Source organism: Sorex fumeus, unplaced genomic scaffold, assembly GCF_029834395.1.
Source record: "Sorex fumeus unplaced genomic scaffold, SorFum_2.1 ptg000030l, whole genome shotgun sequence".
Classification (NCBI taxonomy): Eukaryota; Metazoa; Chordata; class Mammalia; order Eulipotyphla; family Soricidae; genus Sorex; species Sorex fumeus.
Genome location: NW_026606087.1, coordinates 21,206,701 through 21,347,468, shown reverse-complemented (window position 1 = coordinate 21,347,468; position 140,768 = coordinate 21,206,701). Strand labels below are relative to the sequence as shown.

The 140,768-nt window shown below is 55.4% G+C and overlaps 3 protein-coding genes across 5 annotated transcripts in view; 1 reads left to right on the top strand and 2 right to left on the bottom strand.

Annotated features, from left to right (window-relative positions):
- The window catches only part of USP35 (ubiquitin specific peptidase 35), a 15,962-nt gene extending 11,481 nt beyond the window's left edge, over positions 1 to 4,481 (bottom strand). The window contains exons 1-6 of the mRNA XM_056115837.1: positions 3,796 to 4,481; positions 3,585 to 3,717; positions 2,979 to 3,108; positions 2,782 to 2,883; positions 1,792 to 1,950; positions 1,099 to 1,292 (exon numbers count right to left, since the gene is read on the bottom strand). Of these exons, the coding sequence (XP_055971812.1) occupies positions 1,099 to 1,292; positions 1,792 to 1,950; positions 2,782 to 2,883; positions 2,979 to 3,108; positions 3,585 to 3,717; positions 3,796 to 4,471 (1,394 nt within the window). The 5' untranslated portion in view covers positions 4,472 to 4,481. The remainder of the gene's footprint in view (positions 1 to 1,098; positions 1,293 to 1,791; positions 1,951 to 2,781; positions 2,884 to 2,978; positions 3,109 to 3,584; positions 3,718 to 3,795) is intronic.
- A 6,508-nt stretch (positions 4,482 to 10,989) lies between these two features.
- Positions 10,990 to 15,857, top strand: KCTD21 (potassium channel tetramerization domain containing 21). 2 transcript variants are annotated; one of them, XM_056115840.1, is made up of 2 exons: positions 10,990 to 11,010; positions 14,073 to 15,857. In XM_056115840.1, the coding sequence occupies exon 2, from the start codon at positions 14,103 to 14,105 to the stop codon at positions 14,883 to 14,885; it is 783 nt and encodes a 260-aa protein (XP_055971815.1). In that variant the 5' UTR covers positions 10,990 to 11,010; positions 14,073 to 14,102; the 3' UTR covers positions 14,886 to 15,857. The 2 variants fall into 2 exon arrangements, with proteins under 2 accessions (XP_055971815.1, XP_055971816.1); XM_056115841.1 differs by lacking the exon at positions 10,990 to 11,010 and adding an exon at positions 11,856 to 11,876.
- A 29,695-nt stretch (positions 15,858 to 45,552) lies between these two features.
- On the bottom strand, positions 45,553 to 126,522 carry MYO7A (myosin VIIA). 2 transcript variants are annotated; one of them, XM_056115835.1, is made up of 47 exons: positions 126,412 to 126,522; positions 118,292 to 118,444; positions 112,768 to 112,952; positions 111,604 to 111,725; positions 111,375 to 111,517; positions 110,787 to 110,900; positions 108,957 to 109,110; positions 108,330 to 108,406; positions 107,741 to 107,860; positions 105,228 to 105,370; positions 103,778 to 103,988; positions 102,041 to 102,176; positions 98,509 to 98,615; positions 94,759 to 94,896; positions 93,148 to 93,306; positions 92,660 to 92,752; positions 90,405 to 90,499; positions 88,457 to 88,541; positions 87,704 to 87,922; positions 87,186 to 87,293; positions 86,294 to 86,503; positions 85,277 to 85,480; positions 85,009 to 85,185; positions 84,708 to 84,797; positions 82,918 to 83,045; positions 79,109 to 79,235; positions 78,424 to 78,543; positions 77,646 to 77,819; positions 75,100 to 75,327; positions 72,531 to 72,701; positions 70,948 to 71,065; positions 70,295 to 70,421; positions 69,043 to 69,305; positions 67,765 to 67,955; positions 66,526 to 66,650; positions 64,337 to 64,494; positions 63,601 to 63,754; positions 62,464 to 62,619; positions 61,382 to 61,487; positions 59,737 to 59,850; positions 58,833 to 58,920; positions 58,642 to 58,748; positions 53,004 to 53,189; positions 52,711 to 52,827; positions 49,811 to 49,894; positions 46,903 to 47,022; positions 45,553 to 46,157 (listed from the first exon to the last, which is right to left on the bottom strand). In XM_056115835.1, the coding sequence occupies exons 1-47, from the start codon at positions 126,508 to 126,510 to the stop codon at positions 46,068 to 46,070; spliced, it is 6,594 nt and encodes a 2,197-aa protein (XP_055971810.1). In that variant the 5' UTR covers positions 126,511 to 126,522; the 3' UTR covers positions 45,553 to 46,067. The 2 variants fall into 2 exon arrangements, with proteins under 2 accessions (XP_055971810.1, XP_055971811.1); XM_056115836.1 differs by having other exon boundaries at positions 69,043 to 69,212.
- Positions 126,523 to 140,768: the final 14,246 nt, after the last annotated feature.

The window sequence follows — 140,768 nt, the reverse complement described above, 5'->3', positions numbered from 1 at the left end:
AATATTAAATGTAATCAAATATTGTGAAGTACTTTTTTTTTTTTAGCTTTTTGGGTCACACCCAGTGATGCTCAGGGGTTACTCCTGGTTCTCCCCTCAGGAATCACTCCTGGCGGTGTATGGGGGAACATATGGAATGCCAGGGAATTGGACCCAGGTTGGCCACATGCAAAGCAAACACCCTACCCACTCTGCTACTGCTCCAGCCAAAAACTGAGTGAACTACATCACAAAATAAGCACAGCGGGTAGGGCGTTGGCCTTACAAGCGGCCAACATGGCCGACCCGAGTTCGATTCCTCCGCCCCTCTCGGAGAGCCCGGCAAGCTACCGAGAGTATTCGATATGCCAGACACAGTAACAACAACAAAAAAAAATTAAGTAAATAAAATAAAATAAATGTGCACAGCCTTTCAAGCTGTCTCCTAGGAAACCCTAAGATATCCAACAGCATGACGGAAATGAAGCTTTATTATTTCTCTTTTTTTTCTTTTTTTGGTTTTTAGGGTCATACCCAGCAATGCTCAGGGCTTACTTGTGGCTCTGCACTCAGGAATCACTCCTGGGTGGGCTTGAGGGACCATATGGGATGCCGGGGATGGAATCTGGGCTGTGTACAGGCCGGTGCCCTCCCTCCAGTGCTCTCGCTCCGGCCCTGCAAGGGAGTTTTAAACGGGCCCTGCGCTGGATTGGTAACCCCTGGCAGTAAGAATTCTATTGCCTGGTTCGGTTTTGGCTTGGGGTCAGTGCCCAGGGACTACATCCAGTTCAGCGCTTGGGGGTCACTCCCGAGGATGCTCTGGGGAGCAGCTCTGCCAGGGACTGGAGCTGAGCCCTGCCCTGAGCTGTCGGGAAGGGGCTAACCCCAGTGTGCGTTGTGGAGTTCCCATCTGCAAGACCCAGCCCGGGCCCTGTGGATTCTCCGAGGAAAGTGTGTGATGTCGACCCACGCCTGGCCGGGGCAGTGCCAAGCCCTGTCTCTGGTTCCCACCCTGGTATAAGCATACGGCAATGCCCAGGGGCTGCAGGCAAACCCAGCCCCCTGCCCACCCCAGCCGGGCCCCACCCCAGGCAGGCGGGAACCCCGAGCAGCACCTACTCGGAAGCCATGAACAAGGCCTGCAGGACGCTGTTCACGAAGCAGGTATTGCCCAGGTTGATGAGGCCGGTCTTGCCCGTGTCTGACTTGGCCATGAGTCGGGGATAGAAGCCGGCCAGCTCGCTCTTCTGTGAGGTCCAGGCGTCCTGTCCCAGAAGCTGTTTGATGCGCTCCTCGCTGGGAATATGGAGGTCCTGAGGAAGCAGCACGCAACAAGAGGTGGAGGCACAGCAGGGTCAGCGCTAAAAAAAGATGTCACCTCTTCTGAGAAGCCTTCCTGGACTACAGCCCAAGGGCACTGCCTCATCCGCGTGCCAGTAACATGTGGGAACAGACCTCTGCCTTCAGACTTGGTCTCCGCCCTCATGCTCCCCCAGCCGCAGGCATTGCTGGAAACCATACCCACCTATTCTGGGCAGGGGCTCATTACTGGGGCGGGGGACCCACACAGGGAGAACAGGTGACAAGGGGCATGAGGGAAAGCCCTGGGCGCCTGGTGAGACCAGGCAGGACCTGAGAGTTATCATGGAGGGCTTCCTGAGGGAGGTGGCACCAGAGCTGTTCAAGAAACCATCAGCACTCATGGCTTGGGACTAGAAAAGGATTCGTGGTTATAAAGGAGGTGCCTGTGGAGACTGGGAGCCAGCCAGACAGGAGCGGGTGGCCGGGAGCACACGCGGGGCCGGGGCTCACCTTGATGGCCTCCATGACGGGCGCGTACAGGTCCGGGAAGCCAGGAAAGCGGAACACCATGCAGTGTACCAGCTCGGCCAGCTGCTCCAGGCAGCTGCTCCCCGAGGCGGAGCCTTCCTTCAGCAGAGAGGCCACCATGGCGGGCAGGTGCGGGAGCAGCTGGGGGAGAGCAGAGCGGGTGAGGCTGGAGGAGTCGGGGCTCCTGACTGCTCAGGGATCACGCCTGGCTCAGGGGACCGTATGGGAACCCGGGACTGAGCCCCGGTCAGTCGTGTTGAAGCAAGCGCCCTCCCCGCTGGACTCCATCCTGGGTTTAGAGCCCCGAGTCCCGAGCTCCAAAAACAAACACCAAAACGTCTCCCGGGCCGGCTCTGGGAGCGGGTGAGTGAGCGGGTCTGTTCCAGCACACACGTCAGCCCAAGTATCGGAGCTGCTGTTATTCCAGGCCTGCTCCTCTCGCCAGGCGGGGGGAGGCATCAAGGACCCCTGGCCTCTACCCATGAGGGGTATATTGGGTCTCAATTTCCTTTCAGTCCTGAGACCCAGGTTCAGAGCCGGGCTATTAGCTAAAGAGTAGCAAAGATGACGCGTTGCAGAGAGCACATGCAGGGGTCCCCAGGAGAGAGAGAAGCCCAGGAATTAGAAGGACCTGCACACCCCACGGTGCCCGACTCCCAAATGCAATGCTGGGCCCTGATCTGTTATGTTTCTCATATTGTTCTCTGTTTTGGGGCCACACCCAGCAGCGCTCAGGGCTGACGGCTGGCTCTGTGCTCAGGGCTCACTCCTGGTCACTCAGACAATATGGGATGCTGGGGATCAAACCCGAGTCGGCCGTGTGTGTGCAAGGCAAGTGCCCTACCTGTACTATCGCTCCAGCCCCCTGAGCCCTGATTCTTGACCCCCAGAGAGAGCCTGCCCGGCGGGGGCAGGTGCAGAGGTGCGGCAGGGGTTGGGATGAGCAGGTAGGCGGGGGTCGCTGGCCCTCACCAAGTGGAAGGCCTCATGGGAGTGCTGGAAGGTCAGGAGCATGTACTTGAGGACAGACAAGGCGGCTCCCCGGACGATCGGGTACAAGAGCTTGGAGAAAACCTGCAAGAGAACAGCCAGAAAACCCCAAGCCCACTCACCCCACCGGAAGAGGTCACCGGGCAAGGCTGCCCGAGAGAGCCCGCACCAACACCAACCTTCTCGATTTTGGCCAGTGACACCTCGATCAGGATGCTGAACTTCTTCACGGAAGCCAGGCCCTTGAGCAGCGCGATGATCCACTTGTCAATGTTCTTCCCCAGGGGCCAGGACACCCAGTCAATCATCCTGGGGTGTGCAGAGACTGTGACCCAGACCCCGCAGGCCCAGGTCCCTGCCGCGGCCCCAGGGTTGCTGGCTGGTTTGCTTTCGGTTCTTGGGCCACCGGGGCAGTGCTCGGGGATCATTCCTGGCAGGAGGGCTGGGCGACCCTGTGCGGTGCTGAGGACAGAACCCGGGTCGCCCGGCCTTGGGGTCCCTCCACACCACCCCAGCAAACCCTGACAGCTTCCTTCCTCCATCACTGCTAACCTCGGCTATTACAGGGGGGGGGGGGGGAAACGGAGGGTCAGAGCACCTCCCCGAAGGCGCAGGCCCCTTCGGCCGGCCCCCCAGCCTGACGGGGTCCGGGGCGGGCTCTCCGCCTCTGGCCCAGGCACGGGGCGCACGGACGCGGGCCCGAAAGGCCCGAGCGGTCGGTCGTGGCGCACAGGGGGGCTCCTGGGAGCGGGATGGGCCCACCCCCGCCCGGACCCTCGGGCCACCTGCCGATGGCCGTCAGCATCTGGGAGTCGGTCACGCTGTCGTCGTTGCTGAGGTTGCGCACGACACTGTCCATGAGCTCCAGGGGCAGGTGCTGGACCACACTGGCCAGGGCGCTGGACGGGGGCTCCTCGTCTGCAACGGGGGTGGGGGAGGCTCGCGCTGGGCCCGGGGCAGCCCGCCCGCCCTCCCCGCGCGCCCACCCGCCCGCACCTGCGGCCGAGATGACGGCGAACAGCTCCCGGAGGCAGGGCAGGACGGCGGCGGGCTGCGAGCGCCACAGCTGCGCCAGGAGCGCGCTCACCTGCTGCGCCTGCTCCAGGAACTGCACGGCGCCCGCGTCGCCCTCGGCCGGGCAGCGGAAGGCGCCGAGGCAGCGCACCAGCTGGCGGCACAGGAGCAGGCGCTGCGGGCCGTCGGGCAGGCACTGCGGGTGCCGCGCCAGCAGCCGCGCCAGCTGCGCGCACGCGGCCGGGCCCGGGCGCTCGCCCGCGGCGCGCAGCACCTCGCGCTGCAGCAGCGCGGCCAGCTCGGCGGCCGCGGGCCCGGGGGGCAGCAGCTGCAGGCCCAGCTGCACGCAGGCCAGCGCGCGCGCGCCGGGGGGCCCCGGGCCGGCCTGCAGCAGGCGCAGCACGCGGCGCGCGCAGAAGAACTCGGCGAAGGCGGCCGGGTGGTGGCGGCCCGCCACGTGCAGCAGCTGGCAGCCCACGCGGCGCCGCAGCTCGTCCGCGCCGCCCACGTAGAGGCGCGCGCCCAGCGCCAGCAGCGCCAGGCACTGCTCGCGCTCCAGCGGCTGCCGCGCCGCCGCCTCCAGCACGCGCCGCACCAGCCCCTGCTTCACGCTGGCCGGGTACGACGACGTCACCACCGCCTCCAGGATCTTGTCCATGGCCGCGGCCCTGCGGGGGTGGGGGCGGGGGAGGGGGCGGTCAGCTGCGTGCGTGCGTGCGTGGCGCGGGGTGGGCGACGCGGCCCCCTCTGCGCACTGCAGGTCGCGTCGCCCGCCCGGCTCTGCACAGCTCTGCCCACTTGCCCGCGCGCGGGTACCAGCGGGGTCTCGGGGCGACGGCTCAGAGCCGGGGGGGTAGGGTGGGGGGCGGGTCCGCTCCTGCGGGGCAGGAAAACGGGGGTGGGGGTTGGAAGGGGGGCGGGAAAATCTTAGATCCAGAAAAGGGTGGGTGGGTTCCGAGTGACGGCCAAAAGGCAGCCCATGCGCCCAGCGCGCACCCACCACCGCGCCTAGGCCGGTGCGCGCGCGCCCTCCCACTGCCAACACCCTGTTTCGGAGGTCTCCCGTCACCCACCCCCAGTGGCAATTCAGGTTCCCTCACGGGAACACCAGGTCCTCACTGTGTACAAGGCTGAGGCTCGGGACGACTTCATTCATTCCCACCCGCTCCTTCATGGACCAGACCGTCGGGACCACTGAGCGCGGAGTTGTGTGAGTTCAACCGTTCCCTGCCACGCACAACACACACCTGAGGGCCTCTCCTCCACCTCCCGGCCTCTCTCACTCCGGGATCATGCGGCTCTCCTGCCACGCGGCCCCCAGTGCTTGCCTGACCTCCCGGTTTGTGTCAAACTCCTGCTAACCCTCTCCCAGCTTCCTCTGCCTGGAGCCAGCCTCCTTCAGGGAGCTCTGCAGAAACCATGCCACCTTTGTTCTCTGCAGTCTGCCCAGCACCTGGCACAGCCCCTGACGCCCGGGAGGCATGTGCTGAACGAACAGATTCAGTAGACAGCGCTGAGCCACTGCTGCCTGGTTCCGGGGAGAGTGACGCCCGCCTTTCTCTCTGCCCTGCTCCTGTGCTGGGGTAGTTTCCTGGAAGTCTTCGGGGCAAGCTCACCCACTCTGACATCTGAGTGCATGCTGGCTCTCAGCTGCGAGGAGGAAGGGTCAACACTGGGTTCTCAGTACTGCCCCACTAGGCAGAACACTATAAGCACAACAGTAGCTACCCCCAAACTGGCTCAACCAGAAAACGCATCTGTAGACCTGCTGCTGGTATGAGGATCGGCGAGAAATTCCCCCTGAAGCGGTCCAGAATATATCTGTGGCCCCTGACCCACAGATACGAAGGGACTCCCACTGTGTACCAGGCCCTATGGAGACTGTCCCTTCTCAGCCCATGGCCCTCCTCGGCCATGCCCACAGCTCCGTGACCGCATGGCTGAGTGCAATGACCTAGTTATGGAAGTCGCTGCCTCTCACACATGGCCGTGAGCTGTGCGGGGCAGTGCCCGGGACTGGCTTTGCCAGGCAGCACCCAGTGAGTGCGGCAGAGCTGGAGAGCACAGCTCGTCCTGCTTGGATCCTCCCTCACATGGAAGGGAAGCTCTCAGTGTCACCTCCCCCATGCCACGTGCTCCTCTGGTGCCCCCAGTCTCTCGCACTTTCTCATGCTTGGTGGCCTGGGATCTCGTGTGTGGCAGAGTGCAGCTGTTCGGGAACTCGACGCCGTGGAGGTGGGAACAGCAGAGAGGCAGAATCCAAAGTGGCTGGGAGCAAGGGGACCGGCTTCCTCTGACAGCACGTGAGCCGGGATGGACGAGCCGGTTCTCCCGGGGGAGCAGAGAAAGTGTTTTCATGAGACAGAATCTCCTGGTGATGACCATGCTGTGTGTGACGCAGAGGTGGCCACAAAACTGTTCCCATCTGGCGGCAACGGAGCTGAGGGAGCTGCCCTCTTCATTCCAGAGGGCTGACCCCGGCTTTGAAAGAGATTCTGCCCTGGGTCAAACGCTGTCACGGGGCATCGGGCACCAGAGAAACCTTTCCCGGAGGGCAGATGAACTCCGCTGCAAATGTCACCGTCATATTTCAAGAACATGCCAGGGAGGCTCGATTCCCTGCAGCTGCCACCCACCCCGGACAGCACGGAGCCAAAGCACAAATCGCCGAAGACTCAGAGATTGCCTTCGCTTTTTGGCAATAAAGGATTTTTTTAATTAGGATCTACACATTATTCGGAGGATACAATACTATCATGTGGACACTCAGTGGACTGCAATGTTGTGTCAATGAAGCTTTCATATGAAGTGGAAGCCCAGGAATATTTCAGTGTCTTGCTCTCCGGCGGGTGGGTTGGATCCCCACCTGCAACCTCCCGAGGGGGGGCCTGCACTGGGTCGTGGGCGTGCAGTGGGGACCCAGGTCCCAACACCAGCCTGGCTGCCTCAGTCACCTGGACGCTGAGTGACAGCTACGGTTTCCTTACAGCGAACTGACTGTTTCCCCACTCCCGGAATGCATAAATGCACACTGCTTCTCTGGAAGCAAGCGGAAGGCACTTAGTGAGGGCTTTAGACGCGAACGTCCTTCACCTTAGGAACTTCCATCCCAGGGCTGAGAGATCGTACAGGGGTAAGGCGCTCACTCCCCTTACCCAACACCCCACATGCCAGGAGTGACCCCTGAGCGCCAAGCCAGGAGTAAGCCCCGAGCATTTTAGCCAGGGTGTAGCTAAAAGCCGTGAAAACAAAAATCTAAGAATGAAACCAGTGGCAGGGTCAGACTTATGGACAGCGCCCCGAGCCGGCGTCTAGCAGATCGTGAGGAGCCCGAGACATGGGTCTTCCTGCAGCCCCTCTCCTCCTCCGTGGCCCAGTCCTCAGCTTTCCGACCACAGTGCGTCAGTCAGCCGGCAGCCCAGGCGGTGGCTTGATCAATGGCTGTGTGCAGGGGGAGGGCGGGGCAGGTGGGCGGGATCCTGGGGCTGCAGAAGGCAGCCAGCAAGGCACAAACAGAGAGCTCTTCGCTTCAGGGAGACCTTGAGCGAACCCAGCACCTGCCCCCTCTGTTAGACAGGGACACAGCTGCCCGGGCTAGTGCACATGGCAATGAAGGAGTGGCCAGTGGCAGCCCCCGTGCAGCTGGGCCAAACGGGCTCTGGACCTCCGGAGCCAGCAGCAGCCCCGCCCTGCTGGTCCCCATCCCCCCATCTGAAGATTATCACCGTGGTCCTTTCTAAGACAAACCCACTGTCTTAGAAAGGGACTGAGGGGCTTGACCCTCTGGGCCAGGATGAAGGAGCAGGACAGGGTCCCACTGGGCCACAGAGGGAGAGCATTTGCCTTGTAAGCGCTCATCCAGGATTGATCCCGACATCCCCTGTGGACCCGGAGCCCCGGCCCGGAGTGATTCCTGCCTGCAGAGCCAGGAGTAAGCCCTGAGCATGGCTGGGTGTGGCCCCAAGCCAAACAAGCCAAACAAACAAAAAATTAAACAACAGCAACAACAAAAGGACCAAGTCCCGCACAAGAGATGGGACCTTGGAAAGGGGTGTCTCGCGGGGGGAATAGAACCTGCCTTATTCCCTGGGGAGGGGACACCCCTCTAGGCTCTGTTGGACATTCTAGGCAGGCATCCAGCAGCCTGGGGTCCACGCCCAGCACCAGGCGGTCCCCTCCACACAACTGGGAGCACCTCACACCCCCCAGCACCATTCGGGCAGCAGCCCCTGAGGTCTTCCAAGTGTGTCCCCAAATCCAAAGGGGAAAAAAAGACCTCTACTTGGAGACGCGAGGAGAGGGGCTGGGAATGTGGTTCCCTGGGAAAGTACAGGCTTTCTTCTCAGGGTCCCAAGAAAGCCCCCCGGGCACCGCCAGGAGTGATGCCTGAGCACAGCGCCAGGAGCAAGCCCTGAGCATCCCCGATGTAGCCTCAGAACGTGAACAAGAAAGGTGGCTGACGGTGAGAACGGGAATGGCGGTGCAACTCTTAACCTCTACACTGGAAGCTCCCACACTATTATCCACTGAGGGCGCATCAATATTTTGATTTTGAAAAATTAATGAGGGACAGGGAGATGGCTGGAGGCCCAGCTCTGATCCCCAGCTCTGCCCAACATGGCTCTGACACATGCACATGGGAATGAATGAATAAGTGAACAGAGTGCTGTGCATTAGGGCAGTCCCGAGTGTGTTCCTGGGACAGGTGTCACCGAGACACACAGAGCCCTGGAGGGAAGGGGTCCCTGTCTGAGCTCATACCATCCCCTCCCCCTTAGCCCAGCACTCACTCGGACCCTGCCTTCCCGAAGCTGCCTCGAGCCAGCCCGGGAAGTGCCTGCTTCTCCCTGTCCCGGCCCCCTCTCGAGCACTGAGAAGAGAGTTCAGGCTTCAGACTACCCCCACCTGCAGAACTCATGCCCTCTCACCCCCCTGAGCCACCTCACCCCCAAAGGACACCAGCGTGCACCCGTCTGCCCGTCAGCCCCTACTGCCGCCCGGAGTCTTCTCTGCAGGGTCCTGCATGACAGCCACACCCAGACAGTCACACAGTACAGTAAGAATCATGAACCTCCTGGGCTCTTTGTGTCCCCCTTAGGGACCCTCCCTGCTGCCGCTTTGGAGGGACAGTCCTCGGTCCCGCTGGTTCACCTCTGACCCGACATCACCCAGTGCTGAGAGGGGACCAACACCCCACCCCTGCCCAGGCTGCTTCCTCCCTCCTGGTCTCTCGCCTCCCCCCACCTCCAGCAAAGCCCAGCTGCCGTGCTCGGTGAACCCCACCCCAGCGGCAGACACAGCCGGGCCCTACGGCGGCGATGAGCCTAGAGGCCCCTGGGCGTGGTGCCCTCTCCAGGCGAAGGGCAAACGGGCAGACCCCCTCAATGCACAGTTGCATATCCCCCCACTTCCAGTCTCTGGCAATCCATGACGCGAGAGGCCCAGCCTCCCCAGGGCCCCATGCTCCCCTCCGGCTCACCCCCTCCCCCCAGTCCACAGCTGCCTGGACAGGAAAGAGGTGCGGGGCCACGGCAGAGCCCTATGGCCAGCCCAGCACCGGGCCAGCGGAACAGGCGGCAGCCCCTGCACTGACCCCTCTGCCCAGCTCAGCCCTGCATGCCCCTGTCCCTGAGGGTCTCAGCATCAGGAAAGGAAGACTCCAGAGAGGTCACGAGCCAGGAGAAGGGCACCGAGGCCGTGGCCATTCTCAAAAAGACTTGAACAAGCACTGCTACAAGGAGCAACACGTTCTCACCGGGACAGGTCCAAAGCGGTGGGGACCCCCAGGCAGAGAAAAGGCTGGAAGGGGGGGCGGGGGGAGGGGCGGGTGATCTCCAGGTACCCAGAGCTGCTCTCTAACATCCTTCCTCCTCCTGACACCTGAGTCCCCTGCAGGTGTGGCCCCCAGGACTCAGCCTGCAGTGCCCATCTCTCTGTCTCAGCTTGCAGCCGCTGGCCTGCCTGCGGGTCTGACCCCCAAACAGGCAGAATGAAAGAAAAGTGCTCTCCCACTGAGGAGCAGCAGGGATGAGGCTGGAGCCCCCCCCCCCCCCCCCCCGGCCCTTTCCAAGACCACCGCGGGGGAAGGAGACCATGAGGGGTCTCGGGTTTGCCCAGGCGCTCCTGGTGGGGGGGTGGGAGGGGAGGGGGCGTCTGCGCAAGGATGTTCTAGCAGCAGCAGCAGCACCGCGAGCGGTGGCAGCCTCCTGGCGCGACTCCACCCCTGTCTGGGCCACAACTAGCCCCACCCCTTCCTCTGGTGGTACCAGGGCAGCTGCGGGCAGCCCAGGCTGGGGCGGACTTTCAGGACCCCTGGGGCGTTGTGCTCGCCCAAGGGCGGGGAGGGGTGGGGTGAGGTGGGACCTCCTCCTTACACAACCGCTGGAGGAGGCTGCGGCCCAGAGAGGGTCAGCCACTCATCCAAGGTCACACAGCGAGGCCCAGAGGGGGTCAGCCACCCACCCAAGGTCACACAACGAGGCCCCCTGATGCACCCAGCCCTCCGCCTCCCGGATCGGAGCCGGGGGCGAGACCCTGGCGCGCGGTCCCGGCTCTGTAGGCGCGGCGCGCACACGCCCCCCACGCCCGCGACCCCCCGCCGCTTACCTGCGGACCCCCAGAGAGCCCTTGCTGGGGAGCGGTGCAGCTGGTGCAGACCCCCGCCGAGGCTAGCTCGGGAGGGCGAGTCCTCCGCGAATACCCCGATCGCGGCCGCCCTCCGCCGGGTCCCCGACGTCAGGGATGCTGCGCGGTGGAAAAGTCCAGCCCCGTGTCCAGCCCGCCGCGCAGCCGCCGCCCGGCCGCGGGAGGACGCGGGGATGGAGGCTGGGGTGGGACGGAGTGCGGGGAAACAGGGCGGAGTCGGAGCGCGGTCCACCCCGCGCACGGCCGGCCGGCCACTCCGCGGCGGCCCCTTTAAGGGCAGCTGGCCCGAGCGCCGGCGGGGGGGGGGGGATGGGGGGCGGGGCGGGGCCCCCCCGCACTGCTCCGCCAAGTGCCTCCTGGGAGATGTAGTTCACGGCGGGCGCGCGGAGCCGGGGAGAGCGGCCCGGGAGGACTACAAGTCCCAGAGTGCCGCGCGCGGGCCGCGGCCGCCCCGCCCCCGGGCTGGGCTCCGGGCCCCGCCCCCGCCCCCTGGGCAGAGCCGCGCTGGCCGCCCGCGGCGGGAGGCTGCAGAGCAGCGAGCGAGGGCCGGAGGTGGGTGCGGCGCGGCCGGGGGGCAGCCGGGGAGCCCGCTCAGCCTGCCGGCCTCGCCCTTCGCCTCTGTGCTGGCGGGGCGGGGGGCGGGGGGCGGGGGGCGCGGGCCGAGGCCGGCGGGGGACGCGGCGGCAGGTGCTGGGCCCCGGGTCTGCAGCAGGGGAGGCTGCGCGGGAGCGGGGCCCGGGCATCGCCCTTTGCCGGCGTGCTGCTGCTGCCCGTCTTGGGCCTGACGCCCCCTCCCCCACCCTTCCTGGGGCGCCGCCCCCCCAGCGCCGGGCCCGGGCCGCTGGGGCTGGCGCGTGACCGTCCGCAGCCGCCGCCCGCGCCCACGTGACCCCGCGCTTGAGCAGCGCCCGCGGCTCTCCCCGAGCACCTGCTGTGTCCTGTGTCCGCGGCGGGTGGGGAAGGGACCGCTCGGGACCCCCCCGGGCGGGCGACGTGGCCCCCGCCCCCTGGCACTGCCGGAAAGGGGGTCCCGGTGCCAGGGAAGGAATGCACGTTCGGGCTCGAGCTCGGGGTCGGGGGGGGGGGGGTGCTGCCCTGCCTGCCCAGCGCACCCCCCACCCCGCCCCAGGTCAGGCCCTGAGAGTGTCCCCAACCCAGCCGGCTGGCCAGGTTGAGCAGGTCTCCGCAGAGGGGTCCTCCGCCGCCTCCTGAGCTCGCCTGGCAACCACCCCCCCCCCCACACACACACACACACCCCACCCAGGAAGGAGTTTCCAAGTCCTGCCTGCCTTTCTCCGGGTGATGGGACCCGCTTGCTCACCCACTCTGCCTGCCAGGCAGCCAGCTGCCCTGGCTCTCGGAGACTGCAAGCGGGACACGGGTGTGGAAGCCTTCCTCCAGATCCTGGCTGGCCGCCGGTGAGCGTGGGTTCAAGTGGAGTGTTGCAGAGATGGGGCAGCAGGGAGAGCACAGCTGGCCCCAAGGCCACCCCCCAGCACCCATAGGCTCCCCTGAGCCCCGCCAGGAGTGATCCCTGAGCACAGAGCTGGGAGTAAGCCGGGTTGTGTGACCCTCCCCCCCACAAGAAGCAATGGATCATTTGTGGTGGGGTGCTTGTGTCTGGGGTGAGCCAGGTGGATGCAGGGACTCCCCTGCAAGGTGAGGTGGTGGCGGTTGTCACCTGAGCCAGATGAGGGGTCTGGTTCTCATGCTCTCTGCCCTCCAGGCTCCCTTTCCAGGCCATGTCCTGCTGTGCGGCTCACGTGTATCCCGGGTCTGGGAAACCCTTCTCCCCCAGGAGAGGTCACGCAAGTGTGTGGGCTCCCTAGAGAGCAGAACTAGGTAAATGGGGCTGGAGTGACCTCTGCTGAGCAGAGGGCGGGGGGAGCAGTGGGTGGGTCCCCGCAGGGTGCTGCAGGCTCTGAGCTGCTCTTCACCCCGGAGCATCCCTTCTTGGCGCTGTGTCCCTTCCGTGTCTGTGACCCCCCCGGCCCCCCCATGTGGCTGGAACCCCAGGTTTGGGGGTATTCAGGGCCCAATTCTGGCTTGGTGCGGGGGGATCAAACCAGATGCCAGCCCATGTTGTCTGCAGTCGCAGTGGAGGTGCATAGGTTTCCATCCGGGAGAGTTCCGGAGAGTGTCTCCAGGGTTTCTCTCTGCACTTCCTGAGCGGGTGAGAAACCTCCCTTTTTGGGAAGATACCAGGAAGGAATTTCTGCATCCCCTCCTCTGCCACCAGCGGACAGCAGAAGGGGGGCACTCTGGCCGGCCCTGGTAGGGAGGAGACTGAGGCAGACACCGGGCCAGCCCTGCATGCTCCCCTCCGCCGTCAGAGCCCGAGTGAGCTCCTGTGAGTGTGCTCGGGGCCTGACGGGAGCTCTGTCCCCTGAAGGGGTTGTCCTCTCCTGAAGGGCCTCACAGGTTTCCCTTCCTCTCCATGGGGTCACCACCGGCTGTCGCCCTTGGTGCCTGGGGAACCGGGGTCCAAACTTGGAAACACACATTTTGGTTTTGTTTTGGGGCCACAGGCAGTGGTGCTCTGGGCTCAGGAATCACTCGTGGTGGTGCTCAGGGGGACCCTGTGGGGTGCCGGGGATTGAACCCAGGTTGGCCGCATGCAAGGCAAGCACCGTACCTGCTGTACTATCACTCCAGACCCTGGAACCGCAGATAGTGGGAGCCTTGGCCCCTCAAACTGTCAGTCAGGTCCTGAGCGGTGTTCCATGACTCAGTGGGGTGGGCATTTCAGAAGACAATTCTTGTTTTTTTGGGGGGGGCCACATCTGGCAGTGCTCAGGACCTAGCTCCTGATGGGGACCAGGCTGTCTCTCCAGTGGCCTCAGCTCTGCCCCAGCAGGCCCTGGGGGGTAGGGCTTAGGACGCTCTGGAGGTCATTTTTCACAGGTGGTGTGAAGTGGGGTGGAGGTCCGGAGGTCGCGTTTCTGCACTTGGCCCCCATTCATGCAGCCGGGGGGGGGGGGGAGGGTCAGGCTCCCAGCAGCACATTCCCTCATGGGGTGGGGGCCTTCAGAGGGACACTGTGATGGGGCCAACCCTCAGTGTCCCCTGTGGCCCTCAGTGTCCCCTGTGGACAGTGGTGCCCCCCCATGTCCTCGGTACTCCCCGTGGCCCTTGGCCACCACCGGACATGGCCGTCCTGGATGTGAGCCTGGCACCGCGGGGCTCTGATGAGGCACAGGGGCTGAAGCGTGGCAGCCTGTGTGCCGGGGTGGGGGGTGGGGAGAAGGGGTCAGGTCACTGTGCGTGTATCCAGGACTGGCCAGGGCACCACCCCCCTGGGGCTCATCCCAGGGCCGGGTCCAGGAGGGCAGTTGCTTGGCAGCTTTCACGGACAGAACAGAGGCCGTCACCTGTTACTGCCATCAGAGTGGAATCGGGAGGCCAGAGACACCGTACAGGGTGCCTGGGCACGAGCCTGAGCGTCCTTATGAAAGGGACCCCAGAGTGCGCCCGTGTCCTTTCCACCACGCCCGGACACACCGAGAAGGCGGCCGGTTGCGCCTACCGGGACCTCGAGGCTTCGGAGTCCTGGGCCAGGCAGCAGATGCAGCCAGGTAACGGTGGTCTCTCCCTCCCCCCTCCCCCGTCTCTAGGGCTCCTGCCGGGCCCGCCAGCCCCCTGCCATGTCCGACCCCATCACGCTGAACGTCGGGGGGAAGCTGTACACCACGTCCCTGGCCACCCTCACCAGCTTCCCCGACTCCATGCTGGGTGCCATGTTCAGCGGGAAGATGCCCACCAAGCGCGACAGCCAGGGCCACTGCTTCATCGACCGGGATGGCAAGGTCTTCCGCCACATCCTCAACTTCCTGCGCACCTCGCACCTGGACCTGCCCGAGGACTTCCAGGAGATGGGGCTGCTGCGGCGCGAGGCCGACTTCTACCAGGTGCAGCCCCTGATCGCCGCCCTGCAGGAGAAGGAGGTGGAGCTGTCCAAGGCGGAGAAGAACGCCATGCTCAACATCATGCTGACGCAGCGGGCGCAGACGGTGCACTTCACGGTGCGCGAGGCCCCGCAGATCTACAGCCTGTCCTCCTCCAGCATGGAGGTCTTCAACGCCAACATCTTCAGCACCTCCTGCCTCTTCCTCAAGCTCCTGGGCTCCCGGCTCTTCTACTGCTGCAACGGCAACCTCTCGTCCATCGCCAGCCAGCTGCACGACCCCAACCACCTGACGCTGGACTGGGTGGCCCACGTGGAGGGGCTCCCCGAGGAGGAGTACACCAAGCAGAACCTCAAGCGGCTCTGGGTGGTGCCGGCCAACAAGCAGATCAACAGCTTCCAGGTATTCATGGAGGAGGTGCTGAAGATCGCGCTGAGCGACGGCTTCTGCCTCGACTCGTCCTACCCGCACGCCCTGGACTTCATGAACAATAAGATCATCCGCTTGATCCGGTACCGGTAGGGGGCGCCGCAGAGGGGCTCACGGCCGCCGCCGCCACTGGCACCTGCACAACCAGATGGGACCCGACCTGCCTCTGACCAGTGTCGCCTTTGCTCTGGCCCCTTCGAGCTGGGGATGGAGCTGGGACAAGTCGGGGTGGAGGCGGCTGGGCTGGAATATTGGCAGGGATTCCTCCAGGGGGCTCGTCCCTGTCCCCCGGGCCCCCTGCAGGAGAGGGTTGGGGTGAGGGCAGGAAGCTTCTCCCAGGTCTCCCAGACGGCCCTGCCCAGGGCCCGGCTGTGAAGTGCACTTTCCTCCCGGCCAGGAGGAGCTTGGAGTCAGGCCCAGGGCTCAGACAGAGGGTTGCCGTTTGAGGGGCTCCTGGCTCTGGAAGCAGCCCCCATCCCTGCGAAAACTCGGTCAGCGAGGCCCAGCGTAGCGGATGACCCTGGGGACCCGCCTCAGGTCATTCTGTGCCCTTGACCGTGGTGGTTTCCCACCAGTAGATTCGAAACTCTCAGGGTAGACACCGTCGGACAGTCTCACGTGGCCTTCCCCGCCCCGCCCCGCCCAGCCCCGGCCTCCGCCCGCTGCACTCGCCTCTGCCCGCCAGAAGCAGGTTGTTTTCCAGGCCAGCCACTGGCTGCTGGAAAGTTCTTTCTGGGCCAGGCAGATAGTACGGGGCAAGGAGCTTGTATTGTCCACAGCCGAGCTGGCTTTGATCCCCAGCTCCTCATAGCGTCCCCTGCGCCCCATCGGGAGTGACCCCAGAGCCAGGAACAAGGCCTGAGCTCTGCCGGGTGTGGCCCCCAGCCCTCCCCCCACACACACAGGGGAAAGAAGTTTCTTACGCGGGAGCTGGCTCCTTCTGCAGTGCTCTCACGCAGAGCTCAGTGTCCGCTGTGGAGGCCACTCTCCAAAGCAGAGTTGGCCCCTGTCATTCGGCCACAGAGTCAGTGACCCGCCCCCACCCCCCACCCCTGCCCGCCCCGTGCTCACTCCCCCAGGCTCTGCCTCCGGCACCCTCTTCTGGCAGGGACTCGGTGGGCAGCGAGGAGGCGGGGGTGGCTGAAGCACCCGTTGTCCTCAGAACAAGCGTGCAGCCTCTTGGATGCTGCTCCGGGACTTTCCCCAGTGGCTTTTCTCAGTCCTCGCCCGCCCGTAGATCTGCCCAGGGTCAGAGCCAAGGGCACCGGTACCACCCCCTGGGCGATGAGCCGTGCAGCACCCCCGAACTGCGCGTGATGATTCGCCTCTGGAGTCGCCCCTTTGGCTCAGGCAAAGCCAAGTGACATGGAGCCCCCCGGGGGAGAGCCGAGGAAGGGGGTGCGGGAGCCTGTGTGCTGGGGTCCACCCCCTCCAGGAGCACCCGGGGGTCCCAAGTCCCCAGAGAGCCCCGCAGGGACTGGGTGGGGCAGTGAGCGAGTGGAGGCCACTGTCGGCCTCACCCCTGCCCTCACCTCCTCTTCCCCAGGCTGCTTGGTTGCTTGATGCTTCAGCCCAGCGACTTGACTGTGAAGAGAGAGAGAGAGGGCGAGGGTCGGGGGGGTTGTGGAGCCTCTCTGCACCCTGGGACCCTGGCAGGCCCCAGCCAAGCCGCCGCCTCTTCATCTGTGAAATGGGTTCTAACCGTGACACAGAACTTACCTACCTCATAGGGCTGGTGTGGGCCCAGGCACCATCTGGCCTCGAGAATACAGCATCCAGGATGGATGTTTGGTGGTTTCCTTGTCTGGCTTCTTTGTGGGTGGGGAGGAGGGAGGGAACCGTGGCCCCAGCGCCAGCCTGACGTGTGCCCCTCTGCGTGAGCCACTGTGCTCTCCTGCCCGCGCCTTTCTCCCCATGGTGGCCCCAGCGCGGGTTTCCCGCTGGGCTCAGATGCTCGCTGTAGGGAGACCTGGGGGTTTGTGCGGGGCCCACGTGGCCCCAAGCCCAGTGGGTTCAGGCTGACTCGGGTTCAATCCCTGGCACCACACGTGGTCCCTGGAGCCCCAACACACCAGCGTGTGGCCCCCCAACCAACAGTGATGAAAACTCTTGAGGGGCTCCATCCTTGGGATTTCCCGGTGGCCATGCTGGGCCATCGGGGTCGAGTGGACCCGGGCAGACTGAGCTAGAAGAGCAGCACAGCCGGGAGCCGGCAGACGCCAGGCAGGTGGGCCCACGAGAGGCTGCGGAGCCCTGCTATGCGCGTCCTGGGAGAGGCTGGCCCAGCCGCCCACACACCCACTGGGCACCGTTTGGCCCCGCCAAGGCCTGTTCCTGCTGTCCGTGTGCGCGAGAGCCTGAACAGGGCCCAGCATAGGGGCAGCCGGACCCGGGGCCCGGACACCCCGGCCTTCCTCCCTGCCCGGAGGTGTCCAGTCTTCCCCATGTCCACGCCCATGGAGCCCCGCAGGCCAGGATGTGGCCACTCGGCACTGTTCACGGCTGTGGCCTGAGGCACGGCCCGTGTTCCTGCACGCCCCTCCCCCGCACTGCCAGCAGGTCGGACGAGGCCAGCCCCCAGTCACTGTCCTTTTGGACCCCCGTGGCCAGAGCAGCGGCCCAGCTTCCGAAGCTGCAGCGTCTGCACACCACACTGGCCACCTGCCTCTGCCTGGGGCCCGCGGCATCTCGGACTATCACACAGAGGAGAGCAACCCCGGTTGCCAGCCCGGCGGAAGAAGCCACGGCCTGGAAGCTCCTTGAGGGCCTTTGCCTTAGCACCAAGCCGAGAGCAGTGTGGCACCTGCCAGCCCCAGCTCGGGCCCCTAGAGAGCTGAGGGGAAGCCAAGGGTCCCAGGGCAGCCCACAGCCCCTGGGAGGCCTCCCAACCCAACAGCCAGGCGTGTCCAGCTTCCCTGGCCTGCCCACCCCCACTGCCGGGCTGCTGCCCCACCCCCAGCATTCTGGCTCGGCGCCAGGGGTCCTGTCCCGCTCGAGAGAAAGGCAGATGTGCGTGGACGCTGCCCTCCCGGGACCCCCGCCAGCTGCTCAACTCTGCAAGCACACCACAAGCTCCGCCTCGTCAGCACTCCCTGTGCGACCCCCCAAGGTGGCCGAGACCCCTCACACCCCTGCTTTCCTTTCACACAGAGCAGAGCAACCCCGGTTGCCAGCCCGGAGGAGGAGGCCTCCAAGCTGGGGGAGGTGCGGCCACCCTCTCTGGGAGCGCCTGCTCCCCTTCAAGCCCTGCAGGAGCTCTGCTCCACACTGCCTGTGCCGGGGGAAGGCCTGTCCACAGTCCCGCCCATCACTCCTGCTGTGGAGAAACCCGGGTTCAGCCCCACTGCACTGCCAGGGCTCCGCTCAGCCTCACGTGTGCCAGGTGGGGGTGGGCTGTGCTGGTCCTGCGGGCCCGGAGCCTTCAGGTGCCCGTGTACACCCAAAACTGCCTGAGCGTCCTGGGTGCACATGCCTTCCTGTCCTCTGGGAGTTTTTCCAGCAAGGCCCTTTATGGGGTCTTAAGTTTAGGTTAGGGTTTTTATTTTTTAATGGGTGGTGGGTGGCAGGGGTGCGTTTCAAGCAACTTAAGGTCCCCAAAGGCCATTCCCAGCAATTTCTGGCCACCCAGCCAGCGTTTCCACGAGGGAACCGGCAGAGGTGCTACTTGGGGCTGGACCCTGGCTCGTCAGTCCAAACCATCCCAGCCACCAGCTGCTGCTCCACACGCGCTCGGCGTCCCGTGCCTGCAGGGCCCACGCGAGCCACAGCCAGTCTGAGGTGGGCGGTGCTGCGGCACGTCTGGGCTCGGACCCGGGACACGCACGCCCTGGCCTCCCCCATGATTCTCCGAGTTCAGCGGCTCTGAGAGCAGGACGAGGCTGATGCGCACGGCGTCTGCTCTCTCCCGCGGCCACGGCGAGCAGGGGGAGTGGAGTCACGTGCTGAGACCAGGTGTGACAACCCCCCCCACCCCAGCACTGCATGAACTCCCAGAGTTATTTTAAAAACATCCACTTTCAGAGAAAGAATGGAGCGGTCAGAGAGGTATGGGGTGTGTGTGTGTGTGTGTGTGTGTGTGTGTGTGTGTGTGTGTGTGCGTGCACCTCTGACCTGGGGTCTATCCGTGACACCCCATGGCCTCTTGAGCTTTTCTGAGCATAGACTGGAACATCCAGTTCCAAAGAAAGAATGTGGAGCGGTCAGAGAGGTAGGGGTGTGTGTGTGTGTGTGTGTGTGTGTGTGTGTGTGTGCACGTGCACCTCTGACCTGGAGTCCATCCGTGACACCCCATGGCCTCTTGAGCTTTTCTGAGCATAGACTGGAACATTCAGTTCCAAAGAAAGAATGTGGAGCGGTCAGAGAGGTAGGTGTGTGTGTGTGTGTGTGTGTGTGTGTGTGTGTGTGTGTGTGCGCGCGCGCGCGCGCGCGCGCACGCGTGCACCTCTGACCTGGGATCCATCCCTGACACCCCATGGCCTCTTGAGCTTTTCCGAGCATAGGCTGAAGGTCCTTGAACACTGCTGGGGATTGGGGATCCCTGAGTCTCCCCAACCCAGGGTCCATGGGTGGCCCAAGCACTGAAACTGATGGTCCCGTCAGCCAGATCCCAACATCAGAGCCGCCCCCAGGCCTCTTAAGTCCCCCTTGGGAGGGATCACCGCCTCCCACCCCCCCCCACCACCAAATATCCAGTGCAAATAACAGCTCTCATGGCCAGGCCTGCAGGGGTGACCCCGGGCTGTTTCGCTCCCCCAGCCTTACACCCCTTCCTAAGTGAAGACATGCCGGGCCGCAGAGGCCCAGTGACGCAAGGGAGTGAAGCCGGGATGTGACAGAGATACGGTGTGAGCACAGGGGCCTGGAGGCCCGGGTGAAGGCGCTGGCCTGGCACGCAGCACCACACAGGCTCCCCCGTCCCCCCGCCCCCAGCGTTGGTCCCCAAGCTCAGCGGCAGTTTGAAGCCCTGAGCACAGACCAGGGGGGGCTCAAACACCAGCACTAAAGACGGGAGCCCACGGCTAGTGCAAGCCCAGAATCTCAAACACGATCGGCCCAGGATCGGCCCAGAATGGCCGAGCGGCTCAGCACGGGAGCCTTTGTTCTAGAAAATACTGGAATGTGATACAGTCATCGCTCCTCCCGAGCGACGCAGGACCAGCCCTGTGACGTGGCCCTTTTCCAGTCTCCCAGGATTTCCGTGTTGTTTTGTTTTGGGGCCAACCCTGGCCTGGCGGTGCTCAGGGCTTACTCCTGGCTCTGCCCTCCAGGGCTGAGGGGATGCCAGGGTTGAATCCAAGGTCCTGCCCACTGCGCACTCTCTCCAGACCCAGGGTTTCTGAGCTGACCTGGTGGAGTGGGCTGGGTCAGCTCTGGGGTGCTGACCCGAACCCTCCGCTCAGCTGGCATTGCCCACAGCAAAGAAAGGCACAGCAAAGAAAGGCCAAGAGACACGTGATTTCTTTTTTTTTTTCTTGAATCACCGTGAGATATAGTTACAAAGCCTTCATGTTTGAGTTTCAGTCATGCGATGATCGAACACCCATCCCTCCACCAGTGCCCATTGTCAAACAGCCTTACTATCTCTCTGGCCCTCTCAAAACAATCATTTGAAGGCAAAAGAAATTGCAGGTTATTTTTACAGGACTGGAACGATAGCACAGCAGGTAGGGCATTTGCCTTGCAAGGGGCCAACATGGTCAACCCGAGTTCGATTCCTCCGCCCCTCTCGGAGAGCCCGGCAAGCTACCGAGAGTATCTCGCCCGCACGGCAAACCCTGGCATGCTACCCATGACGTATTTGATATGCCAGACACAGTAACAATTGTCACAATGGAGACGTTACTGGGCCGCTAGAGCAAATTGATGAACAACGGGAGTACAGTGACAGTAACCCCCCTTCCCAACCCTCCCCCTGCCTCTGTGGCAGACAATTTCTCCCATACTCTCTCTCTCTCTCTCTACTTTGGGGCAATTTGGTTTGCAATACAGACACTGAGAGGCTATCACGTTTGGAGACACATGATTTCTACAAGTGAAAATCCCTTCTCCACTAGCGGGAGAGAAGAGAGTGGGGGAGGGAGAATGGCGAGCACGGGCCTGGGCAAGCACGCCTCACGGAGGCGGAGACCTTGATGAGGGGTATTGAGGAATGGGTCGAAGTTTCCAAGGCTTCCCAGCCACAAAGAACATCACGTGCAAATAAAGGCAGCCACTATCAGTTAGGCTCTCTGTGAGTTGTCTGGCTCTGTGCTGGCCTGACTGCATTTCAGATCTCACAAGTATGGGAACCCATTTTACAGATGGGGAAACTGAGGCTCAGTGAGGGTGAGTGATTTGGTCAAAGTCACGGAGTGGACAGATGAGAGAAACATAATTGCTGGTGGGAAAGGGCCCTTCTAAGTGATATCCAAAGGCTTGAAGGCCATACCCCAGGATTTCTCAGACAATAGGGCCGGATGGCTCAATGCAAGATTCCCCTGTCATTACCCTGGCCCTCGAGGGGGAAAAAATCAAAAACAAGCACCCACTTTCTTTCGGGTGCTGGAGGGAGTGTGCGGAGTGAAGACCCTTGCACACATTGATCAATGCCAGCACTGTGGTGAGTCACCCAAGAAATCATCACGCTTTTCTGCCGAATTGAAGGGCCTTTATTAGCCTGCAGGGACTGCCCAGCTGGGAATAAGGGTCGAAACCTGGTGACCGGCCCGTGCCAGGGTCCTCTGATGACCAGCCCGTGCCAAGGTCCAGGCAAGGTTATTGAGCTTTTTTTTTTTTTATCACATCCTGTCTGGCAACATCAATCGACTGTTTTTCACCAGCTAAAACCAGCAAGCAAGCACATCTTGAGTACAAAAGCCAGATGTTCCTGCGGTTAGCCTTGAACCGTTCAACATTTTCTTTTAGCAGCTGAAGAGGGTGCATATCTATAGCGTCTGAATGAAATATGTTTCTGGATCCTTCCGGGGCATCCTTGTCCCTAGTCCTAAGGGTGTCCTGCTTTGCTTTTACCCCTGCTGTCTCCCTAGGTCACCTTGTAATGCCAGTTCAATCCCCATCATCACATGGTCTTTGGGGCACAGAGCTGAGAGGAGCCCTGAGCACTGCTGGGTGAGTCCCAAACCATGCCAAAACAAAACAAGGAAGATTCCCTGAGCCCTGAACTCCCTGAACTCTCTCCCTGTCCCCAAACAGGAGTCTGTGGGGAGGCAGAGTCCGTGCCACACCCTCCGTTGCTGAGCGGGGACGGGGGGTGGGGTGAGGGCTAGTCCCTGAACTCCCTGGCCCAGCGCGAATGCTGTGGTCTGCATCCCAAAGGCCGGTGCTTCCCCTAAGTGGTCTTGGAGCAAAGCCTTGTGCTGATAATGAAGAACTTCGGCGTTTCCCCTCAGCTCATCCTCTTCCAACTCTGGTTCTTGGACATCAGCTCTTTCTCCAGGAGACTCACTGAGGCATGTTCAACTCATGGGGTCCTGAGAGGGGGACGGAGCCGGGAGATTGGGATCCTTGGGGTGGGGGTCGGGGTGCCCAGAGTTTGTTTACAACTGGATGCTTCCAGGGCCTTGTGAAAACTACAAAGAAACTTTCAGCTTGCTTTGCCTGAAAGAAGAGCCAAACAGGAAAACAGGAAAGTGTTTCCTCTTGGGCTGGCCCCATCGGATTACGCAGATGGGAGGAGGATCCCTTGGGTGACCTCCATCCCAGCTGACTGGGCACCCTGCTGGCCAGCTGCCCGGCTGGGGCTGGGAGTGTTTTGTTCCCTTGTTTTTGAGGACTAGGTCAGCAAAATGCCTGCCAGGGTTGTTTGTCTGGTTTTTTTTTTTTCCCCCTCCCGGCTTGTGACTCCCAGCAAGACTTGCCAAAATGTAATGCTCAAACCGGTCCTTTTAAAGAAGTCCCCACTGAGACACAGTCTGGAGTGAGGGAAGGACGAAGATGCCTTGAAGATGTTTGCAAGGCAAACGAGGAGGCCAGGGCCGGATGGGAGACCGACTCCCCCTGCCCTGGGATACCACCTCTCTGCTGCTCCTTTGCTCCTTGTGTGTCAAACGGCGAGGCCAGTTACTCATTCAGCACACATAAACAAAGAGTCCTGCACTCAGAGGCCGGAGCTGAGGTCCCCAGATACCAGCGCAGAGAGTGGGTGCTGGAGGCAGAGCATTTGGGAGGCAGCAACCGCCTTCCTGGAGTGAGGCAGACGCTAGTTTGCGTCTTGTTTTGTTTTGGGGGTCACACCTGCCAGTGCTCAGGGCTGACTCCTGGCTCTGTTTTCAAGAATCACTCTTGATGGGCTCAGGGGACCATACAGGGCTCCAGGGATGGAACCCGGGTCAGCTGTGTACCAGGCAAGTGCCCTCCGTGCTGTACGAGTGCTCTAGCTCCCGTGTTTGTATCTTTAAGGGCAGGTGGAGGTTGTTGGACAGACTGGGGAAACTGTGTCCCAGCAGAACTGGAGGAGGAAGACGGCTCTGTCACAGAGGCCCTGGAGGCTGGCGTGGTTCCGGGTCTGGACAAATCTCTGGGCCTCAAGGCCAGGCTCTCCCAGAACATGCCGACGAGGTGACCTTGGGCAAAGCATTTCCTATCTCTGAGCCTAAATTCTTTTTTTTTCCCCCCACATCCAGCAGTGCTCAGGGCTTACTCCTGGTTCGGTGTTCAGGGATCACTCCTGGTGGTGGGGTGGATCGAACCTGGAACCTGGGTTGGCTACAGGCAAGACAAGCGCCCTCCCCACTGTAGGATTTCCCTGGCCCATGGGTGAATTTCTTCATCTGACCACTTCTACCTCAGGAGGTGCTAACGAGGCCCCCTGCCAGGGTTCTGTGCAGAGTTCACGGCCTCCTGCCTATGAAGACTTAGACCAATGCCAGGCAGCTGTTGCCAGCCAATGATCGGTCACTCCACAGGGTGCCAAGATTCTGTATGACCTTCCAAGGCTAGGGATGAACTTGAGCCCAGGCTCGGGGGTCAGCCACGATGCTCAGGGCAGGAGCAACCTCGGAAAGATGAGCTGGTGGGAATCAGGAGGCAGTGTCTACCTTAGTCAGACTTGGTGACACGTGACAAATAAACACTGCCATGAAGGGCACTGGCTGCTCTCACCCCTCTGAGGCTCCCCAGGTTTGTCCACTGCTGAGCAACTCTCCCCAGAGAGGAACCCGGGTCAGCTGTGTACCAGGCAAATGCCCTCCATGCTGTACAAGCGCTCCAGCTCCCCGTGATTTGTATCTTTAAGGGCAGGTGGAGATTGTTGGACAGACTGGGGAACTGTGTCCCAGCAGAGCCGGAAGAGGAAGACGGCTCTGTGACTGCACCCTGTACCCTACCCCACACCCCAGGATGGATACGTCCCGGCAGTGGGCAAGCCAGGACTCTGGCGCATGCTCCAAGAGGGGGCTGTCCTCTCTGGTACCCTCCCCTCTGCTCCACGCCCACGGGGCTGCCATAGTGCTCTGTGTCTGCTTGTGACTCTCAGGAAGCCCAAGCCTTCCTTAGTACAAAAGCACAATTGTTTGGGTTTTTTTTTGGGGGGGGGGAGGGTGGAGCTTGTCAGGGTTTTTTCTTTTTTGAAAAGAAAGAGTCACACCCAGCGGTGCTCAGGGGGTCACTCCTGGCGATGCTCAGGGGACCCTGTGGGATGCAGGGACTCAAACCCAGGTCGGCTGTGAGTAAGGCAAGTGCCTCACCCACTGTGCTATCGCTCGGGCCCCAATAGCACAATCACTTTATTTACTCCTCCCGCTGAGCCAGACTGTCCCTATTCTGTGTGTGCGACAGTGTGAGTGTGTGTGTGTGTGTGTGCATGTGTGTGCATGAATATGTGTACTGTGTAGGTGTGTGTAGGTGTGTATTGTATAAAAATGTGAGCGTGAGAATGTTGTGAGTTTGTGTATATGTACGTAAGTGAGTGTGTATATGAGTGTGAGTGTGTAGATGAGTGTGAGTGTGTGTATTGCCTAGACCCCAACCCAGCGCCTCCTTCAGGGGTAAGCATGAATGTGTACATGTCCAATGCAAGGGCTCTAACCCTAGGCCTCACCTGTGTGAAGCATGTGCTCTACCCTGGAACCACATCCCTGGCCAAACCATAGATTCTTCCTAGCCTAGCTTCAAGACCCCTCCTCCAGGAAGTCTTCCTAAGCTTCCTGACTAAACTGTGTCACTCTGAGCCACAGCAGTAGCGGTGACTCACTGAGTCGTTACTGAGAGTCGAGGACCACACCATCCTGTCACTCACGAATAATAAATCAGCCCATGGAATTCTCACAAGGTCCCTCTGAGGTAAGTCGTGTCTCCCTTCCGTGGCTGCAGAAAAGAAACAAGGTGAAATGCCACGACCAGAGCTGGTGAGGGAGCTGGGCTTGAGCCCAGGGACAGCCACGATGCACTGCTCTCCCCTGGAAGTATGCCCGCATCTGGACCTGGGCGCAGAGTAGGGACCCCCAGGTATGCTGGCTCCTGAGAGCCCCTGGTCCTCAGAGGAAGAGAGACGGTGCCGCTGGCTCTCTGCGGAGCCAGGCAGGGCCCCTGACGCTTCTCTCCAAGGGACCCCCCAGCCCCCACCTTTTCTGAGAGGTCAAATTTTGAATTCCTGGTTGTGGTTCTGAATATTGACTTTCTGCGCGAGCGAGTCAGCAATTTGTGCTTTCCCAGCAGAGTTCTTGCTTCTATTAGAGAACTTGGCTGGTCTGCATTTTCCCTCCCCAGGCAGGACTGGGTCTGGGGGCTTTACCTAATGACCCCACGCTTAGGTCATCTGCTCCCAGCCCTTCTGAGTTGGGAAGGGCTGAGCAGAAGACCCAGCAGTGGCTACCAGGCAGATAACCCCCAAACCAAACAATAGGTAACTCTGACCTGAGAAAGGAGCCGTGAGCACATTGGGTTGCTTTGAAGAAGAGAAACATGGAGAGAAACATTGAGGGCCGCTCTCTGCTGAAGACGCAGGAGAACCAGCCCCCTCTGACATCTGTTGGGGTTAAACTTAGGTTAAACATATGAGACAGACATTGGCCTTACCGATGTAACCCACAGGCCCAGGTCCTATTTTGTCTTTTTTTTTTTTTGCTTTTGGGGTCACACCCGGCGATGCACAGGGGTTACTCCTGGCTCTGCACTCAGGAATTACTCCTGGCAGTGCTCAGGGGACCATATGGGATGCTGGGAATTGAACCTGGGTTGGCCGCGTGCAAGACAAACGCCCTACCCACTATGCTACCGCTCCACCCCCACTATTTTGTCTTTGATTTGTAATCCCAGCAGCATCCGCATCACCCGACAACCATCTGGAACGCAAATCCTCAAGGTCTTCCTTGAGTCTAATGGAGAGCCACGTCCTTCAAGCGACTCTCACTTAGCGCTGGCTGGAAAGCCTCCACCTTTGTGGGTTCCCGGGGTTGCAATTAGATAGAAATGTTCCATATTATTGATGGAATGGGGGATGGTGGATAAAGAGAAGCCATGATGAGGTGAGAGGTAACGAATACAGTTTCTGAGAAATAAGGATTAACTTGTCCCAAGACCCGCTACAGGCTAGCCTCCGAGAAAAAGAGTTGGCTTGTGTTCTTTGAAGTAGGACCGTTAAAATTAGGAACCTGCCAACTCTGGGTGCATAATCTCTCCTTTACAGCACTTTACCCTGGCTGCACCTATGTCCTTGTTTAGGATATGAAATTGCTCTAGATTTTCTATTTTTGCCTTCTCTTCCTCCTCTTCCTCTTCCTCCTCCTCCCTCTCCTTTTTCCGTCCTCCTCCTCCTCCTATTCCTCCTCCTCCTTTTCCTCCTCCTCTTCTTTATCCTCCTCTTCCTCTTCTTACTATTTTCCTTCTGTCCATCCTAACTTTGCCTTAGATTTCAATTTTATTTAGGTTTCCTCAGTAAAACTATCTTACTCTTCAAAAAAGAATGCTATAGTTAGATGTTAGATTTTGATAAGCTGATTTGCAGCCCTTAAATATCCTGTTATGCATGACTTACATTTGTTTTGCTTCTAATTTAGAACCAGGAATAATGCTCAGCTTGTATTTATGTAAACATATCAGCCTCCAGAGTATATTTCCTTTTCGGTTGGTAAGAGACGAGGAAAAGCTCTTCAAAGAAGTCAAAATACATAGTTTGGGGCAGGCGGGATGTTGTCTTGCTCAGCCCTGACTGAAAATAGTATGGAAATTTCTCAACAGAAGAGGGACCAGAGCGATAGAACAGCAGAGAGGGTGTTCGTCTTGCACGCAGTTGGCATGAGTTTCATCCCCAGCATCCCATATGGTCCCCGAGCACTGCCAGAAGCGATTCCTGAATGCAGAGCCAGGAGTAACCCCTGAGCATCACTGGGTGTGACCCAAAATACAAAACAAACAAAAAGTAAGACTAGGCTTTCCGTATGTCCCAACAATTCCATGTCTTGGCATCAACCTCTCAAATACAAAAAAAAAAACCATTCAAAAAGAAACAAGCACACAAATGTTCATTGCAGTGATTCATACAATAATCAGGATTTGGAAACAACCCAGGTGTTCCAGGGGGAGCTGAGTGGATGATGAAACTGGGGTGTCCGTATATACAATGGAAAGCTTTGCAGCTGCACAGTCACGAAATTCGCTGCAACTCGGATGAACTGGAGGACCTCGTGTTAAGTGAAGTCAGAAGGACAAGGTCAAATACCAGCCATTTTCACTAATTTTTGGTATATCAAATAATATGACAAGGGAATGAGTCTAGATTACAGAGACAAAGTCTAGATTACAGAGACAAAGATGTCAGGGCAGGGAGGAAACGGAGGAGGGAAACAAGAAGGGAGGGAGTGTCTCAAAATAACGCAGAACCAGGGGCTTTGAACTCATCTGGTGTGTAAAGGTGAGATGCCTGTATAGAATCAACTATAAGCTAGAATCAACACCACTATAAGCAGAGAACCCAAAGCACAATAAGCCCATTTAAAAATGTGCCTGCCTTCGGCCATGATTCCAGAGCACAGAAACCAATCTCTTGATTATCTGACTCTCAGTAGAAATACTTCCAGGGTTATTAAGTAAAATAGCAGAAATCCAAAACCTCGCGACATCATTTAATTTTTGAACCCAGCTGTAGAAAGCAAATCATTTCACAATACTTTTTCAGCTTGTCTGATTTGGGGGGCGGGGTAAACTCTAAATAATAATGGTGCATCTTTTATCAAAACAATGAATCTAGTCAAAGTAGATAGAGTGTTAACTAGAATTCATCTGCCTCACAGGCATGGGGGGGGGGCTTATTGGGGTTCTTCGTGGTGAAAAAAAAGTATTGGTAAAGGAAAATGTGTTTGATATTTGCATGACCGAGACCTAAACCTGAAAGCTTTGTAAGTTTTCCCACAGTGATTCAATAAATAAATTATAAAAAAAAATTCCGGAAAAAAAATGTGCCTGCCTGTCCCTAACACCCAAGGACACAGGAACATTCCTTCGCCGTTGGAAGCCTGCCCCCAAGTGCTTGAGAAAAGGACAGTTGGGATAGAGAAGAGACCACTAATTCAGTGATGGCTGGAGGGATTATTCGGGATGGAAGAATGTGTGTTGAAAGTAGAAAAAGGACCAAACATGATGGCCTCTCAGTATCTTAATTGCAAACCATAATGCCCCCAAGTCAAGAGAGAGTAAGAAGGAAGGTGCCTGTCATAAAGGCAGGAGATGGGATGGGGTGGGGGTGGCGGGGGGACACTGGGGACATCGGTGGTGGGAAATGTACGTTGGTGGGGGGAAGGGTGTTAAAACATTGCATGACTGAAACTCGATTGTGAAAGCTCTAACTATATCACGGTGATTCAATGAAACAACTAAAAAATAAATTAATTAAAAAGTGTCCGTCCAGGAGACAGGTTGAGGGTCGCAGTGGACTTGGGCTCCTGGGTGAAGGCATGTGGACACCGGTGGTGGGATTGGAGTTGAACACTGCAGATCTGAAATTCTCTTGTCAACAACTTTGTCAGTTGCTGCGCTTACATTTCAAATAAATACAATTGAACTGAAATAAAATTAAAAGTAGGTGAGGAACATGAGTCACCATGCTGGGGTTACTTGAAGTGAGACATACTTATTTTAGGGGCTGGAGCAGTAGTACAGTGGGTAGGGCGTTTGCTTTGCACGTTGGCCGTTGGCCGAGTCGGTTCCCGGGTGGCGAGAGGGGCGGCTGGAACTGAGTGTCCACTCAAGCCTGTTTCTGTGGAGGTCACTGGCAGTTTCAAACCCCCGAGTCTCAGGACCCGCCCGGCAGCTCATGAGTCATCCGAAGCTGTCCTGTGGGGGACTTTTCTGGAAATATTTGCAAGTACAAAGGTCTCAGTTTGTTTTCTCCTTGTCACTCACAGCTTAACACTGCCTGCTGTTTAATGCCCAGAAATGCAGCAGTTTCATGGGTCCCGTCCATGTTTCTAGTTTACTAGCAATAGTTTGTGGTAAGAAGAGAAGAAACTCTTGATCTAGTTTCTCAATTCTGACTGGCACGTTTTGCACTCTGTGTGTGTGTGTGTGTGTGTGTGTGTGTGTGTGTGTGTGTGAAATAGCATTTTTGAAAAACATTTTTATTGAATCACCATGAGATATACACTTACAAAATTGTTCACGGAGGCAGGAGCAATAGTACAGCAGGTGGGACATTTGCCTATCACGCAGCCAATAGGAGTTTGATCCCTGGTATCTCATATGGTCCCCTGAGCTCTGCCAGGAGTGATTCCTGAGTGTAGAGCCAGGAGTAACCCCTGAGCATCACCAAGTGTGACCCAAAAGCTAAAAAAAAATCAACTAAACCAACCCAAAGTTGTTCATGATTGGGTTTTACTCATACAGTGCTCCAACAACTGTTCTTATACCTGTGCACATTTCCCGCCACCAATGTCCCCAGTTTTCCTCCCGTCTGCCTTCCCCCATCCCCCCCCCAACCCGCATCTTGCTTCTATAACAGACACTTTTCTTTTCTCTCTCTCTCTCTCTCTCTCTTATTTTCCTTTTAGGCATATGTTTGTAATACTGTTACTGAAAGGGAATCATGTATGCCCCTTTCTCTCAGCACTCAGCTCTTTTCCAGAGTGGTCATTTCAACTATCACTTCATAGTGGTTCCTTCTCTGTCCTAACTGCACTGCCCCTCCTGCTTTGTGGCCAGTTTCCTACCATGGACCGGTCCTCCTGGGATTTGGGCGCTTCTTTGACTCAATCAAGTGGACACACGTTGGTGCTTTGCCAGGGAAAGCAGAGGGCTCGGTGAACATTTTCTTTTTGAGTGAGAAGGCCAAGTGGACGTTTTAATAAGCCATTGGATATGTATGTGTGAAAGTCGGAGAAAAAGCTGGAAGGGAAACTCTTGTTGGATCGTTCCCTAGCTAATGCTGCATTTTCCTGTGAACTTGGCTGCCTGATTGGCTCTCGAATGCCCAAAGTACCTGTATATTCTGAGCAAATGGGTGTCGTGATGATTCTGATTAAACTGGTGCAGGTTCGGATCATTCGGTCTCTGATAGAGCTTTTGCTCACAGCATTTACCTTCCACGTTCCAATGTTCACAAAAAGTAACCCCAACTTCATGTAGATTCATCAGCAACCAATCCTAATTTTTTTCTCATTTACGCTATGATCATCTTTATTTGACCCATTGCCTATACGTGTGGTGTCTAATTTCCAAGTATGGGAATTTGTAAGTATGTCTTATTGCTGACTCATTCGTTCTGTATTCAGGAAATGCACTCTTCAGATTGCCGTCATAAGAAGTTTATTGAAACTTCTTAATCAATATGATCTGTAGAGGGTGACTTTCTTTTTGTTTGTTTTGATTTTAGGACCACACCATCAGTGCTTAGGACTTACTCCTGGCTTAAGTTCAGGGATCACTCCTAGTAGGGCTTGGGGATGCTGGGGATCAAACTCAAATTGATCAATGCAAGGCAAACACCTTACCCCCTGTACTATCTCTCCGGGCCCATGTAGAAGGTGACTCAATAAATGTACATCTCCGTTTAGGAGAATGTGTACTGTGCAACATTGATGATGTTCTATAACATTTTAAAACTTTCCTATATACTCAGAGACACTCTTGTCTATTTTACTCTTTATTGAGAGAAATCAAATCTTACTCTCTATTTGGTGACTTATCTGTTTCTTTTAAAGGATCTGACTGATTGCCTATAAACTGAGATTAAATCATATGTAATCATGATGAAGTTTCTCTCTTTGTCTCTACTAATGCATTTTAGTGTGTGTGTGTGTGTGTGTGTGTGTGTGTGTTTTAGCAGCTGGTAATATAGTGATATAAATGGTATCACTTGGCCCCAATTCTTATCCTCCCTTAAGTTAAACCTTTGTGTTCAGACTCTTTGTCAACAGACTTGACAGTGTCCAGTCATAAGTGTGCCTGTCTTGCTTTCTTTTTATTATTATAAAATAAAATAGGAACTGGTTTAGGAACTTCAGTTACAATAGTGATCAAGTCACTGGTATTAATGTTCGAAGTTACTGCACATCCTTGCCACTGGAATGTTCATGACCCTCTCCCATCCCTGTGTTCCCTCCAGTAAGTGTTCCTTCTCTGCCAGGGTTTGCTGCTCTATTGTCTGTTGATTATCAGCTATTGTTTTAGTGCATATGGCTACAGCCCTTAGCTCCACCATGAGCTCAAGAACCTCCATCTATGTCCCATATCCCTTTCCAGCAACCTCTTTTTTCCCTTCAGCCCCTGCCCCCGTATTTGGGGATCTTGGGTTTGAATTCTAGTATTCCGGATGTATTAGCAATTGATCTTGCCCATACACTTTTCTTTTCTAGATTGCCCATATTGTTAATGTTTCTCTCTATACCACTGATGAGTGAGATCATTCTGGATTTGTCCTTCTGCCTCTGACTTATTTTGCTCAGAGAGACACCCCAAAATCCTGTCCCAATTGTCACACACTGCATGACTTTATTTTTCCTGATGGTTGATACCACAATATTTTTTTTATCCATTCTCTATTGACATACTTTTATGTTGCTTCAATCCCGATGGCTGTCTGAGAGTTGCAATGAACATAGATGTGTTAATTAACCTTTTCAAATGAACGTTGTGTTTTGGGGGATAGATATCTCAGAGTGGGTCAAATGGGAACTCCATTCTTATTTTTTGAGAATTCTCTACATCGTTTGCCAACATCCCTGTTCCAGAGGCCTGAAATGGCTTTGTATATTGTATATTTATGGACAACTCCTATGAGTGAGAAAATACTTGAGCCAACCTGATTGGACTAGAGCTGTTACCGACTGGATTCCACGGGATGTCAAAAGACCGCGTGGCCGCCCACCTACCAGATGGTCAGACTTCTTCGTCAAGATCATGGACGATCGGTTTGAGGCCCTTCATGTTCCCGGAGCGAACAGATGCCATTGGGCTACACTAGCACGCGACAGGGACAAATGGAGACGTTACTGGGGCCCGCTCGAGCAAATCGACGACTAACGGGAAGTTAAGTGATTAAGTGATTAAGTGAACCTGATTGGCTAACACATGTAGCAAAGTCCTGCCAACCCAGTCAGAACAGCTGACACCAGTCTCACTCTTACTGGATCAGGTTTGTGACTGACGGTTGTCTTTATACGTGACTGAGGTTTTGCCTTTGGTTGGTAAATGACATTGTGTTGGTAATGGTACCCTAAATCACAGACAAAAACGCAGACTTTATATAAGAAAATTGAACACTTATCAAAAATGATCCCATTACTTTTTATCTTTTTTTCTCAAAGAACCACAATCATATCAGCAGCACATGGTTAGTTTGACTATTTTAAAGATAGATGTTATCTTGGTTATTTTAAGTATTGAAACTTTAGTCCTTTTATGTTTAAAATAATTGCTGATATTCAAATTTCTATTTCAAATTTATGATTAAATTTCTATCTACTCTATATTCCTTTTTTTTCCACTTTTTTCTTGTATCATTTTTGGTGATAGGGTAATATTTGTGATTTCAAGGACTCAAGAAACTTTGCATAAAGTCCCCAAAAGACCCAAGTTCTGAAGAATCTTTTTGCCTGGTTGCCTGACTGGCCAGGTATGTATGCCCCGTAATTTCCCTGCTCTCCACTTCACCCCACAAATACTTATCGGGAACTCCTTGGAAAATATTTATCAAATGCTCTCTAATCTTTTCTTTGTGGTGTCTAATCTTCTTAATCCCAAGAATATATTTTTAACTCAGACATTACATTTCTCATGTCTAGAAGTTAAATTTCAATCTTTAAAAAATACATTCCAGGGGCTGGAGCAATAGCACAGCAGGTAGGGCGTTTGCCTTACACGAGGCCAACCGGAGTTCGATTCCCAGTATCCCATATGGCTCCCCAAGCACCGCCAGGGGTGATTCCTGAGTGCAAAGCCAGGAGTAACCCCTGAGCATCGCCGGGTGTGACCCAAAAAGCAAAAATAATAATAATGATAATAATAATAATAATAATAAAAATAAAAAATACATTCCAGTATGGAAACCTCTCAAAAAACAAACAAACAAACAAACATACAAAAAAAAACACCTAACACCTAAGAACCAAGCTCCTGTATAATCCAGCAATCTCATTTCTTCGCATCTATTCCAAGGGCTAGAAACATTTTGAAAGGACTTTTGTGCAATTTATATTCATTGCAGCGCTATTCACAATAGCCAAGATATGGAAACAACCTAAATGTCAAAGAACAGATAAGTAGATAAAGAAACCGTAGTCTCTCTACACAATGGCATACTATTTATTTATAGGAAAAGATGAAGTCATGCAATGTGCCATTGTGTGGGTGGAACTAGGGAGTATCATGCTGAGCAAAGTCAGGAGAGGAACAAATACACCACAATCTTTCTTATATGTGGGGTAAACACACACACACACACACACACACACACACACACACACACGCACACACACGCGGGAAAAACAGATGACCAAAGGCAATAATGTGCAGACTTGAGGGGCAGATGGGAGGGGACCATGTAACACTGGTGGATGGAAGTAGACACTGTGGTGGTGAGTGTTATAACATTGTCTGCGTAAACACACTGTCATTAATAGTAGTGCAATCATGGTGCTTCAATTAAATTTTTTTAATTAAGTTTTTTATCGAATCAGTCTGAGATACACAGTCGCAAAGTTGTTCATGGTTGGATTCCAGTCATACAGTGTTCCAATACCTGTCCCTCCACCAGTGCACAATTCCCACCACCAATGTCCCCAGTTTCCCTTCCCCCACCCACACTCACCCCCCAGCCTGCCTCTATGACAGAAAATTTTTTCTTCCTTCCTTCCTTCCTTCCTTCCTTCCTTCCTTCCTTCCTTCCTTCCTTCCTTCCTTCCTTTCTCCCTCCCTCCCTCCCTCCCTCCCTCCCTCCCTCCCTCTTTCTCTCTCTCTCTTTCTTTCTTTCTTTCTTTCTTTCTTTCTTTCTTTCTTTCTTTCTTTCTCTCTATCTCTCCCTCTTCTTTTGGGCATTATGGTTTGCATTACTGTTACTAAATTTAAAAATACAGCATGTGGGGCTGGAGCAATAGCACAGCGGGTAGGGCGTTTGCCTTGCACGCAGCCGACCTGGGTTCGATTCCCAGCATCCCATATGGTCCCCCAAGCACCGCCAGGAGTGATTTCTGAGTGCAAAGCCAGGAGTAACCCCTGAGCATCGCCGGGTGTGACCCAAAAAGCAAAAAAAAAATATACAGCATGTTGGTTAAATATATATTGAGAAATTATTTATGTTACTGAAAGGTTATCATGTATATCCCTTTATTCAATACTCAGTTCTTGTCCAGAGTGATCGTTTCCAACTATCATTGTCATAGTGGTTCCCTACTCTATCCTAACTTCAATTAAAATTTTAATTAAAGTTCTATCAGGTCCAGAGGTATACTAGAGAGGTATACCAGAGGTAAACACCTTGTTTACATTGCACACATACAACCCTGGTCAGACCCTGACCCCACAGAGAGTACTCCAAGCACCAGATGAGTGGTACTTGAGCATGGAGACAGAATAAGACCTGAGAATAAGACCTCCTCTGGCGGGGAATAGGTTTTGTGCCTTGGTCTGTTCCCCCTGACGACCCAGTGGCCGTCATCCTCCAGAGGCCACTGGACAGTCAGGTTTGGGCCCGCAGTGACGAGATACATGGGGCCTCATGGGATGGATGTGGAGCCGGACCTTTCCTCCCCATCCCAACGAGACCCCGAGTCGCCACTCATGAATGGCCTCTCTGGCTCCTGATCAAGCTACTTAACGGCCATGATCCAGAGACTCAGAAACAATCTCGAAACCCAGCAGCTTCTGGCAGAAATGCGTCCGGACCCCGCAGTAGGTTACTGTCGCCGGGCCACCCCAGGAGGGTAAGGGTGCTGTCCCTCCACCTGCTCCCCATAAGCCATCTTCCAGAGGCCACTGGACAGTCAGGTTTGGGCCCGCAGTGACGAGTCACATGGGGCCTCACGGGTTGGGGGTGGAGTCGGCCCTTTCCTTCCCACCCCAATGAGACCCCGAGTTGCCTCCAACGAATGGCCTCTCTGACTCCTGATAAAGCTGCTTAACGGCCATGATCCCAAAGACTCAGGAACAAATCTCAGAACCCAGCAGGTTTTGGCAGAAATTCCTCCAGCTTCAATTGTTAAAATTTTGGAATTTCAAAATCGCAGCCACTACTGCAGCCACGCGACATCATATGTTATTCATAACCAGCAATAGAAAACAAATTGTCTACTACTGTTGCCTTTTCAGCAGATCTGAGTGTTGGGGTAAAATTTTAAATAATAATGGTGGGTCTTGTGTCAAAATATTGAATGTAATCAAAATAGAGAGAGAGTAATGTGGAAATCATCTGCCCCACAGGTAGGGGGAGGGTGTGGGATGGGGGTATACTGGGGTTTTTAGTGGTGGAGAATGGGCACTGGTGAAGGTACGGGTGTTTCAATGTATGACCAAGACTTAAACCCAAAAGCTTTGTGACTGCTCTCACAGTGATTCAATAAATAAAATCATAAAAAATGAAAAAAAAACAGTAAGGTAGAGTTCATACACAATTCAATCATTATTTATTTATTCAATGAATAAATAGCAGTACTCCTACATAAAAAAAATCTAGATCACAATATTCAACAGTTGGAGTCTTGATGAATTAAATGGGATTTTTTCTCTAGACTTCCTGAGAAATTATGGCATAAGTTTAAGGCATACAGCATGATGGTTATATTTATATATATTGAGAAATGATTTATGTGAAATGGAATTACAGTACTGCTTTACTTTACCTTGAGTAATAAGAACATTTCCAGAAACGTTTGTTTATTCATGACAATTTGAAGGTTAAAATGACCGGTCAGGGGCCTAAACAGTAGTACAAAAGGTAAGGTCGATGACTTCCCATATCCCGTATGATCCCCAAGCCTGCTTGGAGTAATTTCTGAGAGCAGAGTGAGGAGTAACCTCTGAGAACTGCCAGGTGTGACCCCCCCAAAACCAAAAAAACTTAAAATAGAAACAAAATTTTAAAGAGGATCTGTTACTATTGATGAAAAAAATTTTGATCTTTATTTCAGAACACAATCAACTTACCTCAAAACACTGTACTTTGGGGACTGGAGCAATAGTACAGTGGGTAGGGTGCTTGCCTTGCATGTGGCCAACCCAAGTTCAATCCCCAGCATCCCATATGGTCCCTGGAACACTGCCAGGAGTAATTCCTGAGTGCAGAGCCAGGAGTAACCCATGAGCACTGCTGATTGGTGCCCAAATACATAAAACAATTTGTACTTTTAAATTTGTTTATTTTCATTTTGTACTTTTTTTTTATTAGTGAAACACCATGAGGTACAGTTGTAGATTTACAAACTTTTGTGCTTGGGTTTCAGTTGTACAATGATCGAGTACCCATCCCTCCACCAGTGCCCATTCTCCACCCCCACCAATCCCAGTATCCCTCCCATCCTCCCCACCCCACTCTGCCTCTGTGGCAGGGCATTCCCTTTTGTTCTCTCTCTCCTTTGGGGTGCTGAGGTTTTCAAAAGAGGCATGAGTGGCAATCATGTTTGGTCTAGAGTCTACTTTCAGCATGCTTCTCCCATCCTGGGAGGATCCTCCCAACACCCTTTATTTGGTGCTCCCTTCTCTATCTGAGCTGTTTTTACCCCTAGAGTGTGCAGCTGGCCTCCAAGCCATGGAGTAAATCTTCTGGTATTTATCTCAGCTATTCTTGGGTGTTAGTCTCCTATTTTGTTACTTTATGTTTCCCAGATGAATGCAATCTTTCTATGTCTGTCCCTCTCTTTCTGACTCATTTCGCTTAGCATGATACTTTCCATGTAGTACCACTTGTATGTACATTTTGTACTTTTTTAGAGTCATATTTAAGGTTTGTTTGGTGATGCTGCTAACCAATCCTAAAGTGTTGTTCCTCGCTACCTTGGGTGAACAGGTAACTCAGTTCTGGTGGAAACACTTACTAGCCATACAAGCTCTGAAGAGGGTTCCAACATCTTGACTTCCGCTGTTCTTTTCATCACCTTCTAATGTGTGTACTGAGTGTATTCAGGTGGGGACACTGGGGACTCTGACTGATATCCCAGACTCCCCTTTCCCTGTGCTCAGCTCAGAGATGCTAAGGGCTCACATGGAGCAGGCTGTAAATGGGACATTCGTAATAGGGACTCCCTTTCCTGTCCCTGGAGAACGGCTGTCCTGCACTGCCTGTTGTCCAGTGTGAACCGTTGTTTCATGCTGCCTCCAGGTTTTCTGTGTATTCAAAAAATGAATACAAATGCCTCGTCTCTCTCACCACCTGTGTTAGGTGGTCTCACGCCGCATCCCCTACCCTGGAGCAGCCTATGGCAACGGGCAGACAAACGAGGGCCAAGCTGGTTGATATCAATCGCAGTTTATTCCAATCTCATCTCCATTCTCTTCTGACTCTCCTTCCCCTGAATCTCTTTCCTCTCCCTCATCCTGCTCCTTCATTTTTCTCCCCCTCAGCCCACTCTTACAGCCTTAGTTATATCTCCAATCATGAGGGGTTGGGGTAGCAATCACACATAGGTGTGGTCATATATAGTCCTATATGTATAGTCCTTCCCTCAGGGGAAGCCTCTTCTCGGACAGATTCTCATTCAGTAAGATGACCCGCCTCAGGCCGAAATACCATCTAGGGGTGTGTTTAGCCTTTCCTTAGTCCAAAAACCATATAAACATTCATCTTAATTCTACTTCTTAATAATATTAGTCATTTTGTATGGACACAGTAAGAGATACTGTGCTTAAGAGATACTAAGCTCATAGGATGACTCCCCCGGGGGGCATCTCACTGTAGATTTCAGACTACAGCACTCAGGTCAGATTAATCTTTCCTGACCCTAGCAGGGTCCTAATCCAGTTGTTACTCTTTGGATCATAACAGAATTTATCCATGACCATGCTTTTAACTTATAGTTAAGTATTATGGCACTTGGCCTGGCCCATTGCGATGCCAGGGTAGCTCACAGCTTGCCCTGGGTCCATCCATTCCATAGTTGGGGCCCTGCTTTTGGGATGCTAGGAACTAAGGGCAACTGAGGCTTAAATCAAGAAAGCAGATGCCCAAGATTGAATATTATTCGGAGTCAATTAACTCCATAGTTACAAAAGCACAGCATAAACTGTCTTCTTGTGTCTATCCAAAAAGGACATTGCTCTAAAGTAACTATACAAAGGACATAAGAAGAAGAGAAAAGCAGTATGTCACTTGTGAATACAAATCCAGTGTCCTTAGAAGGATTTGACCTCAAAGTTAACAGAGTCTGATTAGGGGGATACAGGTGATTGACAGGTTGGTGAAGCAGAGCACAAAGAAAGAAGTTACAGATAAACACAGAGGAATGGGAGTGCCTCGGGAGCATTGCGTTGGATGTTGGGTATTACTCAGAAAGCCTAAGCTCCCTGTGGCAAGGGAGAAAGGACAAACCAATGTTATCCTAGTAACTTTCAGGTTAACTGTTTGACTAGAAGTGGTCACGCGCGCTATACACTCCTGACTAGAACACTGGCTAATGAAATGATCAAAAAATATCTCAGTTAAAAAAAAAACATGAAACATGTTATTTCTCATAATGGGGTTATTAATCATTGTCTCGGGCTTTGCTGTCTATTGCTCGTTGAGCTTTCTGTGCTATTGTTTTTGTTGATTGAGCGTATCTGGCTTCTGTGCTACTTTCCCATCTAATTTAGTGTGCTCTACTGGGTGTCGGCATTGTGGAATTTGAGGCGTCTCACAGACACGTGCTCCAGGAACTCCAGGATCTATAGAACTGGGCCAATGCGTTCATATGACTTTATGACATGTGTATGTGGCTGCTGGAGCTTCTGAATGTACGGGGGTGGGGCAGGGGTGAGGCTGCCCACCCCCACTTTGAGAAAAGCGGGGGCCACACTCAGCGATGCTCAGGGGTTATTCCTGGTAGTGCACAGGAGACCTATGAGATGCCGGACATCAAACCCAGGTTGGCTGTGTGCAAGGCAAGCTCCCTATCCACTGTACTATCTCTGTGGCCCCAAGACCCCAGAATTTTCAGCCTAGGTGCTTTATTCTTTTATTATTGAATAGCAAATGGGATTTTATTTCTCTTCCTGCTAGTTCATTGTTTTCATATGAACACAGATGCAACATTTTTGTATGTTGGTTTTGTATTCGCAACTTATTATTTTTTAATAAGTTTAATGAATCCTTATGATTTTCTATGTATATTGTCATGTCACGCTCAGTATTACTTCTTCCTTTCCACCTGAGATGCCATTTTTTTTTCATAATTGGTCTGCTTAGGACTTCCAATACTATGTTGAGTAATAGCAACAAGAGTTGCAGCCTTGTTTTTATTTCTGATCTTTAAGTAAGAGCTTTTCACATCCACCACTAAATATGACAACTATGGTACTGCTCCTGTAGTAACAGTGCTGAATGCATGGTCACCGGAGGTCACACTCTTAGTTGAGGTACACAAGTAACGGTCTCACTGCTCACCAGAGGTTGGCGTGGTGCTTACACACATGCCCTCCAGATACGTACTTATTGGTTTCGACACTAACACATCTTTTCAGTTGTGGTATTCACCAGAAGTCACACACTTTTATGAGCTGCTTATACATTTAATTTCTGTGCAGATGGAAATTGTTTGCAGGGTTGGGGACCGAAGACAGCAGAACTGGCTAGGATCAAACATGGCACATGTGAGACTCCAGTGGATGGAACTCATGACTGTACTTTTTTTTTTAAGTTAAAACAGCTTTTATTTGAAAGTTTTGAGAAAGAGGGGAGGAGAAAGTGAGTGAGAGAGAGAGAGAGAGAGAGACTAATACATGTAGGAGAACATGATGGGCTTTTCTAGGATGGAGAAAGAGACCCAGTTTAACATCCTAGTGTTAAAGTATGAAGATATGAAGTACACATCTCAAGAGGGAGATGCAGGTGACACATGTTTCTCAGGAAACACATGTGCTCGGGCAGCATATGTTTCAGGACCATACATTTGTAAGGCAGGAGTTCAAGCCCTAGCACTATTCCTCTGCGTCCTCATTTTATTGACTTTTTAATCTAAATAATGTCATATATTTTCAATGTGTTTTCTGCATCTTTTGACATGAATTTATCTTCTTTATTTTTCTTTTGCCTAAGTATTGCATTGATTGATTTTAGGTATACTCAATCATTCTTGCATCCCTGAGAAAATTCTACTTCATCATGGTATATGATCATTTAAATTTATTGTTTCATTTTATTTGCTAATATATTGCTGAGTTGTGCATCTGTCTATCTTCATTGGAAAAATTTGCCTGTGGTTTATGTGTGTGTGTTTGTGTGTTTGCCCATTGTGTGTTTCTTATACTCTTACTTGGTTTTGACCTAGTTTTGATATCAGGACAATTGTGGTCTCATAAAATATACTAGGAAGCATTCCCTCATCTTCATTTTTTGGAAGACTTTAAGGAAAATAAATAAAAACTTTGAACATTTTCTGATTCATTTCTGATTCATCTTGGAAGACTATGTGGTTCTAAGAATGTGTTTATTTCATCTAGATTACCCAAACTGTGGGGTTTTTGTTGTTCAAAAAATGTCTTATCGGGTACTTTTTATTTCTGTGGAATCTGATCTACTTCTTCCACTTGATTTTGAGGTTCCTCTTTTTCTCTTAATGACTCTTGCTAACGGTTTGTGAAATTTTTCTTTCCTAAGAATCTGCTCTTTGTTTAATTTATCGCATATATAATATGTGTGTGTGTGTGTGTGTGTGTTAAACATGCCAGTCAGTGTCCACCACTGAGCTTCATCCCAGCCATCTTTTCTGTGCTTCTTACTATTTCATTTCGTTCTGTTTTGGGTTACAGTTAATTGCCTTCTACTGAATTTGGGTTTCACTTGTCTCATTCAGCTCCTTTAGGTTAATTTGAATTCTCTTGTTTCTTGGGGCAGGCCTGCATTGCTTTTAAATTTTGCTCAGTACCAATTTTGCTCCCTCCCATATATTGTTTCATATTATTTTCACTTGTCCTAGGGTTTCTGGTGTGGGGGTCTTGCCTGACAAGCGGTGCTCAGTCCAAGGGCCTGAGGATATGGTGCTACTCCGGTCCTGTGCTGCACGGGATAACCTGAGCCAACTTGAGGGTGTTCACGAGACTCTAGTACTATACCCAGAAGTGCTCAGGAGTCTCTCATGCTGTACTGATGATACTTGGTGGACTATGTGGTGTTGGGGATAGAACCAGAGTGAGGCACAGACAAGGCTTACACACACCTTAACCCCCATACTGGCTCTCCAGCCAACAGTGATTTTTATTTCTTCCTTGGCTTGTTCATCAAACCAATAGTTGTCCAGTAGCATGTGACTTAATCTCCACATTTCCACTGCTTTCTTCTTGAGATTAGTTTCTTGTTTCATATGTGAAACTCAGCCCCAGCCATGCTGAGACCACTCTCCACACACATGAAGGTACCAGTAGAGGAACAAAGGCATGCGGGTTCTGGGGCTGAGATCTCCAAGCCTGCTCGGATCGGGGCTGAGCATCCTCCACCCAGATCCTCCATCTTCCAGCAGGTGGGGGTCACACCACCAACTGGTCCCCTGGCGCCATGTAATCTCATCAGTGGCCAAGACCCAGAGACTATAAAACCCAGCTCCCGGAAGCATCTTATTATCCCATTCTTACTTTTTGACAACCTGGCAGGCTACCAAATGTAACCTGCCCACATGGCAGAGTCTGGCAAACTCCCCGTGGCGTACCCAATATGCCAAATACCAGTAACAATGATGGGTCTCATTCTCCTAGCCCTGAAAGAGCCTTGAATATGTCACTTTAAAATCTTAGGGCTAGGATAAAGGAGACTTTACTGATGCCTGCTCGGGGCAATCGATGAACAACAGGATGATCGTGATCGTGATCGTGATTGTGATCATGATCGTGATGTGAGAGAGAGATGGAACCTATTTTCAAAGGGGAAGGCCCCACAATCTCTCGGCACTATTTATTGTGTATTAGTAGAAAAGGAGAAACCAGGAAAGTGGTAGTCAAGAGCGGAGAGAATTGACTCAACTTCCCCACAAGAGAAAGAACTTTGGGATTTGAAGAATAAGAGTCCAGCAGGTTCAGGAGAGAAGAATATTTCAGATACAAGAGAAGCAAGGGTGTAAAAGGGTAAGACTTCTGGGAGCAGTAAAAGTTCTTGGTGTACATGGAAAAAGGACAGATGGAAAAGAGGTAAAAGCAAGAGCATTTGTGTGATTCTAATAAAATCTTGCTCCTTCCTTTTGCATCAAAAGGGATGGAATCATTTGGAATCCAGGGGCAGAACTCAGGGGGTCTCGCTATCACATCAATAAGTCTTGATAAGAATGAGTCAATATATTAGCACAGTGGGTAGGACGTTTGCCTTGCACGTGGCCGACCCAGGTTCAATTCCTCCGACCCTCTCGGAGAGCCCAGCAAGCTTCCGAGAGTATCACTCCCGCACGGCAAAGCCTGGCAAGCTCCCCGTGGCGTATTCGATATGGCAAAAACAGTAGCAACAAGTCTCACAATGGAGATGTTACTGGTGCCCACTCGAGCAAATCCATGAAAACGGGAGGACAGTGTTACAGTGATACTGTTGTGGTGAGAAAAAAAAAAGACTTGATCTGTTTCTGTCTTCTTGAATTAAGCTTATGTCCTAACGTCTGGTTTACCCTTGAGGGACTCTTGCAGGAGAGTTCTTGGGATAGTGAGTCCATCTGGTCTAATTGCCATTCAAGGTCCATGTTTCCTTATTGATTTCCTGTCTGGATGATCTATTCCTTGATGTAAATAGGGTGTAAAAGTCCCTGACTATTATTCTGTTCCTTCACTGTGTACCTTTAGGCTTGTTAATATACCCTCCTTGGGTTTTAGTGCACCCACATCTCTCCCATTTGGGTTGACCCCTTCTTTGTCATTATGTTCATCACATTACTCTCTTATGATTAGTCTTTGTTTTAAAAACTGTTTCGTCTAACATGAATAGTTAATAAGTTTTCTTTTCATTTCCCTCTGTATGGATCGCCTCTCCCCAGACTATCTGTCTCTCTGTGTTCTCAGAGCTAAAGTGGGTCTCTCGGAGGCAACCTATAGGTGAATCTTTACCCATTCTGCCATTTTATGTATTTCAAGTAGAAAATTATTGCATTTACATTTGAGCTGGTTATTGACAGGTATGTACTTGTTGGCACTCTGTTCCGTTTGTGACCTTTTTGTAATTACTTCCTTTACATTCATTGTTTTTTCTCTCCTTCTTGTTGTTTTTATATTTGGTTTGGGGGCCACACCCAGCAGTACTCAGGGGACCTGGCAAGTGCCAGGTATTGAACCTTGAACCCAGGACTCCTGCATTCAAAGCTGGTTCCCTCATCCCCACTGTTATCTTGAAATGTCATCAGTTTCTTCAGTGTTATGCTTCGGTTCATTCACATTGTTTATAAGCAAGTTGTGATAGTTTTGTCAAGTCATATTATTTTCTTTTACATACTGCAATAAAAGTAAAGCCCTGAGGACAGATACTGTCATATATAGTATGACAGTGTGTATATATATATATATACATATATATCTGGATTTTTCTCAGCTCTAAAGTTTGCCAGCCAAGTGGTAAATTTATCTTTTATAAACTCTCTTCACTTCAGGTGACTTGGAAGAAAGGAGTTCGTAATATCAGAGTCTGATCTCCTTCAGGAGTTGGCCTTAGGAGCCATGAGTAACCATATCTAGAGTCGATGTCTCTGGACACCAGGCTTTATCTCTAGGTGAAAAGATTATCCATGAAGGAAAACCCAGAGGACAGTGAGGACAGTGAGGACAGTGGTCTTAAACTATAAGGCTTGTTTAAATGAAGGGCTTCCGGAATCCATCTTGGTACACAAAGGCACCTTGGCTAGCTAGCAAAGCCTGAGACTCATTTCCTGACATTACTTTTATCTGATTAATCCAGCCCTTTCTGGAGTCCAAGCTACTTATTGATGTGCTCTTTGTATTCCTCTGTGATCACTCAGGCTGATCAATGCTCGGCATTGAGTGCCAAGTGACGCCATGCTGTGGGCATGAGAGGTGGATGGACAAGGAGCCTCTACATGCCTTGACGTGACCCTAGCGTGAAGGGATGTTTCCTGAGAGCGTCCTCTTGGGTAATTCACACTGGGGCACTGCACACAGCCCCAGGTGCACCCTCATTATAGAACCTGGACAAATATATGAGACCTATACCTGGGACCCCAACGCTGTTAAGTGACCTCATCCAACCACACTCCTCTGGACCTTAGAATCTCCCACTCTAACGATGACATGGGGAAGACCACTGGAGCGCCTTCTTTCTGGCCGAGATAGCCTGGATTAATTATCGCGTAATCACCAGGGCTCAGAATTGCCTGCGGACATCAGTATTGGACTCCCAGAAGGCAGGGCTGTCTGATCTGAGGTCGCCATTTCCACCGCTATTACTTTTCCCACCCACAAGCGAGGTAGCTGGGGAGAACATGAAGATGGCAACCTGGGGTGGGGGATGGGCACCCGGATGCAGATTACCCCCCACAAATGATTGTGTGAAGGAAAGCTGGACTTGAGCCCCTATCCCCAGACCTACCCTGGTTATGGCCAAATTGGTCTATCCTTGTTCCAATGTGAGATTTTACAGACACTCACAGGCAGGAAGGATTTAGCCCACGACAGTATTGTCCCTGGGGTTCTCAGACACGGACTAGGAAATGTTTGTGGCAAAATGCAAGGTCCACCAGGGTCCTGCGAGTCCTTATTAAGGTTTAGGACTGGATCTTCCCTGGCCCATGCATACTTAGTTTCTCATCTCTTAGGTTGATGTCTAAAATTTTCCTCCAACCTGTCCTGATCCTAACCATTCTCTTGAAAGTACACCGGGTCCCAAACCCAGACTAGCTTAATTTGTTTGTACACACAGGCCCAGCAGGTCATTATACAGACCACTTCCCCACCATAGTCCTCTCTTTTTTGTTTGGGGATCACATCCAGCAGTGCTCAGGCTTACTCCTGGCTCTGCACTCAGGAATCACTCCTGGCAGGCTCAGGGGATCCTATGAGGTGTCAGGGACCCAACACAGGTCTGCAATGTGTAAGGCAAATGCCTATCCACTGTACTATCACTCCGGCCCCACCATGGCCCCCTCTTAACCCCACACACTCCCCCACCTCCATCTTCCCCTGCCCCAGCAAAGACACTGAAGGACAGAAGATGAAACACATGCTTTATGCCCTGAAATGACCAGGGAAGACTAAAGCAGGGCGCAGCACCCATACTAAAATACATCAAACTAGCCTGTCTTCCTCACCCCACATATGACCCTGGATTTGGGGAACTTAAGCCAGTCTCTTAGGTTTCGGAAGAGTCATGGTGTGGCTCTAGGGTCCCCAGAACGGAGAACTAGGTTGTTTTCTTGAGTCCTTCTCCCAGTGCTATGCAGAAAGTCACAGGCATTTGCGTGATGGAGATGGTCTGACACAACAAAGGCATTTGAGGGGTGCAGGCTCCCACAATTAGGAAGGCAGCAGAAGCCAGGACCGAGTCCACCCAGGGCCCTGCAGGTAGCTGGAAGGCTGTTCCATGCCCAGCAGGCCACCTCCCTGGAAGAAGGGTCTAAGGCCACGTCGGTAGATTACGGTGGTCAGTAAGGCCATCCCCTCTTGCCCATGGCAGACATCTTCCCATGGCTACAGGGGTCGCTGCTGGGCTGGAGCCAGGTACTGCTCAGAGGCAGGGCTACCTCTTCACACCCTTCACTGGCCGCTCCTGGAGCCCCGCTGTCTGTTCATGGTTGTGAGCATCTGGCTGATGTAGGACGTCAGGAGGTCATCCATCTTGTAGCCCTGGAGACGGTGGCAAGCAGACAGACAAGAGCATAAGCAAGAGTGGGACAGAGCCAGCTGCTCACATCCAGGACGCAGCTCCCAGGAACCCGTGCAGTGGGCAGAAAACTGGACCAAGCAGAGCCTGCCCACATGCAAAGCTGACAGGTGGGATTCATCCAACCGGATGTCTAAGCTCTTAAGCAGTACGGCCCCCAATTTAAGGCCTTAGCACGTCCCTCAAACGCTAGATGCCTCCCTTCAGGAGTGACTTCAAAGGTGCTACCGATTAAGTCTTAGAAGTTGAACTGAATCTAGGAGATCTCACTGTTAATGATTCTTCTCTCCAACTCAGAGGCTAATCGCACAGATACTAAAGACACTCAAATGAACTGAAGGTTTTTTAGCATAGCCTCCAGACTAAGTCCCTTCTTAAGCCCTAAATTAAGCCTCTAACTGACCCAATCTTTTTTTTTTCTTTTGCGGTCACACCTGGCGATGCACAGGGGTCACTTCTGGCTCTGCACTCAAGAATTACTCCTGATGGTGCTCAGGGGACCATATGGGATGCTGGGAATCGAACCTGGGTCGGCCTTGTGTAAGGCAAATTCCCTACTCTCTGTGTTACTGCTCCAGCCCTTAACTGACCCCGTCTTTGTCCCATCAACTCTTAGACCTAACCCCGGGCCATGCCATGAATCTCCTCGTGTTCGTTCCAGGGGCTGGGCTGGGGTGGGGGCCGGCTGGGCCCAAGGGAGCCTCTCACCAGTGACGTCTCACAAAGCAGCTTGCTCCCTCGCACCAGGTTCCCAATGGTGATGTGGAAGTAGGTGTTGCCACTGCTCCAGTTGGAGATCTTGGTGAAAGGGTGTGTGGTCAGGATGTCCTGTGGCCACAGGGAGAGGGAGAGAGAGAGAGAGAGAGAGAGTATGAAGCTTACACTGCCTGAGCCTCTTACCCTCATGCCCTCAAGCCAAGTTCAAAGACAACTCCCTCAAGAAAGGCTTTGGAAACCAAAACAATGAGATACCATCTTACACCACAGAGACTGGCACAAATGAGAAAGAAAACAACCAGTGCTGGCGTGGATGCGGGGAGAAAGGGACTCTCGATTCATTTTTGGTGGGAATGCCAGCCTTTTAGGAAAACAAACAATATGGACATTCCTAAAAAAAAAAAACTAGAGATTCAACTTCCATTTGACCCAGCAACACCACTTCTGGGAATAGACACCAGGATCCCAAAAACAATGCAGAAAAGCCATTTGCACTTCTGTGATCACTGCAGCATCATTCCCGACAGCCAGAATCTGGGAACAACTGGAAACAACCCAAGTGCCTGAGAACAGATGACTCAATAAAGAAACTAGGGTGCATCTACAGAATGGAATACTAGGCAGTCACAAGGAAAAAGGAAGTCATGAAATCTTCTTATAGAATGGATGGACATGGAGAGTATCGACTTAAACGAGTCAGAACAAGAGGGACAGACATAGTATGACTGCAAGATATTAAAAAAAAACATAGTATGAAACTAATATCCAAGGACAGAAGAAACAGGGATCAGGAGGACTGGTCCATGGTTGGAAGCTTGCCACAAGTGGTGGGGCGAGTGAAGTTAGGACAGAGAAGGGACCCCCTAAGGAAATTATAGTTGTAAATGATCACTCTGGACAAGAACTGAGTGCTGATAGGAGGTAAAAGATATTTATAATAACCTTTCAGTAGCTGTATTGCAAACTGTAATGCCCAAAGGGGGGGGGGGAGGAGAGAGAGACACACACAGAGATAGAGACAGAGAGACAGAGACAGAGAGACAGAGACATAGAGACAGAGAGAAGAAAAGTGCCTACCATAGAGGCAGGCTGGGGGTGGCATGGAAGTAGGGAAATTGGGGACATTGGTGGTGTGAAATGTACACTGGTGAAGGGATGGGGGTTGAAACATTGTAGGACTGAAAGGGGACCATGAACAACTTTGTAACTGTGTATCTGAAGGCAATTAAAAAAGACAAAGGAAGGAAGGAAGGAAGGAAGGAAGGAAGGAAGGAAGGAAGGAAGGAAGGAAGGAAGGATGGGAGGGAGGGAGGGAGGGAGGAAGGAAGGAAGGAAGGAAGGAAGGATGGGAGGGAGGGAGGGAGGGAGGAAGGAAGGAAGGAAGGAAGGAAGGAGCGAGCCCGGCTCTAAATTGAGAACAAGAGTGTGGAGGCTGCTCAGCTGTGAGGCTCCTTTGGATCTGAACTGCGGCTGCTCAGGGAGCTGGTTGACTGTGGGACCATCAGAACAAGATTGGGGCAGGTGGGAGACCTTGGGGCTCTGAAACCAGGTCCGAGACAGTCCAGGGAGAAGCCAGAACAGACTGGGGGCTGGAGGGACAATACAGCGGTAGGGAATTTGCCTTGTTTGTGACTGATCCAGGTTCAGTCCCCAGTGTCCCATATGATCGACCCCCAGCACCTCCAGGAGGGATCCCTGAGTGCAGAGCCAGGAGCAACCTCTGAGTATTTCTGGGTGTGGCCCCAAAACAGAAGATGGTAAGGGAAGAGGGGAGGAAGAAGAGGGAAGAAGAAGGGTGGAGGAAGAGAGGAGTAGAAGGAGAAGGAAGAGGAGGAGGAGGAGGAAGAGGAGGAGGAGGAGGAGGAGGAGGAGGAGGAAGAGGAGGAGGAGGAAGAGGAGGAAGAAGAGAAGGAGGAGGAAGAGGAGGAGGAGGAAGAAGAGAAGGAGGAGGAAGAGGAGGAAGAAGAGAAGGAGGAGGAAGAGGAGGAGGAGGAGGAGGAAGAGGAGGAGGAGGAAGAGGAGGAGGAAGAAGAGGAGGAGGAAGAAGAGGAGGAGGAGGAAGAGGAGGAGGAGGAAGAGGAGGAAGAGGAGGAGGAGGAAGAGGAGGAGGAAGAGGAGGAGGAGGAAGAGGAGGAAGAGGAGGAGGAGGAGGAGGAAGAGGAGGAGGAGGAAGAGGAGGAGGAAGAGGAGGAGTGAGGAGGAGGAGATTCTTAGGGGCATAATGTGATTTGGAAAAAGAAGCCCCTGAGAATGTTTGAGAGGAGCTACCAAGAAGAGAAATAGGAGGAAAATCCGGAGTAAGTGCAAGAAGCTAAGAAGACGGTGGACCAGACCGGCCATTCCCTCTGGGTCTTTGGGAGGACAGCTCCCACCCTACTTGGACAGGCTCCCTGGCTCAGTGCTCAAAACCGAGTTGTAGCTACTGAGCATGGATGCTGAGCTGACCAATGTGGGCAGAAAGCGTTTTAGAAGGACATTTTAGAAGGTAAGTTCCAACCATAGCAGTTGGTCCAATTGGAACAGAAGAGGTCGTACAGTGGGTAAGGCTCTTGTCGTGCATGTGCTTGACCTGGTGTCAGTCCCTGGTACCTCTTACAGTCCCCAGAGCCTGATCAAGAGGAAGTCCCGAGCACTGCCAAGTATGGCCCAAAAAAAGAAACGTTGAAGAACCCAGTACTCAAAAAAAAAAAAAATTAGATTCTGTAACAAAGCATTTTGAGGAAGCTACAGACAGCAAACACAGACACCCTCTCGCGGTAAGTGGCCAAGACGGAAGGCGGTTGGCGGCAGTGTGCGTGGGGGGTGGGGGGTGGGGGGTGGGGGAGTGGTCGACCCACATCAGAGGTGCAGGGAAGCCAACTCCCATTCTCGCCCACCGCCCGGCCCCATCGCCACTCACCTTGGTTCTGGGATCAATGAGGCTGACCCCGTACTTGTTGATGGCAATTAAGAGGATTTCAGGGAAGTTTGGCTCCGTAGTTTGCTAGTGAAGAAAGCCAAGACCGTCAGATGGGAGACCCAGGAGAGCAGGAAGCTGCGTGTGGGGACAGAACTAAGGCCCCCACCCCACTCTGAGGGAGCCCGTTCCTGCTGCTTCTGTGATGCTGCATGCAGCGGGTGCTGACGGCCCTGCAATGGCTCCTGCTCCCCTCCGAGGGTCTCTCAGCACCACCCACAGCCTGCCCAGCCCCCCTGCTGCCCTCACTCCCACCTCCCCACAGGGATTCGGGCCCACTTTCCTCTTTCGGCCCAAATATCTCTCACCTTTAAAGTCTCTCGCGGCCAGGGGTGACTGGTCAGTGGTTGGAGTCTACCACAAGAGTGTGTGGGGCGGAGGGCAGTTAGGATAGAGAAGGGACCAGGATGACAATAAGTTGGAAATGATCACACCGGACAAGAACTGAGTGTTGAAAGTAGGTGAAGGGATATTTCTGATAACTCTCTGTGTCTGTACTGCAAACCACAATGCCCGAAAGGAGAGAGAAGGGGGCGGGGGGAGAGTGAGAGAGAGAGAGAGAGAGAGAGAGAGAGACAGAGAGAGACAGAGAGAGACAGAGAGAGACAGAGATAGAGAGACAGAGAGACAGAGAGACAGAGAGACAGAGAGACAGAGAGAGAGGTAGGCTGGGGTCGGGTGGGGGTGATGGGAGAGAAATTGTGGGTGCTGGAGCTGGGAAATGTACACTGGTGGAGGGATGGGTGCTGGAACACTGTAAGACTGAAACCTAATCGTGAACAGCTTTGTAAGGGTCTATATAGCTCATAGAGAGAAATATATATATATCACTGTCACTGTCCTCCCATTGTTCATCGATTTGCTCGAGCGGGCCCAGTAACGTCTCCATTGGAGACTTTGTTGTTACTGTGTCTGGCATATCGAATACTCTCGGTAGCTTGCCGGGCTCTCCGAGAGGGGTGGAGGAATCGAACTCGGGTCGGCCATGTTGGCTGCGTGCAAGGCAAACGCCCTACCGCTGTGCTATTGCTCCAGCCCATATATATATATATATATATATATATATATATATATATTTAACGGTCCTCCCATTGTTCATCAATTTGCTTGAGCAGGCCCAGTAACGTTTCCATCTTGAGACTTGTTGTTACTGTGCTTTGGCATATTGAATACGTCACGGGTAGCTTGCCAGGCTTTGCCGTGCAGGTGAGATACTCTTGGTAGCTTACTGGGCTCTATGAGAGGGGCGGAGGAATCAAACTCCGGTCGGCCATGTTGGCCCCTTGCAAGGAAAACGCCCTACCCGCTATGCTATCACTCCAGCCCCATATATATATATATATATATATATATATATATCTCAGAGAGCCCAGCAAGCTACCGAGAGTATCCTGCCTGCATGGGCAGAGCCTGGCAAGCTCCCCATGGCATATTCGATATGCTAAATACAGTACCGATAACAGGTCTCATTCCCCTGACCCTGAAAGAGCCTCCAATAAAGACAAGTAAGGAGAGGCTGCTAAAATCTCAGGCCTTGGACAAATAGAGACGTTACTGACACCCGCTCGAGTAAATCGAAGAGCAACGGGATGATAGTGATACAGTGATATAGCTCTCAGTGATTCAATTTAAGAAAGGTAAAGGTAAAAGGTAAAGGCCCTCCCGTTGATCGTCGATTTGCTCGAGCGGGCCCAGTAACGTCTCCATTGGAGACTTTGTTGTTACTGTGTCTGGCATATCGAATACTCTCGGTAGCTTGCCGGGCTCCGAGAGGGGTGGAGGAATCGAACTCGGGTCGGCCATGTTGGCCGCGTGCAAGGCAGACGCCCTACCCGCTGTGCTATCACTCCAATCCAATTTAAGAAAATAAAAATAAATAAATCAAGTCTCTTGAACACGGGCCAGAGCAACAGCACAGCAGGTAGGGCCTTTGCCTGGTTCCTGGCCGGCCCAGGCTCCACCCTGGCACCTCACGGGGTCACCCAAGCCCTTCAGGAGTGACCCCTGAACGTCACTGGGTGTGGCTTAACATAAAGAAATAAACTCTCTTGAGTCCGTCCCTTCCTCAGGCATGCTACTTCCCTCTCTTGCCCTCAAGGGCTTGGCTTGACCCAGGCTCAACCCCTGGCCCCCCATGTGGTCCCCGAACCCCGACAGGCGTGATCCCGGAGAGCAGAGCCGGGAGTAAGGCCGGCCTATGGCTGCAGAGCACCTCCCTCCTCTCTGCCCTCACCCCGCCTCTGCCTGGGTCCCCTGCTCCCACTGTCCTGTGACCCCTGTTTTCATGCTCTGGTGCTCCCCCTGCCCCGTGCCCTCCTCTCTGCCGCTGCAGGAGCAAAGCCACCCCTACTGCCAGGCGGCCTCACCCCCTCTGCCCGTCCACACTCAGCCACCAGCACCCTCCGTGCCCGCCTGAACTCTCACACCTCTGGGCCTTTGCTCCTGTGGGGTCTTCTGCCAGCCACACCTGCTGCCTGGACCACCCAGGAAAACTCAGCTGCTGCCTCTTCCAGGACGCCTCCTCGGCTTTCATGGTCTGGCCGGGCCTCCCCAGATCTGTCTCAGGATGAGGCGCCCCACGGTCATAGCACATGTGACCTCTCCCCTTTCTCTGGACTTCTCACATGCCTACCACCTCCAGCCTGGGCATCAGCCACTCGTCCCAGGACTGAGCCTGGCTGGCCCCGGGCAGGGATACACACCTCTTCCTCGCCAGGGCAGGGAGAAGCAGCCAAGACTCTTCCAGCGTCTTGGGGAAGGGTGTCTCTGCCTTCTGCACCCCCTCCGGTCCTCTCCCCATCTCCGAGGTGCCCCCCCCCCCCGCCGCCACCACCATGGTCTACCTTGACCTCGAAGAAGGCTGAGCCGAAGGTGGGCCACTTGAAGATGAGCTTCAGAAAGGCCAGCTTGGCCTCCTCCTTGGACTTCCCCGCATGCTTGTTGAAGTAGGCGACGATGGACTGTGGGCGGGGACACGGGTTCCAGTCTGCCCAGCACCACTGCCCCAGGCCCCGCGGGAGGACCGCGGTGGAGGGGGGTGCGGAGCCTGGAGCTGGGCAGGAATGGGTGCCCACCCTTTCCCCACCCCTCAGGCCAGGAGACCCTCTCAGAGGAGGCTCGCCCCACCCCTGCTGACCCGTTTCCAGTCGTCGGGGGCGACCTGCCGGATGAGGTCCTGGGGGACCAACTCTCGCAGCAGCTTGGGGATACTGGGGAAGTAGGATTTGTCCTCCTCAAACTTGACCCTGTAGATCAGCGCCCCCAGCTGGAGCACCTCCTCCCGGGTGCATTTGTGGTAGCCTCGGAGGTACTTTGGCAGCTCCTGGCAGAGAGACAGAGACAGACAGACAGACAGACGGACAGAGAAAGCAGGTCAGGCCTGGCAGAGTCCAGGGAAAGAGGGTTCTGTCCTGCACCGCAGACCCCGCTGCTCTGCCTCTCCAGCGCCCACTGATACTGCATCCCCCAGAGGGGCTGGCCCGGGGAGGGGAAGGGTGACTGCGTGCACAGACTCAGCCCCAGCAGCTCGGTGACTTCACACTGGAAAACACGGGAACCCGAGCGATAGTACAGCGGGGAGGGCATTTGCCTTGCACGTGGCCGACCCGGGTTCGATCCCCGGCATCCCATGTGGTCCCCCAAGCACAGTCAGGAGTAATTCCTGAGTGCAGAGCCAGGAGCAACCCCTGAGCATCACTGGGTGTGACCCCAAAAGTAAAAATAATCAAAGTGGAAGACACTCAGAGTGGTCAGCTGAGCCCAAGACTCACAGCTCACCGTTGGCCTGAACCTGGGCCTTGCTGCACTCTGGAAACCCCTCGGCTGCCCCCTCCCACAGTTGCCTGGGGACCAATTGGTTTCATCCGCTCCAGCCCTTCCCAGCTTGTGTCAGAGGGAAGGACAGTCCCAACGCCAAGCTCAGGCGCAGAAGGGCCAGCCCTGCCCAGGGGCTCCCACAGCCTCAGGATCTCTTAGCCACTATCTCTTTGAATTTCATTTTGCTGTGATTCCAGATTCCACTTTCTCTTTTGGTGGGGTGTGTGTATGGGGGAGCTTCCTGGTTTTGGGGGGCCACTGTTGGTGTGCTCAGGCCTTCCTCCTGGCTCTGCACTCAGGAATCACTCCTGGTAGGTTCAGCGGACCTTGTGGGATGCCACATCAGCTGTGTACAAGGCAAATGCCCTACCCACTACCCTATCGCTTTGGCCCCCCACTATTTTTCTTTCTTTTTTTTTTTTTTTGCTTCTTGGGTCACACCCGGCGATGCTCAGGGTTTACTCCTGGCTCTGCACTCAGGACTTATTCCTGGCTGTGCTTAGGGGACCACATAGGATGCAGGGAATCAAACCCGGGTAGCCCACACGCAAAGCAAATGCCATACCCGCTGTGCTATTGCTCCAGCCCCTCCCCACTAATTAATTAAAACATTTTTATTTAGGGGCCTGGAATGATAGCACAGCGGGTAGGGCATTTGCCTTGCATGCGGCTGACCCGGGTTCAATTCCCAGCATCCCATATGGTCCCCTGGGCATCGCCAGGGGTAATTCCTGAGTAAAGAGCCAGGAGCAACCCCTGAGCATCACCAGGTGTGACCCCAAAAGCAAAAAATAATTTTATTTAGTCACCACGAAGTTACAAAGCTATTCATGATCGGGTTTCAGGCACACAATGCTTCAACACCGACCCTTCACCAGTGCCCACATCTCTCCACTAATGTCCCTAACCTCCCACCCACCACGACAAGAGTCATTTAAAAAATATTTTAATATATAAATTTTCCACCGTGGTTTACTATACTGCTTCAAAGTTTCATACCTAAAACTTTAGCAGCTCTCGGCACTGCCGCTTCCTCCCCCCCCCCCCCAGAGATATTGCCCCCTCCCTGTTACCCACTATTTGGAGTGAAAGGGAAACTGAGGCTGTCCTGAGAACACACTGCAGGTGAGAAAGCTGAGTCAGTATTATCCGCACAGCCTGACATCTGCTCACCCTCTCTATCCATCCAACAGCTCCATGTGCGTCCATCCTACCGTCCACCCCCCGACCCATTTCCCTACTTGCCATCCCATCCACCCACTCACCCAGTCTCCTACAACCTGCTCGTAACTCATCCATTCCTAGTATTCCCCCCGCCCCCCGTAATTTCATTCCCCTCCTCTCAGTTCCCTGAGTCACTCATTTACAATAGGCCTCCTCCACCAATCCAACAAAAATTTATTGAGCATCTGCTACGACCCTTAACACCTCAACATGGCCACGTACCACCTCAACATGGCCACGTACCACCGGTGGCTCGCACTTGAATGTGGTTTAACGAACACAAACCGTAGCGTCAGAATCAATATGTGAGACGTTACCAACCACGCGAGGAACGCAGAGGCAAGGGCAGAACTAAGAGGGAACATCACACCAAGTATAATAGCAAACTGTGAAGAAACAGTCCTCGGACCTGTGAGAATATATGACAAAGGGAGCTGGGGAGGACGAAGAACTTCCCTTACGAAAAAAAAAAAAGCAAATTGGGGCTTAGAAACTCATTATTGTGGGAGAGAACGGGAGTCCTCAGGAGAGAGTGCTCCATGGCCCCTGTGGCAGGCTGGAGAGACGGAGGATGTAGGACAGAAGAGACCCGAGCCAAAGGACTCCACGTCCCAGATTCGACTACCCCCTGCCACTGGAGCTCATGGTACCCCTTGCAGGGCCGCACTTGATGTGGGGGTCTACCCCGATAGCAACAGGAAGCAGCTAGAGGGGTTGGCGAGAATGGACAGAATATGGAAAATCCTGAGTGCCCGAGAACAGATGACTGGTTAAAGAAACTTTGGTACATCTACACAGTGGAGTACTATGTAGCTGTTAGAAAAGATGAAGTCATGAAATTTCCATACAAGTGGTACAACATGGAAAGTATCATGCTAAGCGAAATGAGTCAAAAAGAGAGGGACAGACACAGAAAGATTGCATTTGTCTGGGGAACATAAAGTAACAAAATAGGAGACTAACACCCAAGAAATAGCCAAGATAAGTACCAGGAGGTTTACTCCATGGCTTGGAGGCCAGACGCACATGCTAGGGGAAAAGGCAGCTCAGATAGAGAAGGGAGCACCAAGTAAAGGGTGTTGGGAAGATCTGTCCAGGATGGGAGATGCTTGCTGAAAGTAGACTATAGACCGAACATGATTGCCATTCAATGCCTCTTCTGAAAACCACAGCACTCCCAAAGAGAGAGAGAACAAAGGGGAGTGCCCTGCCACAGAGGCTGGGTGGGATGGGGGGATGGGGGATGGGAGGGATACTGGGATTGGTGGGGGTGGAGAATGGGCACTGATGGAAGGATGGGTACTTGTACTTGATCATTGTATAATTGAAACCCAAGCACAAAAATTTTAAGTCTACAACTATACCTCATGGTGTTTCACTAATGAAAGAAAGAAAGAAAGAAAGAAAGAAAGAAAGAAAGAAAAGAAAGTAGGGAAGAAGGAAGACAGACGGGCTGCACCTGGAGGAGACCCTCCCCAGGGAGAGGGGAGATGGGGAGATGGACCTGTAGCAAGACCACTGGAAGGAGAAATACTGGGGGTGAGGAGAGGGTGTGCACTGAGGCTGACTGGAGGCTGCTCTGGGGGCAGGATTGAGGCTGCCATTCACCTGCGGGCTACATGGGGCAGGTGGAGGAAGGGCAGGTCTCAAGTTTGTTTTTAGGGAAGCAAAATGGTTTTATCGAAAGAAGTTCAGTGAGATGTGAGAGATGGAGAAATGCATGTTCAAGAGAGACCACAGGGGCTTCAGCAATAGTACAGTGGATAAGGGGCTTTTCTAGCTCAGGGCCAACCCAGGTTGGCATCCCATAGTGTCCCCAGACACTGCCAGGCATGATTTCTGAGTGCAGAGGCAGAAGTAAGTCCTGAGTACCACTGGGTATGGCCCCAAAACAGAAAGAGGGAGAGAAACAGAGAGAGACAGAGAGAGAGAGAAAGAGACAGAGAGAGGGAGGGAAGGAGGAGGGGAAATGAGGGGGAAGAAGGGAGAGAGAGGGAGGGAGGAAGGAAGGGAGAGAGAGGGAAAAGGGAGAGAAAGGATAGAGAGAGAGGGTAAGGAGAGGGAAAGAAAGGGAGGGAGAGGGAAAGAGGGAGCGAGAGGGAGAAAGAGGGAGAGAGAAGAGGAGAGAGAAGAGAGAGGGAGAGAAAGATAGAGGGAGAGAAGAGAAGAGGGAGAGAGAGGGGGAGGAAAAGAGGGAGGGAGGGAGGGAGGGAGGGAGGGAGGGAGAGAGGGAAAAAGGGAGAGAGGGAGGGAGAGAGAGAAAGGAGAGAGGGAGAGAGAACTCTCCAGAGTGGATAAAGCCAGCAGGTCCCACACTTGCACCTGAATGAGTGCTGCCTGTCGACCTCACAGGCCAGGGTCTCTCTGGGGCACTGGCCACCCCCAGTCCCTGCCCCTCCCGACTGCCCTTCCTTTGTCCCTCCCTCAGAACAGGTGTCGGCTGGTGTGGGAAGGGAGTGAGCCTGCAGGCACAAGCACCCCGGCCTCAGACCCACTCCACTGGCCAGATCCAGGCCCTTCACCGAAGTTAAGTCTCAGTTTCTCCCTCTGTAAAATAGGAACCCATGACTACTTCCTGGGGGATTGTGAGGAGGATGGCATGGGGGGCGGGGGAATGACAAAGACCAGCTGGAGGGCAGTGGTCACTCTGGACCCGGACTGGTGCCAGAAGGAGGGAAAGGGACATGCATGAGACCCTCTTGGTAACAGCGTGTAAACCATAATCCCTAGAAGGGGGTGACAAAAAGGAAAAATGGAAAATAAAAAAGTGCCTGCCAGAGAGGCAGGCTAGGGGGGAGGGACAATGGGGACACTGGTGGAAGGAAGTGGACACTGGCTAAGGGATCGGTGTTGGAACACCCAAAACTCAATCACAGGAGGGCAGGAATGACAGTACAGTGGGTAGGGTGCTTGCCTTGCATACATGACCTTCCCTGAGCACTGTGATTCCTGAGAGCAGAGGCAGGAGTAAGCCCTGAGCACTGCTGGATGTGGCCAAAAAAAGAAATAAATACCAAAAGATTGCTCTTGAAGAAACATAGGTCCTAGGTCAAGTGTATCTTGAAGCCCAAATAGCCTCCTTTACAGTCAAGAAGATAACAACGTCCTTTCCCTAAGGCTGTTTTGTCTTTCCATGTGCCCGGGTCATGTCTGTTACGTTCCATCCGCTTTCTGCTATCTTCACTTTCTTCTCATTTAGTACAAACTCTCCTTTCTCCTCCAATGACTCCATCAACTTGATCAACTCTACTAATGCCAGCTCTTTTTGGATCTCAAAACCCATGAAAATAACAAAGAGGTACAGTAGACTGCACTGAAATACTGTTCTAGGTGTGGCCCCCCCCAAAAAATTAATAGTGAATATCTTTGTAACTGTGTGATTCACGGTGATTCTATGTCATAAAACAAAAACAAAACAAAACAAACACCAAAACACACAGTTGCTGGACACGTGTTTTCTGGTTCAGGTCCTTCTTCCTGGGTCCCGGCAGGGAACCGGTGACAGATTTACACATGGGCTCCGAGGGTGGGGGAGCCTGTGGGACTCAGGAGAACCCTCGCTCCAGACGCAGCAGAAGCCCGAGGGCTGTGGGTTCTTGAGATGCACCTGAGGCTGACCACTGCCCCGAGACCAGCACGGGGACCTCCGAGGCTGTGCCGGGCCCTGCTGGGCAGGCCCAGCCACCAAGGCCAGGCCAGCGTGGCCAGTGGCAGCAGAGCCCAGAGGTGCCCACCTGGTAATAGTGGAAGATGGAGTCCGCCATGGGGTCCTTCCCAGGCACGGTGGTGGTCCACAGCTTCTTCATGAAGAACACCTGGTAGGTGAGCGAGGGCACGATTCCTGTGGCACAAGGACGGGTCACCCAAGGGGCCTGGCATCAGCCCGGCCTGCCCAGCCCTGCTCCCAGCACCCCGCCCCCATTACCATCCTTGACGGGCCGTGCTTTCTTGATCCAGTCGGTCAGGTGGCGGACGAAGTCAAAGAAGAAGTCATTCTCAGGGACACTGATGACCTGGACACAGGCAGGGTCACTGACTCCCAGCCCGCCCACCCGGACCATCTCTGGCTGTGTCCTCAGGGCACCCCTGCACGTGCCCAGGGCGGGTCCATCAGACACCCCACCCAGAGCTCAGAAGACTGCCTGGCCCGCCCCACCCGGACACTCCAGCATCTCTGTCTTACAAGTTCCTGAGAACCAGGACCTCAATGATGCACTCCTGGGTACCCAGTTTGGCAAAGGGACAGGGAGGGAGTAAGGAGACAGACCACCCACCCCCAATACACACACACACACACACACACACACACACATACACACACATACACACACATACACAGAATCACACAGCAGGAGGGGGACCCTGGTGTGCCAAGAGCCCAGGATGGCTTTTCCTACTCCACGGGGGCTACAAAGTGGGGCCCCCAGGCTCCTGGGGGATATACAACGGGGCCAGCAAGTGCGGCCAGGGGCTAGCATATCCTTGCAGCCAGACCTCCTCCTGCATCCCAGCTGGGTGACCTCAGAGAAGTGACTTAACCTTTCTGAGCTCAGGTTCTGTGATCTAGAAAGTTCATGTGGCTTGGGGTGGGGGGGTGAGGGTGGGGCAGAGTGAGGCGTGTCCAGAACAGAGAAGGTACAAGGCTCCCAAGAGGCCCAAGCGTGCTGGACAGTGCCTCAGAGAAGAGGGATGAAGGGGGAAGACCCCCTAGGACAGTCCTTCCCTGGTCCTCTGCCACCCGTCTCTCCACCCCACACCCACAAAACCCCAGCGGCCACAGCCACATTCCCAGTAGACAGACAGACAGACAGACAGACAGACAGGGCCACCTTGTCGGCGATTTTGACAAAGAGGCTAAATCCTTCGGAGGACTTGAGGAGTAGCCGCGCAGAGATGTTCCGGCAGAAGTCCTTGGCCTTGGTGCTGGACTCCACCTCAAATGCCTGGAGTAGGGGGCACAGGAGGGGCAGGGACATTGACTCCCCGGCCAGTGCTCCAGCCCCAAAGCAGGGCACGGTCTGGTCCTCGGGCTCCTGTCCTGTCCCCCACTCCACGGGGGCCCGGCCTGGCAGAGGCCACCAGGGAGAGTGCAGGAGAAGGAGAGAAGATTCCAGAGAGAGGGTGAGGGGGAAGGGAGTCCCAGAGGGGGCTGGAGGGTCTGTGTGAGCAGGAGGGGGAAGTGTGTTCTAGTCTGAGAGACGGAGCCTCAGACCAGAGGCTGTTTCCCTTCCAGGTGCTGCCGGGAGTTCCACTTTGACTATCTCTTTCCCGCTGCACTGCACTGTCCTCCCGTTGCTCATTGATTTGCTCGAGCGGGCCCAGTAACATCTCCATTGTGAGACTTGTTACTGTGTTTGGCATATTGAATACGTCACCGGGAGCTTGCCAGGCTCTGCCGTGCGGGCGAGATACTCTTGGTAGCTTGCCGGGCTCTCCGAGAGGGGCGGAGGAACCGAACCTGGCTGGGCTGGGTTGGCTGCGCACACGGCAGCCTTACCGCTGTGCTATCGATCCACATAAAAAAAAAAAAAAGCCCTATAAATTCCTTTGTTGTTCCTGAGATCTAGTTCATCTTGATTATTCAATATTTTCATTCCTCAACACGTCTGGGTGGAGAAGATAGCACAGCGGGTGGGGCACTTGCCTCCCATGTGGTCCAGGTACGTTCGATCCCCGGCTCCCTTTACTCTCCCCTGGGCCCCGCCAGCTGCTGCCCCCAAACAAACAAAAACATGATTGTGAATGGTCGAGACCCACGCGGGGACGCTTCTCTGCAGGATCCCTCAGGGCCTGGACATCCTGAACTTCTCATATGTTCCTGCATCCCCCTGACTGGAATCTCGTCGGGGGCTTGCTGAGACTCTCGTCTCTGGACAGGCTTTGAGCTGCTTTTGGGTTTTTTTTTTTTCTGTGTGTTTTTTTTCTTTTTGGATCACACCCAGCGATGCTCAGGGCTCTACACTCAGGAATTATTCCTGGCAGTGCTCAGGGGACCATATGGGATGCTGGGAATCGAACCCGGGTCAACCACGTGCAAGGCAAATGCCCTACCCGCTGTGCTATCACTCCAGCCCCATGAACTGCTTTTGGAAGGGCAAGTCTACCCCTGTTCTGTATGGGCTGAGAAGAGGGTGCAGGGAGCGGGGGGCCCAGCAGCCACGGGTGGGGAGAAACTCCCTCTGCAGACAAGGAGATTTGGGGAACAGGGGAGGTCTGTGCCGGGCCAGACGGCCAGTGCGCAGAGACAGAGCTGACCTCAGGGAGCTGGTACCCCGCAGAGCTCAGCTCAGGGGAGAAACGCTTTGCTCTGAGCAGAGGGTTGGACCAGGAATCCAGGCTCCCTGTTCCAGGAGTCTGGGGCCTCTTGACTGAGCCTTGGGTCCAGTGAGAGCCAGGGACAATGGGGACAGTGGGGACAGTGGGGGAAAGGCCCATCTCCGGGCAGCCCTGGACCCAGCCGCCAGCGGCCCTCACCTCGTCAGTGTCATCGGGAAAGTAGACCTTGTGGAAGATCTGGGTGGTCTTGTGCTGGATGGCCTCCACTTCCACCAGGTGTGGGGGGTACTTCCGGGACCCGTTTCTGAAAGGGAGGCAGGGGGCGGTCAGCTGCCCGGCCGTGAGCATGGGGGCTGGAGAGGACCAACCCACGTGTCTGATCCCTGCCCTCTGCCCAGTGGGTGGCTGTTGGGAGAAAAGCCCCTTCTGATCTGCTTTGAGGTGCCACATTAATCCCTGGGTTCGGCCTGGGAGGATGCTCTCAGGGCATTCAGAAGACTGTCACAATGTATATTTACGACCACAGGTCAATGCTGCCATGGGACAGGAGACTGGGACAGGATGTGTCTGGCAGATGTGCAGGTGACAGCCTATCCATTATAATCAAAGGAAGAATATAACCTTATCTATAGAACTATAATGAAACAATGTAACCCTATCTATAGAACTATAATGAAACAATGTAACCCTATCTATAGCACTGAGATGAAACAATGTAACCCTATCTATAGAACTGAGATGAAACGCATATTTGTTCTAACCACTGTAACTATATGATTAACTGCAAATATTCAAGCCTATATAAACCTTGTTGTTTGCTCAATAAATCGGAACAGCTTTACGGGACCTCCCCACCGTGCTGTGTGCTCATTTCTTCTTTCTTGGAGGAGGTGGTGGCAAGGTTTGCTCTTTTCTCTGGACCCCTCCGCTTAGCTGGAGGAAAGCTCGGCCCTGTCCTCAGGACTCTGAGCAGCAGCCCCTTGCTGGATGAGGGAGCATGCTGAAAAGAGGCCAGGAGAAGACCCCAAGAGGTGGCCATCACAGAACCCTCCAGGCCTCGAGTCCTTCATGTAAAATGGAAGGATGCTTGTTCCCCATGCACAGGGCCACCGAGGGGCCCAGTGAGGAGAAGGACACAGTGACGCGTGACTCGGGACCGACTCCTCTCAGCCATGTCCAGAATGGACACCAGACACGGCCACCCGCCTGGGGGCAGCTGGGGATCCCCAAGGACAGCCCCCCGCCCCGCCCCCGATCATGAGCACCCCCCCTCTCCGCACCTCAGTGCCTTCTGGAGCCGCTGAAGACAGTCGAGGGACAGTGGGCAGTGCCTGCGGGACTGCAGAAAACGCTGCAGGTGGGGCAGCAGGACGCTGCTGGGCGGGAAGAGGCCGGTGCACAGCCAGAGCAGCTCCCAGCCCCGCTCCTCGCTGTACCTGCGGGGACAGAGCGCATCAGCCCACCAGGCATACCTGTGGGGAACCCACCCAACCCTACTTCCCCCGCTCCAGAGTGGGACCCACCTGAGAGAAAATCAGCCCCACCACCCAGCACATGGTGCAGCTAAGAATGTGTGTGTGTGTGTGTGTGTGTGTGTGTGTGTGTGTGTGTGTGTGGCGAGCCTTTCCCCGGGAAGCCGTGTGATTTAGACCCTGGCCCACGCGCTTTAACTCCTCTGGGTTTTCAACAGCACAGGGGGAGACCAGTTCTGGAATGCTTCGGGGACCCTTCTCAGCTCCTTGGGTCAGACAGGAAAGAAATTAGAGAGGGCGTCTCGGAGGAGGAGGTGGCATTTGCTCTTGCCTTTCAAGGAGGCAGTGCTGGATATGCAAGCAAGGGCAGAAAGGCTTTGCTGGCTGTGGGCATGGCAGGCTCAGAGGTGTGCGGGGCGGAAAGATCAGATGGACACTGGAGGGTGGAATTGTGGAGAGTAGAGAGGCATGTGGGGGTCAGGGAGTGCTGAGGGCAGTGGGGGAGGGGCTCTCCCAGGCTTTGAGTATGCACCAGACTCCGCCCTCTCCTTGGCAGGAGGAGAGGACAGATGTCGGATGGGCACAGCATCCCTGCCCGCAGGAGTGTAGAGGGACAGACAGAAACACAGGATCCCGTGTTTCTAGGGAGGGGACTCAGAGGGGAGCAGTCAGGAGCGGCTGGGACTGGGGGCCCAGGGAACGTGGGGCTGTTCTTCTGAGAAAGGCAGCCCCAGAGGGTGGGGTCCTTGGGGGGCAGTGCTCAGGCGACCCTCAGGCCATTTCAGTGACCCCGGGGCCAGCTGTGGGGGTCTGGGGTGCCGTGGGACCCTATAGTTCCAGGGATCCAACTCGGGGTCTCCACAGGCAAAGAGGGCACCTGGCCCTCAGCGCTGGCCCCGGGTCAACTCTGGGCACGGGGGGCGCTGGGTGGGGGAGGCCCCTCACCTGATGTTGTTGTCCGTCAGCTGCTTCAGGATCTGCACGTACACCTCGTCCTTGAGGGGCTCGGCCTTCAGCGCGCCCTCGAAGATCTGGTCGGTGAGCTCGTTGACGGAGCGCACCCTCTTGGACGGGTAGTCGCCCATGTACTTGAGCACGGGTGGGGGCGTCAAGGAAGGGCTCGTGGCAGAGAGGAGGGTGGCCCCCCACACTGGGCTCCGTGCACTCAAAGACCCAAATGCATGGCCCTCTGCCCCAGCCCCACCTCCAAAGCCCACACAGTGACCAGGAGGCCCCCTGGCCACTCCTGTCTCCCACCTGCAGGCTTCTGCAAGGGCAGAGTCCAACTGCCAGGCTCATCATACCTCCACACCCCCTGGAATGCAGCCTTCCAGCTCTCTCACTCCCTCTATCTGGGACATCCCCCCACCTCCCTTGTAACTGAGTAAGGGCACCTGCCCCCTCACTGCCTGACCCCTGGCCAGTGGTGCTGCCAGCCCACATGGCCTGCCCCTGAGTGACACGTCAGCGCTCGCACGCACACCCTCCACCTCTGTCCACCCCCCAGTGGGCTCAAAGAACAGCGGGGTAGTCGCCTATGGTCGCCCAGTTGCTGCCATAGGGATGGGCCTCTCTGTCCGCATCCCCCGGGGCGGTCCTGCACCCCCGGGGAACTGGTAGCCCCATGCCACGTTCCGTACCCCTGCGCGGGCCCGGCCTGTGACCCCACCGGGGTGGATATCGGTGAAGCCCATGCAGGCCTCCTGTGACAGCTCCTCACTGCCCAGGGTCTTCTTCAGCAGTGCCTGCTTCAGCGGCTCCCGCGTGTGGCTCCACAGCCTGTCCTTCCCTCGGGCCTTCGATACCATCACTCGGCTCAGCGTGTGCTTGGGAGGGGGCCTGGCAGGGCGCGGGAGAGTCAGCCCTGGCCCAGCCGGAGAGCCCACCCTGCCCTGAACCTCACCTTCACGGGGAGGGTGCCAGCCTTGCAGGGGGCTGACCCGGGTTCAATTCCCGGCATCCCATAGGGTGCCCCGAGCACTGCCAGGAGTGATTCCTGAGTGCAGAGCCAGGAGTAACCCCCGAGCACTGCTGGGTGTGGCCCCCCAAAGCAATAAATAAATAAATAAATAAACAAAGCTGACCTCACTGGAAAACCTGTAAAACAGCGGCTTCTGGGCCAGAGTGATAGCGCAGTGGGGAGGGCACCAGCCTTACAGAGGGCTGACCCAGATTGGATCCCTGGCAACCAATATAGTCCCCCAAGCACAGCCAGGAGTAATTCCTGAGCCAGAGCCAAGAGTAAGCCCTGAGCATGACAGGGTGTGGCCCCCAAACAACATTAACAACCACACACCAAACAACTAGCAGCTTCCCCTTCCTATGGAAGCAGGCAGGGACTCTGGCAGTGAGATCTTGGAAACCAATCAAACCCAGATGGGATCTGAAACAGTTCCCTGTCACTAGCCCTGAAGTATCAGGACGCATTATGGTCAGACCCACTTGGTGGACACAGGAACTGAAGGGGTCCCTAACTAGCACCAGCACCAGCGCTGGACAACCCTCCTCAACCTCTCCCTGCCCTCAGAGCAGCTCCAGCAGGAACAAAGGGTTCCCGGACATCAGAGCCCTTAGATCTGAACATGAAAGTGGACACCAGAAGCTTTGAGCTCCTCGCCTTGATGAGACCCTAGAACAGTAGAAAAATGGGTAGAAACAATACTCACTTTCACTAATGACACAGTAACCTTGTGTTATTAAGACTGTAGTCACAGTACAATGCTCAGGCAAAGCTAGGAAGCCCCATGTGGAGGAGGCTGGAGGGGGGAAAACCCCATGAAACCAGCTCTGCCAAAATGCGGGGTGCCCCCCAGTCAGGGTGGCCTGTGACTCCCTGAGATGTGGACTCAGTGCCCTCTCTCTCCTTTCGCATCATCTCTGCATCAAACTGTTCTCCTTCACCATTCGTCTCCTGAAATTCTTTGCACTGGGGAAGGCAACAGACCTGGAAAGCCTGGGTGAGATTCGGAGCTGACTCTCCTCTCCTGCAGAGCGAGTCCAGCTCCAGTCCGGGGCTGCGGCCCCCTGACGGACAGGTGCCAGGATCACCATCCACTGGAGAAGAAGCAGTGGAACCCCGGTGGGATTTGACAACTGCCTCTAGGCGCTGGCTGCCCCACGCAGGAGCAACTCAAGCCTCTCAGCTGCCCTGGACTTCCTTTTGTCTTTGTCTATTCAGGGTCACACCTGGCTGTGCTCAGGGCTTACCCCCAGGGGCTTGAGGGAACATACGGGGTGCTGGGGATCGAACCCAGGACTGCCCTGTGCAAGGCAAGCGCCCTCCCTACTGTGATACTGCTCTAACCTCTCGTCCACCCTAGAGGTCCCCAGTCATTTCCCCCAGCGACTGAGGTAGGAGAGAAGAAGCTGTACACGCGGCTGCCTCCTCTCCCACAACCCCAGCTTGCTCAGTCCTGTCCCTCGGCTCCAGCCGCAGAAGCTGCTAAAGCTCTTCCCTACCTCATCACCTGTAGCACAGCCCCACGCCGCCTCCTCCAGGAAGCCTCCCCTCAGCCCCTCGGCCCTGCACAAAGCGGAAGCTCATCTTAAGTTAGTTTCCTCACAAGGACAGAGCTGTGAGGCTGGCACAGTTAGGGTGAGAGGGACACAGTCTGGGGCGGGGGCGAGCACAGAGAGGAGAGCACTCACCTGGCACACGGCCGACCCAGGTGTGATCCCCGGCATCCCATAGGGCACCCCCACCCCCGAGCCCTGCCAGGAGTGAGCCCTGAGCACCTCTGGGTGTGGCCCCCAAAGCAAAACACAAAAGAGGGGGACACAATCTGACCAAGGTGAGTGTGGTGGTGCCCAGAACTGCCCGGGCCACTGAGGCAGCTTGCACGCCTGAAGGGAGGCGCCCACCCTCCGCACCTGAAGTAGTCATAGGAGAACTCCTCCAGCGTGTAGGGCTTGGTGCGCACCTCGGGCTCGGGTGGGTTCAGCTGCAGGAGGCGCGCCATGTCCTGCCTCTGGTCGGGGGTCATGGTGATCAGGGCCTGCGCCAAGACAGTGGCTGAGGCTGGGCGCCCGGACCTGGAGCGCCCCTCAGGCCTCACGACCCCGTACGCCACCCCTCCTCATCTCCTGGTGCCCTGTGTCCACACCAGCCAGGGGAGCTGCCAACCCCCAGGGCCCAGTACTGGGGCCTCAGCGGCCCTTCAGGGGGCTTCGATCCAAGAACAGGGCGCCCGGCTGCTCTCTCCACTGTGCCTTCAGGCCGAGAGCTGACACTTGGGCGCGGTCCTCCCACCCATCCCTGGGCAATGGCGCCCGAAGGCGGTTGGCTCCCAGCTCCTAGCACCCCCTAGTGTGAGAACTTCCTGTCTCTGAGTTCAGGGATCCCCTGAGACCTCCAGATCATCTTCCTGAAAGCTGCAGGTCTGACCCTCCAGCGTGTTCTCACTCCATTTTTCAGATGTGGAAGGAAGACAGAGAGAACACAGGGGCCTCCCAACCCCCACTACCCCCAGGACCCCTCAGCCCCCTCTGCCCCTCAGCCTCTGCCCCCCACTGGCCCTGGAACTATCACACCCCACTGCCCCTGGAAACCCCACTGCCCCCAGGACCCCCACAGCCCACTGCCCCCGGGAACCCCACTGTCCCCAGGACTCTCACAGCCCACTGCCCCCAGGACCCCCCAAACCCCACTGCCCGGGACCCCCACCCCGCTTCCCTTGGAATCCCCACATCCTACTGCCCCCAAAACCCCCCACCCCCACTGCCCCTGGGACCCCCACATCCCTGGGATCCCAACACCCCACTGGCCCCGGGACTCCCCATACCCCATGACCCTGCGACCCCTCATCCCCCTCAGACCCTGCAACCACCCACCCCCCACTGCCCCCAGGATCCCCACACCCCACTGCCCTGGGACCCCACCCACACCCCACTGGCCCCGGACTCCCCATACCCCATGACCCTGCGACCCCTCATCCCCCTCAGACCCCGCAACCACCTACCCCCCACTGCCCCCGGGATCCCCACACCCCACTGCCCTGGGACCCCACCCACACCCCACTGGCCCTGGACTCCCCATACCCCACTTGCCCCAGGACCCCCCCACCCCACTGACCCCGGGACACTCCCACCCCACTGCCCCCCACAACCTACCACGATCTCCCGCGGTGGCATGGTCACCGTGGGCATGACGTACACACAGTCAGTGGGGAAGTCTCCACGCTGCTTGGTCCTCTCGTTGATGCCATTGGCCCAGCCCGAGTTCATGACCTGCTCACCGGTGTCATGGTCCAGGATGACCAGGTCCCCCTTGGCGAAGCTGAGGAAGCCCGAGTCCTCGCCCGCTGCAAGGCACGAGGTGCGCAGAGCCCCGAGTCAGGGGCTGAGCTCGTCCAGCGCTCGTCCCCCGGCGGGCTGAGGACTGGCCGCCTTGCTCCTCCTGGCCGTGACCTCCTGCTCCCTGGCCAGGGACGGCCCCAATGGCTCCAGCTGTCAGGAGCCTGAAGCAGCCGGCAGGTACGATCACCGTAGCGAGGAGTCTCGGTGACTTCACAAAGTCAGATCCACCAAGGATCCCTCAGACGCCCAGGGAGGGACGGCCCAGCGCCCTCCTCCTCGACACCCTGGCCACCGACCCCAAGGTGCCGCAGCTAGGGAGACTCCCTCTCAGACCAGCCTTGGGAAGCATCCAGTTGCCTCTAGGGCCTGTCTGAGTCGCCCGGGGCCCACACGACTAGGGGCGCCTCCCTAGAGCTAAGGGCCACACTCTGTACACAAGGGGCTGCGTGATTCCATGACAGCTTTACAACGCGTGCTCCCTCTCACCTCTCCCCCGTTCCCTCTCCCCCCTCTCTACCTACCTCTCTCCCCTAGCTAAGTCTCTGTCCCCCCTCCCCCTCTCTCCCCCTCCACCCTCTCTCCCTCTCTCACTCCTCCCTTTCTCCCCCCTCTCCCTCCTCTCCCTCCTCTCCCTCCCCCTTTCCCTCCCTTCCTCCCTCCCTATTCCTCTCTAGCCTCCCTCCCTCCTCCCGTCTCTCCCTCCCCCATCCCCCCTACACAGCCCACCCTGTACCCTCTCCTCTCCTCCCTCATGAATCCTAAGTCAGTTTCACTATTTGTCTTCTCTAGAAATTCTTTCCTGTGAGAAGAGACACAGAACAGGGGATCTCTGGGCAGAGGGAGCCAAGGACTTGGCTGCCCCTGCCCTGCGGAGTGTCTGTGAGCGTCTGTGGGCTGTGACCTCCCCGGGGACCCGGGGTGCCAGCCCTCTCCGGGGGCCCTTGTTCTCTCCAAGCCCTGCTCTGCCCTCTGCTCATCAAGGCAGCTGAAGATGGAGCTGAGGGGGGCCAGGGGGGTAGGGAGTGGGCACAGAAGCCCCGAACAGTGGCCTCCCCGGGCCCTAGACCCCAGCACCCAGCCGGAAGCACTCACCAGGGTTGGGGTTGTCCTGCAGGGCCACCACATACTTGGACCTTTTCCGGAGCCCCTCCAGGAAGGTGACCACCAGGTCACGGATGTCCTCGGAGTTGCTGGAGGTGAAGGTGTACTCATCCCCCTTGATGGTGGCCAGCGTGAAGCTGGGGGCTGTCATTTTCGCTCCCCTGCAGGACCAACACGGAGAAGAGGACCCCGCCGGGGTCAGTCCTGCCCAGCCCACGTCGGAGCAGCCCAGCGAGAGCAAGACGCGGCACTCCCTGAAGGAGACCAAGGCCAGACCATCAGGCACCGGCTGCCCACTCGAGGCCTGCCCACAGCAGGGAGATGGGGAGAGGGTCCCCCTCTGACATGCCCAGCTAAAGTCACACATGGCCACGAGAGGCCTGCAGAGGCAGAGCCCACATCCCCTTTAAGTGAGATGCCACTTCCTGCAGGAAGCCCTCTTTGCCCTCCCATGGGCTCATCATGCTGCTCTGCTTTCAGAGGGGCTGTTTGATGTGTGTACACACACACACACAACATGCATGTACATATGCACATATACACATATAAACATTGTTTATGTATGCATACACAAGAATTGCACACAAGAATTTGTACATGTACACATGCACACATCCATGCATGTACACATATATAGATGCATACATATGTAATACACTCACATGCATACATTCACATATACACAGACCTCCACATATACATGTGTACACATATGTGTGTGCACACACACATTACACCATACTTATAACACTCATACACTTGTGCACACACATACATATGCAACATACACACATGCACACACAAAGTAAACTATAAGACATGGAGAGCTCCTTTGTCACTACTGCATCCCACGTGTCGGGTGAGAGGTGGGCATGGCCCAGCCCCGCCCCACAAGCCCAGATGGGGCAGCCCTGCTGGATAGCCTGTCCAGCCCAGGAACCGGCCCCACCCCTCCCGCGCTGGACTTTTCCACAGTGTACAGTGGCTGCGTCCACTCCACCCACCGCTGATGTTAAATCACTGAGCGTGCCAGGGAGGGAGTGAGGTCCGGGGGTGGGTCCCCACAAGCCCCCGAAGCCTGACTGGCTCTGGCTGCCCTGGCCAGCCGCCCCCCCTGGGAGCAGCCCCACAGCCCAGACAGCTGATCACACATGGCACACGCGCCCCGGAGCCGGGTGCCCCCTCCCCACGGGCTGGCCCTGATTTGTGTCGCTCTGCATGATGCCCACCCGGCCGGGCTCACCGGCTGCTGGACACGGCCATGATCTCGGGGAAGGACAGCTCCAGCAGCACCTGCTCCTGCTCGTCCACAAAGTACACGCCCGTCCAGTTGACAGCCACGATGACATCGTTCTTGGGGAGGTTGGGGCCTGGGGTGCAGATGGTGCAGATGGCGGTGCTGGGGGAGGGGGCGCTCGCTCCCACCTCCTCAGTGCTCTGCCCAGCAGGGGGCAGCGGGGCTGGGGAGTGGCCCAGGAGGCTCAGGGGTGGGGTACGAGAGGCATGAGGCTTGCATCCCCTCACTGCCTTGCGCTCGCCACCAGCACCGGGTGAAGCCGCCTCCAGCCTGACCTGGTGACCCCTCCGTCGCATGGCGTAGAGATGTCCACCAGGAGGGCCACATGCACTCCGGCTTCTGTGGACGCCCAGCAGCAAGGGCCCCAGCCCAGGGTGGGTGGGGGCTCTATGTGTTGGCCTCCATCCTTACGCCACTGCCTAGCCCAGCATGGCACCAAGTGCCTTCTCTGGGTGATGGAGCGGACCGGGACATGAGGAGGCTGCAGCCCCTTCGCTGGCATGTGCAAAGGCCACACCTGGTGCCAGGAGCATCCTGGCTCATCCATCCCCTGCCTCTGAGCAGGGTGAGCAGGGTAGGGGGCCAGGGGGTGGGCGCACCTGAGAATTTGTAGGCTTCGTAAAACCTGGAGAAGAGCAAGGGCCACTTGAAGCGGGCATAGTTGACCACATCCTCTTTGACCTTCTGGGCATCAGTTCTCCTCTGGGCATAGATACCCTGCGGGGAAGCACAGGGTGGAGACTCGAGACAACCCCACTCAAAAGCCAGCATCAGCGGCCCCAGGACTTCCGGCCCTCAGCCACATAGCCCATTAACATCCCTGAGCACTCTTCAGAGGAACTGGGGTGCTGTGGCGTGGAGCTCCCAACCCAGCAAGTGGTGGATGGAGTGTAAGACGGCAGGGAGGGCTCCTGAGGTTCAGCTGACCCAGGTTCTTTCTATCCCCAGCACCTATATGGTCCCCCACACACAGCCAGGAGTGATTCCTGAGCACAGAGTCAGGAGGAACCTCTGAGCATCGCCAGGTGTGGCCCTCCACAAAAATAAACAATTTTAAAAAATTCAGCAAGTGGGGAGAAAAGCATCTACAGCCCCACTAGAGTATGTGTGGCTGAAAGGCACCAGAGCTGTTGGGGGCATGGCACCACGCCAGGCCAAGTGGGGTGCCCAGGCCAGAGCAGACACGCATGGGAACGAGAAGCACGTCCATGCACAGGGCAGAGCCGGCACGAGACTGGACCTTTGAGGAAACTGAAGCCTGGAGCTGGGAGGGGCAGAGACAGAGAAGGGCCGGAGCAGAACAGGGCGTGGTGCCTTGGATGAGGCTGACCTGGGTTCGATTCCCGGCCTTCTATATAGCCCCTGAGCACCACCAGGATTAATTCCTGAGAACAGAGCCAGGAGTAACCTCTGAGCAATGCTGGATGGCCCCCCAAACAACAACAAAGGGGCCGGAGTGACAGATACAGTGGGGAGGGCATTTGCATTGCGCATGTTTTTGTTGTTTTTTTTTTCCTTTTTGGGTCATACCCGGCGATTCTCAGGGGTTACTCCTGGCTCAGAGCTCAGAAATTACTCATAGCGGTGCTTGGGGGACCCTATGGGATACTGGGAATCAAACCCGGGTCGGCTGCATGCAAGGCAAATGCCCTACCCACTATGCTATCACTTCAGTCCCTTGCCTTGCCTATGGCCAACCCAGGTTCCATCCCCAGAACCCTGAGCACTGCCAGAAGTAATTTCTGAGAGCATAGCCAGGGGTAACCCCTGAGCATCACCAGGTGTGACCCAAAAACCAAAAAGGGGGAAAAAAAACATAACAGAACAGCCCTGTGCTGAGGCCCAACTCCTAGTCCCGGGGCAGTGGCTGGGCACTCTCATGCCCCCTGGCACTCAGCCCAGAGCAGACAGAGCACATGGATGGAGCCCACGCTGGGGCGAGCCCAGGCTGGTCAGACGAGAGAGGAGCGCTGGTCCCCCTCTGACCCCTTGGGGCCATGCCCCATGGCTGGGGACAGCCTCCTACTCAGAGGAGCCCAGAATGCTCTGGCCTGCTTGTGCTTCTCAAAAACAGTGACCCCCTCCCCCGCCCCCGAGAGATCTCCCTTCTTTAAACACAGGAACAGCAGACACCCTCCACGGTGCCCGAGGCACTGCCACCCAGGGCTATCCAGTGACCTGCCTTCTTGTGGGCCGCGATGGCCAGCTGGGCCCACTTCTCCAGCGTCTTCAGGGGCGTGATCTCCCGATCAGGGATGTAGGTGGGCACGAGGCTCAGAAGACGCTCCAGGATCATCTCGGAGCCGTAGTCCACAAAATACTGCTGGGACGCCAGCTCGGCCAGGTCGTCCTCCTGGGTGTGGGAGGGCGGGCAGGGGGGCGTCCATCACACATTCTGGGGGGAACCCCTCGAACACCAAGCCCCAGCCCTACCTCCCAGAGCTCCGGCCTTAGGGGTTCTGCACCCGCCAGGCTACCCCAGAACTTCTTGGTGGACCCCTGCGGTCCCTAGGGCAGGGCCTCGCCCAGGTCCCTTGGCACCAGCAGAGCTGGGTCCTGTCCATGGATACCTGACATGACCTGAGACACCAGACATGGGTCAGCTTCTTCCTCCTTGGCCCAGTGAGATAGGCACAAGAGTGTGAACAAGACACAGGAAAGAGCCTGCCCTGGAGAAATGGGGGGTGGCGGTGGGGGCGGGGCTGGAGGGGACTGAAGACCCATCTGCTCTTGCCATGGTGCTGGGGCAGTGCCAGGAATGGGCCACCAGGAGGCACTTCTGTAGAGGTTTTCCAAGCCTGGGCATTTATCCCTTCTCTCCCCTGGGGGAGGACACACAGCAGCCCCCTGCAGCATCCCTGGCATCACAGGTAATCAATAAAGGCTCTTAGCGATCTGGAAACAATCCAAGTGCTCGAGAACAGATGACTGGTTAAAGAAACTTTGGTACATCTACACATTGGAGTACTATGCAGCTGTTAGGAAAGATGAAGTCATGAAATTTTGCTTCTAAGTGGATGGTCATGGAGAATATCATGCTAAGTGAAATAAGTCAGAAAGAAAGGGACAGACGTAGAATGACGGCGTTCATTTGTGGAATATAAAATAACATAATATGAGACTGACACCCAAGCACAGTAGAGACAAAGGCCAGGAAGATTGCTCCATGGTCGGAAGCCTGCCTCGTGAGCTGGAGGAAAAGGCAACTGGGATAGAGAAGGGATCACTAAGTCAATGATGGTTGGAAGGATTGGTCAGGATGGAACATGTGTGCTCAAAGCAATTAAAGGACCAAACATGATGAACCTCTCAGTATATGTACTGCAAACCATAATGCCCCCCAAAATAGAGAGAGTATCGGGTAAATCATTGGCTATAGAGGCACGGGAAGGAGTGTGTGTGGGGGGCGGATACTGGGGACACTGGTGGCAGAAAATGTGCACTGGTGGAGGGATGGGTGTTCGATCATTGTATGACTGAAACTCAAACATGAAAGCTTTGTAACTATCGCACGGTGATTCGATAAAAAATAAAAAGGCTCTTGGCAACCAGCATTGATGAGGATGAGGGCAGAGGGACCCTCATTCACTGCTGGTGGGAATATCCACTGGTCCAGCCTTTTTTGATAACACTATGGACATGCCTCAAAAAAAAAAAAAAAACCTTGAAACTGAGCTTCCATATGACCCAACAATTCCACTTATTGGAATATACCCCGAGGGCCCAAAAATACACAGGAGAAAAGCCATCTGCACTCCTAGGTGCATTGCAGACTGTTCATAATAGCCAGAATCTGGAAACAACCCAAGTGCTCAAGAACAGAGGAGTGGGTAAAGAAGCCATGGTACATCTACACAGTGGAGCACTACGCTGTCATAAAAACAGATAAGTCATGTAATCTGCTGCTGTGTCTGGAGGGAATCGAGCTGAGTGAAGTCAGGGGGAGAGAAACTGATGCAGAATGATTTCTCTCACATGCGGGACATAAAGAAACATGGTAAGGGAATAACTCATGCCCAAAGAGAAGCAAAAAGCAGAACTGGTTTCCAGCAGGAAGTCTGCCATGGGGAGATGGGGGTCTGGGAAGGGAACAACAGGACATTGGTGGAGGGCCGTGGTCGCTCTGGAGGGGATGGAAAGCTGAAAGGAGGTATAGAGTGCCTGTCACAGATGCCGGTTGGGGGACAGGAGGGAAACCGAGGACACTGGTAGAGGGAAGTGGACACTGGTGAAGGGACTGGTGTTGGAATATTGTGTACCTTGAAACTCAATCAGAAGTATCTTTGTAATTTTGTAGCACTGTAGCATGGATTTGCTCTAGCGGGCCCAGTAACATCTCCATTTTGAGACTTCTTGTTACTGTATCTGGCATATTGAATAGTCACAGGTAGCTTGCCAGGCTTTGCCCGGGGCGAGATACTCTTGGTAGCTTGCCGGGCTCTCTGCTCAGAGAGGGGCGGAGGAATCGAACTCGGCTGGGCCGGGCTGGCTGCGTGCAAGGCAAACACCCAAGGCAAACGCCCTACCACTGTGCTATCGCTCCAGGGGCAACGTTGCTGGATGAGGACCAACAAGGGCTTTGATAGCTGAGTGTGTACTACCCAACAGCCAGCAGGTCTGCAAGCAGCGTCTGCTCACTACAGCAGCCAGGAAGCCCCACCCAGCCATCCCCCTAGGAAGCTCTTCTTCAAAGGCCCTGGGAACTGCCCCCCACCTCCGCCCCCAAGCAACACCTGGATGCGCTCACTCACCTTCTCACACCTGTATTCCCCGAACTTGACCCCGCGCACCACCTGCTGGTAGATGAGGTTGGTGGCCACGCTGTCCTCCGAGGGGTTGTGCCAGGGTGTGAAGACCTCCTTGCGGAAGAAGAGCCTCCACGGGGCGTTCCGCTCCTGGGCGCCCTGCTCCTTGGCGTACTGCTCGCACTGGGAGATGGCGTCCATGACGTGGTCACTGCCGCTGCCCAGGGAGGACACCTGTGGGCCAGGCCAGGGAGCAGGAGCAGGAGAGTAAGGAGGCCAAGGCACCAGCCAGGCCAGGAGCTGGGGGTGAGGTGAAGTTGGGGGCCACACCCGGCTGTGCTCTGTGCATATTCAGGGGACCCTCACAGTGCCAGGAGTCAGACCTGGGCTGGCTGAGCTCAGGAGAATGCCTTCCCTGCCGTGCTAGTGCTCTGGCCCCAGGGCAGATGCTCTGCTCAGAGAAACTGAGATATGAAGGAGGGACCTGGGTCACCTGGGAGGCTGGCCAGCAGGAGAGCTCCTGGATCCCAGCTGCAAGTCCCGAGCTGTCAATGCTAGGAAGCCTTTGGGGGAAGCCTGAAGGACAGGCCTCCACTGGAGACCCAGGAAGCATCTGCAGGTGAGGCTGATCTGAGGACAGATGCCTGCATGGACACAGATGCGATGGGGCAAAGTCACCCGAAGCCAGGGGCGGCTCAGTGAGCAGGGACACGGACACAGGAAGGAGAGCAGAGTTCTACGTGATGCTGCAGGACCAAGACTGGCAATGCTGGGCTGGGCCAGGCCCCCCGAGGAGCCTCCCCACACCCCAAAGAAAACGAGAGAAAGAGACAGAACCGAGGAAAAGAAACCAAGTGCCTTGCATGTGACAGATCCCGGTCCCTGCCCAGGCACCACATGTGGTCCTCTGAACAGCAGCAGGAATGAGCCCTGAGCACAGATCTGGGAGTAAACCCTAAATAATACCGAGTGGACCCCAACCCCCCCACTCCTCAAAAAAATTTTTTTAAAAAAGAAAGAACTGGCAACCTTTTATTACCTAGGTGGGGCTCTGTGGTGTGTATGTGTGAAGCCCTGGGTTATAGACTCAGCACCACAAATAAAATAAAATAAAATAAGGAAGGGGGGTGGAGTGGGAAGGAATATGGGAACACTGGTAGAGGAAGTTGACAGTGGGGGGTGGGATTGGTGTTGAAATATATGCCTTGGGGCTGGAGTGATAGTACAGCCAGTAGGGAGTTTGCCTAACACGCAGCCGACCCGGGTTTGATTCCCAGAATCTCATGTGGTCCCCTGAACACCACCAGGAGTAATTCCTGAGTGCAGAGTCAGGAGTAACCACCCCTGTGCATCGCTGGGTGTGACCCAAAAAGCCAAAAAAAAAGCAATATTATATGACTAAATCTCAACTATCAATATTTTTGTAAGTCATAACTAATAACTGTCCTCGCCGGGGCCTCTTGGAGGGGGGCGGGTTGAGTTTCCCTCCTCACCCTGACCAGAGCCCCAGCAGCCAAAGACCTCCAGAACCAGCCACAACCATGCTGAGACCACCCTCCACATGCATGAAGTTACTGGCAGAGGAACAAAGGCATGCGGGTCCTGGGGCTGAGATCTCCAAGCCTGCTCGGATCAGGGCTGAGCATCCTCCACCCAGATCCTCCATCTTCCAGTAGGCGGGGGTCACACCCACCAACTGTCCCCCAGCGCCATGTAATCCCATCAATGGCCAAGACCCAGAGACTATAAAACCCAGCTCCCGGAAGTACGCAACATGCAACATCTTATTATCTCGGTCTTAGTTTGGACAACCTAGCAGGCTACCGAATGTAACCTGCACACACGGCAGAGTCTGGCAAACTCCCCGTGGTGTACCCAATATGCCAAATACCAGTAACAGTGATGGGTCTCATTCTCCTAACCCTGAAAGAGCCTTGAATGAGGCACTTTTTAGAATCTCAGGGCTAGGACGAAGGAGACGTTACTGGTGCCTGCTCAAGGCAATCAACGAACAACAGGATGATTTTGATCGTGATAACTAATAAAAATAAATAAAATAAATAAAATAAAATATTCCACCCCCCCCAGCCTCCCCTCAAAAATAAAAGAAACACTGTGTGAAAAAAAAACTGCCGTTACCACGTGGTCAGGATTTATGTTCCCAAGTGCAAATGGGAAAAGCCAGTCTCAGGGGCCCCGTGGGCTCCGCCATGTTTCCCTCCTGCTCGGGTCACCAACTCAGCCCTCTCAGGTGCTTCGCTAGGCTCTGGGGCGGCAGCCAACCTGGTTGCATGGGTTGTTCTTTATGAGAAGGTTCCCCACAGTGCCGGAGAGAACTCAAGAGGGCAAGCGCATGCTTTGCATGCATGTTTGGTCCCCTCAAGCACCACCGGAAGAGACCCCCTGAGCACAGAACCGGGAGTAACTGCTGAGCATCACCCAGTGTGGCCCTGCAGCAAAGAAACAGGCTCTGCGCCTCCTCAGGGTCCCACGCTGAGGGGAGGGAGGCTGCCGCACAGGAGCCCCTGGGCCAGCAGGGGCAGGACAAGCACCTTATCAAACAGGGCGATGTAGAGTGAGAAGCCGAAACGGTCCTTGAGCGAGATTTTGTCGGCCAGGGCGTTGCAGAGCTCCCGCGCCGTGGTCGCCGAGTCTGTCAGCAGGGTCTTGGTGGTCCCATCCATGAAGGTCACGGGCAGCATGATGGGCTTCTTAGACTTGGTGGCCTGAAGTTGACCCGAGCGTTTGGTGCCACAGGGACGGACACTGCCTGTCCCTCTTCAAAGGTGCCCAGGGAGTACTGACGGGGCACTGAAGTGAGGAATTCGGCACCGCCCCCAACCGGGAGCCCCTGACCCGACAGAGCGAGTGTCTCTGTGGCCACACTGCAGGGGACACCACTGAGGCACTCACATGGCCTCTCCCCGCTGCCCGGAGCCAACAGCGGGGACTCAGCCGGGACGAGGCTCCCTTCCCACAGGGGACATGAGGGTCTAGAAGCCGAGGGCGGGAGGTTGGAGAAACACAAAGTCCCAAAGCGAGGACTGTCTGGGGCTCTGAGGTCCACGGCTGGAGCAGGAGGACACACATGTGCGTCCATACACACATGTCCACACACATGTGTACACACACAGATGCATTCACGTCCACACACGTTCCCACACACACATGCACACACACACGTCCACACACGTGTCCACACACATGCATTCACACACACACACACCATCCATACACATGCATATACACACAGATGCGTCCACACACATGTGCGTCCACACACAAGCGTGCATACACACACACACACACACATGTCCACAACAGGCAGACCTGCAGCTCCAGCCAGCTGGGTGGCTGTGTCCGTGTCCCGTTGACGAAGGTCCTCCTGAGCCGCTCCTCACAGTAGGGGGCGTAGCCGGGTGGGCCCCCGTGGATGAAGTTCCGCAAGTACTAGGGGGCGAGAGAGCCACTGAAGTGCGCCCAGTCCAACCTGTGTCCACTGCCTCACCCAGCCTGGCCACAGTCTCAGCAGGGCCTGCTCCTCCACACATGTCCATCCATGCCAACCCCACCCCTCTCTCTTCTAGGGCTCCCCACTGCCCTCCATGGCCTCTGCTTGGTGGGAAACTGCATCTGGGCTGCCCACTCCCCGCCAGGCTTTTGCCTGCTCCTCACGCCACAGCCCCTCCCCACTCAGCTTCATGCACCTCTTCCCTGGGGTTGACCTCTGCCCCTCCCAGTGCTGGCCAGCCGGGCTGGTCCTCTGTCACCTGTGCAGCCCCGTCACCCAGCACCCCAGGACTGGCATGAGGAAGGCCACGCCTGAGACACACTAAATTATCCACCCGCTGACGAGCACGTGGAGGGTCCGACTCTGTCAGACTCTGTCTCCCACACACCAACTGAGGAGGGAGAGTGCTGGGAACAGGGGGGCCCAAGCCAGAGGCCTGAGGGGTGACCAGGAGCCTCACGCCAAGCCACTCTGAGCTCCTCCCCGCCGCTCCAGGCCGGGCACCTTGACAAACTTCTCAGAGGGGGCGAAGCAGCCCACGCAGAGAGACACGAGGATCCAGCCACGGGCATAGCTGCTCTTGGACGGGTTGTGCGTGAGCTGCTTGCTGATCTGGCAGTAGATCTCATCCCTGGGGAAAGGAGACGCCTCAGCGTGAGACCGAAGGAAACCCGGAGCAAGAGGGAGCGAGAACCAGGCCCCTCCGGACCGTCCTCTCCGCTCAGCCACCAGAAAGCTCTGGGCCCCACAACAAACTGCCACCTCACCCCAGAGAGCAAGTCACAGTCTCAAAGCCTCCATCTTCACTCCAGCAGCCCCTCCCAGCGCCCTCCTGAAGCCCCAGAAAAACAACCTTCCCACTGCCTGACTTCACCATCTTGTCTTTGTGACTCCTGAAGAAACTCGATTTGACTCTCTAATGGCCTTGTTCTTTTACTTCACCCTTCCCAGCAGGTGCACACACACACACACAGACACACACAATTACACATATAGACACACACAGACACACAGACACTCATAGACACACACACATACACACAGAGACATACACATAGACATACACACAGACACACACATACACACAGACACACACACAGTTACACACATAGACACACACAGACACACAGACACACATAGACACACACACATACACACACATACACACAGACACACACAGACACACAGACACACAGATACACACATAGACACACACAGACACACAGACACACAGAGACATACACATAGACATACACACAGACACACAGACACACACAGACACACAGACACACTCAGATACATGCATAGACACATACACATACACACAGAGACATACACATAGACATACACACAGACACACACATACACACAGACACACAGACACACACAGATACACACATAGACACACACAGATACACACATAGACACACACACAGACACACACATAGACACACACAGACGCACACAGACACATAGACATATATACACAAGCATGCGCGCGTGTGCACACACACACACACACACACACACACACACACACACACACCCCTCCTTGTTGGGACCCACCAGGAGGAGACCGAGGGCTGGATTGGGAAGCTGAGTCCAGTACCCTGAAAGCCCCTGAGCAGACGCTGAGCCTAGATCCAAGGCACCAGCATAAAGCCTGTTCCGAGTGCACGGCAGAAACCCCACAGCCAAGAGGAGGGAGTGATGCCTGCGGGGGAGCAACAGCCACCCAGACTGACAGCACCCATCAGTCTCCAGCCCCAGAGCCTGGGAGTCACCTCTCTGAGCTCAGCCCATGGTGACTGCAGCAGGTACCATTTATACTAAGGGCAATGGGCACAGCAGAAACAGAAAAATACTCCAGAGAGACCTCTGGGAGATGGAATAAGAACGAGACTTTGGTTTTCTTTCTGTCCTTTCCTTTTCTTCCTCCCTTCCCTACCCTTCCTTCCTTCTTTCCTTCTTTCTTTATATCTTTCTCCTTTCTTAATTGTTTTGGTTTTGGGGCCACAGCCAAGCAGAGCTGTTGAGAGCAGGCTGCTCCCAGCTCGGTGCCCAGATGTTGCTGCGAGTGGTGCTGTGGGATCAAACCTGGGGCCCCTACATTGGAAGCTGCACCCCACTGCCTCTGAGCTCAAGACCTGAGGCTTTTCTCTTTCTCCTGACATGCCTGAATTAAGGGGCCAAATATTACACTGGTAGTCACTGAAGCAGTGAAGGTAGGTTTGGGGCTCTCACTTTAAAAGGAAATGATAGTGCCTTCTTATAGGATTTCTGTGAAGAAAAATGGGCCAAACTGCACACAACTAGCACAATAAACCCTCGATCCTGTCAGCAGATCCTGGAGACTGCCTCAGCAGGCCAATTGCAGAACCCAAAGTGGTCACTAGGGAGCATCACCACCACTTTCCCCCTCAGAACTGCAGGGCTGTGTGCCAAGAATTATTTTGTTTAGAGGTTCCCTAATTTCGAGAGGTCAAAGACCCGTGCAGCGTCAAAATAAGATCTGGAGGTTACATGCTTTTTATGATGAGATGTGAAGACATTCAAAATACACATCACACACAACCTGCCAGTAATCCATACCACGTCTCATGCACAAATGCCATTTTAATATCCCCCAAATAGGAAGGGTAACGTTTCAGAATAAACAGCAATCCTTTAAATAAAACCAAATTTAGCTTGGGGCCAGAGCCATAGTTACTGTGGGTAAAGCGCTTGCCTTGCCATGTGACTGACCCAGGTTTGATCCCTGGCATTCTATATGGTCCCCTAAGCACTGCCAGGAGTGGTTTCTAAGTGCAGAGCCAGGAGTAACCCCTGAGCGTTGCCAGGTGTGGCCCAAAAACAATAACAACAACCGAAAAAAAAAAGAAGGAAGAAAGAAAAGGAAAGGAAAACTTAGCTTTAGAAACTTCCTTGAGTTTCCCATCTAGCCGCAGACTGGTGAAAGCTTTATCGCCTGGGGCTGGAAGCCCAGACCCCACAGCCCTTCAGAACAGGGCACCAGCGGCCAGAGAGAGACTAGTCGTGATCCCCCAGAGTTGACATTCACCTTCCTTTCCTGGAGGGCCCCTGGGACTGTGTTCTTTAGAGAAGTGACAACTGTGGGTCGGATGGTGAGACCCTTGGGAGGAAGCCCTTGCTCTGTAAACACAACTTGGGTAACTACCTTTTATTTCCTTCCTTTGAGGGAGGTGGGATCTCCCAAGTGGTGCTCAGGAGGCTTCAGGGTGTGTGTGTGTGTGTGTGTGTGTGTGTGTGTGTGTGTGTGTGTGTGTTCCCCAGGGGAATTGTGTGGTGCCAGGATTGAACCGGGCTGTGGGCCTGCAAGCGTGTGTCATAACCCCTGGACTATCTCTCCAACCCAGGCAACTGCCTTTGCTTCCTGACCTCCTGACACCAACCAGGCAGTAAGAAGGACAATGAAGGGAGCCCTAGCTGGACAGCAGGGGTTCTAGGACGCCAGTGACCCCAAGCCAGTCTGCTGCCCACTCCAGCCCTCAGTTTCCCCCATGGTCAAATGGGGATCACCTCTTTCCCCCCATCCTCACCCCACGCAAGCCCATCCTGCTGCCTTCCCACTGGGGTCAGGAATTCTCGTATCCTGTCTCCGAAATATCCTTTTCCCTTCCACTGTCCCAGCTCAGCTGATTCCTTTCCTTACTCCTGATGACTCCTGAATTGTCCCAGCTCCATCCAACAGCCCCAAAGACTAGCGGTGGGCGGGGACGAGGGCCCTGGAGACTTTCCAGGCACAAGGACCACAGCGGTGCCCGGCTTCAGGGCTGGAGGTGCTGCAGGACTGAGGTTAATTAAAGCCCGTGTCCGTGAACGATAATAATAGAATTTACTGAGTGCCAGTTCAGTTCCAGTTTTATCTGCCTGTGCAAAGGACCTATTGCTATCTCCCCTTTGCAGATGAAAATGATGAGCCTTAGGGAGATGACACAATCCTACCAGAGTCACATAACTAGCCAGCAATGGAATAAATCCAGGCCTGATTGGCTTAATCTCTTGCTAAAGTGACAGAGCCGCACAGCCCAGCCTGCATCTGAGCTAACCCAGTCTGAACCTCTGCCCCCTTACCAGCTCGGGCCCCGCCCACACAGGCCCCGCCCCGCAACCAGATCCCGCCCCTCCAGCTCAGGTCCCGCCTACAAGGCTCCACCCCTCCTGAGCAGGCCCCGCCCACACAGGCCCGCCCAGCCATTAGACTCCGCCCCTCCCCGCAGGCCCCGCCCCGGCTCAACGCCGGCCCCGCCCACGGGCCCGCCCCGCCCACAGGGCCCGCCCCCGCCGCTGACCGGAGTGCTGGTCGCAGGATGCCGTTGCCAATGATGAAGTGCAGCTTCTCCAAGTTGGAAGTGGGCCTGTCCTCTAGCATGCTGTTGCCCTGCACCGTGGACTCTCCGTCATGCAGCCTCTTGGTTACCTGGGCCAGAGGGAGGGGACCAGACTTGACCAGGGCAGGGTGAAATGCGACAGAGCTCTGCCTCCTGCCTGAATCTGCCAATCTGAATCTGAATCCCTAATAATGCAGAATCCTGAGCGGTGCCGCAGACTAGGGCGCTCCACCTTGCGCCCAAGGTGCGCTATTGGGTCAACAGCCAGCCCACACAGCGGGATTTCTAGCGCCACCTGCTTTGGGGGAGGGGAGCTCCTCTCCAGTCCCCTTGGTGCCTCTCCCCCACCCCCCCTCGCCTTTGGGGAGCTCTTTCTGCCCACATGAATTTGCTTCTGTCTGACCTTGGCAAGCCCTGTATCTCATTGTGGCACACACAATGTCCACTGCCCGCACACAGGTTCCAAATAGCAGGGCGGGGAGGGTGCTTGCCTTGCACGTGGCTGACCAGGGTTCCATCTCCGGCCCCCATATGGTCCCCTCCACCCAGGAGTGATCCCTGAGTGCAGAGCCTGGAGAAACTTCTGAGCATCAGCAGATGTGGCACAAAACCACAAACAAAAAAATTCTAAATCCCCAATCAGTGCACCGATGGTCACACCTGCTCCCTGTGTGAACACCCTCAGGCTGGGCTCCTCGGACTGTGTTTCTCTCTCTAAACCCACACTGCCCACCCTCAGCCCCACACCCAGCCCAGAAGCACAGAGAGAGAGTGTGGGGGGATGAGAGTGGGAAGGTGCCCTTGCCCATAGGAAGGGCATGTAAGAGCCTCACCACTAATGAGCACTCACCACCACCATCTCATATTCATTCTCCCTCCGCTATCAGTTTGGAAGGGCTTGGATTCAAATCTGGGGGGTGGGACTGCAAGTCTGGATTTGCACAGGCCCAGGGAACTCTGTGGCAGGAAAGGCTGACTGCTCTGGCGAGATCTCAGGGGGCTTCTCAGAGGAGCTGATTTCCAAGCAAAGAAGGGGAAGGAGAATTTTAGGCAAAGGGATTGCTGTGTGCTTGAGGGGCCTAGTCACTCTGGGATATAAATGCCTTGGATCTTGTTTCTCTGCCCGCCGAGGCTAGACAATCCTGGAGCACAGGGTCAGTAAGTGCTCACAAAAAGTAAAGTGACAAAAGCAAATTGGAGCGATAGCACAGCGGTAGGGCGTTTGCCTTGCACACAGCCAACATGGCCGACCCGAGTTCGATTCCTCCGCCCCTCTCGGAGAGCCCTGCAAGCTACCGAGAGTATCTCGCCCGCACGGCAGAGCCTGGCAAGCTCCCCGTGACGTATTCGATATGCCAGACACAGTAACAACAAAGTCTCCAATGGAGACATTACTGGGCCCGCTCGAGCAAATCGATGAACAACGGGAGGACAGTGACAGTGACAGTGACAATACCCCCCTGGGCACTCACCCCACAGAACAGTTCTCTAGGTCCTGGATCAAACAGTGGGTCCATCTCGGACAGGAAATGTCCTCCCTTTGACTACCTGCTGCTCCGGCCCTCCCTGATCTCAGTCCCCCTCCTCTAGGAGGCCCTCCCAGATCTGGCCCCAAACTTCCTCATTCAGCAGTCTGCCCCCTCCTTCCCCATAATCACTGTCCTGGCTGGCCGACCATTAGCCCTGCACACAGGCCCTGTCCCCTGTCACCCCCTGCGGACTCCAGCTCAGCCCTGGACCCCACGGCTAACCTCCTCTGTCAGTTTGGACTTCTTCTTCAGGGTCAGGTGTACCAGCTTGTGCCTCATGCCGCTCTTCTTCTGCCCCTCGGGGAGCTGGGCCTGCAGGACAGGAGGGAACAGGGGGAAGCGACGGTGTCAAACAGAATGACCAGGTGCCCTGCCAGGGACGAGGCCTCACCCCCACACTAGAGCGCGACACCTCCGCAGGTAGGTAGAGACACAGGCGGAAACCCAGCTAGCCTGTGCTAAAGCCGGGTGCTGTACCCCGTCCTGGCCTGAAGGGGGCAGCAGCAGCTCCCCCGGGCCTCACCTCGCCCTCGCCCTGCAAGGCCTGCAGCTCCCTCTTATACGTCTTCTTGCCCAGCGTCTCGTAGATCTTGGTCATCACCGGGATCTTCTCGCTGCCGTCGCTCATGGCCGTGTGGTACTTGGGCTCGGGGAGGTCCCCCATGAAGCGCAGGATGGTGATCCAGACGGCCAGTGCCGCCTGCAGGTGAGAGCCGGTCAGGGCCCGAGGTTGGGCAAGAAGAGGAGAGGCGTGGGCAGGGCAGGACCCCACCACCCCACCTCTCTCTCACCAGCTGGTCGCCCTCGTCCTCGTGGTACAGGAGCGGCTGCTTGAGCGGGCGCCGCGTGTAGGTGTGTGTGGTGGTGCCCTGGAAGTAGGTGGCCCCAAACTTGGCGAATTTGTACTCGGACAGGTCCTCCTCGTCCTCGTCGGGCAGGGGCAGCGCGGCGTCCAGGTCCTCCTCCAGCATCTCCCGCCGCCCGTGCTCCAGGTCCTGGGGAGATGGGAGTTCGGACGGTGGGCACAGAGTGTCCCTTAGGGGCCAGCCCACCCAACCGGGAGGCCTCTGTCCTTTCTGCTCAGACCAAGATCGAGGGTGGCCGGGGCAGCTGCTCTGGACAAAGAATGAAGAAAAGGAAGTGAGTGGCTCTGAGTATAGGCAGCGATGCCCTGCGGCAGACTGGACAGGACCTGTGGCCTGCAGCCCCTGAGCCAGGTCACCACTGCCGCCCTCTCTCCAGAGGAATATCAGATGGACGCCAGTGCAAAGGGCCAGGAAGATGACTTGAAAGGCTGCATGCCTGCTTATCCCTGGGTTCAATCCCCAGCACTACATGGTCACCTGGGAACGGCCAGAACTGACCCCCCCCCCACACAGAACAGTGAGCCAAGAGACACCTGGGCTTCATGCCTGGCACCACCAGGTACCTTGAGCATGACCAGAAGTGGCCTCTTCCCCTGAACAATGAGCCGGAGATTGCTGGATTCCAGTCCCTGGAACACCCAGGAGGAACCCATACCCAGCCAGGAGCTGGATGGGGAAATCCCCCCCCCAAGATTTTCTAGATGAGGCGCCAAAACCAGTAAAGGCACAAGAAGAGAAGGGGTTGGGGTCAGCGCAATGGATAGGGCATTTGCCTTGCACACAGTCCACCCAGGTTTAGTCCCCGGCACCCCATATGGTCTCCTGAGCACTGCCAGGAATAATTCCTGAGCATTTCTGGGTGTGGCTCAGAAACAAAATTAATAAAGATAAAATGAGGGAAGGTGATTTCAGGGAGCCAGGGGGGCCTCTGGAGCCCGTTACCTCAAAGCCACTGGGCGCCTGTCCCTCCTGGCCCGGCAGGCCACCCGAAGTCCCCAGGAAGCCGAACATCTTGTCCACCATGTCCGAGTGATTGATGGGCTCCTGGCGGGCCTTTTCCATCTGTTCTAGAAGCTCCTTCTTCCGCCGAGCCTCCTCCTTCTCCTTCAGCTCCCGCTCGGCGTCCTCACGCGCCAACTGGGCCAGGCGTTCCTGGGGGGGGGGGTGCGGGTGGCGGGGTGACAATGCAGAAGGGGGTTAGAAGCCCAGGGCCCGGCCTTGGAGAGCAAGGCCAGAGTGCCCGCAGCAGCCAGGGCTCAGTCCCAACCTCCCCTGCCTGGGGGCAGCTCCGGAGTCTCAGGATTCCCACCGGAGACAAGCCCCAACAGCAGTGAGTGGGTTTATGTCCTCAGGGCACAACCCACCTCCCTCACACGGGCCCTCCAGCTGGAGGACACCCCTCCCCCCCACCACAGATACCCCACAGCCAGCGCGGTCCAACACAAAGACCCCCCCCCCCCCAGTGTGAGGGGGTTACTCAAAGGGCGGGGTCGGCCTTGAGTGTGGGAGCACTACAGGGGCCCACCACTATTGGAAGTGATTCCTGAACACTGCCAGGAGGCGCTCACGCACACTCAGGCGTATGCCAACGCCACCCCCCCCCACACCCAAACTGAGTGCGTGTCTCCCACCAACGGTGCTTTCACAGGTCGCTGCACTAAGGCTGGGGCTCCCTCACGGCACCCAGTCCAGCCTTTTCTCTGCTGTGAGGAGCTAGAAAAGGCTCCAACCCAGTCATGGACCTTTTCCCACTGCAGGACCAGGCCCCCAGGGTGTCATACGGCGGGTGACCCCAAGGCGCTGTCTAAGGCCCGAGAGTGGCTCCTGGGCTCACCTGGTGCTTACGTTCTGCCTCTTCCTTGGCCTTCTTGGCGCTCATCTCCTTCCGCAGCTTCTCCTCCTCCGCCAGCCTCATCTTCTCAGCCTCCAGGCGCCGCCGGTACTGAGGGGAGGGCAGCCCCCCTAGGCCTCCATCACATGGAACTGGGACCAGTGCTGCCCCCCACCCCTTGGCTGAGTTTCGGGGCTGGGAGCAACTACGCTAGATCATCTGGCAGAGAGGGAAACTGAGGCACCTGAGAACTCCAGAACACTGTGGATCCCCCAGCCAAACCAGGTGTGTCTGGGCCGGTCTCCCCAAAGACTGGCATCATTACTGACCCCCACCCCCACCCCTGGCTCAGAGGACAGAAATGAAGGGCCGGACGCCAGGTCTGTGCCTGGCTCTGAGGACAGAGCCCTAAGTGCCTCCCTGGCCACAGCTAAGTTGGGGGGCATGTAAGGGGGATGCATCTGCCCCCTAGGGGGCTCCAGCCATGGGACCTTGGGCACTATGGACTCCAGTCTCCTCACCTCGGCCCGGAGGCGCCGGTGCAGCTTGCGGGCAATCATGCCCCGGGCATAGGCCTGCACGGTCAGCACTGCCCAGAGGCGGTGACGGAAGGCCTTGCGCACCAGGTAGCCACGGCAGCGAGCCTGGAAGTTGATGATTCGTCGCCGCGCCAGGTCGTACTGGAAGTGCAGCTTCCGGGAGTGGTGCAGGGCCTGCAGCCGCAGGAACCCCTGCCGCATCTGCCGGCAAACACATCGCTGACCACCCGGCTCACTGCGGAGGGCAGTGGTCTCTCACCCCCATCCTCAGGCCAGGCGTTCCTGTCCGCATCCTTATTTTATTTTATTTTTTTTTTGTGGTGGTGGGGGGCACACCCGTCTGTGCTCAGGGTTTACTCCTGGCAGTACTCGGGGGGCTGTATGGGACACTGAGGATCAAACCCACATCGGCTGCACACGAAGCAAGTGTCCTGCCCACTGTCCAGTCACGCCAGCCCCCTGACTACTCTCTTAGCCATGAGTCTCAGCAGCCCGGCTGCTCCCCACAGACACCCACGACCCCCTGCCCTGGCTCCCTGAGTTCTAGCAATCAGGTATTCACGACTCATGGAAACATTCCAGAAGAAAAGCAGCATTGCTGACTACATGGGATGTGCAGGGGCTAGAGGATGCTAGGGGCTGGCTGGGGTAAAGGCGGGAGGTCACGCAGGCCCTGGCCCAGCCCAGACCCCCTGCTCGGCAGCACTCACACCCCCCAGCCTGCAGGGAGCTCACCAGCTCATAGTTCTTCCTGCAGTTGTGGCCTCGCCAGTACCTCTGGATCAGCGTGGCTGCATTCTTCAGCTTCAGGAAGTTGGACCTGAAACAGACGCAGAATGCAGGACATTAGTGACAAGAAACAGTGACAGCAGCAGGGGTGCTGCCAGGGTTTGGAACCAGGAGAGCAGGCTGAGTTCAGGCTGCTCCCAAAGCTACAAGACCTAGGGCAAAGGCCTAACACCCCTACGTCTCCACTGCTTCATCTGCAAAATGGGTAGAAGAATGTCTGTCTCGTAGGCATAATTTATTGTCAAAGAGGCCCAGGGATATTCAGAAGACGTCTACTGGATGAATACATGTACCAATAGGTGAATCCATATAAAAGATTAAAAAGCTTTGGACACTCTGAACGTGAGATACTACTAATTGTCCGGCTTTTCAGGTTTATAGACAAGGAAAGTGACATTCAACTAGGTTGGAATTTCAGACCATGTCTAGGAGTGTGCAGAAGTGCGGTGCTGTCTACCAGGTGCTGCCTCAGGACAATCAGCATGGAGGACAAAGAGACGCCCCCTCTGACCCCCCATCAAACAGCAGGAATCAAGCAGGAATGAGTGGTATATATGTGTGTGTTTGTGTGTGTGTGTGTGTGTGTGTGTGTGCCAGCAAGCACTTGCCTCACAGCACACACATAAGATAGTGAGCAAGTAGAGGAGGAGATGAACGAGAACACAGAACAGACAGGTAAGGCCACAGGCTCCATACAGGGGTGAAAGGATGGACGGGTGGGGTGGATGGACAGATGAAATATATGAATGGGCAGGTGGAAAAATAGACAAACAAATGGACAGAAAGAAGAAGGAAGGAAGGAAGGAAGGAAGGAAAGAAGGAAAGAAGGACGGAAGGAAGGAAGGAAGGGTTGGTGGGCAGGTGGATGGGTGGATGGATGGATGGTGGGTGGATGGGTGGGTGGATGGATGGATGGATGGGTAGATGGATGGGTGTGTGGATGGGTGGGTGGATGGTGGGTGGATAGGCAGATCAATGGGTGAATGGATGGATGAGTGGGTGGATCGTGGATGGATGGGTGGATGAGTGGGTAGATGGATGGATAGGTGGGTGGATGGTGGATGGATGGATGGGTGGATGGGTGTGTGGATGGATGGGTGGATGGATGGATGGATGGATGGATGGGTGGGTGGATGGGTGGGTGGGTGGATAGGCAGATCAATGGGTGAATGGATGGATGAGTGGGTGGATCGTGGATGGATGGGTGGATGAGTGGGTGGATGGATGGATAGGTGGGTGGATGGTAGATGGATGGATGGATGGATGGGTGTGTGGATGGATGGGTGGATGGATGGATGGATGGATGGATGGGTGGGTGGATGGGTGGGTGGATAGGCAGATCAATGGGTGAATGGATGGATGAGTGGGTGGATGGTAGATGGACCATGATCATGGATGGATAGATGAATGGAAGGCTTGACAAATGACTGGCTGAATGAACAGGAAAAATCTGACAGAAGGGCAGATGAATAAGTGGATAGACAAATGGGTGATTGGAAAGATGAATAGATGGAAATATTGAGTGCAGGATAGAATAGCCAGGGCTACAAAAGGGACCCAACTGGTGGGGTCTCTGTAGAACCTGAATCACACTTCCAGAATCAGCCATGTGTGAATGATTCTGATACATATTCCTCACAGGTACAGGGGACAATCTGTCCTTGATAAAGTCTCAGTGCTCCTGGGTGAACACTGTGGAGTTTCTCAGGCCCTGAGTGCAAGCCTCAGGTGTCCTATGTGTGCTGAAGGCAGGTGTGTCTCGGGACATTGGCAACGGGTTGGGCCCCTTCTGAGTGAATGAGGCCTGACACGCCTGCAAGGTACATGTGTGCACTCTCTCTGCGTATGAGTGTTTGGGCTATCAGAGGTGAATCCCCCGTGTCTGGGCACGCACCTGTCTTTGAAGCCCCGGATGACCTTCTGGAGGAGGATGACTCTGTCAGTGATGGCCTTGTCGCGCTCCACCTCCAGCAGCATGTCGTGGTGGTCCTGGAGGACAGGGCTGAGCTGCACCCCTAGAAACCTCCCTTCCTCCACTCCCGGCCTGCTCCATCCCCCAGGGGCAGCTTCCCACAGGCATGAGCACAGATTGGGACTGTCCACAGAGCCAAGGCCGGGCAGTGCTGGTAGGGGTCTCACAGGCATACACTCTGGGTCTCTAACATCCTGTACCACAGGCCCCTGACCTCAGCAGGCTCCATCCCTTCTCTCTGAAGCCTCCTAATCAGCCTCCTGGCCTCTGCGGTGACCCTCGGCCTCCCTCAAGGAAAGACCCACCTACAGCACAATCTGATGCGACAGGAAGCTGATAGCCACGGTTCCTCAGGATGCTGATAACCCTCCATGGGCCCGTCACTTCCTGGGTTTTGTTTGTTAGTTTTGTTGTTGAACCACACCCCACTCTGCTCAGGGCTTACTATTGGCCTTGTGCTCAGGGACCATTCCTGGTGGGCTCAGGGGCCCATATGGGATACTGGGGGTGAAACTGGGTCAGCCGCATGCAGGGCAAGTGCCCTCCCCACTCTATTATCACTCCAGTCTTTCCCTGGGCCTCTTTCCTCCTCAACCCGGAGTCCCCCAACCTCACTCCAGTTGGATCAAGTTTTGTGGTTCACACAAAACATGAAGGAGTTTGGTGTACTGAACTGTGTGCTCTGTGAGTGTGTGTATGTGTGTCTGAGTGTGCACGTTTGTGCGATGTGTGTATGAGTGTGTGCATGTTCGTGTGTGAGTGTGCTTGTGTACACAGTGTGTGAATACAGTGTGCATACTCATGTCTGACTGTAGGAGTGCGTGTGTATGAGTATATGTTCATATGTGTGACGTGTGTGTGAGTATATGTTCATGAGTACGTACGAGTGCACACGTGTAAAATGTGCCAACTCATGTGTATGTGTGAGTGCATGTGAGCGTGCATGTGTGTGAGATGTGTACATGAGGGTATGTTCATGTGCGTGTGTAGGAGAGCACGTGTGGGTGTGCATGTGTACGAATGTGTGTCTTTATTCACACATGTGTATCAGAGCATGTGCAGTGTGTGAGTGCATGCATGTTCATGTGTGTATGAGTGATGTGTGTGAGTATATGTGTGAGTGCGCATATGTGTGAACGTGTATGTGAGCTTGTGTGAATGCATGTGTGTGTATGTGTGTAGGAGCATGTGTGCGTGTACGAATGATTGGGAATATGTGTGAACATGCACACGTGTGTCTGCTGTATGAGCGTGCATGTGTGTACGTGTGTGTGTGTGTGTGTGTGTGTGTGTGTTTATGAGCGGCGGAGAGTGTAGACATGCTATCACTCTTCTACGATGGGCCTCAGCAGGTGGCGTTTCGGGGGCAGTCAGCCCATCTACTAATCACGGGTCATGGGAGCCTGGGACTAAGTATTCTGACTGACTGACAGGCAGGATCCTGGGGCTCTGGAGTCCATGTCCCCGAGAAGGGAGAAGGAGGCCGACACCGATCCTCAGGGCTGCGTGGCCTGGATGTCGGCATGCTGCCCGCCTCCCTCCTGGCACCCAATGCTGGAAACCCATCTGCACACTTCCAGCACCCACCCCGAGCACCTCACTGTGAGCCCCTGAAACACCGTCCTCCTCGCTCACGGGCTGCTGTTCACGACGGTGGTCAACCGGCAGGCAGCGAGCGCCCGTGCAGCGACACAGAGTGAGCGATTTCTGCATTTCTGCGCCCCTGCCCCCACCCCAACATGTCCTGGACTGCACCCAGAAAGGAAGGAGCACTGCCCCGTCATCCCTCACCCCGGACAGCCGGAAACCTAGAAGCCAGGAAGTGGAAATGGGGAAGCCAGCACCCAGCGCCTTGGGAACACAAACCCGAGGCCAGGCCCCTCCCGCCAGCTGCCTGCTCCCCGTCCCGCCCACCGTCCTGCTCAGACTGACCCTGGAGCCCTGAGAGCTCAGGGCTGGGGGACCCTACATGCGAGGGGTGACGCACACCAACCACGGCCAGGAGGAGCCCTGCCTGGCAGGACAGCACAGAGGCCCCGAGAGGCCCCGTGAATGCCCACAGCCTCAGGGAGGGGTCTGAGCCAGCCCCCGCACCCCAAAGACCCAGCCCCCAGGGAGAGCCAGATAGCAGTTTCCATTCCCCACTGATCCTGGCCTTCAGCAGCACCCGTGCTCACCTTCAGGAAAATCTTGGTCCTGCCGATCTGCCAGTCATCCTGGGTACCCAGCACAGCCTCGGCCATGCGCTGGCATGTCCCCCGAAGGTCGTCCTGGGAAGTGCAGAGGGAAGTAGCAGCCTCACCCCCAGGAAGGCCCCCCGGGTCCCTCAGGAGGAAGGCAGGCACATTCTCGCTCCAGCTTGGTCCCACCCCCACGAGCTGTGTGGTGCGGGCTGGGTCTTGCCCTCTCTGATCCTTCCTCTTCTCTTGAAGGATCCTCTCTCGAAGGATCCTCTCTTCTCCAGAGGATGGCCAAACCATCTCCCCAGCGGAACATCCAGGACCCCGCAGGCAGCCCAGGTCGTGCCTGTCACACCTACGCGTGTTCTCCGGTGCCCTGGAGGTACTCTGCAGCCAGCCTGTACTACCCAGCCAGACCCGGCCAAGAGCCGAGGGCAGCTCAGGCCGGGCACAGGCCCCTGGGAAACAGGAGCCCAGTCCAGTACCTGCTTGTAGGCTGGCTTCACGCCGGGCAGCAGCACGCGGTACCGCTCCACAAACTCCACGAAGCTGTAGCGGATGGGGTAGCCGGCTCTGCGGATCCGGATGGTCTCCATCATCCCCGAGTAGCGCAGCTGACGCACGCACAGGTGCCGGTCAAACAGCTGCGGGCACAGAGCCACGGGGCGCGTCAGCACCGGGACCCAGATCTGCCCACATTACCCCAGATCCAGGTCTCAGAGCCCAGCTCTGCAGCCCAAACCCACTGGAAATAAGGTGCTTGTGCAGATGAACCATGTGCTTCCTTCTGCTTTAGACATCCCGGGGGGCTTCCTAGAGGAGGCAGTGTCCGCCCTTACCTTGACAAGAGAGAAGGCACTGGAGAGGTGGGGTGAGCATGTACAAAGGTGTAGAAGCTGAGCTTATTGGGGGCCTTGGGCAGGCCTGGGTTTATTCTTGTGCAGGATGTGTGCCTGAACCCCACCCCTAGGGGGGGGCGCCCTTTTCCTAAGTGGCACAAGGTGTTTGTTAGGATAACGAGGCTGGAGGTTGTGAGGGGGCTGGCGAGGGTCTCAGAGGCCACAGGAAGGGTCAGCATCTCAGAGCAGGAGAGCTGTGTTGTGGGGGGCATTCAGCCCACCCCCACCTTTGGGGGGATCCCGTGACCTCCACCCCTTGCAGACCCCATCCTGAGCGCCAGGACTGCTCTAGCCCACCAGGAAGAACATTTTCCGGGGCAGGGGCAGTGGGCAGGCGGGAGCTTCCACCATCTGCTTCCTCCCTGCGGTCCCTTTCCCTGGCGCTGCCCGGCCTCCCGCCTTCCTTCCCTCCTGGGCCATCTGGACGGAGGCTTCCCTCTGACCCCCTTCCCCGGCCTCTGGACAGAGCTGGTGGTAAACAACACCGCCCCGCGCAAGTGAAGGGACAGGGGCCAGCCCCGCAGCCTCCCAGAGCCCCTGGTCCCCAACGGAATGTGGAACCACAGCGCCGCTCGGCTCTCGGGGGTTAGGAAGGCGGAATCAGGCTTTAGAGAAGATACCTAGTCTGTCAAGGCACACAGAAAGGCTCCGTCAGAGGGGACTCCAAAGTGAGAAAAAAAGAAAATGATCCCCTTCTCCCCCGGCCAGAGGAATCCAGACGGGCTTTAAGGAGGAGATGGCCGCTGAGCTGACCTACGGGAGAGAAGACTTCCAAAGACCTGCCACAGCAAGGTGCGGCTGGTGTTGACGCCAAGGGCTTCCGAGACGCCAGGCAGGTCTGGGGCACTAGCATGCAGAATACCAAGAGGAAGGGTGTGATGGGTTCCACTCCCATCCTTGAGGAAACTGAGGCACACGTGGAGTGAGTCACCTGTCTACAGCCACCAGCTTCAGGAGGTCGGGAAGAGCATGTTCAGAGCATCTGTCCCCTCCTACCAATGGGGACCCTGTTCTGGTTTTCTTAAAAAAAAATTGTTTTTGAGGGGCCCCATGCCCAGCGATGCTCAGGGCTCACTCCTGGCGGTGCTCGGGGACCATCGGGCATCGAACCCACGCGCGCCCACGCGCGAGGCAAGCGCCCTCCCCGCCCTGCCGCCGCGGGGTCCCCAGTGCAGCGCGGCCCCCAGTGCAGCTCACCATGGGCTTCTTGAACTCGTTGGGCTTGATGCAGCGCACGAAGAAGGGCTGGCAGCCACTGAGGGTGCGCATCAGCTGCTCCAGAGAGCGCTTGAACTGGCAGCTGAGGGTGGGCGAGCGCTTCCTGGTCTCGGCGCCCTGCGGACAGACCACAGCCGTGCGAGGGGCGGGTCCGGGGGGTCCGGGGGAGAGCCGCCTGGGACGCTCGGGTCCCCGGGGAGCCTCCTGAGCCCCTGCCGCCCTCTAGGGGCTCCCCCAGCCCCTCCTGCAGGACTGGCTAGCTCCCTGGATCGGCTCGCACCCTGCCCCGCGCCCAGCCCTGAGATCTTGGGTCGTCACTAAACCCGCCTAGGAGGGAACCAAGGGGTCGGACCGGAACCAGCGAGCGGGTGGAGACCTCTCTGCTGGGGACAGCAGGCTGGGGACAGGGCGGAGCGCACGGTGGTCCCCAGGGCTCTGCTCCCGGGCGGTCTCTGCACCCCACCCAGCGTCTCGCCTTGCTGGGGCCCAGTCCCAGAACCCGGAAATGAGGAGGTGATGGTGCTGGGAGAGGCCCGCAACAGGCAGCAAACAGGAAAGGAAAGGGCCCAGACTGACTCCCAATTACTAAGCGGTTTTTTGCTGTTTTCCTGACGCCTTCATTTAGCTGAGAGTCTCTCTCTTCTAGGAACTGGGTGAATTAGGATGGTCCCATTTACCATCTGATGAGTGAATCGAAACTTTATCAGATAGCCTGTAGCACCAGAGGCCCCAGGGCCAGGCGGACTTGTGAGGTATTGGGGGTGGGAGAGAGGCAGAGGCCGGCAGCCAGAACTAAAGTCAGACACGCGCCTGTGCCCGTCATCCAGACCCAGAGCAGCCGGCACTGTGCCCACAAGACGGGCGTGGCTCCATGTCACTTAGTCTGCCGAGGGCAGATGGCAGTGGTGTCCTGGGGCCAGGTCTGTGTCGGGTCTGCAGCCCCCAGACATGACCCAGAAGGACTAGGTGACTTCCATGTCCGGGTGAGGCTGCACTCCAGACACACACACACACACACACACACACACAGAGCAGATGCACACACGCTACACACACAGCATGTACAAACACACACACACAGGACACATACATGCAGCACACATACATACACTGATACACACAGCACACAGATTCACATAGCACAATCTACACAGCATATGCATATAGCACACATAAACACAGATACACGACGCACACTGATACACAGCACACATGCACACGGCATTCATACACATTCTGATACAATACAGCACAATGCACTATGCATACACGCACATACACAGTTACAGGTGGCCCACATACACACAAATCCACATAGGATATACACACTCTGATGCACACATTTACACACAGCAAGCACAGCCCACACAGCATACACACACAACACTCATGCCCCCACACACAGACGCCACACATACAGTCACACAGCACAAAGCAAGCATAAATACAAGTGTGCACAGCACACGTGTGTAGAGAATGCGATCATATAGCACACGGCACACATAACAAACACAGTGCACACCCATACACAGAGAGCAGACAGAGCAAGTGCACACGGTACTCAAATGTAACACAACCCAGTGTAGCACACAGTATATATATGCACATGTATACCACATATATGTGCACAGAGCATGCTCATATATACAACACGCAGCACATAATACCACTCGCACGTGTTCAGCACACACTACACGTGGCAAACAACACATACAACATGGCATAACAGGTGCACATAATATACTCAGGACACACAAGTGTACACAGCTCACAGGGCAAACACATACACAGAGCACAGCACGTCGCAATGTACAGATCACTTTGTGTGGACACAGGCAGCACACGTGATGGATGGATGCCTCTCTGTGCTTTTCATTAGGACACTAGGACATTCTTTCTGTCTTCCCTGGGGGCCAGGAGCGACCTGAGGATGGGCAGGTCCGTCACAGCTAAGAACCCTCGTGCCAGTGAAACGCTGCTGAACCGGGACCCAGCACCATGGTCTCACCATCCAAGTAGTCAGGCCAAAATCCCAGAAAGTATTCCCGCTCTTCTCTGAGCCAAACTCCCAACCTCCCTCCCTCTCTGCCTCTACACACCAAAGGGATCAGGACTTCCCGCCTCAGACCACCTTCCTCCACTCCAAGCCTCAGGTAAGCTCTCAGAATCTTACATTACCTCCAAAGCGACTCCAGGTCTGTTCCCACAGTCAAGGCAGTAGCCCGAGTGAAACGTTCTAAGCTGGACTGGCGTGTCTCCCTCCAGCGCCCCCCCCAAAGCACTCAGCATGGACAATGAGGTCCCCCTGCTCTGAGTCCACTTACGCCTCCTCTCTCACCGCCTCGCTCACTCCCTTCCACCGTCTCTACTCTCGGCCCTCCTAGGACTCAGTCAACAGGCTCAGGGCTTAAAAGCACCTCAAAGGAGATGGGCACACCCGATCTCTGAGCCTCCCTTGAATCCCCACTCCCCTCAGCCCACCGCCCACCTATAAACATTCACACAATCCCACCCACTCCTGCAACATCACAAGCTTCTGGCCACACGGAGGGAGCCTCTCGGCCGTGTCTGGAGAAGTGAGCAGGGCAGCCTGCAGGCCTTGGAGACACCACCCAATGTTGGGGTTTGGGCCCCACCCTCCCCCAGCACACACACTGGACAAGCCTTGCCCCTTCTCCTGGAACTCAGTTCCTCCTTTCAGGAACCGAGACGCCATCAGGACACACACCTCAGGAAACCGAAGAAACCAAACCACTCCACAGGGAAGCACACCGGCTGGAGAGACGTGGCAAGGAGCTGGTGCCCCATGGCCACCCCTGAGCACAGAGCTGGCAGGAGCAGCCCTTGAGCACCGCTGGATGTGGCCAGCCACATTCCCCCAGCCCCACAAAGAACAAGAAAGAGATGAAAAAGAAAACTCACACGCCAATAAAAGCTAAAAACCAATGCACCAGTGCACCGGGGGCTGCGCCCCTCGGCCCTGCAAGCGGGGTCTTTTACCTTTGCCGGAGCCGCTGACTGGCGGAGAGAGCCCGACGAATAGCCACAGAGAAACTGAGGCAGGAAACAGTGCAGGGACAGGTGAGGGGAGCAAGGAGAAGGAACTGGGTCAGACAGCAGAAGTCAAAGTTCCCGGGGGCTGACAGGAGCTTCAGGGCAGAGGGTTGTGCTGGGGGCCAGGAACAGCACAGGCACTGGAGAGGCTAGAGAAGCCCCCAGACCCAGGACCCTCCAACACCCTCAGGAAATCCTGGGCTCAGGAGGAAATGGAAACCTTTGCACGCCCTTGGGAGAAAGGCAATAGGCATCCCCCCTCCTCTAGACAGAGGGACTAGAGGGAGGGACATCTTCCCCCGCACTCCTGGGTGTGGGGTGCGAGGCATGTGTGTCCCCCTGAGCCTGAGTGAGCTTCCTGCTAGCTGCTGGAAGAAGTGGAGGGTGAGCAGCCCCTGGGAACCCCAGGCGTGATGGGGCCCTGCGCTGAGACCTCAAGCACAGCCCTTCTCTGCGGCGTGCACACCAGCCCGGCCCTGAACTGGTACAACAGGTGGGCCCGAGGTGCATCTTGGTGGGCGCACCCCCTCACCCCTGCCTCACGCCACTGCAAACCAGTGCCCCTGCAGTGGCCAGAGGCGCTGAGCTCAGGTTGGGGACAACGAGGGCGGGGCCTAGACACCAGGTGGGGCTGGGGGTGCTTCCGGTCCAGTGGAAGCCCCGCCCCCACGTTACCATGGCGACGTCGGTCTGGAAGATCTGCTTGATGAACTTGTTCCGGGAAGAGTGGACCAGCTGGATGATGTCCCCGTGCAGGGTGTCCCGGTTCTTCTCCAGGAAGCCTGGGGGTGGCAGAGAACCATCACACCTCTCCAGCTCTGCCCCCCGATTCATGGTGTTTGGGGGGCCAGGAAGAACTTCCAAACCTCACTAGCTCAGTATCCAGAGGACAAGATCAAAACCGAGATTATGTGGGGGGGGGTGGGAAATGGGGGACAGGGAGAGGCATGAAGAGGAGGACGGGAGGTGACAGGGACAGTGGTGAAGGGTCTTGGTCACTTTGGGGGTGACGGGGGACAGTAACTGTACATTAAGACCGTGAATGTTCACACTAGCGTAATCATATCACCTAAACTACAGTAAAAATAGCAGATCTTCCCCTAGCTCTCAGCGAGAGCAATAGTACAGTGGGTAGGGGGCCAGCCTTGCAGGCAGCCGTTTCAGTCTCTATCAATCCCCGGCTCGGCAATATGGTCCCTGATCACCATCAGGAACGATCCCTGTGCAAAAAAACCACAGTAAGCTCTGAGCACTACTGGAGGTGACCCCAAAGCCAAACCCAAAAGCAAAATAAAATGCAAAAAAAAACGCCAGACCTGGGGCTGGAGCAATAGCACAGCGGGTAGGGCGTTTGCCTTGCACACGGCCAACCCGAGTTCGATTCCCAGCATCCCATATGGTCCCCTGAGCACCGCCAGGGGTAATTCCTGAGCGCAGAGCCAGGAGTAACCCCTGTGCATTGCCGGGTGTGACCCAAAGAGAAAAAAAAAAAAAGAAAAAAAAGCCAGACCTGGTGAGTGCTCCAGGGATCATCATTTCTCTTACTGAAGCTGTTTCCAAATCTGAAAAGCAGGCAAGCCTTGTGTTTGTTCCAGGGTTAGCATTCTCGAGTGCTATTTTTTTTTCATTGTCTTTTTGGGTCACACCTGGCATTGCGCAGGGGTTACTCCTAGCTCTGCACTCAGGAATCACTCCTGGAGGTGCTCAGGGGACATCTGGGATGCTGGGAATCAAACCCAGATCAGCTGCGTGCAAGGCAAATGCCGTCCCCACTGTACTATCGCTCTGGCCCGGAGAATGTTCTAACTCTGGGCAGTATGCTGTCGTTTTCATGCCTGTCTCCTCAGCAACAGCGGGAAGCCGGGCAGCTCACAGGTCCTCAGGGAATCTGTTGGACTCCACTGCAAAGTGCAGGACCGATTGCTCTAAGCAGAGATGCTCCCATTGGCCCAAAGTGGGAGGTGGTTCAAAGGAAGCCCTGGGCCCCCTCTAGCACCTCAGGAGCCCACCAGCATTGCTGGGAGTGAGCCCCAAGCATAGAGCCAGGGTGGGAAACAAAAATCAAAAAGCAGCGTGTGGGCCTGGCAGGACTGCAGAGTGTGTATGGGGACTCGCGTTGGGGACTTCTGGACCAACCCAGCAGGGGAGGAAGAGGCGGGGCTCGCACTGTCTCTTCCCCATGGCACCCTCTCTGCCTCACCCTCTGCTCCATGTCAAGCTTTCACACAGGCCCCAGCTGCTCATCTCAGGAAAGAAGGCGCCACCTGCCCATGCTGGTCTGTCTCTGAGGCCTGGTGGGTGACTGGACTTGAACCCCAGAGGATTGCGAGTGTCATGTGACAATGACTAACCCACCCCCTGTCACTGACAAGAGCACTGATCACACCTGAGAGCAGGAAGCCGAGACTCAGACAGACCCCCACACCCCACCCTCAGGGCAGCACTCTGCACACATCCAGCCACCTCAGTGTCCCTCCACAGACCCACAGGTAAGGGGCATGCCTGTGTCTGCGTGCAGACACCCCGTGGAAAGGGAAGAGGAAGGACGTTTGGGCTGGGAAGACAGTACAGCAGGTGGGGTGTACTGGCTCCCATGAACCCAACCTAAATTTGAGCCTAAGAATCCCACATGGTCCCGGGAAGGCTAGCCAGGAGGGTCCCCGAGCGCAGAGCCAGGAATAAGCCATGAGTACTGCCAGGTGTGACTCCAAAATAAAAGAAAAAGAAAAAAAGGAAGGTCATTCTGACATGTGCTCTGCTATGGACAAACCTGGAGAAAAACGTACTAAGAAAATGCATGACAGACACAGAAGGTCACAGCACCCCGTTCCACTTACAGGAGGTACCTTAGCGGTCTAATGCAGCAGGACAGAAAGCAAGTAGCTGAGGGGCCGGGGCAATAGTACAGTGGGTAGGGCATTTGCCTTGCATGCGGCCTACCTGGGTTCAAAATCCCCAACATCCCATATGGTCCCCCGAGCACTGCCAGGAGTGATTCCTGAGCACAGAGCCAGGAGTAAGCCCTGAGCATTGCCAGGTGTGACCCAAAAAGGAAATAGAGGAAGGAAGGAAGGAAGGAAGGAAGGAAGGAAGGAAGGAAGGAAGGAAGGGGAAGGAAGGGAGGGAGGGAGGGAGGAAGGAAGGAAGGAAGGAAGGAAGGAAGGAAGGAAGGAAAGAAAGAAAGAAAGAAAGAAAGAAAGAAAGAAAGAAAGAGAAGAAGGAGGGGAGCTGAGTTTCCCGAGTCTGGGCAGGGTGAGCAGGCAGAATTCGTGATTGTGGAATTCTGTTCGGGTGATATGTAGGTTCTGCTCAGTGGTAGGGTTGCACAATGCTGCAAGTGTACTTAACGTTACTGAACTATTTATTTATTTATTTATTTTGCTTTTTGAGTCACACTCGGCGATGCACAGGAGTTACTCCTGGTTTATGCACTCAGGAATTACTCCTGGTGGTGCTCGGGGGACCATATGGGATGCTGGGAATCGAACCCGGGTCGACTGCGTTCAAGGCAAACGCCCTACCCGCTGTGCTATTGCTCCAGCCCCAATTACTGAACTATTTAAAGTCGTTCAAATGGTAAACTTTGAGCAGCTGCTAAAATGGTAAACTCTCTCTGAAAAACAAAAACAAAAACAATTGGGGCCTGAGAGATAGCGGAGGTGTTAAGGTGGGATTTGCCTTGCATTTGGCTGGTTCTAATTCTGTTCCCAGCACCCCAGCACCCCTGTCCATCAAAGGGTGCAGCTCTGCAGATCCTGGATACCATCAGGGTGGCCCAGGTATCCTCAGCACAGCAGGGCCTGAACAATATAGCATCCTTGGACCTTTCCACCAAAGCACCAGCCCAAATGGCTGAGAATTCAAGAAGAAACCCCAAGTGCCCTGAAGCATGAGATCTTGGGAGAGTCCTCAAAACAAAAAAAAAAGAGCACTGCTATGAGAGCAATAGCACACAAGTAGGACATTTGCCTCGCCAACACCCAGGTTCAGCCTTGGGCATCCCATATGGTTCCCCTCAATCCTGCAGGACTGATTCCTGAATGCAGAGCCAGGAGTCAGCCCTGAGCACTGCCAGGTGTGGTCCCAAAACAAAACAAAAAAGGAGCACCAGACCCAAAGTTTCCTAGACTTGCTTCTCTCTATATCCCCAGACCCCATTGCTCTGCCCTGGAGACGGGGCCAGTGTGGGCAGAGAAAGACACCGTACCTTGACTCTCGTAGTAGACGATGCCTGCAAAGTGGTTGATGCCAAACTGGGTGTCGTAGTTGTTCTTGGGGGGGATGTAGTTGGAGTTGAGCTTGTGCTGGGAGTTCAGCTTATGCAGCATGGTGGTGTCCGTGCCCTGCGGAGCCCAGGGCAGCGGTCATCCCTCCCCACTCCCGCCCCACTCCCCGTGCCCCACTTCCTTCGCTGTCCTCCCTTACTCTCTCCAGACCGTCCACTTCCCTTTATTTGTTCTCCACACAAGAGCTCCCTTGGGCCTCCATTTCCCCATCTGTCAAGCGTGGGGAGGGAAACTGGCCCCGTGGGAAAGCACATCCCTGCTCAGGACACTGATTCTCCACAGGTTGGAGCGATATACAGCGGGTAGGGAGTTTGCCTTGCACATGGCTGATCTGGCTTCAATCCCCAGCACCCCATGTGGTCCCCAGAGCCCTGCCAGGGGTGATTCCTGAAGGCATAGCCAGGAGAAAGCCCTGAGCACTGAGCACTGCTGGGTGTGCCACCCTCACCAAAAAATGAACATGATTTCCCGAGATTGAGCGATAGCACAGTGGGTAGGGCGTTCGCCTTACAAGCGGCCAACATGGCCGACCCGAGTTCGATTCCTCCGCCCCTCTCGGAGAGCCCGGCAAGCTACCGAGAGTATTCGATATGCCAGACACAGTAACAACAAAGTCTCCAATGGAGACGTTACTGGGCCCGCTCGAGCAAATCGACGATCAACGGGAGGGCCTTTACCTCGAGCTCGAGCAGTCGTGGGAGCAGTCTCTTGCTCACCCCAGTACAGACCACTGGGAGCCCCTATTCCGGTCAACTGAGGGGTTATATCTTCATCATTTGGCCCAGGACCAGCAGATTGGAGGTGATTCCCCCATGCCAGATGAAAAACACTTGCTGGACTCCCCGTCTATTCCAGATGGAATCCCGGCGACCAAGAGCTTCCACAAGCAAGGACCAGGTATGTGGGTTCCAGGATTAAATCTCCAGGCCGCATGGCAGCAGAGGCACTGGGCTGTCCCTCCCTGGGTCCCCGCCCACGAATCAGCCTGACTGTCACACCCACAATGTTCCTCCGGGCGCCATCTTAGCGAACCAACAGCCCTGGTCCAGAGACGCCCAGTTGAATCCCCAAATGGATTAGTGCCCTACAGAGATGTCTCTGGAACCCAACCATTTAAAATCTAGGATTCCAGAAGCACGTGGCCACAGCTCCCATGATACTCAAAATAAGCAAGGGACAATAAATGATCTAGCATCTGCCCCTGGCAGGCAGGCTTGAATGGTGGTGGGGAAATTAGAGCAAAACATAAAGCCCAAAAGTAGAGAGAGAGTATTGGGAAAATTGCCTGCTGTGGAGGCAGGGTGAGGACTGGGATGGGGGGGGGGTGGATATACTGGGGACACGGGTGGTGTAAAGTGTGCACTGGTTGAGGGATGAGTGTTCGATCATTGTACGGCTGACTCTCAAACGTGAAATCTTTGTGACCGTATCTCAAGGTGATTCAATTAAAAAAAAAATAATAATGTGGATTTCATGCCCAATTCAATCAGCTTAATCAATGGCTGAATAAAAAGCAGTACTCCTACTTTCAAAAAAAAAAAATGAAAGAAATAAAGAAAAAGAAAAACACTGGCGGGACCCCAGAGCCAGCCCAGGAGGCGGCCTCAGTTGTGCCGTTCTACAGATGGGCACGACCGAGGGCCCTGCCGCTCACCCACCCTGGGGAACTTGCTCTCCTCGTCGATGAGGGAGATGATGTTCATGGGCTTGTTGGCGATCATGTCCAGCGCCTCCTGGTTGTCGGTGAACTCGATGTGCAGCCAGTCGATGCTCTCCAGGTCGTACTCCTCCTGCTCCAGCTTAAACACGTGGCGCACGAAGAACTGTTGCAGGTGCTCGTTGGCGAAGTTGATGCAGAGCTGCTCGAAGCTGCGGGACGGCGTGGGGCGTGGGCCCGGGGAACGCCCCCCCCCCCCACCGCAGCACCGGGGCGGGGTCACCTCCCGGCGCCTCTGCCCACCCAGGAGGACACAGAGGTCTGGCGAGGGCAAAGCACGTTCCCAGGTCACTCGACAAGTCAGAGGGGGCTGAAGGCTAGAACTTGGGGGTCAGGACCCTTCACCCTGGTGGGGAGTAAGCTGAGTCCCTGGGAGGGACAACTCAAGGCGCTGCAGGCGGGCGACAGGGAGACCCAAGCAGGACATGGGGGCAGGGTGGCTGGTAGCATCTGACACCTCTCAACCCCCAAACCCACACTCACTGTGTACCTCCCCAGTGTGCGTGCTTGGGTGCTGACCAAGGGTTTGGAAATAGGTTACAGCACTGAGGTGATCTCCAGGAATTGATTAGGGCAGGGGAGGGGACACAGTGACATGACAGCTTGGATGCGGGAGAAGGGTGGGCTGCCCCTGGGCCTGCTCTATCCCCCAGCCTCTCACCACAGTCCCCGGAGTGTGGACAAGACCCCTCCCCCCAACCTAGATGCGGCTCAGAACAAGCCACACCTGTTTCCAGGCACCTCGGTCCTGAGGAGGAAGAGGCAGCATCAGAGCCCCACCCCAAGTCCCCCTTACCCCACCCCCAAAGGCCTCAGCACCCCTGGGGACTAGAGGAGAACCAGGAGGAGTGACCAAGGTGCCAACAGCCTGGCCGAATGTGCCTGGAGCAAGCTAGCTGGCACACCAGAGGAGTCGATGGGGAGGCCGATGGTGGCGGATCTGACACTAGTGCTCAGGCCTTGCAGAGTGGTGCCACACCAGCTAGTACTGGGGCCACCAAAGTACACCCAGCTGTGTCTGGGGGACCATGAGGTACCGGAGTGGACCTCAGGCCTTGCACACGCTAGACCTGTACTCTCCCACTTGGAGTCACATGGCCGGCCCCTAGATGTCACTTAAAGCGTGAGATGTGATGCTTCTTTTTGAGATCTTTTTTTATGTTTTAGGTCACGCCCTGCACTGCTCAAGGGTTACAGCAAGCTCTGCACTCAGGAGTTACTCCTGGCGGGTGCTCAGGGGAACCGTATGGGAGGCTGGGAATCGAACCCAGTCAGTCGCGTGCAAGGCAAGTGCCCTACCCCCTGTAGCTATTTCTCCAACCCCTGAGATATGACGCTTCTTCTGTCCATGTGGTGGGAAAATTCCCCCAGGCCCACGCCCCATGGCGTACCTGTTCACAGTAAAGTTCTCAAACCCAAAGATGTCCAGGAGGCCAATGGACCGGCGGAAGTTCTGCACTTCCTGGGAGGGGGGCTTGTAGATCGCAGCGTTGATCTTGTCGACGATCCACACGAAAAGCCTCCCATAGATCCCCTGTGAGGGAACGGGGTCAGCTGGTCAGCCCTGCGCCCACCCCTTGCCCGCCTCTGGGGCTCAACCCCAGTGGTCCTGTTCCCGCACTCGGGGCTCCGCTCCTCCAAAAATGCCCCCCTAGGAAGGAGGCCTGCTGGGCACTGTCTCCCCGCTCATCACCATCAGCCCTATCAGCACTGATCAGCTCCAGGGGCCTGAGCCTAGTGCAAGGTGCGAGCAGGAGAGGGGCTGAACAGATGGCCAAGGGGGACCCGGAGACAGGGCTGGAAGCACCCCTGACAGACCCAGAGCCCACCCCACTCCTTTAAAAAAAATGTATCTTTACACAATGGAATATTATGCAGCTATTAGAAAAGATGTTACTGTCACTGTCCTCTCATTGTTCATCGATTTGCCCAAGCGGGCCCAGTAACGTCTCCATTTTGAGACTTGTTGTTACTGTGTTTGGCATATTGAATACTCTCGGGAGCTTGCTGGGCTCACCAAGAGGGGCAGAGGAATCAAACCTGGCTTGGTCGGGCTGGCTGCGTGCAAGGCAAACGCCCTACCGCTGTGCTATCGCTCCAGCCCTAGAAATCATGAAATTTGCATACAAGTGGATCAACATGGAGAGTACCATGGTAAGCGAAATGAGTCAGAAAGAGAGGGTCAGGCATAGAAGGATTGCACTCATTTGTGGAATATAAAGTAACAGAATGGAAAACTAACACCCATGGATAGTAGAGATAAGGACCAGGAGGGTTCCTCCATGGTTAAGAAGCCAGCCTCACATCCTGAGGGAAAAGGCAGCTCAGAAAGAGAAGGGAACACCAAGTGAAAGATGCTTGGAGTGCCCGCTTGGGATGGGGGATGCGTGCTAAAAATAGGACTGACCACGATGGCCACTCAATACCTCTATTGCAAACTACAACACCCAAAAGAAGAGACAGAGAGAGTGTGAGAGAGAGAGAGAAAGAGAGAGAGAGAGAGAGAGAGCAAAAGGGAATGCCCTGCCATAGAAGCGGTGGGGGGAGGAGAATGAGGTGGGGGTGACGGGAAAGATACTGGGATCATTGGTGGTGGAGAATGGGCACTGGTGTAGGGATGAGTACTAGATCATTGTATGACTGAAACAAGCACGAAAGTTTGTAAGTCTGTAACTGTACCTCACAGTGATACATTTAAAAAAAATTAAATTTCCCCTCCATAAAAAAACCTTGTTTTGGGAGAAACTTCTAATATAATAAAGGCTTAACACTGAACTGAGAAAAAAAATTAAAAATTAAAAAAAAAGTATCACAGTGAGTTATTGTATCACCATGAGATACACAGTTACAAAGTTATTCATGACTGGGTTTCAGTCACAGTGTTCCAATACCCGTCCCTTCACCAGAGCACATTTCCCACCACCAATGTCCCCAGTTTCCTCCCCCCACCCCCGCCCCTGCCATAAAGGCACTTTTCTTCTTTCTCTCTTGTCTCTGTCTGCCTCTGTCTCTCTGTCTCTCTTTATCTCTGTCTCTGTCTCTGTCTGTCTCTCTCTCTCTCGCTCTCTCTCTCTCTCTCTCTCTCTCTCTCCCTTTCTGGGCATTAAGGTCTGTAATACAGGGACTGAAAGGTTACATGTTTGTCCCTTTCCCTCCTCTCAGCACTCAGTTCTTGTCCAGAGTGACTGTCTCCTACTGTCATTGTCACAATGGAGCCCCCTTTTCATGTCTGCTCTGGAGAAACCAGAAAGACCACCTCCTGAGCAGTGCAAGGACCCAGAGCAAAGGACCCATCCCCAAGGGCTGCAGTTTCAAGAAGGCAGAGGGCAGAGGGAACAGGGCTTAGGAGCACAGCCCAGTCCTGGAGGTGAGTGGGGTTCAGGGGAAACCGGCTCTTGCCCTGACCCTACACAGAGGTTTCCAAACTGATTTAGGTTACAAGCCCATTTCAGGGGAAAAAAAATCACTCTGGGGTCAGAGTGACAGCGCAGAGGGGAGGGCACTTGCCTGGCATGCAGCAGACCTGGGTTCGATCCCCAGCATCCCATTCAGTCTCCCAAACCCAGCTAGGAGCTATTCCTGAGTGCAGAGCCAGGAGTAAGACCTGAGCATTGCTGGGTATGACCCTCCCCCCACCCACCCCACGGACACACACATAAAATCAACCAGCGTCCTCCTGGAAGTCAGCCTTCAGTAAAAGGGCCAAGAGAAAGCGACCCACCCTGCCTGCAGCTCCACACTCTGACCCAACCCCCAGCACGGCCAGCACCCTGGCGCCCACCAGGGGGCAGTATTGCCCACTTTGGTGAACGTTGGCCTAGAGAGGGGCAGGACTGAAGCGTGAAGCCTGGTGCTGCCTCTGTGACCTCTGTCCCTGTGACACCCCCAGGAGAGCAGCCACTACCTTGACAAAGGCGTCTCGGACGTCCAGCGCCTGCTCCCTGCTGAGTGGGGTGGACACAGTCTCCCCACGGGTGATGAGGGTGCGGCTGGTCAGGCAGTTCATCAGTTTTGGGGGGTTCACCTGGGGGGTGATACCCAGTGTTACCCACCCTGCCCCTCCCCCACCCAGAGTTCCCCTCTCCCCTGATTCCCAGCCAGGGCTTGTTCAGACTGGCCCCTCCTCTGAGAAGGCCGGACCCCCACATCCCACAGAGAGCCGTTCCCACCCATCGCGTCCCTGAAGCCTAACCCCTGGCCCTCCCAGGCCAATCCTGTCTTTTTTCATGCCAGTTTTCCAACTCAGGACAGAGCCTAGAAAGTGGTAAAAGATGACATAATGGCCCATTCCAGAGCCACCCCCCTCCCCGGGGCCACCACCCCAGGGGCCAAGCCCAGGAATAGCCAGGGAGCCCCAGGCCTGGGCTCCCAGCACAAACCCTGCCTGGGTTGGTTCTGCTTCTGGGCTCTAGAACCTTCCTGAGCCCGAATCACACAGGCCCCTCGGAGAGGAGCAGATGCTTTTCTCTGCGGGGACAGAGCCAGACACTGACCTCGAGTAGGGACGCGGCTGTGGCCAGGGACGGGGAGAAGAGAACCTCACAGGCATCCAGGTTTTCAAATGTGCGGGCTGTTGGAACAACAGGGCACAGTGCTGGACGAGGAGCACTGGGCAGAGGGCACCCGGGAGGACCTGCGATGTCCTGCCCACAGCAGGCAGCAGCGCAGTGGGAAAATGGTTTCCTCATGTTGCCTACACTCAGAACGCTTTCTCTGGGGGCTACAGGTGCCCCAAAAGGGGGATGTGGGTGCCCAGTGCCTGGCACCAGGCCTGGCCTCCAAGGAGCAGATACCAGTGGGCACTGTCCTCTCGCCTCACTTTCACCCAGCCTCCCTCTTGGGCCACCACGACTGCTGGCACCGGCTCACACAGGCCCTGAATCAGCCTTCTTCTCCCCAGGTTCCCAGTGACCTCGACGCGAGCCCGGTGCTCCACTTCCCCGACGAGGCTGAGTTTTATTGAGATGGCATCACTCACACGAGGCAGAGCAAAATTCCCGTGAAGTAGGCAGGCGGGTGTGCCCAACATCACCCCTGCCCGATGGTGCCCGCTCACCCTCACCCTGTGGGGCTGCCCGGGTGTGCCCGACACCTCCCCTGCCCGCGTGGTGCCCGCTCACCCTCATACTGCAGGTTGCCCAGGTGCAGGATGGCGGCCAGCAGCTTGGAGATCTCCCAGTTCTCAGTGTCCGTGAAGAGGAGCACCTTCATGGCTGAGCGGATGTTGGCGTACTCCTGGCTGTCCTCGCGGCCCTCGCAGGTCGTGCAGTTCCCCTACCCGGCCAGGGCAGAGGAGGTGCTCAGGGGGAAGCGCCTCGGCTCACAGGCCCTGTCGCCACGCAGGCCTCCTGGCCTGGGCACCACGGCTCCCTCAGAAGGACCAGAAGGTTCCTGTCTGCCAACCACCTCCCACGTCTGGAGTCTGTTGTCAGGAGTGAGGAGCGGAGCTGCCCTGTCCATGCGCCAGGCACCACCCTCTGGACAACCTCCAGGGACTGCCCCTCACCAGTGTGGCCGGGACAGCAGGAGCTATAGATAGATGGGCATGGCCAAGGGTCCGACCATCAAGTGTGCCACAAAACCCTGTGTGCGAGTGTGTGTGCGTGTGTAACTGTGAGCGTGTACTCACGTGTAAGTATCTGTACAAAAGGACTGAGAGAAAGCGACCCACCCTGTTGTGTATGAGTGCATATGTAACTGTGTGAGCTTGTTGTGTATGAGTGCATATGTAACTGTGTGAGCTCGTTGTGTATGAGTGCATAGGTAACTGTGTGAGCTTGTTGTGTATGTGTGCATATGTAACTGTGTGAGCTTGTTGTGTATGAGTGCATAGGTAACTGTGTGAGCTTGTTGTGTATGAGTGCATATGTAACTGTGTGAGCAAGTGTGTGCGTGCATGTGTGTACATGGATGGATATGTACACATGTGATTGTGTGAGTAGGTCTGTGTACACGTGTGTGTATATATATGCACATGTAAGTGTGCATGAGTCTGTGCATGTGTGTGCACATGTATGAGTGTGTTTGTGGGTATACATGTATGACTGCATGTGTTTGCATGTGAGCAATGTGTGTAAGTGTGTGAATGTGTGTGCATATGTGTGTATGTGTGTTTGTGCATGTGCAAAATTATTGTGTGTGTGTGACTGTGTGTCTCGGTGTGTTTGTGTGTGTGAGTGTGTGTATGAGAGAGATCTAAGCCAGCCAGTTCCAGGAAGCTTCCAGAATGCTGTCACATCCCTGATCCACATATTTCCCTCTTGGTATCCGACAGCCCTTGGTGCCATCCCCCCCTGTCCAAGCAGCATCAAACATAGCTCTCTCCCAGCTAAGGGAACTGGGCCCCCAGCTAGCCTGCTGTTAGCATGGCCCCCCTGGGGCAGCAATGGCCACATGACCACTGTTCCTTGGTGGCCAGACATCAGCTAACCCCCAAAGCCTACCTCCTACAATCCTGGAGCCTGGCAGAGTCTGCACATGCCCAGAGTCTGAAAACCCAGTGCATATGTGGGCATGTGTGTGTGGGCATATGTGTGTGTGTGTGTGTGTGTGTGGGTGGGTGGGTGGAGACATGTGTGTATGTGAGGGGGCGTGTGTGTGTGAGGAGTATGTGTGTGTGTGTGCCAGAGAGGTGTGTGTGTATGTGAGAGCGGTGTCATGTGTATGTTAGGGGAGTGTGTGTGTCTGTGTGCATGTGTGTGTGCGTACATGTGTGCATGTGTGTGTTCTTGTGTCCCAGGTAGCTACACCCAGGACTATGTAACAGGATGAGAATTTCTCAGAGTGTGTGTGCACACATGATTGTGTACATGAGTGGGGCCAACCCCACAGCATGTGCAAGCCCAGGGTGAGGAGGCAGGTCAGACGCGGGAGACGGCCCCCTAGAAGTTCCCACCCACTGGGCCTCACTGGGCAGGGCACCCCACTCCCTGAGTGACCCAGGGCCTCACCATGGCCAAGTAGTTATAGTCGCTGGCCTGGCCGAGACCCAGCTTCCTCTTCTGATCCTCACTCATGCCTTCCAGCATGCAGTAGAACACGTGGTAATTCCTTTCATCCGGGGCCTGGAAACAGGGCACAAGATATTGTGGGGACAAAGGACAGGAGGAGGTCGTCGAGAAGCGGACACGCAGAAGACGGGGCTGCAGACAGGTGTCCAAGGGCGGAGCACAGGCTGGGCATGGGTGTGTCCTGGATGGCCCGGGTACCACCAGAGCAACCCCTGAGCACCACTAGTGTGGCCCAAAGGAGGTTAAATAAATAAGAAAAAATAACTAAGAGGGTGATCAACATGATTTTCCAGTTCAACAAACAGGGCCATTTCCCAGTGGGATTTTGGGCACAGAACTTGCAGGCAGCACAGGGGTAACAGCGAGGTTCTGCCCTGACTGGGCTCAGTGAGACCCTCGGTCCCTAAAGGCTCAGTGAGACCCCCCGCCCAAAGACCCTGAGGGCTTTGTGAGGCCCCCTCAGGCCCTGAGGGCTTGGTGTGGCCCCCAGAACCTAAGGCTCAGTGAGGCCCCAGGTGGGACTCGCACCTGGCGGCACACGCGGGACTTCTCCAGCAGGTACTGCTCGATCCTGGCGCCCTCGATGGCCCCGCGCTTGTTGAAGTGGATGTCGATGTACTTCCCAAAGCGGCTTGAGTTGTCGTTCCGGATGGTCTTGGCATTCCCAAATGCTGCAGGGTTAAGAAGGGCAGGGGGAGAATCAGGGCTGAGCCAACACCTCCCCATCCCCACCCGGACCCCCTGGGCCGGGCCCTACCTTCCAGGATGGGCGTGGCCTCCAGCACCTGCTGCTCAATCCAGGAGTGCTGGCCGCTGATGGCCGCCAGGAACTGCAGGATCAGCTTGGTGCTCTCCGTCTTCCCCGCCCCGGACTCCCCGCTGCAAGGGGCACACGGGCACGCATTGAGAGGCCCACCCGCCCGTCAGGAGGCCGCAGAGATAGCAGGGGGGGAAGGATGCTTGCGGTGCATGCAGCTGACCTGAGTTCTGTTCCCGACATCCCAAAAGGTGCACCCAGCACCACCAAGAACGACTCCTGAGTCAGAACCTTTGCTTGCACTCACGAGGCCAGACCCTGAGCATCGGGGGGCGGGGAGGAGGCATGGTTATGGCTCCAAAGCCAAAAGAAATTTAAAAAAAATTTTTTTCCCAAAGGGCTTCAGTAAAACTACACCCCAATGAATCCCTGGACTGGAAAATGAGCCAATGGAGTTGAACATCCCGCCACAGCCAAGGGGCTCTTTGGCCTTCTCAGACACCCTCCGCCAGACCTGCACATAGCAGATGCCCCATTAATACTTTGTCCTTCCACCCTCTGCCCAACGAGAGAACAGGAGCCGGAGGTTACAACTGACCATGACTGGACAATGTTGGCCTCAAATGCTACTACAAGGACCAAAGCTATATAGTACAGGGGGCAGGGTGTTTGCCCTGCACGTGGCCGACCTGGGTTCAATCCCCGACATTCCATAGGATTCCCCGAGCACTGCCCGGAGTAATTACTGAGTGAAGAGCCTTAATTCCCGAGTGCAGAGCCAGGAATCGCCACTGAGCATCGCCGAGTGTGAACCAAAAGCGAAGACAAAACAAAGCCACCAAAGCTACTGCGTGGTGAGATAAAGGCAAGGCAAAGGCCCTCCCGTTGGTCGTCGGTTTGCTCGAGCGGGCCCAGTAACGTCTCCATCGGAGACCTTGTTGTCACTGTGTCTGGCATATCGAATACCTCATGGGGAGCTTGCCAGGCCCTGCCGTGCGGGCGAGATACTCTCGGCAGCTTGCCGGGCTCTCCGAGAGGGGCGGAGGACTCGAACTCGGGTCACGTGGTGAGATGTGGTGGCATTAACAGAGACAGGAGACCCGGGGAAGAGGAGGTGAAGCACAACATTAGGCTATCTCTATTTGCTGGACAGGCGTCACCCACCTGATGATGCAGCACTGGTCCCGGCCGTTGCGTTTCATGTTGAAGTAGCAGTTGTCGGCAATGGCGAAGATGTGGGGAGGCATCTCCCCAATCTTCTTGTTGGTGTACTGGCGGATGTGCTCCGGTGAGTAGATGGAGAGCAGCTGGTAAGGGTTCACCGCCACCAGGATGGAGCCCGTGTACGTCTGCAGGCAACGAGAGACAGGGCACTCACCACCGGCCATTGGGGGGCTCGGGCTCTGGAAGCTTCTCTGCCCTGGTCTGCTCCATCCCTTCGGAAGGGAGAGCACTGGGTGGCTGTGGACCAGGAGGCTGCGGGGACTTGTGTGTGTGTGTAGGGGGGGCGTCTGGCTCTGAGCAGGGGGCTTGGTGAGGTCCGGCGAGGAGTGGGAGGGGTGGGGAGAGATGGGGTCGGTCTGTGAAACAGGAGCGACACCCCTTCTGACGTTGCGGGAAAGAGGACGGATGCTGTATTTCAGATTCTTGGAGCTCTCCAGTGCTCCATAGATGCCTGCCTCTGAGTTCTGCTTCCCCAACTGTGACATTCAGAAAAGGGACAATTCCAGAGCAGGGGCTAGGGACGGGAAGGGGTGCCACTCAACCATGCAGAGCTAAGGCACAGGGTTTGGGGCTTGGCGGTATCCGGGGACAGAGCATCGCCAGTGTCTGACCTGATGCTCTGGGTCAGCTCAGGGGCCAGATGCACCTTGGTGGTGGGGGTGGGGGGTGCTCCCTCCCTTTGGCGCCTCTGTTGGTACCTCCACTGGCTGCTCTGCACACAGTTCCTTGCTGTGGACCCCATCACTGGGGGAGGGGAGGGACAGCACACAGCAGGGTCCTTCAGTCCCCAAGCCAGGGTGACTCTGATTGGTTACTTGTCCCTCTGCCCACCCTTCCCCGCCAACTTGAAAAGGTCAGACCAAGTCTATGACGGCTGATGGATGCAGTGACATTTAGGGCTGGACGGGCTGAAGATATATGTCACTTGGCGGAGAGGTGGCAGACCCAACCCCGCCCTGGGGAACAAAGCCAGGACAAAGCAGGGAGGAGAAATGAACGGAGCCGGGGAGAAGGCTTCCGAGAGAGCACGGCTGGGCCTCCCAGGCCACACTCGCCCGCCCGCCGCCGCTGAAGTTGGAAGGCAAGAGCGGAGAGAAGGGTCAGCACAGAGCACAGACAGCAGGGCCCCCCCCATCCCGACACCCGCACCCCATGCAGTCCAGAGCCCACTCAGAGCAGCCCCAAGTCATGCCCAGCCGGACTCCGCGGGTCCCCTGCCACAAGCAGCCCTTGGAGACCACAGCAGGCCGCCACAGTTGCTCATCGGCAAAGGGGGTGGTCAGCAGGATGGCCCTAGGGGGCTGTGCAGAGTGTCACCTGCCTTCCTCTCCACCCTGACTGCTAAGGAAGGTTGTGCCCCCCCTTTCACCGGCCACACAGCAGGAGGCAGAGGCCTAAGGGAATGGGCATTCATGGGGCCGGGGGGCATGGAAGGCCGAGATATCTGGAGATCTGCAGGGAAATGTCACCCTGGTAGCTGAGGACATTGACAAGTCTGGGAGGTGGGTGACAGAGGTGCAGAGTCAGCCCTAATGAGCGAATGTGGGAGCGGGCAGGGCTCAGCGCCAGGGGAAAGGGGGTCAGCGGGCAGTGCAGGGGCAGCGGCCAGCAGGAAAAGAGCCGCCTAGACCCTCTTCTCCCACCATGGCTTCCAGAACCCTCCACTGGGCCCTCAGCCTCCTGCCTTCCAGACATGCTGGCCACCAGCCTGCCCCGCCCAGGTGCTCTCCTTCCTTCACACGTGCATTTACACTCCTTCCAAAGCCACAGGACCAATGAGGGGTGGGGGTTCTTCTACCAGTGAGGGCGGCAAGGCCCAGGCACCATCACTGACATGCTGAAGGGGTCGTGGCTCATTTTAAGATGGGGAGACCGTCCCGGAGAAGGGGAGCTGCCAAGATCACACAGCAGCCAGTGAGGCCGGGGAGGAGGGTGAGGGCCTGGTGCAGGGGGGTGGGCTAGGAGGAATGAGGGGGAGGGGAAAGGGACGGGGAGGGAGGAGGAGGGGAGAGGGGAAGGGAGGGAGGAGAGAGGGAGGGACAGGGGTGGGAGGGAGGGCAGGAGTGAGGGAGGACAGAGGAAGAGGGGGGACATAGGTGGGAGGAGGGACATAATGGGAGGGGGACATAGGTGGGCAGGGGGACAGGGGGAGGGAGGACAGAAGGGAGGGAGCACGGGGAGCGGGAGGAGGGAAACCCTCCTCTCAGGACGGAAGACCTGGGCTCTCTTCCCAGCGCATGTCTCTGGGGTCCGCAGTGAGCAGAGGGCACCCAGCTGCCCCACACAGGCTCCTGCCAGTCTCCAGCAGTGCCAGCCGCCCCGTGGAGAGAGATAAGACCATGCCCGGCGACCCAGGGATCCCCAAATCCTCAAATCCGGGGCCTCTCTGGGGCCATGGACGCTGCCGGGAATGTGTCCGAAAGGAACTCCACCTGGCACTCCACCTCCTCCAGGAAGCCCTGGGACCTCTCAGCAGGTCGCTGGGACCAAAATGGGTGCTTTGGGGCATTTCCACCTCCCCAGGGTCCCCCCAGGCCCCCCACTGTGCTAGAGGGGGGCTGGCACACAGGGCAACAGCCTGCAACTACTCAGGCATCCAAACCCGCTGCCTGTCCAGAGCAGCGCAGAGCCCTGCGTCCCCACCACCTGCCAGTCCCCTGCAGGGTTCCCTGGCCTCGGGACGCATCTGGGAGGAGTGACCAGGTGTCCTCTCAGTGTCCACCCCCATTTGGAGGGCTGCCTGAGGACTGGAGCAGGAAGCCCAGGGTAAGAATGGGCCAGAAAGAGGAGTGGGAACTGGAGGATTTCTCTGGGTGAGAGACGGGGGCTATGGTCGCCCCACGGAGTGGCCGAAAGTTGGCCGGAAGTTGCCAAGCGTAAGCGCAGGGCACAGTTCCTGGCCAGACAAGGGAAAGCCCAGGCCTCAGGCTCCATCAACCAGCCTCAGGATGGAGTCCCAGGAGTCCCGGGAGCGTCCAAACCCTCTGAGCTCTTCAGCAGGATCCCTAGGCCAGTGCTTTCCGACCTTTGTACTCCTGCAGCCGTGAAAACAGGAGAAAAACCACACCGGCCACTAGACAGAAACACAACCGTGACTCAGAAGAGCGTTTTGTGAGTGTGGCCCCGGCCCTCTCTGCTGTGTGATCGGAAGAGTCTGACCTTAAGTGGCAAGAGCTTTTCCCAGGGCTGGCAGAAAATTTCCGGTCCAGTGATGGGGAGGGCAGCAAGGGGGTTGAAACCCACGGCCCTGAGTTAATCAACAGCTTGAAGAGTGTGTTGGGCCTGTGGACTCTGAGCAGGGATCCCCCCAGGTGCCTGATTCCTCACCATAACCCTCCCCCTCAAACAAGAAAGCAGCTTAGACCTCACTCAGCTCCTTCCCCGGCCCCTCCAGAGACGCAGGGCTCCAGCTTCTGCCCCCAGTGCTAGTGGTGAGGCATATGGTGACGATCTGGAGTTTTCCACAGAGCCTCCAGAACCCTAGCCAGGGACAGCTGACTTGTACAGAGCTGGGAAATCTGTCCTCTATGTCTCGCAGGAACTCTGCACCCGTCTCTTCCATGAACGAGCACTGTCGAGCAGCCTGGCACTCTGCCCTGGGGTCTCTCCTGCTCTGTCCTGGCCCCCAGCCATGCTTCCCTCTGTTCTGGAGCTGCTGGAGGCAAGCTGGGAGAGGGGAGGAGGCTAAGAGGAGGAGGAAGAAAGGCGAGAGGAGAGAGGGACCAGTGCTGTGCCTCCACTCCTTCCCATTCATCAGTGATGCCAGCACACAGCTCTGGGCATGGGTAGACCTTGTGAAGCCTCAGTGTTTCTGCCTGTAAAATGGGATGATAGGATTCGGTGAGCAGATCTGAGTTCGGCACACGTCCCTCTGAGAGGCTCCAAGGCCCTTCCTTCAACACAAGTCTCTGCAGAGGCTTCTCTTTTCTATCTTCATATCCTGAAGGTTTTCTTCATACACTTCAACCAAACCCCAGACTAGCTGCAAAGCCGACAGAGTTCAGAGAATGCCTTCTAGTAAGCCAAGTATTACAGAGACATGGAAAAATTGCAGGACTGTGCGTCTCCTCTCACTGATACTTTCACGGAGTCACACTCAGTGGGTGGAGGGTTGTGCCCCGTCTGGGTGATGCTGGAGCCACAGGAGGCAGACACGAGTTGCTCGGGGGCACTGCACTGGGGACCCAGCTCAGAGCCTCCCGCAAGGCCCTATCACTTAAGCATGTGCTCTTGGGGAGTCCCTTTCACTCGCATATTTATTATGGCAAATACAGCTTTTTTCTTTTTAGATTTTAAAATGGGTTATTTAGGGGCTGGAGCAATAGCACAGCGGGTAGGGCGTTGGCCTTACATTCAGCCAACATGGCCGACACAGATTCGATTCCCAGCATCCCATATGGTCCCCTGAGCACCGCCAGGAGTGATTCCTGAGTGCGTGAGCCAGGAGTAACCCCTGAGCATCGCCGGGTATGACCCAAAAAGCAAAATAAATAAATAAATAAATAAATAAATAAATAAAATGGGTTATTTAGGGGTCAGAACAATAACATGGCAGGTAGGGCATTTGCCTTGCACAAGGTCGATCTGAGTTCAATCCTTGGCATCCCAGAGGGTCCCTTGGGCACTGCAAGGAGTAACTCCTGAGTGCAGAGCCAAGAATAACCCCTGAGCATCACTGGGTGTGTCCCAAACACAAACAAAAGGGTTATCAACAGTATCCTATGATTATTTTTAATAAATGAATACATTTTGTCTTTCATTTTGAAGGTGGTTTAATATAAATTAGGTGCAATCCACATAAACAAACGTTCTTTGGAGGGGTCCTCAACTTTTACGAGTATCATGGCGTCTGGCTGTCAAAGAAAGCCTAAGTGTAAGATTGGATATTCTCCATGGATTGTTCCTGTCCTCATCGCACTGAGTTCCATGCAGGGATTCGGCTCAGTCCTGGCTGAGAGATGGGGTCATTTGTCCTTTTGAGTGTCACAGCGGAGGAGAGAGAGTGACTGTTCAACCGTTTCTAATATCAAGGTATTGGGGTAGAGTAGGGACGGTAAGTGGGGGAGTCAGGGAACATGTACCCTCCTCCATCCCCTTTCTGAAGATTCAGGCCCTGAAACCCTCCTCTCATAGGGACCCCCAGCCACAAGGAGTGCCCCTTCCTGTCCCTGAACAAAGCACTGAGTTTCACATGGACCCCCTTCTCTACCTCCGGGAGGTTTCTGGGCATACAGAGGCACGAACACCAATGGCAGGAGCTGGTAGAAACCTTCTTTGCCAACCACAGACCACGTAAGTTCAAAGAGAGACTGAGCCACAAACCCGCAGCAAGTGGTGGTGATGGGGCAGGGCGGAGCTGTGGATCAGGAGGTGAGGGACGGGGGCTTGGGAGGGGCTAGTTGTGGGCGTGGTCTCGGTGGGCGTGGTCTCTGGTGGGCGGGGCTGAGGGTAGGGCAGCACTCACGTAGATGAGGTGGTCTCGGTATCGGATGAGCAGGTTGCGCAGGATGCCCGCCTCGTTGAGGTCCCCTAGGCGGATCATGTCCTCCACCCCGTGGACTGATGTGGGGTGCATGGGCTTGATGTGCGTGGCATTCTGTGGCGAGATCCAGTGTTCCTGCAGGAAGGCAGGGGAGCTACCCTCAGGCCCCTGGGAGAAGAGACCCCAGGGAGAAGGGACCCCAGGGAGAAGAGAACCCAGAATCTTTGTGATCCTGGAAATGAATCCTCCACCTTGGCCCAATAGTATCGGTTCTAACAAAATTTGGCAGTCTATGAGATGATGCCTCCCAAGGACTGCCCTGCCGATGGCAGGGGAAGGACACTGGCCTCTCTCGCTTCTTTTCTTTCTTTACTCTTTTCTTCCCGGGATGCTCAGGTCTTACTACTGGCTCAACTCTGGCTACTGGCTCTACACTCCAGGAACACTCCTGGCAAGGATCAGGGCCATACAGGGTGCCAGGGATTGAATCAGAGTCAACCTCATGCCAGGCAAGTGCCCTTCCCACTGTACATCTCTTGGGTCCCTCCTGACCATTGTCTTAAACCCCTTAGAGTCTCTCCCCAGTCACTTTTCTTTTCTTTTTTCTTTTTTTTTTGCTTTTTGGGTCACACCCAACAGTGCTCAGGGGTTACTCCTGGCTCTGCGCTCAGGAAATCCTGGTGGTGCTCAGGGGACCATATGGGATGCTGGGAATCAAACCCAGATCGGCTGTGTGCAAGGCAAATGCCCTACCCTCTATGCTATCGCTCCAGCCCTCCCAAGTCACTTCTTAAGATGGAGTGAAAAGTGTGATCATGGGGCTTGCTCTTCAAGTCCATGTTCCCCTTGAATCCGTGCTAACTTGCTGATCTCGTTTTGCTTGCCTATTTCCACTCTAAAGAAGCCTGTGTTCTGCATGAGATTGAAACTGCTGAAAAACCCAGGTATCTGGGACTTGTGACTGAAATCTTCAGGCTTCCAGAGTTGGGAATGGCCCCCTTCCCCCTTCTCCCTGTGCTTTCGCTTTCCTGGCAGTCAGCCCATGAACTGTCTCTGGGCTCCATCTAAGCACATTAATGGCCAAGATCCAGACGCACAAATGAATCTCAGAAGAGAGCAAACTGCTACAGAGATGCCCCAACCCCAAAATCACCATTCAGTTTAAAAAAAATTAAATCGGGACTGGAGTGATAGCACAGTGGGTAGGGCATTTGCCTTGCACGTGGGTGACCAAGGTTCGATTCCCAGCATCTCATATGGTCCCCTGAGCACCTCCAGGGATAATTCCTGAGTGCAGAGCCAGGAGTGACCCCTGTGCATTGCTGAATGTGACCCCCAAAAAAAGCAAAAAAAAAAAATACAGGTCTAATACCCTATGAAAAACATTTAGTATTACAGGACTTATGGCTGCTTTTGTGGCTGCATAGCATCTCAGACAATTATGCCACTGATTTATCAAGAGTAGCATACCACATTTGATGGGTATAAGGGTGAAGACAACCAATCTTGATTAAAAAAATACATATACATAAATATATATATTAGCACACAAGACTCAAACTTTAACAACATGTTAATGAGCTCTACTACAGGGGTTTAGTGGCTATAAGATGAGACACAACAATTTTCACACATTTTCTTCTAAGGAAACCTTGTTGATCACTTTTTGTCAATTATTCATAGCAAGCAATGCCCAATAAATTACCTTAGCCTTTTGGGCAGGTTTAGGTGGTGGTGGTGGTGGGAAAACTTAAAATAATGGTGGTAGGAAGGTGTAGTGATGATGGAATTGGCGTTGAAATATTGAATGTAATCAATTACTGTGAACAACTCCTTGAAAATAAAACTTTTAAAAATTTAAAAATAAATTTAGGGGGCTGGAGTGATAGTACAGTGGGTAAGGCATTTGCCTTGCACGCGGCCAACCCAGGTTAAATTCCCAGCATCCCATATGGTCCCCTGAGCACCGCCAGGAGTAATTCTTGAGTGTAGATCCAGGAGTAACCCCTGTGCAGAGCCAGATGTGACCCAAAAAGCAAAAAAATAAAATTAAATTAAATTAAAAAGAAACCTGTGTTCTGTCTTGTTCTGTGTTCTCTCTTGAGCTCGTGTTTCTCCTCTTTCTCTCCTCTCACATCTTTCTTTTTTTTTTATTTTTATTAGTGAGGTACAGTTGTAGACTTACAAATTTTTGTGCTTGGATTTCAATTATACAATGATCAAATACCCATCCCTTCACCAGTGCCCATTTCCCACCACCACGGATCCCTCTCACATCTTTCTAAGCAAGTTTCATTTGATAAAAAACTATTTTGCTGGGCTGGAGCGATAGTACAGTGGGTAGGGTGTTTGCTTGCACGTGGCAGACCCGGGTTCGATTCCCAGCATCCGATATGGTCCCCTGAGCACCACCAGGAGTAACTCCTGAGTGCAAAGCCAGAAGTAACCTTTGTGCATCTCCGAATGTGAACCAAAAAGCAAAAAAAAAAAAAAAAACCAACTATCTTGCTTCATGAAAGAAAGAATGAGAAAGACAAACAGAAAAAAGAGAGAAGGAAAGGAAGGAAATGAAGAAAAGAAGGAAGGAAGGAAAGAAACAAAGAAAGAAAGTTGAAGTTATATTTCAAAGACAGGCTCCAGTGAGCAAATGCATTAAAAGTGATTTTAGATAACAGCAAGAAAAACCAGTGGGCATATGGTGGAGAAAATGGGGGAGCCATTTAGAAATAAAGGTCAGAGCCATTTAGAAATAAAGGTCAGGTTTGTTTTTTCTTTCCTTCTTTCCTTTCTTCTTTCCTTCCTTCCTTCCTTCCTTCTTTCCTTTCTCTCTCTCTCTCTCTCTCTCTCTCTCTCTCTCTCTCTCTCTCTCTCTCCCTCCTTCTTTTTCTCTGTCATAAAGCAAGATGGTTTTTGCCTGGAGGTTGGTGGGGGTTGGCGGGGGGCACACTCTGGCTCGTTTGTCCATCCATAGTATGGGCTCTTTTAGAAAAACAGTTTCCCCAGCCCTGGTATCCTTCTTGAGTGCTGGAAGCCTTCTCCCCCCCCCCCCCCACTGCCCCCCAGGTTCCTCGTAAATCCTCACAATGCCTCTCCTGGGTGTGGGAGTCAGGGCCCAGCCCTGTTGGGGCATGGGGGGGGGGGGGCGGGGGAAGGGGGCAGAGTCCTGGCCATACCAAAACCCGATGGGACTAAAGCACAAGTGAGACCCCTCAAGGCATCACAGTGCCTGGGTCTCCCACAATATGAGGAGCTGCTGGTCCTTGGGTGCTCTGGTCTGCTGAAGCAGTGTCCTTAAACTCCTGCTTCCCCTGAAACTTGAACCTCCCCTTTGTTATGATCATGGCAGGAGGGAGGCACAAATGAGGGAGGTGGGGGCGATCTCTGGCACATGGCTGCAGCGGGGAGGGGGGCGGGGGAGCTGCTGGGAACCAGGTCATGGGGAGACCCCAGAAGTGCAGGATTCCTGCCTGTCCTCTCAGAGGCCTTCAGAGGGCAGCACTGCCCACTGTGCAATGTGTGTCCCTGTATTTCACGGCACGTCCTGTGCCCTGAACATTTCAATCCAGGTCAGGCCATCACCTGTCACTCATCCTTCCTCAAGCAGAGCCCCGTCCAATGCTACAGAAGACCCCTCCCAATCCCATGTGGAACATTCCTTTCTCTCAGGCACCCTCTTCCTTGATAAAGCTCATCCCACTGGAAAATTCCCTCTGCCTGGTCCCAGCGTCTGACGCCCTTCCCACCCCACCGGCCTCTCATCAACATTTCCCTTCCCTAACAGGCCGGGCCCCACACAGCGTAGGAGGCAGCGGAGTCACGGAGGGACCCTGGATTCCTGTGCACATCGCTTTTCTCTTCTGATATCTATGGACTCAGCTGGGAGGCGGGAAATCAAAATGCAGTTCCTTCCTGAGGATGTGGGGAGGACACAGATACTAGAGCAGGCAGCCAGGTTTGAGAGACTGGTGCAGGGTAATTGCTTGGCTACAGCCGATCTTGCTCTTCCAGCTGACTAGTTTCACGAAGTTATATCGCCTCATTTCCTCTCTATTATGCCCCCTGGCAGAATTCCTTCTTTCCTTCCTTCCTTCCTTCCTTCCTTCCTTCCTTCCTTCCTTCCTTCCTTCCTCCCTATTTTCCTCTCTCCCTCCCTCGGTCTCTCCCTCCCTCTCTTCCTTCCCCCCTTACTTCCATCTTTCTTTTCTTCCTCCCATCTCCTTCCTTCTCCCTCCTTCCCTCTTTCCTTCCTTTCTTCCTATCTTACTTCCATCTCTTCCCTTCTTCCCACTTCCTTCCTTCCTCTTCTTCCCTCTCCTTCCTTTTTTCTTTCCTTTCTTCTTTCCTTCCATTCCCCTGACCCTCGGTTTTATTTTCTGCATTGCTGGGAATCAAATCCAGGGCCTCTCAGCGTGCCAGGGAAATGCACTGAGCTATACCCACAGCCCCCCACCCCCATCCCCAGCCTCCCTGCACATTGAGCATCACATCCAGGGTTGGAGAGTAGCACGCCAGTGAGGTGGGAGTGTGGAGGCCTGTGGCCTCATAGACAGGCTCTGTCTGGGTGGGGGTCGGAGCCTCCAGGAAATGGCCACGGGCACACCGGCACAGACCAAGGTAAGGGAGCAGAAACAAGGGCCACTGGGCTGGAGGCATGCCAGGGTGAGAGAGAACAAGCTCCGCCCACCCAGGGACTCCAGCTCCTTGGGTAAGGGGCGGGGAGCTGGGAGAAATGGGCCCACTACCTCTGAGAGCCAAGAGGAAAGGAGCGTTCAGAGCCTTCAGAGGGAGAGGCTAGCAATTTGCTGGCACAGCTTCCCAACCTGCCCCCCACTGGGGCCTGACCCCTTTCATTCTGCAAGTCTTGGCTCTTCTGCATCCAATGGGGTCCCTGGTCCCTGGCCTCCAATGGAGGGAGTCTCTGGCTAAGATGAAGGCATGAAAGGCTATGGCCGGAGGGGCCGGAACACCAGTACAGTGGGTAGGGCCGTTGACTTGCACGTGATTAACCCGGGTTCCATCCCCAGCACCCCATAGGGTCCCCCCCTGAGCACCACCAGGAGTGATTCCTGAGTGCAGAGTCAGGAGTAACTCTTTTTTTTTTTTAATTTTTATTAGTGAAACACCATGAGGTACCGTTGTAGACTTACAAATTTTTGTGCTTGGATTTCAATTATACAATAGTGTTTTTTGTGACCGAAAAACAATAACAAAAAAAAAAATGACTGGAGGGCAGGGCTGGGGGTGAGCTTGGAAAGGCCCGGGAAAGAGCAGGCTGGAGGCCCTGAGGCAAACCCAGCTTCCAGGACCACCCCCCCCCCCCCAGCACCCAGCTCAGGACTCAGTACCAGAGGCCGGGGAACCTCCAGGATCCAGTGACACAGTTACAGGACACCATCTGACATGCAACCCGACCCCATTGAAACACAAGCCTATGGGCTGAGTCTCTGGGCTCCACCTTGGGGGCTACAGACAGGTTGGGGGCAGAGGGCGGGGGGGGGGGGGGGGAACGCTGCCAGCCCCCATCTATACCCCGCTCTTGGCTGCAACTTCCCCTCCTTGAACCTCAGGAATGAGGTCCCCCTGGAGCTCTCAGTTTGAAAACCAGTGCCCAGAGTTGCCACGGAGTGTGGGGGGTGGGGGAGGAAGGGCAGCCCCAAGGCCAGAGTTCGAATCCCAGCACCGTCACTTATTAGCTGGGTGGCTGATCTAGGTGGGCCAGCTCGGTGCCTCTGTTTCCCTGGATGTGAGAGTTTCTGCCTTCCCTGCCTCACAGACATTCTGAGGTCCAAAAGATAGATTGGGGAAAAAAGAAAAAAGAAATTTCTTTCTCAGGTAATTTATTAGCATATTGCTAATATCCAACAAACACCTGTAAAACACATTTTCATTAAACTGTTCCATCTGTTAAAAAAGAATTGTCATTTTTTTCTGAAATACCTATTCTGCTATTTTTATAATACCTTCCATTTCAAGCTTGACGTGGTATAATTTTCTATTAAAGTTCAAAAAAAAAAAAGATAGACTGGGGGGGTGGGGTGCTGGAGAGACAGCACAGAGGGAAGCATGGGCCTTGCATGCTGCTGGCCTGGGTTCAACATCCACAAAGAGTCTTCTGAGCACTGCCAGGAGTGATCCCTGAGCACAGAGCCAGGAGTAAGCTCTGACGAGTGTGGTCCGAGAGCCAAAACCAAAAATAAGCCCCTCCCCGCCCAAAGAGACAGATGGGGTGGGCGGGCCATGCAGACCCTGCAGGAGGTCCCTTAGAGGGCTTCCTGCCACCACAAGAGATAACAGTGGCCAGTGACGCCCCGTTCCCCTCTCCCAGGCCCTGTCACACCAGGAAGCTGGCAAGGGGATTTGGGTCTCGTTCCACACCCCCAGCCCCAGACATGCCCCAGTCCCAATGGAACCCAATCCCTCTGGGTCCCTCATATCTCTGCTGTCTGCTCCCTATCCTCACACTATACATGCCAGTCCAGTACATGTGCACCCCTGCTCGAGGCTCCAGGCCGACTCTCTGAGCCCTCACCCAGACTGTCCACCTCCAGACGGGACCTTCGGATGGGCCTGGCCCTGCCCAACACCCATTGATCACCACTTAACAAACTGAGGCTTCGGCATCCCACTGCCGAAGGGCCATGAGAGGTCACCGGCCAACAGCCAGAAGTAAGGAGGTGGGGATGGGTCTGTAGCAGAATCGCCTGCCTGGCAAGCATGAGGCCAGGGTTGATCCTTGCGACCACCCACATATGCCAGACAAAGTCCCAGCAGTTTACAGCTCAGAGCTCTTGGCACCTCCACAGAGTAGACGATCTCTGGTCCCGTCCACCAGGAGGACAAGATGCAACTAAGGCATGTGCCACAGAGCAGCCCTAAACTGAAGGTGTCTGAGCTCCACCACTTAAGATGCATCGTCTCCAGTGAGCACTGTGGCCAAATGTGTGAGCAACACAAGAACGCGTATGTAAGACTCCCCACTCCCCCCCCTGCCCCAACAGCAGAAGCAAAGGCCGGGCTGGGAAGATGGTCCAAAGCACTGAGTGTATGCTTCGGACGCAGAAGCCCTGGGTTTGGTCCCCAGCACCACATGGTCCCCAGAGCACTGCTGAGAGTAATCCCTGAGCATCGAGCTGGAAGTAGGGCCTGAGCACCAGCAGGTATGCCCCCCCCCACCCCAACCCAAATGAGCAAACAAAACAAAGGGTCAAGGAGACAGCGCAAAGGGCGAGTGCATGCCCAGCAAACACAAGGCCCCAAGCCGAATCTCTAACACCAAGTCTTCCGTCCCCCAGACTGTGGCCCCTGTGGCCCCGACACTCCTACACCCAAACAGCATTGCTACCACTAGTCCGGGCACTGGTCAGTGAACTATCACCCTGAGTAACTCCTGGGTCCCCTGAGCACTCCTAAGAGCACCCCCCAAACAACAATAACAAGAGCAAAGGGAAGGGCAGTGGGGAGGAGAGCTACTTCTCTACGGTGCCAGGATTGATGATGAATTCATGGTGCCTGATGGAGCGAGACTGAGTGCCTGTGTTTTGCTGTTGCTGTTTTGTCTCTTTGATTTTTGGGCTACATCCGGCAGTGCTCAGGGTTTACTCCTGGTGGGACTCAGGGGACCATTTGGGGTGCCCAGGGATCGAACCCAGGTTGACCACATGCAAGGCAAGAGCTTTACCAGTTGCATTATAGCTCCAGGCCTGAGACTTAGTCACGGATGCTGAGCTAATAGTCGGCAAGAGGGTACTTGAACCCAGCTGGTCTGAGCCAGATGCACTGCAGTGCCTGAGGTGTTCGCCATGCACACACAGATACAAATGCACACACAAAGATACACAGGCACACACACATATGCACACACAGCCAGGATACACACACACACACACACACACACACACACACACGCGCAGAGACACACAGCTCTCATGCTAGGTAGAGACCGACAAGCTTGTAGAAACAGAACAAATAGCCTGGGGCACACCGGGAGGTCCCCAATCCTGGAGCAGAGCAGAGCTCCATGGTGGAGGAAGGGGGTGCCAGGATGCCCCCCCCTTGGGGCAGGACACCGTAGGTCACCACGAGCCTGGCGATGTGCTACTCACGTTGCCTTCGTCGTCCACCACCTGGATCTGCCCCGAGTCGCAGAGCTTCACCACTGCCCCGATGGGCACATCAAACTCCTGCCCGGATCGCAGGTCCATCCAGACGTAGTCCCCCTGCGGGTGCAGAGTCCACAGCCTGGTGAGCAGGGAGGGGTTTGGGCAGCTCCCCCGGTCCTGCATCCCACTCACCCCCCGTTCCGGCAACCAAGGCTCCTGAGACACACGGACACACGGGGAAGGAGCCTCTGGGCCCACCATGGGCCAGCACTGCTGTAGCAGCATCAATCCCTTCTCGGAAGCAGGCTCTCTTCACTCCACCCATTTTGCAGATGAGTATGTAGAGACTCAGGGAAAGGCAGAGCAGCATCCCACCCAGGACTGTCCAAAGCCTGGCTCTCCCCAGCACCCTCTTCCCCTCCACCCTTTTTAACCTCTCCCCCCCTCCACCCACCACACACACACAGTTCTGTATAGCAGACTCCCAGGGGTATTGGCAGAATCACCAAACTTCCTTGTGTCCTGAAGTCACCCTCACCACACCATGCTCAGACACCCCTGTCACTCCTGGGGGTGACTCTCATCATCTCTGCTGTGATACAGGCCTCTAGAGCACTGTGATGTGTGCTCGAGTCCCCTGCAGCACCTGGCACCAGGCCTGGCTCTCACGACCAGCTCAGTCAAGGCACAGGAAAAGTCACAGAACACCAGGCTCAGAGAAATGGGCTTAGAACCACCACTTTTCTCACAGCTGCTGCAGCAAAGGTGTCCCAAGCACCCACTGACGCAAATGCTGGGGAGGGCGCAGTGGAGCCTCGATCCAGGGGCCGGGAGACAACAAGGGCTGGAGCACAGGCTTTGCACGAAGGAGCCCTGGGTTCCGTCCCTGACACCACACGGTTCCTCCAAGAACCTGGCAGTAGTAGAGGGCTGATGTGTCCCCAAGCCCAGCAATAATGAAAATAAACAATTGAACTAATGTATAGCTGGTTCAGAAAATGGTTTATGGAACCGGAGTGATAGTCCAATGGGCAGGGTGCTTGCCATGCATTCAGATGACCCAGGTTCAATCCCTGGCACCCCATATGTTTATCCCACCCCCGCCTTGAATGATTCCTGAGCACAGAGCCAGGAGTATGCCCTGAGCATTGCCAGGTGGGACCCAAAATCAAACAAAGTGAGTGGTTTATGGAAGAAAGGGAACTGACATGAGAGGCAGAGAAGGTTCATCTAGATTCTTCCCAGAAAGTCACTCTAAGGAAACCTCTCAGTGGTGAGATGCTGGAGGGACAGAGAGAGGCCAGTGACAGGCCCGAAACAGGAAGGAGCAGCCTTCAGCTCATGAGGTTGGGGGTGGGGCACTCAGGCCTAACAGAGGCTCTCGTTGGTGTGGACTGAGATGTTCGCATCGTGTTCTGGTCTGAACAAGGCCATTCTCTTTGGAGACATTCCCAAATGCTTCAGAAGGATGAAAGATCATAAAACACCCCAAGACAAGAATAGTCGGGCACAGCTCGACACATAACAGCTGATAAAGCCAATTCACAATGAAACAGACCCACGGGAGGGAACCCGGGACACATCTCTGGTGAAGTGGGGGACTGGCCTCCAGCGTGCACTTGGCCTTGGCCATCACCACAGGCCTCGTCAGCAAGTGCCGAGGACACACCGTTCCTGTGTCAGCCTGTTCCTCTCAAAACCATCTTCCAGCCGTTGCTGCTGCTACTACTTGGCCTCTACAAGGCTCCCCATGATGACAGGCCAAGTCCAAGTCTTACTTTGCCCTAGAAAAAGCAACACTACAAAGGGCGCAGCTTCAGGGAGGAGAAGTCGTGTTCCTACTGCCTGCCATGGCCGTAGGATACTTCTGGGGGATAAACACCCCACTTGGGCCTCAGGACTGTTTCCGTCTCGGCCCTTGCTGAGCTATCCAGGGTACACCTCGCCCCTCTCTGGGCAGGGCCCGCCTTTGGTTGGCCGCAGCCCTGCTCCAGGCCCTCCACCACTGCCCCCATTCACCTGCCACCTAGTGGACACCCGCGTCTGTCCAGACCCTGAGCAAAGCCCTCTTGCTTCCTCTCCTTTCTTCTTCCCCATTCTGTCTCTTGTGCATTCATTCACCCACCCACCCATTCATTCATTCATTCATTCATTCACTCCCATTCATTGATTCATTCTTTCAACTCTGAAGCAGCGCCCATTGTGGACAGCCCAGGTTCCTGACTCGGGACAAAGCTGAGAGGAAGGGCAGGTTTCAGCCGGAGTCAGATGAGATATGGATGCAGGGGGACAGGAGCAGGCAAGAGGTACCCCAGGACCTCAGCCCTGAGCAGCAGAGGGACTTGCTTTGATGTCTGATGAGATTTTAAGCATCATAAATCTATGATGCTGTTGCATCGTCAAAAATGCCACTCGTGCTGCCATCCCCCAGGCTCCTGGCCCTGCCTCCCACAGCCCAAACCACAATCCCCCAAGGAGGCAGAAGGCCTGAGTCTTCCCTCTGTGATACCAGAGCCAAATACAGAGAAGCCATTTCTGTGAGTGAGAGAGATGTGGTTCAGGTGGCAAGGCACATGCCTTGCATGTCGGAGGTGCTGAGTTTACATCCTGACATAGCATGACTCCCCGGGGACCACCAGGTGCGAACCCAACAGAGAGAAAAACAAGAGTATGGGTGAGAGTCCACAATATATGTGTGAGAGAATGTGTAGGAGGGGAGGGAAGGAGGGAGAAAGAGGGAGAGAGAAGGAGAGAGAGGGAGAGAGGTGGGAGAGAGGGAGAGAGGAGAGAGGGAGAGAGAGACGGGGGCGGGGGGGGGAGAGACTGCAGAGGAGGGAAAGCTCAGGATGGAGTCCAAGAACCCCCTGAGGGGCCGAGCAGAGAGCTTGGGCTTCTCTCTAATGAGCTCGCTGACCTTCATGGCAAGCATTAGGCGGAGGATTCTATTTCCACTCTGTCTCCTCAGACACACAGAACCGGGCCCGCGATCACATGGCTGCCTTGTGGGAGAGCTGGGGATGAGCCCAAACTCCACAAACTTCCAATCCAGTGCTCATTCCCGTCACACCCTGGGCCCAGGCTGAGCTTGGCATCGTGAGCTATGGGTGGGGTCTCTGGCCTTGGGTGGTCCCAAAAGGCATCTCGCAAATTCTGCTAAGGGCAGCTGGAGGGCAGGGGTTCCCTGTGAGTGGACAGGACAGGGCTTAGCTCACAGAAAACCCCTCTCGGGGTCTTTCCCCCAAGAGTTGAGAAGAACCAAAGTAAAAGACTGAGTGGGGACAGTAAGTGGAAAGGCTGGGAGGACCCAGGGCCACACAGCAAACACAAGCGATCCAGAGTCTCCCAGCCCAGGAGGGCAGAGGCTGAAAAGTGGGGCGGGCGTGGGGGCTGCGTGCACCCTGTCAGGAGGGGAAACCGAGGCCCAGGGCGGGCTGCGGGGCACGCCCTCCCCCCTCCTGGCCGGGACCTCACCGGCAGGACCGCGAAGGTCTTCAGCGCCTGGTTCAGGCTGCGCACCAGCGACCACCTGCCGGGCGGCTTGGCGCGCGCCTCGGCGGGACCGGCGGGGTCCTCGGGGGCGGCGGGGTCCTCGGGACCGGCGGGGCCAGTGGGGTCCTCGGGGACGGCGGGGTCCGCGGGCCGTTCCATGGCTCCAGCAGCAGCGGCGGTGGCGACGGCGACAGCCGGCTGGGGCTCCGGATTCACCTAATCCCGTGCGCGCTGGGCGCCCGCCCCGGGGAACCCTAAACCCCATCTGCCACCTGCCGCCGGCCCCTGGCAACAGCGGCTAGGGTGACGTGGCGGGCCGCACCCCGGCACCCCGGCACCCCGGCCTCCGCACGGGTGCAGAGTCTGGGCTATGCGGTTACGGGGGAGGCTCTGATTATGGGCCTGGAGCGACAAGACAGTGGGGAGCACCCTTGCCCAGGCTCTATCTCCACTCCCCACATGGTGCCCTGAGCACCGCCAGGAGGGATCCCAAGTGCAGAGTCAGGAGTGAGCCCTGAGCACCCCTGGGTGTGGCCCCAAAGCAACCCCAGATCTGATTATATGCCATATAGCAATTATATAGCACTGTAGCACTGGCCTCCCGTTGTTCATCGATTGGCTTGAGCGGGCACCAGTGACGGCTCCATTGCGAGACTTCTTGTTACTGTGTTTGGCATCGCGAATACGTCACAGGGAGCTTGCCAGGCTTTGACGACCACGTAGCAATTATATAGAGAATGTGAAATCGTGTCGGGGGTCACACGATGCTCAGGGATCACTCCTGGTGGGAATCAGAACCAGGGACCACGGGGGATGCTGAGATCACACCCGGATGGCCACGTGCCAGGTCAGCGCCCTGTGGCCGGGGTGTCCCTGCCGCTGCTAAGGCCGGAATGTCTTATACGGGAATAAGGGCTGTGAGGAGCAGGGCACAACAAGGGGGCGAACTTAGACTAGAGGGAAGGTCTTTCCAGCTCACCGGTTGCCTCTGGACAATGAGGGTAGGTCGAGAAGAATCTTGGGGTGCCCCTCCCAGCCTCTGGGGCAGACCCAGAGGAGGCAGAGGGGAGGGCTCCCCACCCTCAGCTCACCCCACAGTGGGCGCCGAGCTGGTCTCCCGTGTCCGGGCACCTATGGGGACCAGACCCCTGGTTCAGCCACGCTGGGCTGTGAGTTGCAGTGCCCACCTGCCTGCCCAGAGGTGCCCTGGGCTAGCCCTCGGCTCTCTCCCAGCCTGCATCTCACTCCACTCCTCCCCTCTTCCTGCCTCCTCTTACATCTCTCTTCAAAGCCTCTGGCTGCTCTTTTGACCCTCAGCCTTGCCTGGACCTTACAAATGCCACCACCTTCGACAAGCAAACCCCATGGGAGTGGGGATAGAGGGGCAGGAATGTGTCACAGAGCTCAGAGACGTCTTCAAGCCAAGCCCACCCGCCTCCCCAAGCTGGTGAGCAGGGATTCCCACCCACTTCCGTTGCCCCTCAGAGATGTTGCTGCCGCCTCAGAGACCCACTTCCGGTGCCCCTCAGAGATCCTGCTGCCGTCTCAGAGACCCACTTCCGGTGCCCCTCAGAGATCCTGCTGTCGCCTCAGAGACCCACTTCCGGTGCCCCTCAGAGATCCTGCTGCCACCTCAGAGACCCACTTCCGGTGCCTCTTCAGAGACTTTACTTCCCAGAGCAAGCGCACCTAACCCTGCCCATCCACCCAGAGAGACCTTTAGGGCAAGACTCGGACCCTCAGACACAGGGAGGGGCCTACAGAGGACTTCCGGGCACCTTCCTTTCCTTTATTTGCCCAGCTTTCACAGGCTGTCTCAAGCAAGGGTGACGGGGCCTCAGGGAGCTCCACCCTTCAGGAGCTGAACATACCCAGCTGAGGATAAGGATGGGACAGCCGTGTAAGGGATGAATTAGGCTTGGAGGCACAGGAGGATGTGTCTAAGAGGATGGAGTCTGGAGTCAGACGGCTTAGATTCAGGGCCAGCTGTCGCCTCACAAACTGCACGACTCTTGGCAAACTCTCCAGGCTCCTTGTGCCCTTTTTTCTCATCATCTCCTGAGGCATTTGTGCTAGAGGAGTCAATGTGGCATAAGCATCAATTGTTTATGTTTTCTTTTTTGGTTATGGACTCATGCCAGGCTGTGGGGCGGGTGAGAGCCCTCCCCACCCCAAGGTACCCAGCCCCGGAAGCTGACCTCCACTACCCAACCACCGTCATGCTCCAGGCCACTTTTCAGTTCGTGCGACCGCGAACATCATAAGACACTTCCTACCCATTTATCCCTCTTGGAGAGACTGGCAAGCTACCAAGAGTATCCTGCCTGCACGGCAGAGCCTGGCAAGCTCCCCACGGCATATTCAATATGTCAAATACAGTAACGACAACAGGTCTCATTCCCCTGATCCTGAGAGAGCCTCCAATTGTTGGGAGAAGACGAGTAAGAAGAGGCTGCTAACAACACCCAAAAGGAAAGAGAGAACAAAAGGGAATGCCCTGCCACAGAGGCAGGGTGGGATGGGGGGGTGGGGGGGTGGGAGGGATACTGGGACCCGTGGTGGTGGAAAACGGGCACTGGTGAAGGGATGGGTACTTGATCACTGTATAACCGAGACCCAAGCACAAAAATTTGTAAACCTACAATGGTACCTCATGGTGCTTCACTAATAATAATAATAATAATAATAATAATAATAATAGCACAGCAGGTAGGGCGTTCGCCTTACAAGCGGCCAACATGGCCGACCCGAGTTCGATTCCTCCGCCCCTCTCGGAGAGCCCGGCAAGCTACCGAGAGTATTCGATATGCCAGACACAGTAACAACAAAGTCTCCAATGGAGACGTTACTGGGCCCGCTCGAGCAAATCGACGATCAACGGGAGGGCCTTTACCTTACCTTAATAATAATAGGCTGCTAAAATCTCAGGGCTGGGAGGAATGGAAATGTTACTGGCACCCGCTTGAGTAATTTGACAATCAACGGGATGACAGTGATACAGTGACGGTGATACAGTGATATGGACTCTACCCAGCAGTGTTCAGGGGTCACTTTCTGACTGCGCTTGAAGGAGGACCTATGTGGTCCCGTGATTCCAATCAGCTCTCCTGTATGCAAAACACACGCTCCAGCCCTTGGGGCTGCGTCCCTGGCCCAGCATCATATTTTATTAACTGAGAAAGTCATATTGGGGAGTGTTGTAAATTTTCAGGCAGACAGGGAGAGGAATATTCCAGAAGAGGAAACAGCAGAGTACGGTGTCGCAGAGGTAGAAAGGAGAGACAGGGGCCATGGACACGACTCCTGTGGGAGAATACGGGTTTGATCCCTGGCATTGCATAACTGCCAGAACACCGCCAGGAGTGGTCAGTCTAAGGGCCCAAGCCCTGCCGGATGTGTCCCCTTACCCAAAGGGGAGGGGACTTTGGGGGTGTCCCAGCAAGGTGCCTAAAGCCTGGTTTGTCTGACTTAGACCCACTGCCCGATTCCTGTGGCCAGGCCAGCCCCTTCCCATGCCATTGGGGGTGTCATGGGGGTGTTGGCTAACACCTCCCAAAGCTCTCCGGTAGGTTGGGGCTCCTTTCTCCTTGCTTCACACCGTTCAATTGGCCGCTGTCCACTATCACTCTTTCCTAGAGTTTCAGGAAAGTCCTTTCTCTTCCTTTCTTCTGTTTCTTGGTGTCTCTGTGGTTCTTAGCAGTCCCTGTGCTGCTCTTTGCTCGTATCATTTCTGATGCCACTTGGAACACTTGTCTCCTGAACTTTTTTCTCCTAACTTGCAGGGTTCCCTAACCTGCTCTGAACTACACACAGTTTCTTACTCTGTAAGGAGAGGGGCAGGAGGGAGAGAAAGGATGACGGTGAAGGGGGTTATGGGGAGCAGGGGCACATGGTTCCGTGGGGGAAGGAGAGAGGCCAGTGGGTAAAACCTTGCTGTCACAGGCCCAGCCTAAGAGAATGGGCGTCACGGGGGGCTAGAACAATAGTACAGAGGGAAAGGCATTTGCCTTGCATGCAGCTAACCTAAATTCAACCCCCGGCACCCCATATGATCACCCAAACCCTGCTAGGAGTGATCCCTTAGTGCAAAGCCAGGAGTGAGCCCTGAGTTTTGCTGTGTGCCCTCCCTCCACCCCCCAAAAAAGTGGGGAGGTCCTTCTGGTAGTTCCCAGAGCAGCTGGAGGGGGGGCGCTAAAGTAGCAGGAATCCTGGTCCTAAGAGTGGTCACAGGGTTAATGGCTGTGCCTGCCCGGTTGCATACTGTTACCTGCTGTTGGAAAGTTGTATGCATGTTGCAAGGCTGGATATTGTTAACAATTGTCTGGCCACCCAGGTTGTGCCCAGATGAAAGAAAACTGTCTGAGAAGCTAGCTCCAACTTGGGGACAGTGAGGTGAAGGAAGCCTTCAACTCGCTCCCCAAATGAGCATGGGTCACAGCAGGAGTCTCAGGCCAAGGAAAATTGTTCTAACAACGAATATTCTATTGCAATCAAAGGGTCAAACCACTTCTAGCACCATGGTGCCCATGACTTAGCTTCAAACTTACTTTTCATCCAAGCAGCAAAGGACATTCCTGCTCTGACCACACCTGAGCCCAGGGCATGCCCCAGAGAGCAGAAGGGGGCTGTCCAGTCCTTCTGGAAGTGGACAGGGGTTATTGCCAGGATCAGCTGATCAGCTGATCAGCCTCTGGGGACTCAGCCCTCCATCAGTATGTGAAGAGTATGTGCACCAGCCCAGAGCTTTTCTGATCACTGCCACCCCCCACCTGTGATAGGCAGGGCTGAATCTCTCCAAGCTCAGATGCCCTCCTGCTATCACTGTGAGATGTAAGAGTTCGGTTGCAGTTATGGGGTTTGGGGTTTTCTTTGGGGGAGGTGGTTTGGGGGCCACACCCTGTGATGCTCAGGAGTTACTCCTGGCTCTGCACTGAGGAATTATTTCTGGCGGTGTTTGGGGGGCCATGTGTGGATGCTGGGGATCAAACCCAGGTCAGCCAGGTGCAAGGCAAACACCCTACCCACTGTACTATTGCTCCAGTCCTGAAGTTGCAGTTTTTGCTTTAGCTCTCCGCGTACCCTTGGAATTCAGAAATGCCTGATCTGGATGTACTGCTACAGTGATGGGAAAGTCAGAAACACGAGCAGCAAACGAAGCACAGGTGACCAGGGAGGCGGGCGGAGGCGGGAGCTCTGAGTGGCCAGTTTTGGGAGCTGGGGAGAGTTGAATAGGTTGTAAATCCTAAATTACGATTCAGAGCAGAACAGAAGGACACAAACCCACCTGTTACCTTGGCGGGAAGGGAAGTAGGGCCAACAAAACAATTAGTAAACTAATAAATGTCTCTACAGGACCTAAAACAGAATGCATCCACCTCAAACATTCCCAGCAACAAGGGCCCCCTAAGTCCTGAGTGGTGCCCCTCCTGCCTCGATGTTCCTCAATAAGTTGTCACCACGCAGCCAATTGAGAAACCTCATTCTTTTGCCCTTCTCTTGTCTGTTCAGCAAGTTGCTACGTTGACGGGAAAACTCCATTAAAAGTGCTCCCTTACCGTCTCTCTGAGACACTAGTTGCGGTCTGTCTTGATGTTAAAAGTTAAATCTCTTGGCTTTCTTGCCGAAAGATATTTTCAGTGTGACTAAGTGAACTCTGTTACAACATCATAGGCCTGCTCCAGGGCACCCTGGTTGGGTTTCAGCCTGGCAACTCCTCCGGGACCGAAACAGTCCATTTATCTCTGGCTCTTTGTGTCGACTGGTTGCAGAGACAGAGCTCAGCATCCCCATGGATGCAGGAATGACCCTGTCTGGACATGGGTTTCTTTGCCTAAGCCATGGCCCGAAGATGTCCATCTCACAGCCTTACAGCAATAACATGTACAGACGGTGCTGGCATGTGGCCGTGGCTTTGGGGGAAATAGAACCCTCAGCAAAGATAGTGGTGGTGGGACTGGTGTTAGAATATTGAATGTCGGGGCTGGAGCAATAGCACAGCGGGTAGGGCGTTTGCCTTGCACGCGGCCAACCCGGGTTCAATTCCCAGCATCCCATATGGTCCCCTGAGCACCGCCAGGAGTGATGCCTGAGTGCAGAGCCAGGAGTAACCCCTGTGCATCGCCGGGTGTGACCCCCTCCCCCCCAAAAAAGAAAAAAGAATATTGAATGCCTACAACAAACCCTCATAAACAACTTTGTAAGCCATGATGTTTAAATAAAGTGGGGCAGGGGAAGAATGCTCAACTAATAGATAATTTTTTTCATGAATAAAGAAATTTGGATTCTTTATGAAGATGAGCATGATTCTTGCTCATCTTCATGCCGATATTTTCTGTGACTGGAAACCTGGGGTGGGGTGGGGTAGGGGGTCTTAGTGTCTGGGATGACGGATGGGTAGAAGGAGGAATGGATGGATGAGAGAAGGATGGATGGATGGATGGGAGAGCAATCTTGGATGGGTAGATGGAAAAGGGGACGGATGTATGGACAAGGGGAAGGAAGGAGGAGGAAGGAAGGGAAGGAGAAATGGAAGGAGGGGGAAAGGGAGGGAGGGAAGAATGAAAGGAGAGAGGAGGGAGGGAAGGGAGGAAAAGGGGGAAGGAGAAAGGAGGGTAAAGAAGGGCGGGTGAGAAGGAAGAAGGGAGGGAGGGAGGGAAGGAAGGAGGGAGAGGGAGAAATGAAGAAAGGGAGGGAGGAGGGAAGGAAGGAAGGAAGAAAGGAAAGAAGGGAGGGAGGGAGGGAGGGAGGGAAAGAAGGAGGGAGAGGGAGGAATGAAGAAAAGGAGGGAGGAAAGGAAGGAAGGAAGGAAGGAAGGAAGGAAAGAAGGGAGGGAGGGAGGGAGGGAGGGAGGGAGGGAGGGAAAGAAGGAGGGAGAGGGAGGAATGAAGAAAGGGAGGGAGGGAGGGAAGGAAGGAAAGAAGGGAGGGAGGGAGGGAGGGAAAGAAGGAGGGAGAGGGAGGAATGAAGAAAAGGAGGGAGGAAAGGAAGGAAGGAAGGAAGGAAAGAAGGGAGGGAGGGAGGGAGGGAAGGAAGGAAAGAAGGGAGGGAGGGAGGAAGGAAGGGGGGAGGGAGGGAGGGAGGGAAGGAAGGAGGGAGAGGGAGGAATGAAGAAAGGGAGATAAGGAAGGAAGGAAGGAAGGGAGAGAGGGAGGGAGGGAGGGAGGGAGGGGGAAGAATGAAGAAAAGGAGGGAGGGAGGGAAGGAAGGAAAGAAGGAAGGAAGGAAGGAAAGAAGGAAGGAAAGAAGGGAGGGAGGGAAGGAAGGAAAGAAGGGAGGGAGGGAGGAAGGAAGGGGGAGGGAGGGAGGGAAGGAAGGAGGGAGAGGGAGGAATGAAGAAAAGGAGGGAGGGAGGGAAGGAAGGAAGGAAGGAAGGAAGGAAAGAAGGGAGGGAGGGAGGGAGGGAAGGAAGGAGGGAGAGGGAGGAATGAAGAAAGGGAGATAAGGAAGGAAGGGAGAGAGGGAGGGAGGGAGGGAGGGAGGGAGGGAAGGAGGACAGACAGACTAGGGCGATGTTGCATGGCGGGATAACTGTGTCTGATGTACCTCACCTGAGTCTCCTGTCGCCAGCCAAGCACCATAACACCCTTGTCAAAAAACAAAGCGAGGAAGAGACAGGATCTAACGCTGTCAACTCCAAAGGTTTCTGACTCCAGAGCTGCGATAGCAGGAGACGGGAGCAAGCGGGGGTGAGGCGGCCTAGAAGGCCCTGGAAGGGCTCCAACAGCGTCTAACCACAGGACCTCAACCCCACAGCAACAGTAGCATCAACCCATTCCCACAAACTCGATCATCTTCCTAAAGCACCATCATGTCCCTGCTGGGCTCCTGAGATTGATCCCAAACGGAGCCAGGGAGGCAGGGAGGAGTGGGGCCTCCCTCCCTCACACACACACACACACACACACACCCCAGGGCAGCCCAGCATCTGCGTGCCTTGGGACACATCCTCTCAAATGCTGTTTGGGGAGCGGCCCCGCTGCCCTGGCCTCGGGGTACAGGACAGGGTAGAATCCCACCCTCAGCGTAGCCCCCTCCCTGAGCAGGCTGGTCCCGGGGCTGAGGAGCCACCCGCCACATCAGGGTCTGCCAGAAAGTAGGAGATGTGGGGAGCAGGGGACAAGCAGGAAAGACCCCTCAGGGGGGGTGGCGGCCACAGGGGCGAGGCGGGATGGGCTGGGGTTCAGAGCCTGGGGAGGACTCGGCCTCAGGGACTAGGCAGAGAGGAGGCAGGGAGGCAAAGGAAGCACTTTGGTCGGACCCTTGAAGGTGTCTGAGCTCCAACAACAAGCACCCCCAGGAAAGCTGGGGTCCCTCGTCCTGCTAGTGAGGAAACAAGCTGAAGAACAGGCGGGCTGGAGCCCCTCTTGGCGGGACAGGGCGTGGGCTGTGTGGGCTCTGCCTGCCAGTCTGTGAGGGCAGCTGACGCTGCGGGCCCACCCCAGAGACTGTCTGCAAGTGAGCGGGAACTGTGTTCACTGAGGCCTCTGGGAAACAAGGGCCACACACACAGTGACGACACACACACTCACACACACACTCACAATCATGCACGTATACACTCACACATCCACTCACACATACCCACGCATTCACTCACCTATACTCATTCACAATCACACTCACACATACTCAAACATCCACTCACACACAATCACACACACACACTCACACATCCACTCACTCACACACAATCACTCACACATACTCACACATTCACTCACATCCACTCACTCACAATCACTCACACATACACACATTCACTCACTGTGCACCGGTCACACACACAAACACACACACACACATACACACACATATACTCCCACACACTCACTCCCACTCCTACTGGGCTGACAGTGACCAGATTTTCTCTCTCCCTCTCCTTCTCCCTCCCTCTCTCTCTCTCTCTCTCTCTCTCTCTCTCTGTTTGGAACACACTTGCAAAGCTCAAGGATTTCTCCTGGCTCGACACTCAGGAATCACACCTGGTGGTGCTTGGTGGACCACATGAGTGTCAGGGATGAAACCCGGGTGGGCCGCATGGCAGGCAGACGCCCTCCCCTCTGTGCTATGGCACGGCCCCAGGTTTCCTGTCTCTTAATCCTATCTCTGGGCAGGGCTCTGAGCCTCTGGGCAGGCTCAGGTCCAGGATCTAGGAGACAGCTTCTCCTGGCCCCTGTCAGGGGTCCCACATGCAGCTCATGGGCTGAGCAGGGCACTCTGGCCAAGTCCCCGGGGAAAATGCCTGCACTGCCCCCGGGGCTGGTGGCACGCCCACCTGGCTCAGGGCCACATTCCTGGCACCGGTCCTAGAGACCAGGAGCTTTTTAGAGCCTCAGGCCAGTCACGGGGAAGGGCTGAGGGTCAGGGGCCCTAGGCCCAGAGAGGAAGGGGGGCTGGAGGCTTCCCAGGGCTGCACCCCTGTGCCTTCCCCAGCACCGTTCAAGGTCCCAGCTCCCGCCAAGCGACCCCTCCCACTGCTCCTCACTCAGCTCAAAGTCCCTCCAGGTCTGTCCTCAGGCACTTGCCAACTTCCCTTTCCTCAGAAACTTTTCTGCAACAAAGTTCCAGCACCTGGAATGTCTGGGGTTCCAAGATGTACACAAATCATTTCTACCAAGTAGGGCAAGGACAGTGAGGGAGGAAGGCCCATCAGACAGACCAAAGGGAGCAGTTCAGACTGGGCCTGGGAGCACTGAGTGTGTGTGTGTGTGTGTGTGTGTGTGTGTGTGTGTGTGTGTGTGTGTTCGGGTGGGGGGTGTTCATGGCTGGGTTTTGAAGCAGAAATAGGAGTTTTCCCAAAGATAGGATGAGGTAGAGAAAGAGCTTAAAACTAAGTTTACACCTAGGAGAACACAGGGAGAGGAAGGAGAAGCACGACCCCTCCCCCCATCCCCGCCCCATGTAATTCCTGGTATAGAAAGAAGCAGGGGTGCGGGGCAGGGCCTCACCTGCTGGAGAATGACCATTGTCCTGTCAGGCGTGTCTCTGCCTCCTCGGGCTTCTCAGCTTCTGCAAGGGAGAAATCAGACCACTCCTTGGAGGAGGCCTCAGGCCTGCTGGGGGGACCTGAGCTCCTCCCACAGGCCACGCCCTCCTCACCCTGGAAAACCCTCCTGGCCACTCTCCTGCTGGCCACAGTCCAACCTGCTTGGCCATCTCCAGCTCATCGCCCAGGGCAGCAGGCCCCTTCCTTCAGCCACTGTTGTCCTCCAGAAGGTCCCAAAGGGCTCCGGGGAGCACGGCGGACCCTCTCGCCTGGACTTAGGGACAAAAAGACCCAGACAGGGACGCGGGGGGAGCCCAAGATGGAACAGCAGAATCGGGGACGTTCATGAAAAGGTGATCTCTGGCTTTCTGCCCAGGCTGTCCTAACACACACACACACACACGCACGCACACACACACACACACACACACACACACACACACGCTACTCCTCAAGCCTGTGGATTGACCCAGGGCAGTCTCTAGACTCAGCCTCAGTCACCCCCTTATCCAGCACAAGGACCCAGCCCAGAGTTGGCTCAGGGAAGGCTGGTGATCCAAAGCCACCCCCGCCCACAGGCCCTGGCCGGAGCCCCCACCCCCCACCCCCTGCCCCTAGGGAGCATCAATTTTCCACAAAGATCATTCAGAGGCGCTGGGGCATTTGATCCTCTGCCCACACACTGGCTGACTGACACCTGAGCCCTGACCCCTGCCCTCCAGTCCCAGATGGATACAACAGGCACAAACTCCCGAGAGCTTAGGCAGCCTGCTTGCCAGGGAGAGGTGCTCGGGGATCCGGTCTGAGGAGGGTGCCCCTCTGAACTGTCCCTGCATCCCGTGCCAGCCGGAGTCACAAGGGAGAAAATGAGATTTTCATTAGGATT

What these genes read in the sequence shown, in the direction of transcription:
- KCTD21 (XM_056115840.1), top strand. Translation starts at nt 14,103, where the DNA reads ATGTCCGACCCCATCACGCTGAACGTCGGGGGGAAGCTGTACACCACG.
- MYO7A (XM_056115835.1), bottom strand. Translation starts at nt 126,510, where the DNA reads ATGGACCTGCGATCCGGGCAGGAGTTTGATGTGCCCATCGGGGCAGTG. An exon ending in GGCCACGCCCATCCTGGAAG is followed by an intron (nt 111,518 to 111,603) that starts GTAGGGCCCGGC and finishes TTAACCCTGCAG; the next exon opens with CATTTGGGAATGCCAAGACC. An exon ending in GGGAATACAGGTGTGAGAAG is followed by an intron (nt 72,702 to 75,099) that starts GTGAGTGAGCGC and finishes TCCCACACCCAG; the next exon opens with GAGGACGACCTGGCCGAGCT.